At 44.8% G+C, this 137967-nt stretch overlaps 1 protein-coding gene across 1 annotated transcript; it reads right to left on the reverse strand.

The window, feature by feature from the left end:
• Window positions 1-3443: 3443 nt before the first annotated feature.
• Window positions 3444-115124, reverse strand: ST8SIA1 (ST8 alpha-N-acetyl-neuraminide alpha-2,8-sialyltransferase 1). Its single transcript, XM_054167649.1, has 5 exons — window positions 114616-115124; window positions 85098-85242; window positions 52833-52942; window positions 47741-47833; window positions 3444-4432 (listed from the first exon to the last, which is right to left on the reverse strand). The coding sequence occupies exons 1-5, from the start codon at window positions 114858-114860 to the stop codon at window positions 3946-3948; spliced, it is 1080 nt and encodes a 359-aa protein (XP_054023624.1). The 5' UTR covers window positions 114861-115124; the 3' UTR covers window positions 3444-3945.
• Window positions 115125-137967: the final 22843 nt, after the last annotated feature.

Raw genomic sequence — 137967 nt, forward strand, 5'->3', positions numbered from 1 at the left:
ACAAGTTATCAAAATGCCCAATAGGTCTATATTCTGCGATAGTTCAGCAGTAACAGAGGCTTGGACCTTTGACATTTGTAACTGTTTCACTGCAAATTTATTATCTTCCTTCATCAAACAGGGCAAGATTCATGAATAAAAGTCCTTAACATTATAGCAAGGTCTGTAACAAAACTGTAATGGTTTTGATTTTCATAAGCACATTTCCCCCTCTCCTTTTCTATGATCTTAGTTTTCTCGCTTCTGTTTGTTTTAGGACCTCCAAAGGCTTCATAATCAACAGGAAGGAGAAGTTTTACATAGTTCTGGTGCAAGTTGCCTGCCTGGGAAACCTGCTGCAGTGTTCTACCACCCTCATGGTGCAGAGCTTCTCTCATTTCAAACCATTGCCCCTTGTCCTTTCATGGCAGGCCTTTGCAAACAGTCCCTCTGCAGCCTTCTTGCAGCCCCCTTCAGGTATTGTCAGGCTGCTATTAGGTCTCCCTGGAGCCCTCTCTTTTCCAGGCTGAACAACTCCAGCTCCCTCAGCCTGTCCTCATAGCAGAGGTGTTCCAGCTTACTGAGCATTTCTGAAGCCCTCCTCTGGACCCAACTCCATCAGGACCATGCCTTTCCTGTGCCGAGGGCTTGTGTCTGTCTTTAAAGAGAATGATGGTCCTATCCCATGGTATGACCTCCTTCCTGAAGCAGGATACAACCTCAGTCCCTTTCCTGTAAAGCTATATTTCACACCAATGATGCCATATATGGACCATCCTTTCTCCTAGAGATCTAGACAAGGTACACTGAGCAGCAGCAGCATGGATGGAGCCTATTTACTTCAACATTTCTGTAAGGCAGCTGCCACTTTTCACCTTCCCAGATGCTTTTTCCTTCTGGTGACTGCTCTTGCCACAGAACAGTTGCATTGTTTGCAAGCACAAAAGTGCAGTGTTGCACTCCCCTGTGTCCCTTCTTACTCGTTCAGCAAAAAGCTGATTGCTGCCCAGTGTTTGCGTGGCCTGACAAGTCAGACAGCTCAACCAGATTTTGCTCTCTCAGAAGGGGCATTCAATTTTATTTCTCATCTTTCTTCAGCTGAGATTTCTGGAATGACAGCAAATTATTTGTCTTTGAATCTTTTACTTCCACATCAGACACGGTTGTCTTTGTGAGATGCAGTTACCTTCACTATCCACAGACGTGAACAGAGCCAGAAAGATCAGTTTCCCCAACATCAATCACAAATCCACAAATCACATACAGCCTGGGTCTCTCCTACTCCCATAATTTTTTGGAAGCTCTTTTCCTTGCAAACATCAGGATTGGAACAGTAGAAGAGACTCACAAAGACCACAGGCTATAAGTTCCTACAGTGAGGGGCTATCCAGCATGTCCAGAGACCCAGGGCACCACCAGCTGAACAAGAACAAGTTAGACATTACAGAACACTGCACAGCTTACCTACGAAACCCACGCTTTTTCCTCTTGTTCTTCTAATCTGGTTATTTTCTCAAGACACAGGAAAAAGGATGACCAAAGAGAGAACTGTCTGAGAGGTTCAGAACTAAATTCCTAAGTATTGGTAAAAACACAAAACAAGGACAGACTAAGAGGCAGTTTTCCCCTGCTCTCTTTGTTCCCTCTTCCATCTCCAAGGAAATTCTGGCTTCCCTCTGAAATGCCACCGTAGCACACCATATTGTGACTGTTGCTCTCACAAGTGAAACAACCTTCAAAACACTAAGAAGTGGAAAAGTTGATGTTTACAATTAAAACCATACAGGCACTGCTGCTTCTCCAAGAAAGGCAGCTCAGGAAAATGTTGCCATAACAAGCAGCAAAGAAAAATATTTAACTTTCAAATCCTTCCTCACTGAGTACCCACACCCCAGGCAAACAGAAGGAAAGGGAATGGATTATAAAGTGATGTTGGCTGTACCTTTAACAAAAATATGGACAGAGATAAACTGGGTTACAGAAGCACATTCAGGTTTTATCAGAACAGTCTCCACAAGGCTGTTTGACCCAAATCTCCATGTTACGGGTTAAGCACCACCCTGTGATCCCCTGGAACAATGCCCAATTGATGCCTGGATTATCCATATCTAGAAAGATTTTTCTTATGAAGCACATGTTTAAAAAGCAAAACATGGTGGTTGGTGTTTTGTTTTTTTTAACCAGTATCCTACCCAGATAGTTGAATTATTTCAAGAAGAGCCACGGATTTTGCCTTTTTCTTCCTTTTTTTAATTGTATCTATATAACTTGCAGCTGGTAGTCTACAAAGAGAGACGCTGTCAACATATGACAGGACACATCCCCCAACATACTAACACTTTGGAGCTAAAATGGGTAGCACAGGAAATTGTTGTGGAAACCTGATGACAGTTTTCTTGTTTCAACACTCTGACTAGAATTTCAGCTACTAGTGACGGAAGGTTAAGGAAGAGAAAGAACACTGATCTGGAGTTCTGAAAGTTAACCGTGATAACGTCTTGCAGCTGAAATTGCACTGTGGACTGAGCTGGTATTTTCTCTTCTTGTCTTACAGTGCTAAACCAAAGCAAACAAACAAAGAGATTTCTCATTTACATGGTGATAGGCCCATCTGCTCCCCAAGCAATAACCCAAAATAAAACAGCCCTTCAGGCACTGCGCCGGCCAGCGCCACACGCGTGCAACGCGCACACTGACAATTCACCCACTGCCAGGTTGCCTTATGTAAGCGGGCCCTGCTGTTTTCTCCTTTTCTTTTTTGCTTGCTGGCTAGGCAGCTTTTCAGTGCTCCCAAAGGCTGTTTTATTCTTCAGACTATCTTTAACCAGACAATCTTGCAAGAGAAGCACAAGTCTTTAAGGCTAACGTTACAATCCAAGCAGAAGAGCTCGTCACAGAAAGGACTTTCAAAGCTTCGACTCATTTCAAGCGCTGCTTACATTCATTTCTGCAGTTTTTCTGCTATAAGCATATGGAGAACTTCATTCTGCATTCCACTGAACACCTCAAACCCCCTTGACAGTCAATGAATATCTGGAGTCCAAACGAATACAGAAGTAATCCCTAAGGCTGGACTGCAAAACATGTCAGGAACCTTCTCTGCTACAAAAGTGACTCTGGAAATCTTGCAGCAGATCAACTGAATCCAGGCTGCTCTTCACTACTGCTTTTTCTAACACACATTTTATTTTCAAACCAATTTCCCTTAACCAGCTCTTGCCCACAGTATAGCATTAATGTAGCTGTAAGTGTCATTACCTAAACTATCTTGATAAAACCTACAACAGGTAGGTCCATCCATGCTCAGCAGCATGGCGCTCCTAGGACATTCTTCTAACGAGATTCTTAGCACCCTTCACTCTCCCAAGAGTCTTCAGAGGAGCTGATGGCACTCAGCTCTTGGGGCTTTTAAACCTTTCCTTCCATTAGAGGAAAACAAAACAAACCAAACAAAACAAAAAAGAAAATAAAAGGGAAAGAAACAAAAAGTCAACAACACATTAAAGATCTCCTACACACACACACCCCCACACCTCCAAACAGAGGGGAATAAAAGGAAAGGTATGAGGTGCCAGTCTGGAATGAAATGGAGTTTTGAACAGACAGTCATATTTGGCACTGTCAGCAAAAGCTTGTGGGTGGCCCTGTGTCTCTCCGAGCCTTAATGCCCTTTGTACATTGGTCATTGAGAAATGTCCCCTGGAAAGTTCAGCTGTGCTGCTTCCAACGATATGTTCACAATGCTGCTGAATGGACTCGACCGAGAGATTCACTTCCCCCACCCCGGTTCCACAAAGCACTATACATTAAGGACGTATTCCATTTGGCCTTCAGGTAGCATTTTTATGGTCCATGCAGATCCACAATTATTTTCCCTTTAAAAAGACTCAACAGAAAACAGAACTCTCTGTTGGAGAGTCTGGAAATTAAAAACTACTGGATCTCCCAAACCAAGTCCTATGATCCTCAGGCAGAAGACTGGATTAAAGGGTCCTCACATGGTTCTAGCTGCATTCTCAGTACACCACTTTTATGAAGAAACCAGAGCTGTAGAAATTCCTCTGGCATAGCGTGGAATCCAGAATCAGGCAAGACATTGTCATAGTAATGATGGCTAATAAACTTGCCATGCAGGTCCACCGAGAACGGCCAGAAGCCGTAAATTGTTACTTCCTCGCACAGCCCAAGGGCGGCACTGACCAGGAACAGTCCCGTGGAAAGCCTTTTGGCATGGATACCTTTGCTCTTCCAGAACTTGCCAATGTCACGGAGGAAGTTGGGGTTGGCAAAGAGGACGGCCTGCTTGGCACCGAAGTCCTCCAGGGTGTAATAGACACGCAGGGAGGGTCCCGTGCCTGTCTTCATGGAGAAGGCTGGCATGTAGATGTAGCTGTGGTTATACACCTTCACGCTGTCCACAAATGCTTTGCGAGACCACAGCAGATTCTGGAACCTGGAAAACAACAGAGAACAACAAACTGGTCACACATAGGTTCTCCCAGGCGTTTCAATAGCCAGCTAGAGGTTTCTCTTCATGCATGTCTTTGTGATCACCGGCACACCTTTCTTGAACACAGAGAAAGTCCACACGAGCTTCTGTGGCGCTCAGTGACAGCACAAGGGACAACAGGTACAAGCCAGAACACAGGAGGTTCCACATGAACAGAAGGAGAAACTTTTTCACGGTGAGGGTGCCAGAGCCTGACAGCAGGCTGCCCAGAGAGGTTGTGGAGCCCCCTTCTCTGGGACATTCCAAACCCACCTGGATGTGGTCCCGTGTGACCTGCCCTGCCTGCTCTGGGAAGGGTGTTGGACCTGATGATCTCTAGAGGTCCCTTCCAACCCCTAACATTCTGTGATTCTGACTGTCTGATACTGCCTCTTTTGTGAAAGCATAAATCTGAACAGACAGTTGAAAACTATCTGGTATCTTGCTAACTCCAAAGTCCAAAATGTTTCTGATGTCATCTTTTCAGAACTCCCTCTATGAATGCTGACAGCCCTTCCTGAAAATCCATTATTGTTAGTGACATATTTTTTTCTGCCCACCTTTTTTTCCCCTCTCCAGACTCTCCACTTGGCTTTGTTGGATTTCATTCAGATTCTCCCTGCCCAGCTCTCCAGCCTGTCCAGGTCTGGCTGAATGGCAGCACAGCCCCAGGGGGTGTCAGACACTCCTCCCAGTTCTGTGTCATCAGCAAGCAATCAATGAACTGTTTAGGATAAGTGGCACCACAAATGTTTAGCAACATGCACCAAAGCATTCAGAGCTGGTGTTTAAGATGGCATGGCTTGCACACTGAGTAGGTTTAAAAGCAGTGAGCATTTGTAGCATGCAAGTTAAAAGAGGTAAGTTGGCAGCTATGAGGTGGGCAATGTGTACATATAGATTATTTCTCTGCTATCACAGTCTTGATATAAAAAACCACATCAGGTTGTGATGCGTTAAACTGCCAGCAGTTACTTGCTGATGTCTCTTTTACCCCTGATGTGAGACACATATACTACTCCAAACCCAGTATCCTGTCAAGGATAAAACCTTTCCTTGCCATATGCTTCTGGAACATGCCAAGATGAACTAGGCATCCGGCAGGAAATCAAACACACAAAAACCTGCTCTGATGTTTGACCTGTCCTGATGTCTGACACTAAACAAATCACATATTCAATATCCCTAATACATACCAAGGGATGTAACTGATGTGGCACTTGGTGCCATGGTTTAGTAGTCATGAGGTGTTGGGTGACAGGTTGGACTTGATGATTTTTGAGGTCAACCTTATTGATTCTATGATAGGGAGGTCTGCCAGAATCAAACACAATACCTGAACCACAACGCTGCTGTGTAACAGAAACTCTTTGCTCCTGGGGGGTTGATGGCATTAGAAGGTACCTTTGTATGAGAAAGTCAACATGATTTAATCTCTATAATCTGCTTTTTCTCCAGGATCCACACAAATTTCAGACCACTACCAAATCCTCCCTGCCTTTACCACAAGACAGTACCCAAAGGCTTCTGCATTCAGGCAAATTTACTACATCACTTCTGACCAAGTCTCACATGCACACTTTCCACTGCAGCTGAGTTGCTCCCCTGCATGTGATCTCTGCTCCCAAACACCCGTCCTGCCTTTGTTACTGCCTACTCTCACTCGGTTTTCTGCAGCTAAGACAAATGTGTCATGACTGATTTCATAGTCATGCAGCAGAGGAGTCAGAACAAGAAAGTGGAGACAGCAGCACTGGCTTTTACCCTTTCTCTGGTGTAGGCAGAGAGATAGGTGTAAGAGGTTTTTTTTTTCTAATGGTTATTTAGAGATCAATTTTATGCATAGATCAATTTTATGCCACTTTACTCTGGTAAAGCCTCATCTGAAGTACTGCATCCAGCTCTGGAGCACTCAACAGAGCAAGGACATGGACCTGATGCAGCAGGTCCAGAGGAGGGTCACAAACATCCTCAGGAGGCTGGAGCACCTCTGCTATGAGGACAGGCTGAGGGAGCTGGGGTTGTTCAGCCTAGAGAAGAGAAGGCTCCAGGGAGACCTAAGAGCAGCCTTCCAGTAGGGCCAACAGGAAGGCTGCAGAGGGACTGTTTGCAAAGGCCTGCAGTGACAGGATGAGGGGCAGTGGTTTGAAATGAGAGGAGATTTAGACTAGATGTTAGGAAGAAGTACTGCACCATGAGGGTGGTGGAACACTGGAAGAGGTTGCCCAGGAAGGTGGTTGGGGCCCCACCCCTGGAAATATTCAAGGTGAGGCTCAACAGGGCTCTGGGCAACCTGATCTATTTGAGGATGTCCCTGCTGACTGCAGAGGGGGTTGGACTAGATGACCTTTGGAGGTCCCTTCCAACTCAGACCATTCTACGATTCTAAAGGCTCTGAGCAACCTGATCTAGTGGAGGATGTCCCTGCTCACTGCATAGGGGTTGGACTAGATGACCTTAGGAGGCCCCTTCCAACCCAAACCATTCCATGATTTCTTTGAAACAACAGCAGGAACCACACACACAGATTTTGGTAGGATGTCAGACGACCTCAAGAAGCACCAGATAAAATTTCAACTGAAACAACTGCCAATAAAAAAATGCAGCTTTGACAGCACTGAAATGTCCCATGAACATCTGCCAGGCTTTCTGAAGTCTTTGTTTTGGCAGAAAACCTGACATTTGTTTTCAATATGCAGTATTTGGCCTCCTCTTTTGCTGTGAGTTTCTTTCAAAATTCCCTTCAAGCACAGTTAGAATAAAGCTGTTTAGAAGAAACCTCCTGAAATCTGCCTTGGGTCTTCATTACTGTTTTCCTCTGCAGATCTGTTCCTACTGCACAGTGCTTTTTTGCTGATGTAAACAAAGCCACTGTCTTCCAAGCAAGGAATCAATTCAACCTGAACACATAAAACAAAGTAATAAAAATATTTTCTTAAGTTATTGCATTTGGCTTTCTTGTCTGTAGAAATAGCCAAGACACAGCTGAATACAGAGGGCAAATCAAGCCAAAGGTGCCCTGGGAGAAATCAATTTGCCTGGCTGTACCTTCTCACATGGGCCCTCTCATCCCATTACTATCAGACCTTTAACTAAGTGTTCCCCAAAATGGGCTTTACCATTCTCTGAGAGATATGGATCTGCTGGAGCAGTTCCAGAAGAAGCCACAAAGAAGACTGGAACACTTCTCCTACAAAGACAAGCTGAAAGAAATGGGTCTGTTCAGCCTGGAGAAGAGAAGGATCCAGGGAGACCACAGAGATGCATTTCAGTATCTGAAAGGGACCTACAGGAAGGCTAGGGGGGGACTGTTTAGAAGGGCTTGGAGTGATAGGACCTGGGACAATGGTTTGAAACTGGAGCAGGGCAAATTTAGGCTGGACATCAATTTTACAATGAGAGTAGTGAAATACTGTAACAGGCTGCCCAGGAATATGGTTGAGGTCCTGTCCCTGGAGACATTCAAGATCAAACTTGATCTTGGCCCTGGGGAGGTATCTATGCTGACTGCAGAGGGGTTGGAGAAGATGACCTTTGAGGGTACCTTCCAGCCCAGTACAGTCTGTGAATCTGTGAATCTTCTTTCCCTGAAAAGCAGCAAGACAACCTGTCAGATTATCAGGTGCAAGATTTGGGTCCTTCCTATCAAACTTGTTCCATTTCCACTGGGAGGCTGTGACTATGGGTTAAAAAAAACAACCCCAAACAAAAAACCAAAACACAACCCCCCAAGCAGTCCCTACCTTAATATTGTCAATATTTTAATATTTTCAGAGCCTCAGCTTTCCAACCACACATCCACAAGTCTGTAGCTTACCATAGGGTGGTTGTGACCCAGGTACAGGACCTGGCCCTTGGCCTTGTTGAACTTCATACAATGAGCCTTGGCCCTTTGCTCTCACCTGTCCAGATCCCACTGTAAAGCTTCCCTACCCTCTGGGAGGTCGACACATCCAGCCAGCTTGGTGTCATCTGAAAACTTACTGAGGGTGCCTCAATCTCCTTATCCTGATCAAGGAGAACTTGAGCACACAGCTTGATGCTGAGGGGAAGGAAGAGACAGTTCCCCTATCACTCCTGAAAGACAGTTTCACCATGTCCTTTCCCATTTAGAGCTAGTTCACCAGTTTCACTTCAGATGGCAAATAGATGCAGTTCTAAAACTGCATTTTCCATCAAATTTGCCATTCCCAGAAAAGCACTGCACAGCTCTAAGAGAAACACATTCAAATTGTTCAGATACAGTCACAGAGGGCCAGGGACTGTCTCTGAATATTCATTTGCTATCATTGCCATGCTGCATGTTCATTTCCTCTAGATGAATCTCTCCAGTTGCCTTAAAGTAATGAGAAGAGAACAGCACTGCCATGGGAAGGACTTCACACAGAAAGGACAGCATTCATCACACAAACTGTCCTTCAGGAGCACCATCACCCCCTGTACCTCATTCAGATGATCTGGATCTCTGTGTCAGTAGGCATCATGCCCAGCTCAGCAGATGGATATTATACAGGTGGCCAGAAGCGCATGCAGGAACACAAAACATGATGATTACAGCTGCTCTGATGGCCTAACACAGCCCAGAAGCTGCTGCCCGCCTTGTGCTCCTCATGAGAGGAGATATTACAAACAAATGAATTTATCTGTTCCCTGGTTGTGAAAAATCAGAGCCCTGTCCTGCTTTCTGACATTGCACAGGCTGGGGGCAAATGCCCTGTGTCAACAGGCTTCTAGAAATGGTACTGGAAGCTCAACTGTGGTTCTTTAACACAAAAACCAGACAGGGAGTATTGCAGGCAAACCCACTCCAGTGGTGGCCTTGAGGGTACTACAATGCCTTTGCTCCAGCAGGCACAGAAGAGACTGTTCCATGTCTGGCAGAGAGATCAGGAGGACTATTCCCCTGCAGCTGAGCAGCTCTGTAGTGCATGTGTGAGCATGACAAAATGGGTTTTTTTCTTGCTTATACTGGCATGGACAGCACCAGCCTGGTGCAAACCTCACATCCAATTGGGCACAAACACTTTTTACAGAATCACAGAAAGTTAGGGGTTGGCAGGGTCCTCAAAAGATCATCCAGTCCAATTCCAAGCAATGGTTGAAAAATCAACCATCCAATCCTGCCAGAGCAAGGTCACACAGGAACACATCCAGGCAGGTTTGGAATGTCTCAAGAGAAGGAGACTCCACAACCTCTCTGGGCAGCCTGTTCCAGTGTTCTGTCATCCATTCTTTCTTTCCCCATTCTCAATCTTGCCCAGCCTTTTTTAAACGAGGAGCTGCTGGTTCCTAGTTAGTGCTCACCTCTGACATGCTTTGAACATTTGGTACTTTCAAGGGCATAGCCAGAAGCTGTGAGGCACCTCCCGGCTCACCTGGCTTCAAAAGAAATGCAACTGAATGATCCATCCCCTTGGGCAAATGTGCATCTCAGGCAACATTATCTCCTCAGCTCAGCTCTGAGCTGAACTGTTTTCAGGGCTGTCTTCTGACCTTCTGCAGTCACGCTCATGGAAATGCATGGCAGGTTGTCAGCATTCAGATAAAACCGGATTTGGAATCTCCTGAAGAGTACATGAGCTACTCAGTAATTTGCAATAATGAGTCCCAGCAGTTTGACAGCAGCCCAGAAGAGGTGCTGATGGCTGTCAAGGCTGGTAAAAGCAGACCACTGCACCTTCAGCCTGGGCATTTCTGCTACTCTCATTAATGGATAGGGAGCAAATAACATCCTCGGTAGCACATTTTTGCTGTCAGGTTGATATGACAGATTGACCTAAAAAGGCACAACTTTGAATAGGCACAGTTAACAGAGAAATAACCTCCCTGGTACCAGCTGCAGACTTCCCTCAAATGCTCTGCTCTACTTTTCCAGAGAGGAAGATGCATTCAAGACAAAACTGCCATTGTCATGACAGTACAATCAAAGCCACAAGAGCATTAAATGGTTTGGGGTTTGTTTTTAATGTTCTTATTGATGTTATTTAGCAGATATTCAGAGACAGGACTGCTGGATGGTACTGAAGATGACTTTCAGTAACCACAAGGAATCTGCTGCAGTGACATTGAGCTAACCCACTTGCAGATAATGGTGGCAGTATTTTCTTGCATCTTAGCTTGCTTCTTATCTCCCCTGAGAGTCACTATCTCATGCTGGTGATGATATCTCAGTCACTTACTGTGCTGGCATCTGCAAAGTCACAAGCTGAGCACTTTGCATTAATTGCAAGTTGACTTACCAGTGAATTAAAAAAAACCCACAAAACCCTGAGTAGAGTAGAAGAGCTCAGATGCCAAAGGGATAGTGTGTCATTTGAAAATTTAGACAAATAGAACTCAAGGAAACAGAGCAGAAGGCATATAAAGACTTAGTAATTTGATGTCAGCATTAGCCAAGAATGATTTAGCAGCTTGCTGCAGCTGTTGGAATATGCCTGCAGCTGGGGTCACAAGAAGCCAGCTTGCAAGCACACATCTGAACCTCTACTGCTGTGACAGAGGAGTCTTACTTCATTCCTGTCTCAGAGTACTTTTATGCTTTCAAATTGGGATGCCTCCTGAATGCCCTGTGTTCTCATTCATGTCATGAACAACTTCATTATCTGCCCCTTCAGGACTTGTGCAGCCTGTCTGAGACATAGATTGCATCTCGGTTAACAGCACAGTAGTTTCCATGTGCTCATTCTACAAACAGGCATTGCCTTAGTTACAAGGCAGACTACTCGGCCACAGAAGGAGTCAGAAACCAGCACTTAAAGTACTATAAATTGAACCCTTTTCATGTTTTGCCCCAGCTTCCCTAACTGTAAAAGCCACTGTCTACTTAGCCCAAGGACAGCTACCTAAGATTCAGTTATGATCCCAGTAAAGTCAATGGCAAAACCAACTCCGATCTCACTGTAAGTATGCTCAGAATATGCTCAGGAGGAAAAATACATCAGGCCCACAATAATCTTCAGAGTGTTTAGAAAAGGCATGATTTAACATGATCAGTCACAAGGACTGATCATTAAATCACTAAAATTACAGATGCTGAACTTTCTTCTTCAGTGGAGGAGGGTTTTATTCATGGGATAGTTCCCCAGTGCTAATTTCAGACAGCTTCAGCATGAGGGATTCTCTCCTGTTCTCACTGCAGGTCCCTTCACATGCAGTGTGGTCACCCAGATGAGAGCTCATGGCATGGATGCAATGATGCTATTCCCATCTTTCCCTTTTCTCTCCTCCCTTACTGCTTGGCTGCCTTTATGGATCCAAACACTGTGAATCTCTGAGATATTTGCTCCTCTTGGAGCGGGACTGACTCCCAGACTCACTTTGTATCATCCCACTGGCACAGTCAGCAGCCTGCTACCTCATCTTGCATAGGGACCAGGGCTTCAAAGAGCCTCAGCTTTCCTCTCATCTCTGGTCACAGAGATTAAAGACAAATTAACCTAATTCTCCTTTTTAGACACCTTCTCAATGGATTTTTCCAGGTCAGGGATTCCAGCTACTCCTCTGGCTATTTCCATCATCAGCTTCAAAGATCCAAAAGCAAGGAAGCACACTCATTGCACAGTGACTGTAGAGTACATCTTCCTCAACCTTCTTAAGGACACATTACCCTTAGCACATGACCTTCAAACTAAATCTGAAGCACTCAGAAGGAGACTGCAGAGGTAGGCTCCAACCCCCATGAAAAGGTAAATTCCTTTTACAACTGAACTCAGTGTTAATTGTTTGGGTTTTTTAAAACATCCACCCATTACTGCTCTTACACTAGCACCCTGGGAATACTATATATAGTGCCAAGGGAAAGCTGACTCTCTGTTTTTCCAATGGAACACAGAGCTATCCTCTCCACCAAAGCCATGAAACGTTAAAATCAGTGCTCACTGGTATTTTGGGACCGTGTATGATCCTTATTCTGCCAACTCAAATTAGAACATGCTTTTAATAGCTCCTCTTTCCAAAATCAGCAGAGCTAACCATCAATCCTTTCTCTTATCTGACAGCTTGAATCTTTGCTCTTCATCTTATTTTGCCTCTTTGAAGATTGTGGCTGCCAAAGTCACACACTGTGGAAATATTATGAAAGGATGGGCAGTATAGCATGGCTGTAAACTACTTGCAATGTCAACATGAAATTGTTGCCTAGTATTTCTAAATCTTCTGAATGCTTCATAGCTCCTACAGCTGAAAGTCTGGGGTAGTGGAACACTGGAACAGGTTGCCCAGGGAGGGACTTGAGGCCCCACCCCTGGAGATATTCAAGGTCATGCTCGACAAGGCTCTGGGCAGCCTGATCAAGTAGAGGATGTCCCTGCTTATGGCAGAGGTGGTTGGGCTAGATGACTTTTGGAGGTCCTTTCCAACCCAAATCATCCTATGATTCTAGGATGAGAAAATAATGAACCAATGAAATAATTTAGAACAACAAAACCAACCAACCACACAAATAAAAAACAGAAACACCCCCACATCCCCCCCCAAAACAACTAACCAACCCAAAAGACCAGCACCACAACACCAACCAACCCCACACAAACCCAACACAGAACTAAGTCTGGTATCTTTAGCAATGAACTTCACTGGACTGCATGCCAGAGTGAGCCTGTGAGAAGCAACATGACCAGATCTCACATTTTTTTCAGATTTCAGGGGAAAAACAACTGCAACAGAGTTCAGATATTAGGCTTCAGGAGATTTACTTTTGACTAACATGGGTTCCCCGTGATAGCAGGGGAATGGTGATTTACCCTAACCTCTATCACATAATTAGGTCAGTCTTGGTGGTATGACATGCTCTGTGTTACAAGTTTCAGAATCCACCAGTACACTGAATTAGCCATGAAGCACACTGTGAACATACAACTAAAGATAACAGTATCACTTGGATGCACAAGGCTCTGGAGATGATTCATTGGGCATAACCATTTGCATTTCTGAACCTCGGATGTTTAATGTACCAGGAGAAATTGAGGATGGTAGCAACTGTGCTGGAGCATGAAGTGAGGGAAAAAAAACTACACAGGCACACTGCTCAGATGCTCTGGCAGAAAAGTTCTCTGTGTTCTGTTCCAGCAGCCATTCCCAGCTCCATTTCCAGCTTAATGGACCTAGGAGCATGGATTCAAAAGCATCAACAATTTGCAGGAGAGCATACCAGTGTGCCTAATGAAGCTCCTTTCAGAAAGCCAGTTGGCAGGAAGTGTTCAGCCAATACACACCAGCTACTTCTCTGGTTTATTTTTCCTCAGCATCATTCTCTGCAGTTCCCAGGGCTGGAGTACTAGGTTCACACAGGGCAGATACATGACCTAGTTCAGCTACAGTATAGCAACCACCAGGTCTCTTGGGATAGCCCAGCAGCAGTATCCTTTTCAGCACAATCTAACTCCAATTGCTTGTGAACAACTGATTTGCATGTAGCAACACGTAGGAATTTCCCCAGCACACAGGGAGCAAAGGCACCGGAACAAAGGACCGGAGGCATCACCGAGGCTTACGGTTTCTGCTGTGGCTGAGTCAGGGATATGCTGCAGATGTTCTGGAAAAGCTGAAATGTTAGAAAGGAAGCTAAAGAGGAACAAGGAAGACACAAAAAGACTGCTGGAAACTGAAGTGTCAGTACTGTACGAGATGCTGACTTCAGAAGGTTCTTTTGGAGCTTCCAGCAGCCCTGAAATGTGTTACAAACACAGAATCATAAAACATTTTGGGTTGGAAGGGATCTCTAAAGGTCATCTAGTCCAATCCCCCTGCAGTCACAGCAGGGACAGCCTCCGCTAGAGCAGTTTGCTCAGAGCCTTGTCCGGCCTGACCTTGACTATCTCCAGGGATGGGGCCTCAACTCTCTCCCCGGGGCAAGCTGTTGCAGTATTCCAGCACCCTCATGGTGCAGAATTTGTTCACAAAACCCCATCTAAATCTCCTCTCATTTCAAACCATTGCCCCTCGTCCTGTCACTGCAGGCCTTTGCAAACAGTCCCTCTGCAGCCTTCCCGTAGCCCCCTTCAGCTACTGGAAGGCTGCTATTTGGTATCCCCAGAGCCTTCTCTTCTCCAGGCTGAACAACCCCAGCTCCCTCAGCCTGTCAGGGAGCTCCAGCTCCCTGACCATTTTTGTGGTGCTCCTGTGGACCCTCTCCATCACGTCCATGCCCTTCCTGTGTTGAGGGCTGCACAGCTGGGCACAGCACTCTAGGGGAGGTCTTACCAGAGAGAAGCAGCAGCATCACCTCTCTCGACCTGCTGGCCATTCTTCTTTTGATGCAGCCCAGAAAATCCTGAAGTGTCAGCAGTGTAAGAGATGCTGACTTCAGAAGGCTCTTTAAGAGCTTCCAGCAGCCCTGAAATGTGTCACAATGTCCTCTAGCTAACATAAAACCTGTGACAAAGAATGAAATGCCAGAAATGCTGAAGAAAACCAAAGCAAATAAAACCAGAAGAAATCAGGGATGTCTCTGGTGTCCTCCTGCTTATTAAAAGAAGCTCACAGTTGATCTTAAATAAACACCTGTGGCTTCAAATTCAATGAGCAGACACACAACTGACATGGAGAAAAACCACCTTGCTCTTGCTCAGCCCAGATGCACAAATCAGTTTCTCCCAACTCTGTCTTTAAAGTATTTCTCCTTTCCAGCTCAGGACAGCCAAGCTACAGCTCTCCAATCCTACCCAACATGGGTCTCAGTGGTCTCAGTTTGTAAGACTGGATGGGTCAGACTTGCACAAAGACATACAAAATCAATTGTACAGGCAACTTAGTGCAGCCATACCATCATCAATGTCAAAGCCTTCCTCTAAAAGCTCTCCTGAGAGAACACCAAGAACTTGTGCAAGCCTCCTTTTTCAGAAGAATAGTTTTGTACAACCATATTTTCCCACTGCTGGGTATACAGTGCTGGAATAGTGGCTCATCCTTTGGCTCTGGTCCAGATGCTCCAGCTACTTCCTTCCAAGACACATACATTACAGGGACTCAATCAATGTCCCCATAAGCCAGCCTGTGCTGTGTGGGCTGGAGCCATGGGTTGGTTTCTAGCCCTCTCTATTTACCACTGTAGCTGCATTTCTGCTGCACATCACATAGGGCCTAGACTAAGAGTAGGCAAATGTAGGGCAAGAGAGAGGAGGAACAAACCACATGCTGCCATTCTGAGGGCAGCTGAGGGGTGACCTCATTCATGTTTATAAAAATGTGCAGGGCAGTGTCAGGAGAATGGAGCCAGGCTCTGCTCAGTGATGTCCAATGACAGGACAAGGGGCAATGGTGGAAGCTGGAGCAGAGGAGGTTCTGTGTGAACATAAAGAGAAACTTTTTGACTGTGAAGGTGCCAGAGCCCTGGAGCAGGCTGCCCAGAGAGGTTGTGGAGTCTCCTTCTCTGGAGACATTGCAAACCCACCTGGATGTGTTCCTGTGTGACCTACTCCAGGTGATCCTGCTCTGGTGGGGAGGTTGGACTGGATGGTCTTTGGAGGTTTCTTCCAACCCCTAACATTCTGTGATTGCCACAAGCTGTCTCTAGAACTACAATTGGGAGCTCAGGGCAGCACATGGAGGCAGCCAGCAGACCTCTCTTTAGGCTTTGTAGCTTTACTACAAAAACAATGAGAGGAAATGGCCTCAAGTTGTACCAGAGGAGGTTTAGGTTGGATATTAGAAAGAATTTCCTTACTGAAAGATTGGTCAAGCACTGGAACAGGCTCCCCAGGGAGATGATGAAGTCACCATCCCTGGAGGTTTTCAAAGAAGATGTAGACATAGTATTTTAGGACATGGTTCAGTTGGCATGGTGGTGTTGGGTTGACACTTGGACTCAATGATCTTAAAGGTCTTTTCCAACCAAATCAATTCTATGATTCTGTTACTAGTGAGGAACAGTCAGTGTGGGTCCATACAAGTCAGTCTGGGATCTTAGAAGGGAATTAGAAGCAAAGCCCTGAACAGTTTGCTGCTGTAGTCCCCACACTGGTCAAAGGCTTCTGATCACACAGGAGTACAGGACACACGAACCTACTGAGCTGAGCCTGCCAAGGGCACTGCTTTACTTTCCTGCCAGGTTCACATCTGAAACTGGGAGTGAACTTCATGCTCCAGATATTGCCTGCTGGGAAAAAAAAAAGCAGGGCAAGGTCATCAAAGCCTGGGAAGCAGCAGAGTCCTGGTGGTGTTTGCCTGTATCAAGTTGTTATCCAAGGGAGGAAGGACCCTAGAAAAGACAGTAACTGCCTCCCTTTGAAGGATCACAGCAATTTAATCACCAGTCTTGCAGGAGGGGACAAAGTATTGTATAATTACCCTTTACAGCACAATCTGTGCACTGTCAACAGTTTTTAACTTCATTTATTATGCTGAGTGTGGAGCTAGAAGCTTTCGCATGCTTTCAACTTCCATATGCTTAAAATCTCCCACTTAAAATACCCTGCCTGTCATCTTCCTTCATTTCCCTTGGGAAAGTTCCTGCAAGATTTGAGCAGCCACCTTCTGATCTGGTGTCCTGAATCAAGACATAAAGGCTCAACTTCCACAACAATATTCTGAAACTTCACAGCATGCCTATTTTCTGATACAAACAAGACAGATTAGCAACCCTTCACCTGAAAAACCTCCCTGAAAATAAACAAGGTCCATGTTTGGAAATCCATGATGATGAAAGTATAAAATGCTAGGATAACAATACTCAAATCCACAACCTCACCATTTTAGAAGTTATGTTACCAGTTTTAAACTATAAAATAGAATAGAATAGAATAGAATAGACCAGGTTGGAAAAGACCTTTGAGATCATTGAGTCCAACCCATCATCCAACACCATCTAATCAGCTAAACCATGGCACCAAGCACCCCATCCAGTCTCTTCCTAAACACCTCCAGTGATGGTGACCCCACCACCTCCCTGGGCAGCCCATTCCAATGGCCAATCACAGAATGGCTCACATTGGAAGGCACCTTAGAAATCATCTACTCCAACCTCCCTGCCATGTGCAAGGACACCTCTCAACTAGACATGGCTGCTCAAGGATGCATCCAGCCTGGCCTTGAACGCCTCCAGGGAGAAGCCATCCATAACCTCCCTGAGTAGCTTATTCCAGAGTCTCACCATCCCCATACTGAAGAGCTTCTTCCTAAGATTCAGTTTAAATCTACTCTCCCTCAGCATAAAACTGTTCCCCCTTGTCCTGTCTCTAGACACCCTCATGAAAAGTCCCTCTCCAGCCTTCCTGTAGGATCCCTTTAGATACTGGAAGGTAGCTCTAAGGCCCGCCTTGGAGTCTTCTCTCCTCTAGGCCAAACAACCCCAGCTCCCTCAGCCTCAGTAGAGGTAAATACACAACAGTCTTTCAAATACAGCAAATAAATAACTTTTTAAAAATCATTTGTCTCAGAAAGCTTCCTATTTGCATTTCTCTATCATTAGGCTGGAGCATTCACAGCTAAACTCTAACTCTCCACAAAATCAGGCACAGAAGAATAGCTTCTTAGAACCCTAATGAAAGAAGTTACTTTCTCACTTTCCTTCCACAAATTGTCATCTTTCAGTGGCCCAAAACTTTCAAGCCTCTGCACTGCTATTTGTGTGGTTGATGGAAGATTAGTGACTGATGATGGAAGATTAGTGACTGTGGTTAATGAAGCACACATTAGCTAAAAATCAATTACAGCTGAAGAAAGAATTTTGCTGAGGATTTTCCAGCTAGCACACATGGATGGAAAGTTCTCCCTGTGACCCACACGCCAACAACTGTCTACAGAGCTAAATAAGTGGTTCTGTTTTTCCACTTCCCTCTATTCTCAGAGTCACTTGAAATTGCTATTATTTTTTAATTACCACTGAAATCAAATGAGTGGATTAAAATTCTACTTTTAATTCATTCCAAGGCAATCTTCCCCTCCATGAAAACTGCATTTTTCTCTGCCCTGTTAAACTGTACTGCAGATACTGACAGCCTGATCTGCTCCATCCTGTTTTATCTTCCAGAAGTACCATTTGGGTCTCTCTCAGCACAATGACAGCCTTTGGCAGGTTTCCCATTCCTCATCCAACAAACCAGCTATGGTGGAAAAAGGGTGGAACTGAAATGAAAAATTCCAGTGGAGAGGCTTTGCAGAGGGACCTCGACAGGCTGGACAAATGGGCAGAATCCAAGGGCATGAGATTTAACACATCCAAGTGTCGGGTTCTGCACATTGGCCACAACAACCCCATGCAGTGCTACAGGCTGGAGTGGCTGGAGAGCAGCCAGGCAAAGAGGGAACTGGGGGTACTGGTCAATGGTAGGCTGAACATGAGCCTGCAGTGTGCCCAGGCAGCCAAGAGGGCCAATGGCATCCTGGCCTGCATCAGGAACAGTGTGGCCAGCAGGAACAGGGAGGTCATTCTGCCCCTGTACACTGCACTGGTAAGGCCACACCTCGAGTACTGTGTCCAGCTCTGGGCCCCTCAGTTTAGGAAGGAGGTTGACTTGCTGGAACGAGTCCAGAGAAGGGCAACAAAGTTGGTGAGGGGTTTGGAACACAAGCCCTGTGAGGAGAGGCTGAGGGAGCTGGGGTTGCTTAGCCTGGAGAGGAGGAGACTCAGGGGTGACCTTATTGCTCTCTACAACTACCTGAAGGGAGGTTGTAGACAGGCAGAGGTTGGTCTCTTCTCCCAGGCAACCAGTACCAGAACAAGAGGACACAGTCTCAGGCTGAATGTTAGGAAGAAGTTCTATACAGAGAGAGTGATTGCCCATTGGAATGGGCTGCCTGGGGAGGTGGCGGAGTCACCATTGTTGCAGGTGTTCAGGAGGAGACTTGATGGGGTGCTTGGTGCCATGGGTTAGTTGTTTAGGTGGTGTTGGATTGGTTGATGGGTTGGACGCGATGATCTTGAAGGTCTCTTCCAACCTGGTTTATTCTATTCTATCAGCTTTACCCTACCAAAGTGCTCCATGGATCTTGCAAATCACTCTGCCTCCACTATTCACTCTTTCAGATTAGAAATTAAAAAAGCAGTAGTGCTGGAGAGAAAAAAAAAGGGAAAAAAGGGAAAGAGGCAGGGAGTGGAAATTAAACATTAGGGTTGTACATCTCTAACTAATTCTGTTAGTTCTCTAGTTAGACCTCTAACTAATTCTGTCAAACTTCTTGCCTGTAACACATTCCACATCAGATGGCAGAAAACTGCAATGTAACAAAAAAAAAAAAAAGGTTAAAACTTCCTCAAAAAGAGAGTGATTGAACTTACTATGAAAGGGAGAAGTTTAGGAAGAAGTTTTTCACCATGAGGGTGGTGAGACACTGGCACAGGTTGCCCAGGGAGGTGGTAGAAGCCTCATCCCTGGAGGTTTTTAAGGCCAGGCTGGATGTGGCTCTGAGCAACCTGAGGTAGTGTGAGGTGTCCCTGACCACGGGAGGGGGGTTAGAACTAGATGAATCTTGAGGTCCCTTCCAACCCTAACAATTCTAAAGCAGCCTGTGCCATTTGTCATGGCATCCAATTAAAACATTCAGAGCTAGATGCAGTCATTCAGCTTTTCCCCCAAAGCTACACATGATATAGAAACTCAGTCTCGAAGCTGGAATGTGTCTAACTTAGCTGGGCAGATTCATATGGGAAGGAGAACTATTCCTTTCCTTTTATAGACAAGTGTGTTTGCTGGTTAAAAAATATCTAAAACCAAAAATCCAGAGAGGAATTACTGGCTTAAAAATAAAAGTTTTACCCAGAAAAGCATGAACAGAATTCACAGTTTATTATTTTTGCAAGTATAAGCCAACCCCTTTAGGAAAGGAAAGGGAAAAAAAAAAAGTAAGGCTTACTGCTTTTTTTTCCTGTTAGCTTTGAGAAGCCAAGAAAGACAGGGAGCAAGCTGAATTTTCTCATGTCTTATACATCATCAGCTCTTTTTTGTAGTAAGGATTGTGGCCACCTTCTCTTTGACTGTGTCTGGGCAATGGATCTGAGTTCAGCTGAAATCTTTGCTGCTTCTTGCAGAGTACCAGGAGGGGATAAAAACAAGGCTGCCAACATTTTTAAATCTCCATGTGCTAGAGATTTCAGGATGCTTTCTTCAAAGGGTTTCTCAATTTCCTACTGGGATGAAGCTGTGAAAGAATCTAATGACCAAAGACAGAAGACATGATCTGAAAGACAGGATTATGCATGAATAGGATAGAATAGAATTAACCAGGTTGGAAAAGACCTTTGAGATCAAGTCCAACCTATCACCCAACACCATCTAATCAACTAAACCATGGCACCAAGCACCCCATCCAGTCTCTTCCTAAACACCTCCAGTGATTGTGACTCCACCACCTCCCTGGGCAGCACATTCCAATGGCTGATCTCTCTTTCTTTGAAGAATTTCTTCCTAACATCCTGCCTGAACCTCCCCTGGTGCAGCTTGAGACTGTGTCCTCTTGTTCTGGTGTGGTGCTGGTTGCCTGGGAGAAGAGACCAACCCCCACCTGGCTACAACCTCCCTTCAGGTAGTTGTAGACAGCAATAAGCTAAACACCCCCAGCTCCCTCAGCCTCTCCTCATAGGGTTTGTGCTCCAAAGCCCTCCCCAGCTTTGTTGCCCTTCTCTGGACACCTTCCAGCAAGTCAACATCTTTCCTAAACTGAGGGGCCCAGAACTGGACACAGGACTCAAGGTGTGGCCTAACCAGTGCTGAGTCCAGGGACAGAATGACTTCCCTGCTCCTGCTGGCCACACTGTTATGAATGCCACTTGCACTGGGTACTAAATCTGAATTGCTTCAGCGAGGTAGAGACAACAGTGAGGATCCTGGAAGCTAACTTGAGTGACAGATAAAAAAGAAACAATTCATCATCAATTTTGTGTTTAGAGGAACAAAAAGGGGTTGCCATTCTTGGTGGAAAGCACTAATTTCCAGCATGTACTTCCCCTGACGTTCTTTCCCCTTGTGTTGGTCTTCCAGATGTTTCTGCCAGTACCTTTGGTTATCTTAGTCAGCATAAAATATTATTTCCTCTTTCTATTCCAGGCTATTGCTTTCAGCTGCTACCTCTTTTTCCAGTGCTGCTGGCACAATTGTATGAATCTTTCTACACTGCCTGTGCTCCTCTCTCCCTTAACACATCCCCATCTGGCTCTAACATCCTCCTGCAGCAAGTACTTCAACAACCAAATTTATAAAAGCTTTTTCTTTCTCTAAAGTTCACATGAAGAAAAAATACCATGGTGGTTTATTTATTTTCAAAATTGCTTTTTAATTCTTAAACATACCAGGGGAAACCCAGGAAATATAAGAGCATGTGGAAAGAAACTGCTTCTTTAAGGATATCTGGCCAAGGACATCTTCAATAAATAAACAATAATGGGGTTTTTTTAAAGGGATAGTAGGGAAAGGACCAAACCAGAAACAGCAGCATACAGGGACACAAACCTGATCAACAAGTGATAAAGAAAGCAGCAAGGAGAATGAAGTCTAATTGATGAGGGCATGAGGGAGTATGACAACCTGCAAAGGAAAAGCAGAATCCACATCCCCTCAGCCTGGGCTAAGACCCTGGGAACTCTTGGTACCTGATCACAGAATCACCAAGGTTGGAAGAGACCTCAAAGATCATCAACTCCAACCTGGCACCACAGACCTCATGACTAGACTATGGCACCAAGTGCCACATCCAATCCCCTCTTGAACACCTCCAGGAATGGTGTTCCCTCCACCACCTCCCTGGGCAGCACATTCCAACAGCTAACGACTCTCAGTGAAGAACTTTCTCCTCACTTTGAGCCTAAACTTCCCCTGGCACAGCTTGAGACTGTGTCCTCTTGTTCTGGTGCTGGTTGCCTGGGAGAAGAGACTAACCCCCATGTGGCTACAACCTCCTTTCATGTAGTTGTAGAGAGCAATAAGGTTTCCCCTAAGCCTCCTCTTTGCCAGGCTAAGCAACCCCAGCTCCCTCAGCCTCTCCGCATAGGGCTTGTGCTCGAGGCCTCTCCCCAGCCTCGTTGCCCTTCTCTGGACACATTCAAGTGATTCCCAGGGCAACAGGCTGGGCTCCTGCAGCCAAGGCAGGACAGCCCTGGCCAGGGCTGTGGGAAGAGGCAGCCATTCCTAATAACTCTTAACAGGAAAAATCTTTCTCTTGCCCTGGAAAGAAAAGGATAAAATATTTCATTTTATCCTTTCATTGCTACTCAAGCCAATAGAAAATGTTTTGCTTCCATTTGTTACCTTGCTTGTCCTGCTAATCTACAAATGCATCTTCAATATATCCCAGAGAGGGATCTTACCATATTTTGCAATACTGTCTGAGATCTCCTGACTGCCATCCCTTTCTGTGTTTATACTTGGACCTCTTTATGTTTGCTTCTGGAGTTTCTGTTATCCTCACTGCAGAAAATGTCAAAATGAACTACTACTGTTATGAAGAGAACTTACAAAGAGCTTTAGAAGGTGCAAAAATAGAGTAAATTGCATTTTTCCATGGATAAATTGCTCTTCTAGATATTGCAACTCAAAGCTGTCCAGAAGTTTCATCCCCACCATCAAGGCATAGGAGCTGTTTATAATCCAATCCGTTATGGATCCAAACCTAACTTCCTATATGGTGAAGGGACAAAATAATCCAGGTTCTGGAAAACCTTTCAAGACAGCCTTTATAACCACAAGGATCAGAAAGATGTAGATTCCCTGATGAACAATGAACACAGCTTCAGAGCTCTGATCAAAATCAAACCTTTTTGTCTTTGCCCACCCACCCTCTCCAAATCATTATATGAAAAGAAAACACCAAGGACAAAAGAGTGTGGTTTAAACTCCAAGGACACTGGGCAGGGACAGTCCCAGATGACCACTGGACTATGAAAATAAGAACAAGAGCAATTCAAGACTCTTCAGTGACTAGGATACAGCTGTCCTACTTCCCCCCAGACACACCAGGAGAAAAGCATGCCCCCAGCCAAAACTCTGCTGCCCTCAGCAACAGATGCTGTTATAGCCAGGGACAAGCCACTCAGCATACATATGGTTGCTGTTGACAAAGAAGGATGCTGAGGTAGAAGGCCAGCATGACATGCTCACATACTTGAGAGGTAACAGGCTTCCTGTTAAGAGTTCTCTGCAAACCAGAGGCAGAAACTGCAAGCTTAAAACACGTCTACAGATATACAGATTGCATTGGATTGAAAAAGACGCTCAAAGGTCATCTCCTCCAACCGCTCTGCAGTCCAACTAGATCAGGCTGCCCAGGGCCACATTGAGTTTGATCTTGAATGTCTCCAGGGACAGGAACTCAACCACATCCCTGGGCAGCCTGTTCCAGTATTTCACCACTCTCACTGTAAAAAGCTTCTTCTTGATGTCCAACCTGTATCTGCCCTGCTCCAGTTTCAAACCGCTGCCCCTCATCCTATCACTCCAAGCACTTCTAAAGAGTCCCTCCCCAGCCTTCCTGTAGGTCCCCTCCAGATACTAAAATGTAGCTCTAAGGTCTCCCTGGATCCTTCTCTTCTCCAGGCTGAACAGACCCAATTCTTTCAGCCTGTCTTCATAGGAGAGATTCTCCAAGCCCTCAGATCTGATCATCTTGGTTGCCCTCCCCTGTTTAAAAGTGTATTTTGCTGGCTTAAGTTTGGCAGTGGTGCAAATCATAGGCATGCTTCCTGAGGAATAGGGTATAAACAGGGAATGTTACCAAGAAAGCAGTCCTTATAACCCTTGAACTGCTGATCCCAGATGCAAACACCCATGCTGGCTGTATGGTGGGGAGCAGTCCTTCTAAGCATGTTGTATTTTTGATGTGACTGAGAAAAAAAAGCGCTGCAGAAAACCCATGCCCCATCAGCTCAATGGGAGACAAAGCAAGCTGTAATGAGATAAGAGGAAATGGCCAGAAGCAGACTTTAAAATGCATGTAGAAACAAACAATTCAGAGATGGTGGAAGACAGAAACCCCCATGTCACACTCAAGAAACAGATGCCATGGAAGAAATGAGACAATTTCTGCCAGACAAAATGGTCTGCTCCTACTCCCAGAGAGCCCCAAATGAAATTTCTCTTGCTTTCAGCGTACAGGAACACACTGCATAAATCAAATGTGCTCAGAATTGTCTGGAAAGTGAAGCTGTCATCGCTTGACAAAAGTGGACTTATTATCCAACTGCATCATTGTCACACCACGAGGTTCACTGAGATGAAGTTATCTAAACCCAACAAAGATTAATTCAATATCATCCTGCTATATATCCCAGGTGAACGTAATTTTGAGGTGATATACATCATCTTATCTTGAGAGACTGCATTTATCTTTGTAAATTTAGGGATTGATGGATCAGTATATTATGCACCTGTAGTGCACCCTGAACATGTTATGACAGCTAATGTGCCTGCCAGCGAAGAATAATGCCTTATCTAACACCACCATCTTACACCAAATGTGCTGTTTAGGCAACAGAATCATTGAGAATGATTCAAAGCCTGCCAGTGCAAACACTGACCACATCCAAATCCCCATGCTGTGCCCAAAGTGCTGAGGCTGCCCCTCCTATTGAAAGCTGCCAGGCGTTTGGCGTGGTCACAGTGCCCCGACTGGGCACCATGGGAGTGTGCTGTGGGCCAGGAACAATGGACAGGATGCTTGCTGCCTGAGCAATGCTGCTGAGCTCATGTCTGACTGCCGGGGAGTCACTCCAGGATGTTTCCTCATGTAGGGCACGTTTAGTCCAGCAGCAGCACTCTGAAACGGGCACACTTGTAAGATGAAGGAACAAAGGAAGGGAAGAGGAATCTCTGGGACTTTATCCAAGCCTTCTGGAGTCTACGACAGCCCCTGGGTCTCACTAGACCCTGTGCAAAAAATAAGCTGCAATCCTTGAAGGACGGCCGCTTAAAAACACCCTCCTTTAACTACTTCGATAGAAATAAACACTGAAGGGAGGTATGTGAGGATGCCTATCAAGCAGAAAGGGACAGGAATGATGAAAACAATTTCACCACCCCCCCAGTGAAAACACTGCAGCTGCAGTCATGAATAAAAACAAAGCCTCATCAGCGCAGCCTGAAAGCCTGCTTGTACAGCACAAGTGCAGGTGGTCAAAGGTCAGGTATAATAGCATCACTCCGGTTTTTGACTCCCCAAGGCAATGTCTTGCCCAGCAGATGGCCCATCTCCTTGCTTTCTCATCGTTAACACGTCCCCTAATCTGCTTTCACACGCTGTCCTCCCTCTGCAAAAAATTACAATCAAATAAAATTTGCACTCTGCAAAATTATCTCTACCTTGGAGCACTTTGAGTGTGCTATGAAATGAGGCAGCTCCACAGACCAACCAACAGCAGCTAGCAGATGCAGACAATTTAAAGGGCTAATCGTCCCTTTGTTCGCAAGCTGAATTTGTAATACAATGAGACAAGGAAAAGGCAGAGATGAAAAAGATGCAAGTTTGGAAAGGCCACCTAGGAACAGGCTGAGGGCAGAGCCAGAGAAGAGATACTTTGTGAAATGCAGCATGAAAGCAGAGCGAGTAAATTCCCACTAAAACATCCAAAAAAAAAAAGCAATGACATGGAAATAATTGTTTTAAAACATGCAATGTGCAAAGCACAAGGGAATCAGGGGCTGAGTTCGGTTTATGAGAGGGTGAGAAAGACAAAGATGACCTAAAATGGCTTATATCTAAATAGAAACACCTTTCAATAAACCTCTCTGTTGTCTTCTCCAGGCTAAGGCTCCAAACATGGCAGGGTTTCTCTGAACCTTTTCATGCTTTGCTAACATCTGTTAGCAAAATCTTTTCTCTCTCTCCTAGCGCCACTGAACATTGATTCAGACCCTGGGGGACACCACTGTCCCTACAAACTACATGCTAACCCAGCACTGAGCAGCCAGCTTCATCATCCAGCCACCTATTTCATTAAGTAGAACTGTAGTGCCAGCCAGCTGACAACTTCATTAAACAAGGGATGGTCTGGTGCCTATAATTCTAGAAACATAGTTCATGATGACCTACAACTTCCCCCCAGCCTTATTTTTCTTGTGTTTTCACTATGATCATGCTCAATAAGTGGTGTCTGAAATGGTTAGCAGAGTTGTGTCCCCAACACAGGCTCTGCAATATAAAGGTTACAGCTCAGGAAAGAAAACATAACAGACTTAAAAATACCACTGAGACACCAAATGACACAGAAGAAATGCCCTCTGAGATGTTCAAGGTCAGGCTCTACAACAGGGCTCTGAGCAACCTGGTCCACTGGATGATGTCCCTGCTGACTGCAGGGGGGTTGGACTAGATGACCTTTGGAGGTCCCTTCCAATCCAAAGCATTCTATGGTTCTAGGATTCTATACATCTCTTGAAGGAATTAAGAGAAAAAAAAAAGGGTGTATTGCCTTTGGAAAGAGGGGGAGGCAACTCGTGATACATTTAAGGATGTTGTTAGATCATACAGGAGACAAATTAGAGAGGCAAAAGCCCAGTTAGAACTTAAGCTGGCCACTGCTGTGAAAGACAATAAAAAGCATTTTTATAAATATATTAATGCTTAAATTAGTAGCAAGAAGAACCTCCACTCTTTATTGGACTTGGAGGGGAACACTGTAACTAAAGATGACAAAAAGGCTGAGGTACTAAATACTTTCTTTTCCTCCATTTACAACAGTAAGGCAGGAGGACTTCAGGATAACTGGCCTCCTGAACTGATAGATGGGGTCAGGGAGCAGTGCAATCCCCCTGAAATCCATGAGGAAGTAGTTTTGGACTTGCTGAGCCACTTAGATCCCCACAAGTCCATGGGACCAGATGGGATCCATCCTAGGGTAGTGAGAGAGCTGGCAGATGAGCTGGCCAAGCCTCTCTCCATCATTTACCACCAGTCCTGGCTCACTGGAGAGGTCCCAGGTGACTGGAAACTGGCCAATGTGATGCCCATCCACAAGAAGGGTCGGATGGAGGAACCTGGAAACTCCAGGCCTGTCAGCCGGACCTCAGTGCCAGGCAAGATTATGGAGCAGATCATCGTGGGGACAATCACAGTGCACCTGAAGGATAGCCAAGGGATCAGGCCCAGCCAACATGGATTTAGGAAGGGCAGGTCCTGCCTCACCAACCTGATGTCCTTCTATGACCAGGTGACCCATCTGGTGGATGTGGGGCAGGCTATGGATGTAGTCTGCCTGGACTTCTGCAAGGCTTTTGACACCGTCCCCCACAGCAAACTCCTGGCCGAGCTGTCAGCTCATGCTTTGGACAGCAACACTCTGTGCTGGGTTAGGAACTGGCTGGAGGGCTGAGCCCAGAGCGGTGGTGAATGGTGCCACATCCAGCTGGCAGCCAGGCACTAGTGGTGTGCCCCAGGGATCAGTGCTGGGCCCCATCCTGTTCAATATCTTTATTGATGATCTGGATGAGGGCATTGAGTCCATCATTAGTAAGTTTGCAGATGACACCAAGCTGGGGGCAAGTGTTGATCTGTTAGAGGATAGAAGGGTTCTCCAAAGGGACCTTGATAGGCTGGACAGATGGGCAGAGTCCAACATGATAGCATTCGACAAGTCGAAGTGCTGGATGCTGCACTTTGGTCACAACAACCCCATGCAGTGCTACAGGCTGGGGTTGGAGTGGCTGGAGAGCAGCCAGGCGGAAAGGGACCTAGCTAGTGGCATCCTGTCCTGCATCGAGAATAGTGTGGCCAGCAGGAGCAGGGAAGTCATTGTGCCCCTGTACTCTGCATTGGTTAGGCCACACCTTGAGTCCTGTGTCCAGTTCTGGGCCGCTCAATTTAAGAAGGACATTGAGACTCTTGAATGTGTTCAGAGAAGGGCAACGAGGCTGGGGAGAGGCCTCAAGCACAAGCCCTATGAGGAGAGGCTGAGGGAGTTGGGGTTGTATAGCCTGGAGAAGAGGAGGCTCAGGGGAGACCTTATTGCTCTCTACAACTACCTGAAGGGAGGTTGTAGACAGGTGGGAGGTGGTCTCTTCTCCCAGGTAACCAGCACCAGAACAAGAGGACACAGTCTCAAGCTGTGCCAGGGGAAGTTTAGGCTGGAGGTGAGGAGAAAGTTCTTCACTGAGAGAGTTGTGTTAGCCATTGGAATGTGCTGCCCAGGGAGGTGGTGGAGTCACTGTCCCTGGAGGTGTTCAAGAGGGGACTGGATGTGACACTTGAAGCCATGGTTTAGTTAGTTGTGAGGTGTTGGGTGACAGGTTGGACTTGATGATCTCTGAGGTTTTTCCAACCTTATTGATTCTTTAATTCTATGATCTCACACAGCTGCACCTAAAGCCTCACAGAATATAAGACACATCAGGTATTTTCATACCTCTCCTACTGACCCAGCAACAGAAAAGTGCCTATGCAAAAGCAATTAAAACCTCCAAAATACTGCAACTACACACATGAAAAAGATTGTTAGGAGAATGCCAGAGCATCTCCAACAGCTCAAATGCATAGCCTGACAGCTTTACCCCAGCTGTGGATCTGCCAATTGTGTGCACATAAGATGTGTGTGCATATGAATGGTTTAGGTTATAAGGGACCTTGAAGATCATTTCATTCCAACCCCCCCCCCGGCACTGCTACTAGACTACTTTACCAGAGTCTATCTTCTTAGTCATAGCATCAACCTATTAGAAGAATGTACATTGTTATTTATGTACACAGAGTTCATAGAATCATAGAATGCTTTCGGTTGGAAGGGACCTTAAAGATCACTTAGTTGCAGCCCTTCTGCCATGGGCAAAGACACCTTCCACTCGAAGTGGTCACTCAAGGCCTCATCCAACCTGGCCTTGAACACCTCCACAGAGGGACATCCATGTCCCTTATATGCTGGAGGTACCAGAACTACACACACACTGTGCTACACATTCCCTAGACATCTGTTTGGATGTTCTTTGGATTTTTTTAAGCAGTATATACCTATCACAAATCACATCTTATTTCTCCCTTTTAAATGCACTTTAGGGGTGACTTATTTTAAATTATGGGGGTTAAGTTCAAACTTAAGAGACATAGGTCCTGGCAGATGTAAAGAACAGCCACACAAAAGCAACACTCCTGGATTTGATGTCTTAGAGCAAGGAGAAGAAAAAAAGGATGCCTGTCTAAAAGAAGTTACAACACAGAGTGGAAAACTAAACTGAAACAGTTGGATGGATGAGCAGAATAGCTTCAGGCTTTGACTCACACTCACAGTCTTTGTGATGATTTAAAATGTAATGGCCTTTTCTCCCAGCTGTTTGTTCCTGCCTCCTGCTAGGGGTTACTACCTCCAAGGAAAGTCACTAAAACAAAACTTTTGAGGGCTGTTTCCACATAAATCTCTGCAACTTTGGTAACACCAGGCCCAAAGGCACATTGAGCCATGGAACATGCACCAAATTCCACAAATTCATAGCATCTTTAAAGCTGAATAAAGACCTCTAAGATCCAAGTCCAACTGTTGACCCAGCACCTCAAATCAGAAGCAAGCAGCTACTGATGAGGCATAGGTAACACTTCAATCCACCTGCAGTATTTGCTAAGCAAACACACACCTAAGGCATAAAGCTCTTGTGTCTGAGCCTGCAGGGTCTCAGCAACTGACATAAAGATGTTGTTATCTGAAGGAATGATTCATCATCCATCAATTTGTTGATTACCTTTTAATCAGCTTTTTTTTTGAAACATCAAAGATGTAACACTTTACACTCATTAGCTTATTTTTTGATTCATTGGAATGGTAAATAAACAAGGAAAAAGGAATTTTCTTATTTCACAGCAGAAGTCAATAACCAGCTGCTGGAGATTAAGATCTCCTGATCTCCTACAGGGAGGCTATAAATTCATGTTGCACTGCTGCTAAAACAGGGTGAAGCTACACGCACTGCTGGCACATGTCAGCTGTCTCCCTCAGTCACCAGCTCTACAGCTTCACAAGTGGTCAGTTGTAGGAAAGCAGAAAGTATCTATGGAAGGTTTCAGGACAAGAAAGAACAACAGGCCACTGATACTGGAAGGACAGCTTGATGATAAAGAAGAGCTGACCGTGGTAAACAACCTGAAGTGCTAGACAGGAGGACACTTGCCTCCATGCTGGAGAAGATCAGCCTGATATGGGATGAAGATAACAATGGACAGCTGCATATCAAAGGAGAAAACTCAGTAAGCAGCAGTGGTGCAAGAATGTCAGGGAATTGCTTACCCTGCTCAATTTTTTCCCATATAAACTGCTTGTTCTGTACCAATAAATGATTCCTGCTTCACCAACAAGGAGTCCGTGCATGCATTCCGACAGTCAGTCTGAGCCTGTGATTGCCAGGTGTCACTTTCAGTTCTTGGTGCAGTGTCTCACCACCCTCACTGGAAAGAATTTCTTCCTAATCTCCAGTCACAAGCTGCCCTCCTCAAGCTTCAATCCATTCTTTCTCATCCTATCATTACAAGCTTTCTTGTAGGCCCCTTTAGGTGTTGGAAGGCTGCTCTAAGGTCACCCTGGAGCCTTCTCTTCTCCAGGCTGAACAGCCCCAAATCTCTCAGCTTTTCCCCACAGGGGAGGTTCTCTTAACCCTCTGATCATCTTTGTGGCCCTTCTCCAGACCCACTCCAGCAGCAGCATGTCCCTGCTAAAAGCAAAACAAAAAACCAAGAAACCCCCCACAAACCACCCCAGCGCTGCCATCACCATGCTGATTCCTAGAATATTAATGCTAGTGTTCTGGTGGCCAAAAGCAGGCTGCTGTTTTATGGGTAGTCATCAAAATGTCATGTTGCTATACACAACTAAAAAACCCATCCAATTACACTTGCTAAAGAAATCCCGTGGTTTTAAAGGTACAGGCATCAGCAAATATATAGGAACTGAATGTGACAGCCTTTTGGAAACACTCAGACTTCTATTAATACTAATCATAGCTGGAGGGACTCTCAGCGTTTTTTTTAGTTCATCACTGAATTAAAAACTATGTGAAACTACAATTTCAGCTAATAATCAGTAGCTTCTAACTTTAGGATTCCTACAGAACCAACCCAAGTGGCTTTGGAGGAGAGCTAAGACATATTCAATCTAAGCAGGTCATTTTAAGCACCCTTACAAAGAGCTCAGAGCAACAAGTACCTTCAGAGGACACTTCACAAGGTATTCCTCTCTCTCTCCTCATTAACTGTGGAAGCCCAGTCAGGCAAGACAACTTGCAAATATGGCTGGATCCAAAGCTTTACAGCTGTCTCAAGTGAACAACTGCACTGACAACAGCAAGTCCTGTACTTTCTCATGTGGAAATGCAGGGTTCTTTCATTTCATTCAAACAACTGCTTCATTTGTCCACATAACTTCAATCCTGCTCTTTCTAATCCATTTAGCCAGAACCTACAAATAATGCTGAAGTTTTAGCTTCTGTTTCCAAGGGCTAGGGATAAAAATACCCTTTGCAAAAGCTTGAGAAATTGTTGGCCTAGGTCTCTGAGAACAACAGGGTTGTTTGTTACTGACCTCTGTAATCATTTGTGTTTGTTTGGGTTTGATTGTGTACATCTGCAGAGCAGATAAGTATATTACAAGAGGGATATGGAGGTGCTGGAACGTGTCCAGAGAAGGGCCACGAGGATGAGCAGAGGACTGGAGCACCTCTCCTATGAGGACAGACTGAAGGAATTGGGGCTGTTCAGTCTGGAGAAGAGAAGGATCCAAGGTGACCTAATTGTGGCCTTCCAGTATCTGAAGGGGGCCTACAAGAAGGCTGGGGAGGGACTTCTCAGGGTATCAGGTAGTGATAGGACTAGGGGGAATGGAATGAAGCTGGAGGTGGGGAGATTCAGGCTAGAGGTGAGGAGGAAGCTCTTCCCCATGAGAGTGGTGAAGCCCTGGAATGGATTGTCCAGGGAGGTGGTTGAGGCCCCATCCCTGGAGGTGTTTAAGCCCAGGCTGGATGAGGCTCTGGCCAGCCTGATCTAGTGTGGGGTGTCCCTGCCCATGGCAGGGGGGTTGGAACTAGCTGATCCTTGTGGTCCCTTCCAACCCTGACTGACACTATGATACTATGAGAAGTATAAATAATTAGAATAGAATAGACCAGACCAGGTTGGAAGAGACCTTCAAGATCATCGTGTCCAACCTATCATCCAACACCACCTAATTAACTAAACCACGCAACCAAGCACCCTATCAAGTCTCCTCCTGAACACCTCCAGTGATGGTGACTCCACCACCTCTTCAGGCAGCACATTCCAATAGGCAATCACTCTCTCTGTGTAAAACTTCCTCCTAACCTCCAGCCTAAACCTCCCCTGGCACAGCCTGAGTCTGGTAAAGCACGTTAGCTGTCTCTGGTTAATTAAGGGTTACAGCACAAAATGGTCTTATGAATTGCTAATTTAAATAGCAAGCTTTATTTAGTTCAGTGCCACTTTCACTACAAATTAAAAGCATACTAAAAATCACAAGTACCTCACACGGAATCTAGCTCTGGTACTCCAGAAGTGCTGCAGCACATCTCAGTTTCAAGGAAAAAGCAAAAGCACCTCTCAGCTTTAACACTTAGTCATTTGCAGGAAAACCTTTTGTTTATGGGGTCCTCTGCCCTATTCAAAGCCAAGGGGTATCATTAAGTGCTGACAGAGAAGCACAAAAGCCCAAACATAAGTTTTAGCAGCTGAGAGAAAGAGAGCAATTGTAATAACTGTAGCTGTTCAGATGGTGAGAATTAGTGTAGCTCTGTTGACTCACTAGAATTATATGGATATAATACCCCAGCTGAGAATGTTATCCATTATCTGTGACTCCAGCTGTGCCTGCACTGTTAATCCAGACAGATCTTCGAGCTGAGACTGATATGGCATGAAGCAGACTGCTTAATATAATTTAAATACAAAGAAGAGACTCAGATAATTTCTGCTTCAACTCACAGTGACTCAGAGGCAAGTGAATATGGCAAGGCAAATAAACCACAGAATCACAGAATGTTAGGGGTTGGAAGGGACCTCCAAGGATCACCTTGGATCCTGCCAGAGCAGCATCACCTAGAGGAGGTCACACAGGAACACATCCAGGTGGGTTTGGGATGTCTCCAGAGAAAGGGACTCCACAGACTCTTTGGGCAGCCTGCTCCAGGGCTCTGGCACCCTCACACTGAAGAAGTTTCTTCTGTTCACATGTTACTTCCTCTGCTCCAGCTTGCACCCTTGTCCTATCATTGGACATCACTGAGCCTCTGCTTCTCACAAACATGACTGAGGTCACCTCTCAGACTTCTCCAAACCAAAGAGCCCCAGCTTCCTCAGTCTTTCCTCAGCAGGAAGATGTTCCAATGCCTTCAACATCTTTGTGGCTCTGTGCTGGACTCTCTCAAGCAGTTCCATGAGATCCTTCTTAAAATGAAGGGCCCAGAACTGGACACAATATTCCCGATGAGGCCTCACCAGGGCAGAGTAGTGGGGGAGGAGAACCTCTCTCCACCTACTTACCACTGCCCTTCTAATACACCCCAGGACACCATTGGCCTTGACCACATGAGCACATTGCTGGCTCACAGGCATCCTTCTGTCCACCAGGATCCCCAGGTCCCTTTCACAAGAGCTATTCTCTAACAGGTCAGTCCCTAGCCTATCCTGATCCATGGGGTTGTTCTTCTCCAGATGCAAGACCCTACACTTGTCCTTGTTGGATTTCATGAGGAAGGCTACTAAGCAGCCCAGCAAGTGGAGTTTGCACAGAAAAAAAGTAATTGAAAATTTGCTTGTTGAAATGACAATTGTGAGCAGTTTGTTGTGAGCACGCAAGGTTCTATATTCAAGTTGTACTCACTCAGCACGAATTCCAACGCTGCTACAAAACAGGAGCCAGCCAAAGTCTTCCTACCCTTAACTTGTTCTTGAAATTCTTTATTTAACTTTCCTTATTTTCCCACCCACAATCATCCCACAGAATTCAAGGCAAATTTACAGATTCATCAACCATTTCAAGACAAAACAGTTATTTGTTGTGAGCACACAGAAAAAGGGGCAAAAAAAATATCTAGGTCTGAGCATATTTTCTCAGCAAGTGAAAGGATATGCACAGAAAAAAGAGTGACAACATATGCCTGGCTCTACTAGTGAGCCACCATCCTGAAAGCAGTCAGCTCAACACGTACTAGGATGTCCTCTTTCTTGAGGCTGCTGCTGTCAGAGCTGCCTGAACAGCTTGCGCTTCACGATTGGAGTCTATGCACGCAACCACTCAGTCACTTTGAACGACTCAAAACTTCCAGCAAACTGCATAAAGAACCTTCTGAGCAATTCACAGAGCAGTCCTTGCCAGGCAGCTGCTGAATCACAGAATCATTAAGGCTGGAAAAGACCTCTAAGATCATCAAGTCCAACCATAACCCAATTACTATGACCATCAGACCATATCCTGAAGCACCACATCTACAGCTTCTTGAACACCTCCAGGGACAGTGACTCCACCACCTCCCTGGGCAGTCTATTCCAACCCCTCACCACTCTGAGTAAAGAAGTTTTTCCTAATGTCCAACCTAAACCTCCCCTGGCACAACTCAAACCCATTTCCTCTCATCCTATTGCTGGAGACCAATACCAACCTCACTTCAACCTCCTTTCAGGGAGTTGTAGAGAGCAGTAAGATCTCCCCTCAGCCTTCTCTTCTCTGGACTAAACAACCCCAACTCCCTCAGCCCCTCCTTGTATGATGCCCTCCAAACCCCTCACCAGCCTGGTTGCTCTTCTCTGGATACCCTCCAGCCCCTCAATGTCCTTCCTATCCTGTGGCACCCAGAACAGAACCCAGCACACAAGCTGTGACCTCACCAGGGCCAAATACAAGACCACAATCAGTGCTCTACTCCTGCTGGACACATTGGTTTTGATCCAGCCCAGGCATGCCTTTAGCCTTCTTGGCCACCTGGGCACACTGCTGGCTCATGTTCAGCTGTCTAGCAGCACCCCCAGATCCTTGTCCTCCAGGCTGCTTTCCAGCCACTCTGCCCCAAGCCTGTAGTGTTGCTTGGGGTGGTTGTGACCAAAGTGCAGGACCCAGCACTTGGTTCTGTAAATCCTCATTCCACTGACCTCAGCCCATCAATTTAACCTGTGCAAATCTCTCTGCAGAGCCTTCCTGCCCTTGAGCCAATCAACACTGTTCATGGCTAGTCACTATGCAACACATGGGAAGATGAGCCTTGTTAGAGTCACATGCTGCTCCTACCCCAGTCAGGCACATTATCATTGCCTGCTCTATTATGACACTGATTCAGTTTTGCTTCCAACCACACAGAACTGGCATTTCATGTTGGGTGTGATACAGTCTAGTGAGGAAAGTGGAAAACACAGCATGAAAAAGATGAGGAGCAGATCTCCCAACCACCTGTACACCACACTCTCTTCCACCTTGTCTGTGCCATACAGTACCCTTATGAGTGGAACATGTGTCTTAAGAAGAAGGGATCAGAGAGCTTGGTCTCCTTCGCTTGGAGAAGAGGAATCTCATCCATGTTTATAAAGATGTGAATTGCAGCATTGGGAAGACAGAGAGAGGCTCTGCTCAGCGATAGGACAAGGGGCAATGGGAGCAAGCTGGAGCAGAGGAGGTTCCACAGAAACCTAAGGAGAAACTTTTTCAGTGTGAGGGTGCCAGAGCCCTGAAGCAAGCTGCCTAGAGAGGTTGTGGATTCTCCTTCCCTGGAGACATCCCAAACCCTCCTGGATGCATTCCTGTATGACCCACTCTAGGTGATCCTGCTCTGGAAGTAGAGTTGGACTTGATGACCTTTGGAGCTGCCTTCTGACTCCTAACACTCTGTGATTCTGTGTGATGTAGTAGCTGCCTGTGCCCCATATCTCTCTGGTTTCAGCAGCAGTAGCAAACTCAGAAAGGTAGCACAGAACAGAAATCTTCCTTCCACTACAATGTCCCTGCCACTACGAGCAAGTGTCCTTCAGGAATGAGAAACCTTTCCAAATCCTGCAAGATACACAAGATTCAGGGCTTCAGCTTCCACACCTCCATTGTCTTAGCCAGGAGATCCTTAGTAGAGCCACCTCCATATCTGAAGAAGCAGCATCAGATATGAGAACAAAACCCTGCAATATTCTGACAGTGTGTGAACAGCAATTAGCAACTCTGTAGACAGAAACAGTTTCTCTGGCAGGTCTAATTAATCTCTTTATGCAGATTTAACACTCATGAAAGAGACTGCATGAAGAGCAAGAAACCTAAGTCTGCTCTTCACACCAGGTACCTCCACAAACACCTAAGATTGAAGGCTGGGCAAAAGGCCAGGAACACACTGCTCTGGACTTCACTCTGACTCAGTGTTGGTCTGTCATTGTTCCCTCATGCTTCTGCTCTACTATCTGAAAAAGAGGGACAAAGATATTTTATCTGCCTTGCCAAATGCTTCAGCTCTGCAACAATCTGTAAACAGCAGCCTGACTTAAGCTTATTCCATTCACACAAAAATCCCCAAAACACCTTCTGAAGTGGGACTGAGATCAAATCTTTCATATCACACCACACAGCCAAGCCTTTTGGTTCCTGCTCTCCTTTACAGTTCATAAGCCACAGCCAGAAACACTTCCCAAAGGCCAACTGTAAACTTTGCAGCTGGCTGTCAAGCATGCTTTAGTACCACCCACACTGCAGCTTTTCCCAAGGCTCCTTCCTGCCTGGCAGAGAAGGGTGAGAACAGCTCAAGACGTCACTCACCCTTCACATATTTATACATATGTCTTACATGTGTATTTTATATATATTTTCATATACAAAAAGTGCACAAAGTGGATAGAATTTATTATTGTAAGACACTTGAGAATTCTCTTGTGCATTGTTTCAAAGCTCCAGTGAGATGAATGCTTCATTTCATTGTACAAGCTGACTGAGTCATAGAATGGTCCAGTCTGGAAGGGACCTTCAAAATCCGTCCAGTTCGATCTCCACCCCGTCAGAGTGACATCCTCCACTACATCAGGTTGTCCAGGACCTCCCTTGAATATCTCCAGGGAAGGGGCCTCAATCACCTCCCTGGGCAACCTGTTCCACCATTCCACTACCCTCACCATAAAGAACTTCTTCCTGATATCCAACCTAAATCTGCCCTTCTCTAGTTTGAAGCCATTGCCCCTCGTCCTGCCACTCCAGGCCTCTGTAAACAGTCTCTCTCCATCCTTCCTGTAGCTCCCCTTCAGGTACTGGAAGGCTGCTATTAGGTCTCTCTGGAGCCTTCTCTTCTCCAGGCTGAACAACCCCAGCTCCCTCAGCCTGTCCTCACAGCAGAGGTGCTCCAACCCCCTAATCATTTTTGTGGCCAAGTCACAACCGTAGGGATGTGATTTTAACAGCCTGCTGCTTCACTGAGAAGTACACAGGTTATTCAGATGCACAAGCACCATGCCAACATCTGCAGTGCCAAACTTTACAATTCTACAGTCACATACTGGAGGGAAAGTGTTGAAATTACTCTACTGGAGTTCTCTTATACTCGTGCTTTACAGCTCCAGCTTTTATTAACAGTTCAACACCACAAGCTGTCTGCACGCTCTGAGCCAGCTTTCTATTTTAGTTGATCAAATTTAAACTCCTGCAAGCTGGAGCTTATTTTGTGATTATTCCCTGGGTATTCAAGCCCTAATTTTTTTTACTATAACATCAGAGGCTTTTCTTTGAAGCTCCCAGCATAACAAGGTGTTTGCTATTTCAGTGCAATCTCAAACAAGGAAAAGTGAATGCTGTGTACAGACCAGCAAGATCGCAAGGAACCGCAGTATCTACAGGCTTTGGTGGAAGCTGCTCTGAAGCACTCAAGACAAGGCTTCTGTTAACCTAAATATCAGGGTTCTGATTTAGAAATGGCATCACATTCAAAGAGGCCACTCTTTTTTCTTGCCTTATGTTCAAACAGAAGCAGGTTTTCACAGAATCATTCAGACTGGAAAAGACCCTTGAGATCATCAGATCTGACCATTAACCCTACTCTGTGAAGTTCACCACTAATCCATATCACCAAGTGCCACATCTGAATGACCTTTAAACACCTCCAGGGGTAGTGACTCACCCATTTCCCTGGGCCTGTTCCAATGCTTGACTACCTTTGCAGGGCAAAATTTTTCCTAGTGTCTAGCCTAAACCTACCCCAGTGCAGCTTGAGGATCTTCGCTCTTGCTCTGTGAGAAGAGACCAACCCCTGCCTCTCTATTGTCTTTTCAGGTAGGTGTAGAAGGTGATAAGTTCTCCCCTCAGCCTCCTCTTCCTCAAACTATACAGTCCCAAACAAACTACACAGATTTGTTCATAACAACAGCATAGTGAGAGGTAAGGAACTGAATCCAGCCTGTGCATTGGCCAAAAGTACCTACAGAAAATGAAAGCACTCCAGCAAGAGAGCCAAGCTGGATAGCTTTGCTGAACTAGTCCATGGCTCAGTATTGCTATGCTTTCTCCTCCACTTCTGTGGTGGTTTGAAAGGAAAGGCTCTGCTTTCCCTCCCCCACTGAGAAAGAGACCACGGCTAAACCCAGTCGGAGAAATGAGATTATATTTTACAAGGAAACAGATTCTATGTAACACAACAAACACAGGTATTTTACAGTATATACAGGAATATACAGCAAATGAACTCAACCAGAAACCAGACCCCCCACAGAGGGGGCTTCCCCCTGTGCCCCCTTCACCCCCCTACCTCCCTTCTCCCCCAAAGAGGTAGAAGAAGAGACGAGGACAGTTAACAGGGCAGGAAAGGAAGAAAGGCCTTGCACAGGAGTTAGTATCTTATCTTAGTTGGCCAGAATCCCAGAAGCAGATCCAGCCGAGAGGGACAGCGAAGGAAGGAAGACTGAGAGAAAGTTCCCAACTCCCCTGGGTCCAATCTCTCCTCCCACAATCCTACCAATGAAATTCGTTTAGAAAACCAAAATATTTTACAAACATTTAGCCAGTGTGCCCCTTCCTTAAAGGCACAGCGTCAAACGGCCACAATCCACCCCTTCTAAACAATTTCATTGGTCGTTCGCACTGTCTATCCAATCGGAAACAATATTTACAGTTTGTGAGTAAAGTTCATAGTCCGTTCCGGCTATACTCAGATGTAGATGATTCAGAAGTCCAAAAAAGTCAGGAAATAAGAAAATGGAAACCAGCTTGTCTCTCTGCAGACGAAGTGAAGAAAAGGCAAACAGGAACACAGGGACTCTCAGTTGACTCAGGGCTCTCAGGGTTCGTGCACTGTAGATTCCTCAGGGATTCTTCCGTTGGGCGCGTTGTAGCTGTACAACAGTCTGAAATTAAACTCTTTCAGCTAAAGTTAAATTTCTTTGTGGAATACACTGAATACACTGTGGTCAAACGGCCACAACTTCCAACACAAGTTAGAATCTGTCAGTCTTCCCAGCTGGAGTCCCTCATCCCCAGCAACCCTCTTGACTGTTTAATGAGAAAGCAGACGCTAATTAACCTCCCTGCCACCTTTTGGCCTGTGGCTAAGCCATAAGCATAATTCTTGCATTCCTGTGACTACTGTCTGAATTTGGAAGCTCTCTCTGAAGTTTGTGGGCTGACATGGCTGCAGATGCTGCTAACAGCAAAAGTGGTTGTTTTTTAGAGATGGAAACAAAAGAAAAAGTGGGAATGCCATCAACTGACAGACTGCAGAGAAGTAGTCATCTTGTGTGTTCTTCTTATTTGCAGAATGCCTTGCATCTGTATTTAAAAATAAAGTGTTTGCTGTCTCAGCAGTACCTGAAAACATTCAAGAGATGGGACAGTGGTAGAAAAATCTGGGTTAAAGGCAAAGACTTCAGAGAAGGATTAATTACCTACACATGAATTAGGCACTTAAAAACCTTTGGAGATGTTACCCTGTGGCCGTTTGACGCTGTGCCTTTAAGAAAGGGGCACACTGGCTAAATGTTTGTAAAATATTTTGGTATTCTAAACGAATTTCATTGGCCAAGTAATTGTGGGAAGTGAGGATAGTCCCAGCGTAGCTGGAACTTTCTCTCAGTCTTCCTTCCTTCACTGTCCCTCTCGGCTGGATCTGCTTCTGGGCTTCTTGCCAAAAGATAAGAACTAAAAAACTCCCGGTGCCAGGCCTTTCTTCCTTTCCTGCCCTGTTAACGGTCCACATCTCTTTTCTACCTCTTTTGGGGGAGAAGGGAGGTAGGGGGGTGAAGGGGGCACAGGGGGAAGCCCCCTCTGTGGGGGGTCTGGTTTCTGGTTGAGTTCATTTGCTGTATATCCCTGTATATATTGTAAAATACCTGTATTTGTTGTGTTACATATAATCTGTTTCCTTGTAAAATATAATCTCATTTCTCCAACTGGGTTTAGCCGTGGTCTCTTTCTCAGTGGGGGAGGGAAAGCAGAGCCTTTCCTTTCAAACCACCACATACCCTCAATAAACCTGAGGTACTCATACAAGACACTTGGTAAAGCAAAACATATATGAAGTTATTCCATTGATTTTGAAGATATTACTCGCATATTTAAAAATTAAGTACTTGGGCCCTCTACTCCACATACTGGCAGAAGGATTCAGAAGCTCTCATAGCAAGTCCTGCTGCAGCAACAGAAGGATTTAAAAAAAAAATAAAATCATAAAATCATAGAATCAATAAGGTTGGAAAAGACCTCAAAGATCATCAAGTCCAACCTGTCACCACAGACCTCATGACTACTAAACCATGGCACCAAGTGTCACATCCAATCCCCTCTTGAACACCTCCAGGGATGGTGACTCCACCACCTCCCTGGGCAGCACATTCCAATGGCTAACAACTCCCTCTGTGAAGAACTTTCTCCTCACCTCGAGCCTAAACCTCCCCTGGCACAGCTTGAGACTGTGTCTTCTTGTTCTGGTGCTGGTTGCCTGGGAGAAGAGACCAACCCCCTCCTGGCTACAACCTCCCTTCAGGTAGCTGTAGACAGCAATAAGGTCTCCCCTGAGCCTCCTCTTCTCCAGGCTAAACAACCCCAGCTCCCTCAGCTTCTCCTCCTAGGGCTTGTGCTCAAGCCCTCTCCCCAGCCTCGTTGCCCTTCTCTGGACACGTTCAAGAGTCTCAATGTTCTCCTTAAATTGAGGGGCCCAGAACTGGACACAGGACTCAAGGTGTGGCCTAACCAGTGCAGAGTACAGGGGCACAATGACTTCCCTGCTCCTGCTGGCCACACTATTCTTGATGCACGCCAGGATGCCATTGGCCTTCTGGGCCACCTGGGCCAAGAAGAACATATAGACCTTTCCCATCTCACAAACCTAACAATGGAAAATCAGACAGTTGGGGTTTCTTTCTGTTTGGTACTTCTTTAGACTACTGTATTGAAGAGTCTGCCAGAAGACACCAGAGGGTGGGAGAGTGGGGGAACAAAAAAGAAAACCAAAAAACAACAACAAAGCAAAACCAAACCAAAGCCAACAACACCACACACAAAAAAATTGTATTAAAAAGGCAACAAAAGGAGAAAAACCCCACAAGCACAACAACTACAAAATGCAAAAAGCAACAGTCTTCTTGCAATGGCTTGCCAGGCAAATGAAAATGTGTGAGACAACCTGTTAATGAATATCAGCACATATGGGCAAGCACTGGTGATACTGGTGAGGCAAAGATTTGCAATTAAAATGCCGTTCACAACAGAGAGAGCTGCTGATCATCCAAACCCTGCTCTTAATGTAGGAGCCATACAAATGTGCGTGTAAGATAATCCATCCTCTTCCTCTCCAATGCCACAATAAACACACATCAGAAGTGAAATGTGAGGGTGTTTCCACCAGAAATCTAAATGGTTTGTTTTAATGATGGGGTCCTATCTCATTGCTTTATAATAATCAGTAATAAACCACTTGTTTTTAAAAGAAAGCATGAAACTATGGTTTCAGGGAACTATTTTCATGGCATCTGTTTATCATTTCCTATTTCATTCCCTTATTGATTAGCTCTTCAAATTACTGAAACATGGGGACTTCTATGGAAGCTCTCTGTAAAGTTCTTCCTAATACCTAGCAATTGTCCTCACCTCCACCCTGGGAGCCTGTTACAGCTCTCCTCAATCTGTCATTCTTCCTTCTTCTCTCCTGTAAGATTAAACTATTTTCCCTCCCAGTTCTTGTTTTCCTAGCCCAAAATTTCAGCCCACTGCTCCTGATCTTATCAACAGCAACTGACATAAGACCCTTAATGGGAAGGTCATGAGTTCAAGCCTGCTAGTGGGCAGTAGTGTCCTCCCTACTCTAGTCATGAGGTCTGTGGTGACAGGTTGGACTCGATCTTTGAGGTCTCTTCCAACCTTAGTGATACTGAATACTGAATATTTCTCTTTGAAGCCACTGGTACCTTTAAAGATACCTCTAGATTCAGCAGTACTTTCCCTGGAGCTTCATCAAACTCCTTCTTCCAGCCTTTTGCTACACTTTGCAGCTGACATTCCATGCCTGGGATTTGGGCCTTTTTTTAAACACATGGTGTCAAAATGAAGTGCAATACAGAGCTGAGACCATAGCTGAGCTAAAACTTATCCCTTCATGCATTACACTTATTTGGATAATGCAGCACAGCACTTGCTGTCAGCTAAATGCTAGGACATGGTCTGTTCATGTTCACTCAGAAACCTAACCCCACCTGCTTCTTCCCAGCAGAAATGCCACCTACTCAGTAACTCCCCCAATTTTTTTGCATATTCCTCCCCCCTGTGAAGGACTCTACACTTGCTCTTTCTGAGTAGTATTCTGTTTAATGTACATGTTTGGAATACTTCTAAATATTGTGATACTTCTAAAACAAATTCATTGATATTTGCTCTACATCTGCAGTAGAATCATAGAACGGTCTGGGTTGAAAGGGAACTCCCAAGACCATGCAGTCCAACCCCTCTGCAGTCAGCAGGGACATCCTCCACTAGATCAGCTTGCTCAGAGCCTTGTCAAGCTTGACCTTGAATACCTTCAGGGATGGGGCCTCCAACTACCTCCCTGGGCAACCTGTTGAAGTGTTCCAGCACCCTCATGGTGCAGAACTTGTTCCTAATAGCCAATCTAAATCTCTTCTTCTCTCATTTCAAACCCTCATCCTATCACTGCAGATCTTTGGAAACAGTTCCTGTGCAGCCTTCTTGTAGACTCTCTTCAGATACTGGAAGGTCTGCCCAGTGCCTTCTGTTCTCCAGGCTGAAGTCTTCTCTGTCATCACACTTTTGCTTCCTTTCTTGTTCCAGTGAGGATAAAACAGCTGCTCCCAGAAGAGAGAAACTCATCATCTGACTTCTAAATAAAGGATAACACGAGCAAGAGTGGTTTCTCTTCAGTAAGGTATTTTTTGCATGCAGGGCCTCTTTTGTTTCTTTTTCTGACCTTCTGCAGTTAGTAAATGAGAATGTACCTACCTGGGAACAGAGTGCACAGATTTACATAGAGACATAGTCAAAAGGAATTCTAATCTACCATTTTCATGAGTGTCAGCAACAGGCTGAATATTGTACATTTGTTTAATCAAAGATGAAGGAAGCTTTTATTAAATTGAATAATTGCCTCAGTCCTATTTTGTTATTCTTAGGGCTTAAGTCAATTGGATTCAAAGATATCTTCAGGACTGAATCCAGGAAAGATTATTAGCTGGCTGTAAGACACAGGAGAACTGGAAAACAAATTAAAGCCCACTCAAATTTTGTGGGATCCTAATAAACAACAGCAATATTTAACAGACATTTCAAAGCTCAGAGGCAGAATCATTGCATTTATTAGCATTCAGTCTCACTCCTTCACCTTGTTTCAGAGCAGGGCAATGGATGCCACAAAAACTTCTCAAGCACTGCAGAAGTCAAAACAGTGGATTAATTTACTGGGGGAAAATAAATGTTCCCATTCAGTCATTGGAGTTCATGCTGAGCTGCAAAGTGTAATGGCTGCTCCTAAGTACAGCCACCCAAGTTCCATTTGGACTATTTTTCATTGGCCATGTTATACACCTGTTGAGAGACTCCACTATAAAGCTTACATCAAATTTTCCACATTGCAAAGAATAAAGGTTGATACCACCCTCGGCTACACCCTTCACTTATTTCTGTATTCAAAGCAACAAGGCATGCTCTAGTAGAAATGCTGTAGTAGCAGAACCATGAATCACCTCCACCCTCACCCTGCACAGGTATTTCACAGAAGTGTTCATAATTCATCTAACTAGAGTAACCTCCAAAGCCCTAAATACATGCAGGAATGATCTGGTCCTTGTGCAAGAGGGAAGAATATCAGAGAGGTGGCTGAGTGCTGCCTCATAGCCCAGCTTTGCAGCCTCTGCACATGAAGCTCCAACTCTCAGGGACCTGAACAGCACCAAAGCAGCCCTAGAGGAGAACTGGAGGTGGGAAAGGGTACCCTTGCTCCTCCCTTCAGCAGAGGGCTCTCCTCCCCTGTTAGACCAGCAGCATCAGTCTGCACTCTGCCACAGACTGATGGAGGGCTCAGGTAGCAGAAGAGAGATAATCCTGACATATTTCAGACCAAAAAAAATGAACTGTGGCAGTCATCATGAGTTCTCTCAGTCAGCCAGGGAAATTTCTATCATAATATGTCTCTTGCCAGTACTCCTGAATTACGTGAAACAAAGTTACAGTAGGCAATTCCTCAGAGTTTTTCAAGCCAAAATGAGAACCGAGCACAGTATTTTACAAGTGAAAACTGTACTACCTGCACAGTCACATTTCCTGCTGACAACAGACTAAACCCTTGAGCTCTAAGTTTTGCAAAAGACAAGGTATCTCTGAAGTCAGATGAAAGTCTTGATTCTCCCATCCTAAGGCTGTAAGCCTAGAGGGAAACAGTGGTAGCTCAGATACCACTCTGCAACAATTACTGCCAGCAATTCAGTTTTCTAAAGGCAGTAATTCTGGTCTTAGAACAACACAGAAAACTACCTCCATATCCCTGGTATGAAAGCTTTGCCCTATCCAACACGCCTCATCATAAATTATCTGCTAAGGATAAATCTTTTAGAAGCCATGAATGGTGTTGCAGGACCAATTCGCTACGTTTGCCGTAACACACTCGCGAGAGAATTGAGATGTCAAGGCTCATCAGTATCAGCCTCCTTGAAGTAAGGACAAGAAGAAAGGGGAAGAATGATAATGAATAATACCACTATGTGAAGCTAGTTAACTGACAGCTTAGAAATAGACACATATCAGTCACCAGCCTGACTGTTCCTCAATTTCATGCATTGTGAGCAGTATTAATTCTGTAAAAAGCTTCTGCCCATAAAAATTGATTATTCATTGACAGAGCAGTAGCCTTCCCCCCCTCCCCGCCTTATTTAACTTCCAAGATTTACCCTCTTGTTCCAACTCTAACTTAACATATGAGAGGTAACATCATAAGTTTGTACTATTTTTAAAAAAAATAGAAATCTCTTCCCAACCATGCACAGAGGAAGCAAAGTGTCAGATCTCTCAAAAGCTCCAAGTCTCAGAGGAGGAAGCTGCCAATTTTCAGTGCAATGAATTTCTTCTCTGTGTAATTCTCAGTTCCTGGTTGTGTATCTCCTCATTAGTACATGTGCACATACATCCCACGTCACTTTCTCAGCAAAGGGCCTGCATTGCAGTCATGGTCCACTCACTCTGAGCACTGAAATTGAATGCAATCCCATTTCTTGTTCTCCATCTATTCCTTCCTCCCTTTTTCTTTCCCTATTTCCCTCCCCCTTCCACTTTTCCTTGTGATATCCTCCTCTCACAAAGTAGCATCTCATTCTCTCCAGCCATCTGCTTCTACAACCATCTGCTTGCTGCTTCCCTTCCTTCTTGCCAGATAACTCCACAGTCTCTCTAGTGTAGCTCCATCATGTCCCTGTAACATCACTCTAACTCTTTTTCCCCTTTCCTCTTATGCTCAAAAATATGAAGTACAGCAAGGTTTCCATTCCAGGCCTTGATGCAGGGGAGGGTGCAAAATAAATCCTCATGAGATTAATAATCCTCTGCCCTGACATCTATAAAATCCTTTTCTAAGCTTCACATTTCACGCTGCTCCTCTTCACTTCTTCCAAAATGCCACAGCCAAACTGATCCTTCCTCGACGCGATGTTCTGCCCATTTCATCCCACTCCTTATAGCAACTCATGAGCCATCTATGTCCCACAGCCTTTGCAGATTCCCCATCTTCAAGTCCACTGCCCTAAGCCACTCAATCTTCTTGCCTGGCATGTGGTGTCATCCTCTGTCAGTTCTGCTTGGTTTGCTTTGATCTCATCCCAAAAGCACTTCTGTGCTTGCCCTTATTCAGACACACTGTGCCCACAATCAGCTCTTGAAGCTGATTACTACTCCATTTCTCTTTCTTTTTTTTCCTGCTCTGTCAGACTGTCTTTTCCACACACAAAACTAGAACACCCTTCAATTCCTGATACAGAGGGAAAATACTACATGTAAATACCATCAAACATCCATTTCCAAGTCTGTGCCTTTGTCTTTTCTAACACACCCAGCTTTCTAGTATTCCTTTTATTTCCCTGCTTTACTTTCTTTCACAATCCTTCACCTTCCAGCACCCACATTATACATTTCTTCATGCCTAATCGTTCCCTGTTCATTCCCTTAGTTTATTCCTTTACTCCCTGTTTTTCAGTGAACATAGCAGGTTACTACCACATCTTCTTCTGCCTGAGAACAGCCTACTTCATTCCTGGTGATAAACAAATAACATAGCAATTAAAATTCAGGAAGGCAATATCAGAGGCATGCTGCTGACTTCCCCACCACCACCTTCCTCTCTCTCATCAGCTACTGACATTTGAAGAACTTCAACTACATCTAACAAAGAACAAAAATGTGTCCCAGTTTCCCAAGAAAGCAAGGCTTGTGTGATCATAACCTGCTGAATGTTTCCATCCTAAACTACTTTTGCACCCAAAAGTCAGTATCAAACAAATAATACAAAGACACTAAGGACCCAGAGCTTATCAGTGGTGAAGCAAAGCGATACTCAAATTAGCATCTTTGGTAATTGTGGGATGTAGCAGCCAGCTGGACTGACCAAGAGAATGGTTTGGACAACCTATCAGTACATGCTTGCCTTGAGAGTAGCCAAAGTACCACTGGCACAGGCTCAACACATAGCAAAAGGACAGAGCTGGAAACAGAGGGGAGTATAGTAGAAGAAATGACCGTATAAGCCAGCTTCCCATAGTTTGCCTGCTTACAGATCAAGAGCTTAGTCTTTACTTTACGTAACACCAAGCCATTGCCTGTTTCATCTTGTCCAGATCCTTTTTCAGGATCAGAGGACTGTTAAGGACGCTGCTGCACTAACATCTGTAACATGAATGAAGCATTTTTCTCTTTGTTTCCCCTGACCAGAGAAGGAAAAATATGGTCTCTACCTTTTCTGAATTATACTGGGATTTGCAGTCACCAGCTGGGTTTTCAATCCAACATCCTTGCTGTATTCACTGGATAGAGGAGGAAGGTTGCACCTGCGCACAGAGAAAGAGTCAAGGTTTTAAATGACATTCAGGATCGATGGGCTTCAACCTCAGTCTCTTTTCATCTGCAGCTTTGGGGGGTTTCTGAAAACAAACAGCAAGCTGTCAGAATATGCAAAAGTGCTGTACCAATACTAGACCAAAATACAGATGTTCCCTACTGCACTACACCTATGAGCACAGCAGGATATTTTTGTACCAAATCGTGAGGAAAAGTGGAAATAAAACGTTTTGCTGAGAGGATCTTACATAGCTAACTAAGCAAAAACAGACACAGACTTGGCATTTCTGACAGGCTGAAGGCTGTGGAAGAGGCTATTATCATATACAGCAAACACCTTTCCCCCGCCACCAAATTCTTTTTAAGTTCTATGTTTCATTCTGTCCTGTCTTGTTTACCAGTATTAGGCTCCAGACTGTTACCACTCTGTGGTATTACAAGCATTCAACACTTCGAGCATACAGAATTTACCAAGAAAACACAGAGGAAAATTTTAAGTGGCTGTTCAAATGGGGGCATCTCAGTTCTGCTCATAGCCTTGTTCTGGTAGGCAGGGTGATAATGTACTAAAGGGAAAGTGACTGAGCAAACTTCTCTCATTTCAAACCATCGCCCCTCATCCTATCACAGCAGCAAACAGTCCCTCTGCAGCCTTCTTGTAGGCCCTACTGGAAGGCTGCTATTAGGTCTGCCTGGAGCCTTCTCTTCTCCAGGCTGAACACCCCCAGCTCCCTCAGCCTGTCCTTGTAGCAGAGGTAATCCAGCCCCCCAGCCATCTTCATGGCCCTTCTCTGGACGTTTTCCATCAGGTCCATGTCCTTGCTGTGTTGAGGGTTCCAGAGCTGGATGCAGTACTCCAGGTGGGGTGCTGGCAATAGCAGAGTGCAGCAAACGAAGCTGCACAAATTCTGGGCTGCGCCTCCACGTGTGACAGTTTTGTGCAGTGTCAGTGCCTAGACAGTCACTGGTGTGCACACATTACAGTCTGCAGTTTTTGTTAATGCAAGTTCATACATTCCCCAAGAAAAAACAAAACATCACCTACCAGTAATACATCTGCACCTATTTGCACATAAATACCAGCTCTTGAAACCATATTCTTAAATTCTCATCATCAGGAAATGCCAAGGAGAAGGAGGGTAAAATCCTACCTACATGAACATAGATGAATTCAGCCTTGTTCTCCAAGAAAAATTAAATTTCCAGGAACATTTTCTCCGTTTCATAACTGCATTTGTTAAGTTGTGCACAATGTATTGAGAACTCAGTTAGGAAACACTTTCTATTTTGGCCCACCAGAATTTAAAAGAAGCTGAACAACTCAAAGAGAACCCAGAAGGGGAGAGTCAAAATGAGGGGTTTGGAAAATGCAATCATTGAGAAGGAAACAAGAAAGACTAGAAACACTGGGAAAGTTTAGTTCCCTGACATAAAGAATCATAAAGCATTAAAAATTAAGAAAGCGGGAGGAGAGAAAAGGAGGGAGAGAAAAGGAGGGAGAGAAAAGGAGGGAGAGAAAAGGAGGGAGAGAAAAGGAGGGAGAGAAAAGGAGGGAGAGAAAAGGAGGGAGAGAAAAGGAGGGAGAGAAAAGGAGGGAGAGAAAAGGAGGGAGAGAAAAGGAGGGAGAGAAAAGGAGGGAGAGAAAAGGAGGGAGAGAAAAGGAGGGAGAGAAAAGGAGGGAGAGAAAAGGAGGGAGAGAAAAGGAGGGAGAGAAAAGGAGGGAGAGAAAAGGAGGGAGAGAAAAGGAGGGAGAGAAAAGGAGGGAGAGAAAAGGAGGGAGAGAAAAGGAGGGAGAGAAAAGGAGGGAGAGAAAAGGAGGGAGAGAAAAGGAGGGAGAGAAAAGGAGGGAGAGAAAAGGAGGGAGAGAAAAGGAGGGAGAGAAAAGGAGGGAGAGAAAAGGAGGGAGAGAAAAGGAGGGAGAGAAAAGGAGGGAGAGAAAAGGAGGGAGAGAAAAGGAGGGAGAGAAAAGGAGGGAGAGAAAAGGAGGGAGAGAAAAGGAGGGAGAGAAAAGGAGGGAGAGAAAAGGAGGGAGAGAAAAGGAGGGAGAGAAAAGGAGGGAGAGAAAAGGAGGGAGAGAAAAGGAGGGAGAGAAAAGGAGGGAGAGAAAAGGAGGGAGAGAAAAGGAGGGAGAGAAAAGGAGGGAGAGAAAAGGAGGGAGAGAAAAGGAGGGAGAGAAAAGGAGGGAGAGAAAAGGAGGGAGAGAAAAGGAGGGAGAGAAAAGGAGGGAGAGAAAAGGAGGGAGAGAAAAGGAGGGAGAGAAAAGGAGGGAGAGAAAAGGAGGGAGAGAAAAGGAGGGAGAGAAAAGGAGGGAGAGAAAAGGAGGGAGAGAAAAGGAGGGAGAGAAAAGGAGGGAGAGAAAAGGAGGGAGAGAAAAGGAGGGAGAGAAAAGGAGGGAGAGAAAAGGAGGGAGAGAAAAGGAGGGAGAGAAAAGGAGGGAGAGAAAAGGAGGAGAGAAAAGGAGGAGAGAAAAGGAGGAGAGAAGAAAGTTGAAAAGTAGGCAGCTATCAGAAGAGCCTATCACCGCCATAACTAAACATGTAGTCCATAGGCCATGTACCTTTTTCATTGCAGGTCCACTGTGCTATGCCTTAGGGGCTGAAAACTGCAGCTGTTTTAATCTCTATGTTGGTACAACTGTGTTTGTAGAAGATGCTCAGCAATGAGACAAGGTTAAACTCATTAATTAACTTTAGTGATTACAGTATACCGTAGAAGACAGCTGCAGTCTTATGGCAGAGGAAAACACACGTAAGCGAAATCAAAGACCATGTGAATGGAGGAAGAGAACAAGGGCAAAACCTGGCATGACATCTCAACACTTCAGAAATGCTTCAAAGACATCACACAATAAATTTCTTTTGTTAAAAAACAAAAAAAAGAAACATGTTATGCAAGTCCGTATTGTGCTCTTTCTCTCTCCACTCTCAGATTATGGAAAGCAGGTTTAGAAAAGATCAACTAAATCCTGTCTTCCACCTGCTATAAAAAGAGGTTTTCAAAAATAGTTTTTCCCAGTGGTGTATTAGTTACTAACTCAAAACAACAGAAACATTTTTTTTGTCACTATGACTGCAAACCACTAGGAAAAAAAAAAATTACAGGCTGCAGGCAGCTACTGGGATTTTTGTGGGATTCTCCCTGTCACTTATTTCCAATTCAAAGTAAGTTCTGTACAGAACTTGCTTTACCCTCCCTGGAGAGAAAAGGGATTTTCTGATCAGGTCACAACAAATGCTTGGTTTAAAAAAAACCAACCAAACAATAACAAACAAACAACAACAACAAAACCCCCACCAACCACCCAATTCTGTTGTTTTTGTAACTGATTGCTCCTGCAGCATTTCAATTTCCCACTGTATCCAAATCATATTCCATTATATACCCTGCGGTGTCACGTATTTAGTCTGTAGAACACCTAAGGAGTTTTGCAAGCAATGGCAATCAGCACACTGCCTTTCTCCCCCTCTGCCTTTTATCTCCTCTTCTGTGAGCGCTCTAAATATACGTTTGCTTTTGTCTTTAGTTTGTTGTATTTCTTTGCTTTAACATCGAAGGCATTTTGGTCTTTGAGATGCAAACTAGAAATCACAGTAATACTGTTTAGTTTGCAGCAAATTTCTATGGCTTTATAAGAAGTCATCAGAACCTAATAAGAAAACTTGCTAAAGTGGGTGTTCATTATACATCCAGCTCAAAACCCAAAGAAACTCCATTTTTTGCATCTCATTGGGAGCATTCCTCCAGTTTCTCCCCCACGGTATTTTTTGTTCCTGTTTAACAGAGAGGAACTAATTTCTGTCTTTCTTTCTTAAAGAATGCAGTCCTAGAAAGTGCCAAATGTAATCACAAAAGCAGCAACTGCTTCAACATCCCTCCTGACAGGTTCTCACATGAAGGCTGGAGGGAAATGACATGTGAGGAATCCCAAAAACTCTTCACAAATGAAGGACCTTTGGCCTTTTCTCAGAAATCAGTCTTGAGGGAGTAAAAACACAGGAATATTTTAGCTTGGTCCAACTTAGATTCATAGAATGGTTTAGGTTGGAAGCAACCTTGAAGACCATCTAGTCCAACCCACTGCCATGGGCAGGGACACCTTCCACTAGACCACGTCACTTAAGGCCTCATCCACTCTGGCTTTGAACACTGCCAGGGAAAGGACATCCAGGACCTCCCTGGGCAACCTGCTCCAGTGTCTCACCACCCTCACCGTAAAGAATTTCTTCCTAATATGCAGTCTCAATCTCCCCTCCTAAAAATCCACCCCCTTTCATCCTAAATCCATTCCCTCTTGTCTTAAATAAATATGATCAAGATATCATTTGGAAATTGTTCATGCTATTTCCGTCTTTTGTAACTACTTACAGGTTCTAAAAGAAATTTTTTGGGTAATAGGTTGGACTTGATGATCTTGAAGGTCTTTTCCAACCGGGTTGATTCTGCGATTCTACTTCATCCTTTTCACAGTATTAAAATTTATTCTTAAAGATGACATAGATGCACCCACTGATGCAGCAAGGTGCTCAGTTCTGTCAGAGCTGAAGTGACCTGGAGCAAACCTGGGTTTTAAGTCTTGCTCCGTGAGTCAGTACCTGCTCATCTGGAATTCAGTGGGTCACATATGATGAGATTAAGAGTTGCAGAGGACAGAGCACATTTCAAGGATGCAACCTTACCTAGGATTCCATAATTAAAGACAAATGCAGCTTTTCAGTACCACTCTGTGACACTGCACAATCTGTCACAACCTTAATCCACTCATCTGCAGACTGCTCCCACATTACACCCCCATTTGCTTCTGCAGTCAAAACTCTCTTTTTTGCCTATCCTCATGCTTTTACCCAAATCACTTGTCTAAAGCATGCTGTAAAGGGGTGGGGGAAAACCAAGGCAAATTATAATTGATTAATCACAAGTGAACAGCTCTGAAAAGTCCAAGACTTAGCAGGGAGAAGGGGAGACAATGTGTCATTGAGGTTTCTGTCTTACCGCATGACAAAATCCGCTTGATCTATTTGTTTGCCGCAGCCGCTCTTTTTCAGGATCCCACCGTTTCCCACCACGGAGCATTTCTTCAGTGGCAGCTGGAAGGGAGTAGCCTAGCAACACAAAACAAGGACCAGTTTTACAGAGGAGGACACACACATCTTTGTAGCAGCTGCTCCTGGAGAACCCAGGGAGCTGGCAGGGCTCAAAGTGATGAAAAAAAAAAGGGAGAATGAGGAGTTGGGAGGGGGGGGCGGGGAAGAAAGGAGTAGCACAGAAATGAGCTGGTTAATAGCTGTAGGACAGGCCTTATCCTCGCTCCCCAAACCAGGACAAATGTGATAACAAACACAATCTGTTATTTCTGCAACATCAAAAAATGCCTCAAGTCCTGACTCAGATACTGACTAAGCCAGGCAGTCAGCGAACCTTCAAGCCAAGCTTCATGGACACAGGGAATAAGACAACCAGGGGGGAAAAATAAGAAAGAAGGAAGAAAAAGGAATCCAGGAAAGTGACCTTCCTAAACCTGTATACAAAAGACAGCTCTAGGGAAGAAAGGAAGGAAGGAAGAATGTGATGACAGAAGGGCACTGGAATCAGGAATCACACTGGCTGTGTCACTGGGGCGGGTTACTCTGAAGCCTTAGGCAAAGACATTTAGAGCTTGACAGCAGCTCCTTAAACGCTCAGCTGCCCAGACACAGCACAAATTAAAACTAGAAAGGGCCCACTTTCACTGAGGAGCGTTTGTAGCTGCTTAGCAGGGCATTCAAGTGCAAGGTCAAATTGTTGAGCTATCCTGTCCACCAAATGCAGTAATAAATTACAGCTAGGTAGTCTCCTTCAATCCAAAAGATCTTGGAACGGTGGGTGGGACATCTTCCTACCAGCCCCTTTAAGTGAGGTCAGCAGTCATTTAAGCAGCACACAGGGCATCAGTGCAGCCCAGAACATTGGAAGGTGGTGGAAAAGCCTTGTGAATTTAAAACAGCGTGATTCAGTTGAAGAATAGAATTTGTCTACAGTACAAAAGTTAATATTCTCCTCATGCAAAAAAAAAATGAGCAGGGATTTTTTTATTTATCAATTCTGTCAAAACCTGACTTTGCAGCTGAGACAGAAGCTGCTGCACACACCTCCAAATGCCACAGCAACAGGATGCAGAATCACAAAATAATTCTCCTCTACTGCCATGGAATGCTGGCAGCACTTGTTCCTCACTGACATGTACAGAACAGCATCTAACATTGCATCATGCATTCACCATCACAGAGCCTGCATGTGGGCCAGGAAACAGACTCAGCATTCCAGCACAACCTCTGTATTTTCCAGAACTTATCACAGAATCAACCAGGTTGGAAGAGACCTCCAAGATCATCAAGTCCAACCAATCACCCAACCCCAATTAATCAACTAAACCATGGCACTAAATGCCTCATCCAGCCTTTTCTTAAACACCTCCAGAGATGTCGACCCCACCACCTCCCCAGGCAGCCCATTCCAATGGGCAATCTCTCCTTCTGTGAATAACTTCTTCCTAAGATCAAGCCTAAACTTCCCTTTACACAGCTTGAGACTGTGTCCTCTTGTTCTGGGGATGGTTGCCTGGGAGAATAGACCAATCCACACCTGGCTGCAACCTCCCTTCAGGTAGCTGTGGACAGCAAGGTGGTCTCCCCTGAGCCTCCTCTTTTCCAGGCTAAACTACCCCAGCTCCCTCAGCCTCTCCTCATAGGGCTTGTGCTCCAAACCCCTCCCCACCTTTGTTGCCCTTCTCTGGACACATTCCAGCAACTCAACATCTTTCCTAAATTGAGGGCCCCAGAACTGGACACAGTACTTAAGGTGTGGCCTAACCAGAATGACTTCCCAGCTCCTGCTGACCACACTATTCCTGATCCAGGCCAGGACGCCATTGGCCTTCTTGGCCACCTGGGCACACTGCTGCATTGTTTCTAATGTAATTTCACTTCTTCCTTAGATTTATCTGCTTTATCCTCTTTTCCCAGCAAACTAGATTGCATTCAGATAGCATAAAGCCACAACCTGCTTTCTGGATGGGGAACTTGGTGCCATGGTTTAGTTGATTAGATGGTGTTGGGTGATAGGTTGGACTTGATGATCTTGAAGGTCTTTTCCAACCTGGTTAATTCTATTCTATTGAAAGACATTAAAGCATTTTGCTCACCTTAACTTTGGACTAAGATATACACAAGCAGAAAAATAAATTTTCCTTTCCTGAGGCCCAGGCACCATTAGGAAGTGAGTGATAGCATGGCAGAGCAACACTAAGTGTGCAACTGCACTCTTGTCCTGCATCTGCCTTCTCAAGAACATGTTTTAATTTCCACAGTTATTGAACTAGGAGCATATCTTGAAATTCAAAGGACACCTCATTTCTGAGGTGACCCTGACTAAATGAGAGCTCACATACTCAGTAGAGGGGGTGGGGGATAAGAATAAGAGGAAATCTAGAAGAGATACAGTTGATATATGCAGAAGAGATACAGGTGAGGCTGCCTCTGGAATACTGTGAATTTTCTCCAGACGCTGTGCAAAACATAGTTCCAGAATTGTAATGGGGTTGGGGAGGGAGAGGGTGAAATAGCCTAAGGATTAAGTGGCACTGCTGCATGGTGAGATTTCAGCTGCTCTGAGCTGAACGAAAAGCAATTGCTCAGGATAATCTGGGAGAAAACTGTATTTGTTATCTTGCACAGGACTTCTTCCAACATTTAAATCACTGATCTATGCTACTGCTGAGACTGCAGGGGCAGTTCAGGAACTCTGCCCTGAGCCTCTTTGTCCAAACAAACTGCACAGTTCATACACAAATCATACAAGTCTTAAATTCAGGTTTTGCCCATAAGCAACCATGAAACATAAGGCTCCTTTTTCTGTCCACAAAAGCCATTTTCTTTTCCCTCTTTCAAGGGCTTTGAAGTTGTTAGGAAAGCACTATCTTATAATCCTGCTGCAGAATGTAAGTGCAATGGCACACTTCCCTCTTTTCCACATCCAAAGGATGTTCAGTTGGAATCTGTCCACAGATAAAGGCACTCAGAGCCTCTTCAAACCTAAAATGCTGTGGGCTTCTTCCTGTGACTTCTCATGAGCATTCAGCTCAGACCTCCTTTTGGGCTGGCCAGATCAGGAGATGCAAACAGCTTAAGCAAGAGTGCAACACAATTAACCAGAAGGTAGCTCCAGCCCTAACAAGCAGAGGAATTACTCTGCTTGTTACTAGCTGGGCTTTCAAGCTGTTTCCCTGCACCCTCTACTTGTTTCTACTTTGTGTATACAATGGTTTGCCAGGCTCTGCACTGTGGATTTAAGGTTGAGTTTCACTTGTAATTAATTATCTGAACCTGGTTTTCCCCACTCCCCCAAGTATAAAAGCATCAAAGATGGACTTCCATAATGATCTGTTTCTTCATGCCACATCACCACCTCATGCTATCTTCTTGGTGTGGGCGATTTGCCTTCAGCTCTTTTGAATGTTATGTCGGGGTTGAAGGGTTAGAAGAATGCCATAACTTGCTCCAGAATTAAACCACTTTTTTTTACTTCTTCTGTAAAACAGAATTGGGTATTACTTGTAAGACAATTTTCAATCAAAAGTGTTACACTTTTAAGGTGGTGGTGCTATTTGGAGATAATACTATACAGTAAACTTAAGTTTGCTTCTAGCTTTATATTACCAGGAAAACATGTTTCACAAGGCTTAGAAAAACCTTCTGATGTTTTCCTTCTTTACCTCTCACAATGTAGCTCTTTGCTAGGCAAATTGCCAACATACCAGTTCTCACATTGTGGGCACCCAGCTGTCATTTATGCTAAATGCTCAGAAAAAGCTCAGTTTTCCTTCTTGGAATTGAAAGCTGGCTTCACAAATGCTGGCCTTAGACTGTAAAGTTGCAACAAAAGTATTTCTATTAATATTAGCTTCCTGAAACTCTGTTATCTTCACTATCCCTACTTTTGTTATTTTCTTCACTCCTAAAATGTTAATGAACAGAGCCTTATGGTTAGACTAAAAAACTGTTGCAGCATCCATTCATCCAGTGTAACAGAGAAAATGTGAAAATAAATGACCAGCTCATCCTCATTTTTAAGCAGTCATCATCAGGAAATCTGCAAACACTGTTAACTAAAACCACCTTGCATATAGGAAATAAGGGGGATGAATTCCCTTAACAAGTGAGTTTCAAATAATCTTTGAAAGGATTTTGTTAGGTGGTATTTAAAAGATGGATAGAAGAGGAGGATAGAAGAGGAGGATAGAAGAGGAGGATAGAAGAGGAGGATAGAAGAGGAGGATAGAAGAGGAGGATAGAAGAGGAGGATAGAAGAGGAGGATAGAAGAGGAGGATAGAAGAGGAGGATAGAAGAGGAGGATAGAAGAGGAGGATAGAAGAGGAGGATAGAAGAGGAGGATAGAAGAGGAGGATAGAAGAGGAGGATAGAAGAGGAGGATAGAAGAGGAGGATAGAAGAGGAGGATAGAAGAGGAGGATAGAAGAGGAGGATAGAAGAGGAGGATAGAAGAGGAGGATAGAAGAGGAGGATAGAAGAGGAGGATAGAAGAGGAGGATAGAAGAGGAGGATAGAAGAGGAGGATAGAAGAGGAGGATAGAAGAGGAGGATAGAAGAGGAGGATAGAAGAGACCAGACCAGACTAGGTTGGAAGAGACCTTCAAGATCATCACATGCAACCCATCATCCAACACCATCTAATCAACTAACCCATGGCACCAAGCACCCCATCCAGTCTCCTAAACACCCCCAGTGATGGCGACTCCACCACCTCCCCGGGCAGCCCATTCCAATGGGCAATCACTCTCTCTATGAAGAACTTCTTCCTAACACCCAGTCCAGAGAACCCCAAATATCTAAAGGCCCCTTTGTGCCATTTTCCCTGCTTTAAACCAATGAAACTCCAACTGATAACCAATGAAGATGTTCCAGCTCAGATTCACGTAAATTAAAGAAGCACCTTGCACAGCCTCTCTGCAAATTCAACGACAAATAAGCACACAAAGCAAGAGATTAAAGACTCTCAACTGAATGTGGGACTAATTTAACAAAGCATCCATCCAGCAATTCACTGATTAGTTTCATCATTCATCTAAGTAGAAATAAATCATTGTCATCAGTTAAAAGAACATTACATAGCACTAACAAAATACAATTTATTTGAGATAATACTACTCTAATTCACTCTGATTTCATTGTGAGATTGTTAATGCATTAAATTCTGCCTACTCCCTGCCAAAGGCTTTAATCAGCAACTAAGTTCTTACTGGGAAAAACAGGAAAAATTACAGTATTCAGCCTCTGATTTAATGCTGAAGATGTCAAAAAAAAAATTTGAAACCACTCAGATTATAAATGAGAAAAATGATTTTTAAAATAAGCTTTTTACATTTGCAAGAGCTGCTGTGATTTCACTGTCCCTTTTGAAAATGGTATTGTGCCACTGATGTTCTTCAGGAGCCAGGAGTTAATGAGAAGCCAAATGAAGCTCTTAATGGAGCATTTTCTTGCAGCATTGCGTAAGAGTGCAGTTGATACTTTAAAGGATAGTTGTCTGTGTGCCAGCCACAGGTAAAGTAGCCTTGGTTTTTTTTTAGTCAGATGTGGTAGGGTAGCAAATGTGCCTTTTTTTTATTGTTTACAAATCATCTTCAGCCTGATGGGCCTTTTGTTCCACCTACAGAGCTGTCAAGACACGACAGCTTGACAGCAACCAGCTCCAAAAAACAATGATGTCAGGAGCGGTATCTTCTTTAAATGGAAATGTAGAGGGTGGCTGTGGTTCCCTGCATTCCACTCACTCCTCTCTGTCAAACTGCTCCAGTTCTGCCCAGAGCAGACAGCAAGGTAAGGCACATCACAGAGATCACAGAATCACAGAACACATCCAGTTAGACCTCAATGGTCATCCAGTCCAACCCTTGACCCAGCACTCAAGGGTCAACACTGAACCATGGCCCTAAGCACCAGCTCCACAGGCTGCTTGAACACCTCCAGGGAGAGTGACTCCAGCACTGCCCTGGGCAGGCAATTCCAATGTTTGAGAATCTTCTCTGTGAAGAAGTATTTCTTAATATCTAGCCTGAACCTTCCCTGGCACAGCTTGTAACCATTTCCTCTGGTCCTGTCGCTTGCCACCAAGGAAAAGAGGCTGCCCCCTCCTTGCTCCAACCTCTCTTCAGGTAGTTGTAGAGAGCAATGAGGTCTTTCCTCAGCCTCCTCTTCTCCAGACTGAACACCCCCAGCTCCCTCAGATGCTCCTTGTAGCCCAGGTGATCTATGATCTTCACAAGCCTTGTTGCCCTTCTCTAGACATGCTCCAGCACCTCAATGTCCTTCCTGCAGTGAAGGGCCCAAAACTAAACACAGGACTCAAGTTGTGGCCCCTTGAAAGAAAGAGGCCTCGTCAAACCTCCACAGGGAGACAAGTGTTGTCTTTTAAAAGTTATTTTCTCAGGAAAGATGGGCTGCTTCTGGAAGATTTCCTTCAAAACTGGGTGTACCATTACCTAAGAGGCCTTGCATGTGGTAATTCATAACTCCATACATTTTATATCATAAACCTGCATTCTGCTTGGCTTTTTTGTTTGTAGTTACTGATTGAACTAACTGCATAAAATCTGAAATGCATCTAGAATTCTAGCAATAATTTAGAACTCACTGTTGCATAGAGAAACAGAAGAAACATGAATTAGAATCAAAGTTTCAGAGAGCTAGAGAAGAAGAAAATCTATGTAATAAATCTCAAGCAATTACTGTGGGCTGGAAGTGTGTGCATTTTAACATAACCAAGAAATCTCAGTGATGCTTTCCTGGCAGATTTACTCAATGCCATGTAATTCCTAAGCTGTTTGGTGTTCATACAAAGCTGTGTTACAAAAGGACCATCAGGCAAACTGTTGAAAGCTGGATTTCACAGGTACAAAATCTGTCAGAACCACAACGTATGTTCCACTGAGACCTGCTAAATCTATGTGCTAGCTGCAATTTATACAAACCCCTCTACGTTCCACTGCTATGCGAAATGAAGTGATAATGCTACACGAGAAGCCAATCAAACCTCTTGCCCCTCTGGTAATGCAGGGATAGGTGTAAACACAGAACCACAGAATGTTAGAAGTTGGGAGAGTTTAGCCAGATATGGCGACGACGGAGGTTCTTGGAATCAATACGGCTGACCAATATGATCGGGTATTGATCCTTTATTGTTCCAGTATTGCAGGCCTATGGCTCAGGCCTATGGTGAAAGCATGGCACAGTAAAGCATGGAAGGAGAGGAGACAGGACAGGCAGGTAAAGAAGAAGTGCGTAGCAAGGAAACTGCTACAGTTTATATAACCTTGGTATGCCTTGTTGGCATGGACTCATTGGTCCCCTATGAGTGACCACACATCACACTACTGTAGATTATCGGTCCAGCTATGGATGACACACGAGGTTTGTTGATGCAGGTGCGTGTCCTGTTGTCCTGAGATAACTCACTATGTTTCTAGCTACTAGCGTCTTGTTTTAGTTACAGTGCTGCAGGCACAGCACTGTTTTGGCATACTGGTAGCTGGCTCTGCCCTTGTGCTGGGCATGGCCTACCACCATGTCAGGCTCTAGGCCTGCACTGCCAGATTGCTCACACCACTCGTAACTGGTGTTCCCACAGGAGAGACCTCCAGAGATCATCCAGGCCAACCCCCCTGCCAAAAGCAAGACCACCTAAGGGTAAGCACACTACAGTCATTCTGTGCCATAGGTAAGAAACAGAACCCCTGCCAGGCTGGTCCCACATGTGGAGCACGCTGCCTCACTATGTATGCTAATTATTAACATCAATGTCCAAATGGAGACCAGCCACAAGGGGTATCTCTGGAAGTGTTCAAGGCCAGGTTGGATGAGGCTTTGAGCAACCTGGTATAGTGGAAGGTGCCCCTGCCCATGACAGTGGGGTTGGAACTAGATGATCTTCAAGGTCCCTTCCAATGTAAACCACTCTATGAATGAGCAAGCTGAGCATGGTTTTTCTAATTCTGGCCCTGGAGACTACCACAGCCCAATATTTGATTACAAAGCAATTCCTATAGGAAGAAACTGACAGTGACTACGAAAATCCCTTTATGAGATAACAAATTGATCCTAAAATAAGCCTCCTGTGTCCTTCTTCAGTTTCCTGGATTTAACAGTTTCCTTGCTCCACAGAGGCACTGCCAACTAACAGATTCTGAAACCTGAAGCTCACTTCTTGCACAGAAGAGAAGCAGTCCAAGTGGGGCAAGCTTCTCTCTAGTACCATGAAAGCATTACTCAGCAGCGTCTTTGTTCAGGATTGAAGAGGAATTAAACATTTAAGCTCATGTAAACTCAGTGCCTGAAGTACATATTTGTGAAGAGCACAATTGTTTCTTCAGGAGATTAATATCTCATGAAATACCTAAGAGTGGGATACAGGACTGCAAAAGACCACTTAGGAGACTCAGCACATCACTTTGCAGCTGCAGGAAACCCTCTATATCCAAAAGGATACAGGGGGTATTAACTGCAAAGGAACCACACACAAAAGAGAGAACCCCTTGCAACATCCCTGCATATTCATCAAAGATATGGAGTGACAGCAACTAGCTGGCAGATGCTTTTAGTCCAAGATGTACTTTCAGTAGGAACTTCAAAAGTTGTTCTCTCTAATAGCTTTTCACCCAGCATGAAGTCACTGCAAGGGAGCATTTGCCATGAATTAAAAGAACATTTCAAATTGCTACTGTGGCATTCAATTCAATGGAAACAACTTTTGCATAGCCAGGACAGCACAGTGTGGGGATGATGACAAAAATAAAATTAAATAAATAAATAAATCGCATTTGGAGCCTGCAATGCTTTAGTTTAGGAAAGAGACTACTGAAGGTATAGCATAAACAGTATTTTTAACAGTAAATGTTCTGGGAATGTGAAGCATAGGTGGGAAATTCCAAAGTTCTAGAAGATTTCTGGATCCAAGCTTTACAACCTGCAATGAACTAAGACCCCAAACTTTAGATTAAAAAAATCACAGAATCACCAAGGTTGGAAGAGACCTCAAAGATCATCAAGTCCAACCTGTCACCACAGACCTCATGACTAAACCATGGCACCAAGTGCCACATCCAATCCCCTCTTGAACACCTCCAGGGACGGTGACTCCACCACCTCCCTGGGCAGCACATTCCAATGGCTAACACAACTCTCTCAGTGAAGAACTTTCACCTCACCTCGAGCCTAAACTTCCCCTTACACAGCTTGAGACTGTGTCCTCTTGTTCTGGTGCTGGTTGCTAGAGAGAAGAGACCAACCCCCTCCTGGCTACAGCCACCCTTCAGGTAGTTGTGGAGAGCAATAAGGTCTCCCCTGAGCCTCCTCTTCTCCAGGCTAAACAATCCCAGCTCCCTCAGCCTCTCCGCATAGGACTTGTGCTCAAGGCCTCTCACCATGATAAAAAAGGAACTATTTCATGATTGAATAAAACATGAACTTCAGCCTACTAGGGGTAGAGAGGGTGTTATAACTTCCAACATTCACACAACTGAGGAGCCTCAAGCAGCAGCTGAGCTGCTTTCCAAACAGCTGCAATGAAATGTTCCAAGGAGCAACCCAATCCCATGTAAACAGTACAACATGGAAAAATAATGCACACATTTCTGGAGAGACAGCTTGACCAGAAATTGTAAGTAACTGCCCCTGATGGCTTCCCTAACCACCTTCTCAGATACCTGACTAGCTCACTTCAATTTTTCTTTTTCAGTCCTGTGTGGTAAGAAAGACAAACTTCAATTCACAGTTCAAATCACTACCCAGCCAGCAGCCACAGAAACATGCAGCAAACCCTTCCTTTCATTTGACCACCTCATACCACCAGATGCCATGACAAGCTCAGAGGAAAGAACTATCCACTGCTTGGGATTCTCAGGCCTGCTCTGCCAACACCTCCAGAGGAAGGTACACAACACCCTCCTGCTTAAATTTCAACTGACTCACACTTAAATGCACAGCATTTACACATCAGGCAGCAACTCTCCTCCCAGTTCACTGGGACTCAGTGGCAGACAGACACACCAGGTAATCCAATGGTTACTTAATACTGCACTGTGCTGAGCATATAACAGCAACCCTTTATCTTTTGGGCCTAGAGATCTAACTTCCAGACACTGCTTTTAAACAGTTTGTCCATCCTCCACTTCTTCCCTCCTCTTCTCCTTATCTGCTCCAAGTCCAAGCAGAAGAGAAAAAGCTGAGTGTATCAAACTGCACACATCAGGGTTGCACTAAGTTCCCAAAAAGTAATGGAAACGTTTCTGAATTTTGACTAGATGCTCAGGGAAACAAGGTAAGCACAAATCATCACAGGACTCAGAACTGTTGGAGCAAGCCCAGAAGAGCGCCACAAAGATGATGCAAGGGCTGGAACACTTCTGCTATGAGGATAGGTTGAGGGAGCTGGGGTTGATCACCGTAGAGAGGGCTCCAGGGGGACCTTAGAGCTGCCTTTTAGTACCTGAAGGAATCCTATAAGAAGGCTGAAGAGGAACATTTCATAGGGGTGTCAAGCAATAGGACAAGGGGAAATGGTTTTAAGCTGTGGGAGAGAGGTTTAGACTGGACTTTAGGAAGAATTTCTTCAGTACAAAGGTGGTGAGTCTCTGGAATAGGTTGTCCAGGAAGGCTGTGGGGTTGTTTGAGGCCAGGTTGGATGAGGCCTTGAGCAGCCAAGTCTAGATGAGAGTTGTCCCTGCCCATGGTGGGGAGGTTGGAGTAGATGATCTCTAAGGTCCCTTCCAACCTGAGCCATTCTAAGATTCTGTGACTACTTTAGTGGGGAAAAATACTTTTGTAATGTCATGTATGTCTATTAAGCAAGATTAGTTACTGTTTTATGAGAGTTTGATGAGTTATTTTGCAGGCCTAGGAAACTGCAGTATAAACCTCTCCATTAATCTCCTGCATTGCAGCAGACAATTTCCTGCCTGAGGAATTTCCTGTACGTAGGTGCACATTTTAACTTTCACACACACAGGTTTTTGTTGAAGTAAATAACTTCTACATTTCAGTTACAGAAACACAGCCAAAACACAAACATGATTGTCCAGTGAAGAGGTCCTCTAGCTCTGACTCTGCTTTCCTCCACAGCAATTTCAGGATACAAGAACAGTAACAAGCTGAAACCAAAACAGAGTAAGGAAAATTGCAGAGCAGCTGCTTACTTATGCCCGGTGTGGAATTATTCATGTAGAATTACTCTCTTGCAAGAGCGTGGGACAACACACAGAAAAGATAGGAAAATATTTGGAAGAACCAACTGCTGCTCAGTAAGAGGTACAACTCCTTTATTTTCCCCCAGCTTTACAAAGGATTTCTCAACACAGTTTCAGGTATGTGCAAGGTTATCGCCAGGACCAACCCACAGCCAAAGTAAGCATTTTGAGATCAATTCTAACCCTGCAGAACTGATGCAGGATGAACGTTTACCACGTGAGCAGAATACAAATAGTTGTGAAAAGCAGCAATAACCTGCATTGAACGTGGGTGGGGGTAGGAAAGACAGCATGCAGGAGGATTCTGAAGAAGGTGTCAGGAGACTCATCTCAATGTACACGGTTGATTTACTGAAAAGCTCATCTAGCCCTAGAAACACAATGTTCTCTACAATCTTATTGGTAGCACACAGTATATGCAATAAATAAGGTTAGTTTCAGCTCATAAAAAAATTAAAGGGCTTCCAATTCTACTTGTGTAAAAGACAATAGCACTTAAAACAGTGGAACAGCTCTCTCTGAATTCCTGAGGGCCCTCTGATCCCATTGATATGAATAAGAATCCTGCAGCAAAAGAAAACAATCAACTCATACAGGCATCAAAATACAGATTTAGTCATCATGTGTTAGATAACAAAGTTTAAAACTTGGATTTTACTTTGTAGGCTGTCTTTAAAGCAATAGAATTCTATTTAGCTAGTATATGAAATAATGAGCCTCAACAAGGAAAAGATCCACTAATCAAAAGCTGTTTCTTGCCTTTGCTTTAAGCCGAAACAGTTCAGAGGAATCAATGAAAACTACTGGTTAAAATGGCATCAAAGGCAAGTAGCAAGGATTGATCTCTCTAGGAAATTTGCAATTAGGGTTTGAGTGGAGTTTAAACACCAAGATTAGTTTCTGGCAGCATGGAAGCACTGTTGACTTGCAGATTTTTTCCCCTTCTCTATTAATGAGAAAAGCCTCCTAAGAAAGCTTCATTTATCTTACAAATAAGGAGGAAATACCCAACTGTTTTAAGACAATTTTTTGACTTTGAAAATTCCAAATTGCACAATATAGATGCAGCTTTATTTGCCAATCTTTCTTGTGGCAAAAGCAAAACAATTACCTCTGATTACAGTTAGTTAAATATAGAAAAACAGCAAAGGGAACAGCAATACAAAAAGGTTAGCTAGGAAGCATCTTAGGGTCTCTGGTATTTCTAGGTGTTTAGAGCAGTTGGCATGTGAGTTGGCTCATGTAACTAAAAACACCCAAAAAGAAAGTTGACCCAGAAGAGTTGGAAAGCAAGTAATAGCATGCAATGAAAACAACACAAAGAATTCTAAGGACTGCATGCAAAGCAAGGGTATAGATCTTCATTTACAGCACTTTCTTTCTCTAGGGAAGCCTTTCTGCAGAAATGTAGACCCAAGGTTAAAAGATCCTGATGAAAAGTATAAAGGTGGTTAACACCACAGTAGGATTTATATATAATGAGTGACTACCAACATGTTTTTTTAAAGGAATGTTTATCAAACAAGAAAGTAATTAGAGGAGTGTGTAGTGCCATGTAATGTCATGACTAAGGTTATGAAAACAGAAGCTTAGATGTCCAGGGAGCCAAAACAATGAAGCAATGAAGCTTCCATAAGCAATTTATTCTTTTCAGTAATGAAAACAAAACTACTTCAAGTGTGTTTGTACACAGAGGCATGAGAAAAATTCATTAACATGTTTGAAGAACCATAAAATGATTTGAATAAACAATGGTTGTTACTATAAGTAATAATCTTAGAAGAGTAAAATGGGGAAGAATGTCATTTCATTTTTGAGAGGGTATTTTCCCCCAAAAGTCAAGCAGCAAGTGTTGTAAGCCTACAGAAGTTTTGGGGGCTAGCTCTTCTACTGGGAGCACAGCAAAACAGGGAGGCCAGGCTTCAGGGACCAAGCCCAGCCAAAACCTGAAATCTCAGTACTGCAGATTACACATCAGAACCTGAAAAATGTGATGTATGCAGTTCAGTTGTGCAGACAGAGGTAAGTGCAGGCTTATCAAAAGGTACCACCGAGCAAAACCAGTTTCACAAACAGGCACACCACCTTTTTTCACTGACTTGGTACTTCTCTTGGGTTTAGTGTCATATAATTCAGGTAATCTAGTCCGACTTCCTGCTCCAGGCTGGGGCTTCCCTGAAAGCTGCTCAACAGATGCAGTGCTTCAGTCTCTCTGCATCAGTGTGGTAGTCGTAGAGTGGAACTCGCTGGGTTGTTCCCCTGGCCGGGTCCCGCGGGTTGGGACCCTGGTCAGCTCCCGACCGCCGTGCTTCAGGACCCTGGTCAGCTCCGGGCAGGCGCGGCTGCGGCTCCATGCCCCGCCGGCGGCTGCAGCCCCGCATTGGTGGCCCCAGAACCCTCCGAGGTGAATTCCACTTACACAATGCTAAGTACTAGCCTACGGGCCCAGCTCTCACTTGAAGAATTGCAGAGGCACACAGTTCGTTGTTACTGTAAGACAGCACTTCCTGCTTTGCCACACCTTGATTATACTGTTGCTGTGGGCAACTACGAACCCTGTATGTATTCTTGATGGCTTGGGTTTGGTACATCTTCTTCATGTCACTCCCGTTCCAGTTAGTCAGAAATAAAACACAAAAATCTCTTACAGCTAGAATTACATTCACTGAGTGAAGAGAGGACTGGACAGGCTGGGGAGAACAGCTCTGGAGAAAGGGACCCTGGTGGACAACAGGATGCCTGTGAGCCAGCAATGTACCTTGCTGGCCAAGAAGGCAAATGGAATCCTAGGGTGGATTAGAAGGGGTGTGATGAGTAGGTCAAGAGAGGTTCTTCTCCTCCTCTACTCTGCCCTGGTGAGGCCACAACTGGAATATTGTGTCCAGTTCTGGGTCACTCAGTTCAAGAATAGCCTTGGGGAAATGTTTGAAAGAGTCCAGCACAGAGCCACAAAAATGCTGAAGGCAATGGAACATCTCCCTGCTGAAGAAAGGTTGAGGGAGCTGGGGCTCTTTAGCTTGGAGCAGAGGAGCATGAGGGGTGACTTCATTCATGTCAACAAGATGTGAAGGGCAGTGCCAGGAGGATGGAGCCAGGCTCTGCTCAGGGATGTCCAGTGATAGGACAAGGAGCAATGGGTGCAAGCTGGAGCAGTGGAGGAGACAGGAACAGGAGGAACTTTTTCTCTGTGAGGATGCAGAGCCCTGGAGCAGGCTGCCCAGAGAGGTTGTGGAGTCTCCTTCTCTGGTGACATTCGAAGCCCACCTGGATACTGCAGGTGTTTTACCTCTACCAGGAGGCCTTTGCATGCCCACCCACAGAAGGAAGCTATTTGCCAAAACACAGTAAGACAATGCAGAGGAGCACCTGGGCACAGAGGCCACTGTGTATGTGGTGGCATCCTGTGACCATAAATGGAATGATAGTTGTAATGGTCATAACCCAGCCTGTAAAACAGAGATGGAAGTCACATTTCTGACCTGCCTCATGCTGTCACACAAATTGCATTTGTTTTAAGGGCAAGAGGCTAAGAGTAAGCAAAAGAGAAGGCGAAGAGAAAGGTTCTTGCACTGCATCCTGTCAAAAACACCGTTGATACCACCAAACTTTCTCTGTTATCAGCTGTGCTTGTCCACTGGATTAACACCACTTTTGCTGTGTGTGAAATATGGTCGGTTGGGCCATCATATTTGTTAAAGGCTAGCGTAGAGAGAGACCCTCTTCCTGTTAGAAGTTTACTACATCAGAGGCCTCTTGTGGGGAGGATGGCAAAAAACACCACCTAGGAAAAGTAATGGTCCTTCATGAGCTGGAGTCGAAGGCCTGGGGACCCTGGTGAAAAAAAGGGAACCTGGAAATAAAGACAAGGGTCCAGCACAAGACTGGTACTCCCTCAGGCTAGCACAGTAACAGCACTACATAAAACTGCCTGAAGAGTCTGGTAACAGGGATCAGTCTTACTGTATGGATGTCCACACATGTAATACATTCTTTTCTTTCCCTTCAAAAAAATCTCACTGATTCATTTCAGAGTTTAATCCCAAAGTGAAACCTTACTAGAAACTGCTGAGTTTCATGGAGTTTCTGCATGAAGATCTTGGAAGCCTGCAAAATTCATAATGTTTCATAAATTAAACTGATTCAATTGACCAGTTTATGAATGCTAATGAATTAGTGGCCTGCCTTTTTCATTTAGCACAAAGACCAGCTGTAAAGCCTCTATTTAAGTAGTGAAAACTTTCACCAAGGTTTCATTAAGCCTGAAGAAGATATTTGTAGACACAACTGACTGGCAGATACTGCACTCCAAATATTGCAATGAAGAGGAGGTTGTTTTACAACACCATGCTAAAGATAAATTAGCAATGAATTCTGCATCAGATTTCAAAATGGGCAAGTCTTTCACATCAAGATTGGCAAAGCAGTGGGTCACAGGCTACAGTATTTTGTTTAAATCACTTCTCCCACTCCTGCTTAAAATTCAGACATCCAAATTCACTACATCATAGCAATGCTACAACTCAAATGAGCTTGCAGTACTTGATACATAACAAGACTCTATACAGAGCTACAAGCTCCCTGCATACCCAGAGGTCTCACCCACAGCAAAGACAAAACCCACATGCTTCAGGGTAGGAGCAGTACTCTGTCATGTCATCAAGGGGTTGAGAAGAAATACTTCTGCAGACCTCTGAAGCCTCAGGTATTATGAGGAAGACTCATCTTTGGCATCACATTCCACCCCCACGATGCCATCAATAGACAAGTTAGTCATTGTCTCCTGCTTTAAGACCTTTTATCTCAACTGCACTTGCCTCATAAGCACACAGGTTGCTAAAGAAACAGAGGAGCTGTAGTGTGTAATCTCATCAAAGTCTCATGCCCTGAGAAATGCTATTGTACCCAGGGCTATAGCCTTGCTTCCCAGAAAGCTATCAGGAATGTTGCACAGCCACAGCCACCATCACACGGTAGAGTTAGCTTCTCCATAAGGAGCTCTATGCCTCTTCCATCCGAGTATCCCACGGAATAGCTCCACAGTTTCATATACTGGGTCAGTAAAAAGTGAAAATAATCTTTCCAAGAGCATCACATATCAGGATGCAAGATATCAGGCAACAGCACTAAGAATTTCTCCCTTTCTCTCTGCTGCCACGCACAAAAAAAGTACTACAAAATAAATCCCAGAATGTTAGGGGTTGGAAGAGCCCTCCAGAAATCATCAAGTCCAATCTCCCTACCAAAGCAGGATGACCTAGGGTGGGTCACACAGGAAAGCATACAGGCAGGCTTGAAAGTCTCCAGAGAAGGACACTCCACAACCTCTCTGGGCAGCCTATTCCAGGACTCCGTACTCTCACCATAAAGAAGAGTCTCCTTGTGTCGAGGTGGAACCTCCTGTGTTCTAGCTTGGACCCATGGTTCCCTGTCCTGTCACTGGGCACAGCCAGACGGACAGACAGAAAGGTCCTGGTTGATACAAAGGACAAAACTCTAAAGCAAAAGGTCACACTTTAGTCAGACAAAACCACAAGAATACTCTCTAATTCCCAACCAGAAGGATGTGTACTTATGGAGGAATCTCAAGCCATAACATGGAGAGTTTTCAACAGGGACTTCATTGGTAGCTCAAATATTGCCAGTTACATCTAAGTGTGATGAATGGTGTCGTTTCACATTTTATACATCATACACAAATACCTATAAAGCAAGAGTATGAAGACAAAAATGCTATTATTGGCTGTAATAGCTGGGAATAAGCATTAAATAGGTAAATTTGCACTGAATCAAGCTAAAACAACAGTCTCCATAAACTAATGGGGGGGGAGGGAAAAAAAAACATACTGCAATGATTTTGTAACAAACATAAGACAAGAGAAAGTTCTCACCATTGACCCAGCAGATGAGGTAATAACCTATACAGCTGATCAGACACCCAAGAGATCTCGGCTTTCATGGTCTCTAAATACTGATGTAATTGATATCCATTTGCACAGCCAAAGTGGTGCTTTAAAGAGCCTAATGCAGGAGTAAATCTCAGCCATTCAATTAACAGCCTGAGCAGCCATGGGGATAGAAATTAAAATGTTTTCTCCATTAAAAACAAGAAATCTGTACTTTCTACACAATGAATTTAAAATCTATGATAATGGCTGGCATTTATCAGTATTCTGACTGTAATAAGGATGTGTGCTGTATTTAACTGCTGGCTTGATTGTTCACACCTTTAAATGATTTGGTAAAGTAATCTATTTTATATCTTCTCTGCAATGTAGACCCAGGCAGCAAAGTTCCTGAAAATAAAAAAAATCAATGTTTGAAGCTACAGTGAAGTATTTTGGTACTGCACAGTTTGAGGGGCAAAGTCAGCACTTCAAATCCCATATTCCCACTTCTAGGGATGGTGGAAATAAGGTACATTGAGAATGCAACAATGAGTTATTGGAACTCATTACTAGAGTATGGTAAATGCTCCACCATATGGAGTCTTTTGTATCCAGAAGCAGTAACTGTGCTGTAGCATAGTAATTGCAGCCCTCTAGCACTAACATGCTGCAGCTGAAGCACTGCTACTGTACTAGACTGAGAAATTACCAGATGATACCCTACAGCTTGAGTTACTCATCAGGTCAAGTCCTAAGGTCTCCTGCTGTGTCTTTAAGCCTGTTGCACTGGAGACATGGAACACTCAGTACCTGAGGGGTCCAAAATGTCTGAAGAAAGATGGAACACAAGCGTGGCCAGCAGAGTAACAATCATCACCGTACACATGCCTGGGATCTGACCTGCAAGCAGCCTCTCCATGGCACTCCAAGCACAGGCAACAGAAGCGTGGCCAGCAGAGTAACAATCATCACCGTACACATGCCTGGGATCTGACCTGCAAGCAGCCTCTCCATGGCACTCCAAGCACAGGCAACAGAAGCGTGGCCAGCAGAGTAACAATCATCACCGTACACATGCCTGGGATCTGACCTGCAAGCAGCCTCTCCATGGCACTCCAAGCACAGGCAACAGAAGCGTGGCCAGCAGAGTAACAATCATCACCATACACATGCCTGGGATCTGACCTGCAAGCAGCCTCTCCATGGCACTCCAAGCACAGGCAACAGGGATTCCAAACCCCAGAGAATCTAAAGGCTGCAATAAACCCTCTGTCATATTTTCTGTTCTTTCCCTTAAAGTTCCTCTTTTCCATTTAAATGAAACCACTGCAAATGATTCCCAACAAGTCACAGAGGAGTGGGAAGAATATCAATGCACACTGTAAATTACTCTTAACACACCACCAAAGTTAAAAATCATTTTTACTCAGCTCATCATTTTTGCAGAGGCAGCTTTTTTCTCCCTCAACTAAGCAGCTAGACATCTGTTGAAGATAAAACATAAAAATATGGCAATCAAAAGACAAGTTTTCAAAGTATTTTTTCCCCTTCCATTGGTCTATCTTAATTTCTTCAACTTTTTGTTTCCTCCCTCCTTCTTTTTCAGTCTGTGGTTAGAATCATGGCAGTCATAATGTCAGCACAACTCAAAGAACAGCCTGTTACGTGGCTGATGCCCTGAGCTTTGCTGCAGTAGGACAGGGACATGGTTTAGTGTTGACCCTTCAGTGCTGGGTTAAATGTTGGACTGGCTGATCTTGGAGGTCTCCTCCAACTAGCTATATTCTGAGAGTCTGTGAAAATATTTTTGCAGTCTTCCTTTCCTGCTGACATTTAGCAACTAGCCAGTTACATTTCAGAAGTTAGTGCATACTCTACAAGCTTTAAGTCCACCCACCTAAAAGGAAAAAAAAAAAAAGAAGTATTTTTTCAGGACAGTGAAGCTTCTGAAGTCCTCTTTTGCCACTGAGTTCTATTGAACAAGACTGGAAGCTCATTGGCTTGGATGAGGCATATAAAGAATGCACCAGCATTAAAAACCTCTGAGAATTGTGCAGTGTTTCCTTGGGACAAGAAAAACCAAACATACAATCTCTGTCACATATATTCACTACACTGCAGTTCTGCTCCTCACCTCATCACTCCAGGGAGCAGCTTATTTCACCATCCATGAAGCAAAGAAAAGTTAATTCTGGACTGTGGGGTCTACAGAGGAAGAGTGCCCTACAAAGCTGAAGTTTAGCTTGCTTTAATCAAATGTATTTCCTTTCCTCACAAAGTTTGCTTTATCTGTGTTGTTTTACCTTCAAAGCCATCACAAGGCTATCAGAATAAGAGGAGAATGTTGCTGCATCATTCAACTAAAGGGAAGAAAGATACCTAGATATTAAAAGCATAGGCAACAGCAAAGTAATTACAAGTCCTATCTGACACCAATCATGAGAAAATAATTTTACAGTTGAAAAAACTGACCATGAAAATCCCTAACTCATTTCTAGAACACTCTGAATTTCACTCCAGGTGTGCAAATTACCCCAGCAGCAGACTAATGGACTTCCATGCACTTACATGGAAGGGGTTTGTCTCATCTTTATGTGGGATTCAAATTCCCCCATCAGGATAAAAGCAGAGGAGCCAGAAGAGTCACACTGCTGTGAAACAGGTGCAAAATGGGATTCATGCTCTTTGTCTTTATTGCTACAATAACTCCCTTCCTCTAAGGTTTAAGATTAACTGCTTAAACTCCATGCAACATGACAGCAGCCCAGAAAGCATTAGCAGGGGAGGCAGTTGACCCCCTAAGTGGGCCAACAAAAAAGAGACACTAATAAAGATTGAAGAATAGAAGCAGGTAGGGAGGGCTGGAGACTACCCAGGAGGGATAAAAGTGTGGTGAGGAAAGTAGGATAAAGAACTGATGCACCAGACTGGGGAGCTGGCAGCGATAGCTCAGAATGGAGTGCTTGTCTGGAACCCAGGAGAAAGACTGGCAGAGCTACTTGGACTTTTACGAAGTCAGGAACAAGGCTCTCTCTTAAGAGACTCAAATCTAAGGCTCAGCTTTGTGCGCCTGGGGTAACTTTCTTTACACTGTGTAGCAGGAAAGACAACAAAGGTCTCTTCTGTCAGAGAAGGGGACCCTGATCCAAAGGGATGCTGTAGGTAGCAAATGTCTTCAACAACCACCAATACAAAAGTACATTGGGAAAAAAAGAGGGGGGGTGGGAAAATATTTCATTATTCTCAACCTCTTCCACATAATAGGATTAACCACAAATATCCACACAGTATTCACCTTACTTCTAGATTAGCAAAACTTCTGCTGATATCAGACAAAAATTTTATTTACTGTGGTTTTACATTTCCCCTCCCCTCCCACCCCCAGTCAGACACCAGCTTGAATTTCAGTTTAGGCATGAAAGGATTGTGTGTCCATTGCCAAGCCAGAGTTTTGCTCTTACAAACTTAAAGTGCCTATAACGAGAATACGTCCTTTCTGAAATCAAGACCTCTGTTAGGGCTCTTCAAAAATCAGGTTCGCTTTTCATTTACCTCATATATTGTCAGCTCCATGGGGAAGGGTAACAGAGTCATGTAAAATTTTAGCACTTGACAGATGTCTCAAAACCACATCAAGCTGGCAACGCTAGTTAGGAGCAAGACAACATGCAGGTATACTTGCTTTCCTGGAGCTGAAGAAATGAAACTTGCTTTCGTCAGTGGGAAGATAAAAGAAGGGGCTCCACTGAGTGAAAAAAAAGGACATTTTTACAAGCTTGCATTTCTGTAAATGCATGAAAGTTAAAAAACTCAACAGAGCTACACTCACTGGGAGCTTGTTGCACTAAATCCCCTTCACCCCAACTCCCCTCAGCACTTTGCCGGAACCACCCAACAGCCATTACATTAAAGCCCCCACCAGGTCAAGTTGGCCTTTCAGGTTACCTTACCCTAGATAAATATTACCCTTAACTAAAGCTGGCAGAGAGAATAAAGAGCAAGATTATATAAAGTGCAGAGCCAGCAATACTCACAAGTAGGGGAAAGAAGAAAGGAAGGCTAACAGAGACATAGCTATTAACATGAATTTTACAAACCAAATCAGTGTGAAAAATCAAGTTTCTGTGGTTAACAAGCATACCATTGGCTGGAGGTAACTGGCACATCAAACTCCAGAGTGCTTGAAAAAAAATGGGAAGAAGGATTGAAAGCTTATATTTAAAAGAATAAAAGCAGCTATAATCTTTTGCATACCTAATTACTGTGAATGAGGAGCTCTACAGCTGTCCTTTTGGCGGGATCAAAATGTTAGCAATGAAGCTACCAGGAAGAACCTAATTTATGCTGGCATAGAACCACCTCAAATGCTTCTTAAGTTTGCCTCTACATTTTTCATCTCTGATGAAAGACTCTTTGAAATCACAAAAAGTAAGTTTCTGATCTCCACTGGAAAAATGTTAGGGATTTTTTGTTGGTGGTTTCCCCCCTCCAAGGCTTCATGCAATAGCAGGTTTCAGGAAAGTGCCCAGCAGGACCAGACATCAAACTTTAAAGTGAACCACTGTTAATTGTTGCCACACAGGTTTTCGCTGCACTTCTTCATCTCCCAGGCAGTCTGTTCTCGAGCAGTCACAGAATCCTTTGGGTGGGAAAAGATCTTTAAGATCATCCAGTCCAACCATTCTCAAACTCTGCCAAGGTTGGGACTAAACCATGTCCCTCAGCATCACATCTCTGCCTCTCTGAAACACCTCCGGGAATGGGGATTCAACCACCTCCCTGGGAAGCCTGTTCTAGTACTTGAGAACCCTTTCAGTGAACAAGTTTCGTCTGATATCCAATTTGAAAACCCCCAAAATGAGGAATTACCCAAGCATTCTGGGTAAATCCCTTTAGAATAAATTCATATCTGAAAGGGATAATAAATACCCGATCCTCTTTCAACAAAAGACAGTAACATTCCCGCTACTGCATCAGGAAACAAGGACACCAATGAATTCACTTCTTTCATTGGGTCACATGCCAAGGATTTCTGCACCACACAAAAACCAAATGACAAATAAAAGCTGACAAAGTTATGGATGACTACACTTTAATCCGGTGATGTTCACTCCTGTGAACGTGCATGCCCCATCCTCACACACAGACTCAGATAAGCACACAAAAAAGGCTGCCTTTGCCCTGCAAAATTACCAGTGTTAGAGCAAGACCAGCTCATTGAGAGATACAGAGGAGGAGACAAATGTCCAAAGATTCTGCAAGAGCCACATAAAGCCTGCTTGCAAGAACTCAGTGATGCATCAGCTCACAGATGATTCCCTGCTTATTGGCATGAGCAACAAAAGGATGTTGTCAGTTGAGATGGGAGCAAGGAAGTGCAGTGACAAAAAGTTGCATTTTATCTTGTCTGAGAGGCTGCTTCAAATTGCCTTTTCTCTGAGTCTGTCTTAAGGGGTACAAACAACTTCTTTTCAGTCAGACTAGATGAAGATGATAAACAACTCATTCAGTACATGAAAACAAGGCCTAATAAAGGCCAAGGAAAGGGGGGGGGGGGGGGGGAAGGGGAGGAAGGAAGCAATTCTCTGTTACCCATGAAGAATGGGGGTTGTGGGAATTGTTGCCACCAAATGAATTTTTAAGTCCTTAACAAAACTGTACTCAGCAAGAGGGTACTGTTGGCTAAGTCCTGGAAATGGTGAAGTCAGCTGAAACACTGCTATTGACTTTGGTGTAACCAGGCTTCACTCGACCTATTTTGCAACACCTCTTGCTACTCATTTTCCCACCCTGGCTCTTTTGGCACTTAACAGCCCAGCATACACATTTTTCTGCTTAGTGACCGTCTTGAAAAGACAAATGTAACTGCTGTGCTGACCACAGCTACAGCCATGATAGGATGAGAGGGTGCCAGCTCTGGCTACCACTTGTAGGATAGATCCAAAGCTGGGAATTGGCACTGTAAAAAGTCTGCTGAAAACAGAACCAGGGAAGCAGTGCCAGCGAGCTTAAATGAGGTCATTGCCCTTTTTGAAGGCCTTGCTTGATGTCCTAGGCTGAAGAGCTCCTGTTTGCTATGTTCATATACTGCCCAAAATATCACAGGGACTCTCAAGGCCTCTTCCATTTGTTTTGTCTGTGAAGCAAAAGGAAGAGTGGTTCAGCAGAGAGATCTGTTTATGTAAAGTGGAATGGGTGTTTGCAGCATTTCTCCCCAGCACATTCCCCATGCAGAAACCTTCGTTTTAATTGTCCCCAGAGATTTCTAGGCATAGATCTAGCTGTGCAGTAACACCATACATTGAATTTGAATGACTATAAAGGGCTTGAGGGACTTGTTATAAAAAGCATCATACTCATAGCAAGGATTATTTATCTTTGGATTTCTCATTTCTTCTTCTGGCACAACAGTGGATCGCAGAGTAGATCTGTGTAGCCTTTGCATTTATTGCCTCCTTTCACCTAAACTGTTTCCTATTGAGACTAGTCCCATCATTTAAATTTGCAGCATTGCTCCTGAACAACAAGCTACATTGTGAATGTGCCAAGCCCTGCTGCAAGAGAAGGGAACTGAGACAAGCCAGTGGGTTTTAGATTGAGGGAAAAGCTGGAGATGGAGTGGATGAAGGAATGTCTGTTAATGAATTAGCCTACAATACATTAGCTAGCCTAAAGCCCAGAATACACTACACATTCCTATTCTGGGCATGTTCACAACCTCATTAAAAATCATCAACAGAGAGAAAGAGTTATTTGCTTTGTGTTATTTCACGACCTGCAGGCAGGTCTAACTCAGTTTTTCTCTGCAAGCCAAGAAATAAAGGCATACGAGAGCAGCTCCCTGCAGCCTTCACCGTGCCCCCTGGAGAGGGAGCACTGCCAACTCTCCATCTGCCTGTTTCCCACTATATAAAATACTTTCAGTTTCCTGAAGCAGAGACTGGTTGAAGCAGACTGCCAGAGCTGGGACTGCAGCACATAGAGATCATACCCCAGATAGGAGGAGAGACCTGAGCTCCTCTCTCTGTTTAGTCCTTGGTGTGCATGATCGGGGGAAAAGACGAGCATGTATGCCGGGACACTAGGTTTACCTCATTTTAGTAGCAACAAGTAGTGCAACAAGCAGCAAGTAGTGATCCCTTGGGGACAGGAATAATCAGCAAGACAAAATGCAAGCTTGTTCAAGCAGAATGGTGCCATTGAGCTCTGCATTTTGGAGGGCATGGCACTAGTGACTTTACCATCTCCAATGGAAACTGAGGATACATTCCTGAGGGCACCTGTCATGCTTCTTGCCAGAGTACAGCAGGTAGAGGAGAGAGCTAGCAAGCATACTCCAAATCACTCTCTGTGGCTGCTAGGCATTCCCCAGCATATATTTGCAGCTAGGTGGGACAGGTACTCAACTACAGAATACAGAATTAAGCAGGTTGGAAAAGACCTTGGAGATCATGAAGTCCAACCCACTAGATACAGCAAAGGGCATCTCTGAGGGAGCTACCTCTGAATACCACCAAAGGTTGAAGTAATGTTAGCATCTACTACCACCTTCACTGCACTGACTTCTTTCCATTGGTAGCTGTAAGGAAAGCTTCATTACCATGGGACTTAATAGGTTGCAAACACTTTGGTCACACCTCATAAAACTGTAAGTAAGGAGATGTTACACACATGAGAAATTGGTCTATCAGCATTATACAGTACATTTATCCCTATCTGACTGAATGGCTCACTAGATAAGCCCCACCAGGAAGAGACAGCAACACATTCACATTTCAGTGTAATCCACCTGAGTTTCTACTAGGAATGCAGACCCTGTGCTCACACTTCTGAAGCACAGGACATCAGGAATTGTCCTCTTCATTCATCCACACTTAGCCATACAGCTCCTGTGCTAGGAAGGCTAGCTAGGGCAGCAGTAGGTGGACAAACATGCTACACTATTGTTAAGACAGTTGACTTCCAAAAGCTGTTTCAAAACAGGCTACTCAGATGGCAGCCTTTATTCCTCCACACTAAGATGGATTATTTACTCAAAAAGAAAACCTCTCTGCCCCCTTTCTAACAAAGGCACATCCTCTGGACAAAAGGCAAAGCCAGCCTCCCCCATCATTCCTAAGTTTTGTTCTTCACCTATCATGCAATTCCCAAGTCAGAGAATGATGGTGCCCAAATACTTACCTGAATCATAGAATCAATAAGGTTGGAAGAGACCTCAACGATCATCAAGTCCAACCTGTCACCCAGCACCTCATGACTACTAAACCATGGCACCAAGTGCCACATCCAATCCCCTCTTGAACACCTCCAGGGATGGTGACTCCACCACCTCCCTGGGCAGCACATTCCAACAGCTAACAACTCTCTCTGTGAAGAACTTTCTCCTCACCTCGAGCCTAAACCTCCCCTGGTGCAGCTTGAGACTGTGTCCTCTTGTTCTGGTGCTGGTTGCCTGAATGACTTACAAGTTCCTAATAAGCATTTTAAGTCTGAGGGAGCTCATATTTGGGATTAATTAAGAGCAAATTAATTATAATAATCACCTGGAACCCAGTGTCCTTCTGAAGCCTATCTGAACCTTCTTAAGTTTGTGACCAGTATATTTTACACTCAGAAAAATACAACCATTGGAGATTGAGGATGGAGCCAGGCTCTTCTCTGATGTCCAAAGATAGGACAAGGGGAAATGGGTGCAAGCTGGAGCAGAGGAGGTTCCAGGGGAACATAAGGAGGAACTTTTTCACTGTGAGGGTGCAGGCTGCCAAGAGAGGTTGTGGAGTCTCCTTCTCTGGAGACATTCTAAACCTGCCTGGGTGTGTTCCTGTGTGACCTACTCTAGGTGACCCTGCTCTGGCAGGGGGGGTTGGACTGGATGATCTTGGAGGTCCCTTCCAGCCCCTAACATTCTGTGATTCTATCTCTATTTAGGAATCCTGGGAAGAAGAGTGGAGGGACATCTTTGTGTTCAAATTATTTCACCAGCAGCAATCTGACATCCTGCTAACACTCCAGTGACATTTACATGAGCCATACCACAAAAAAACAAGCAACTGGATGAAAAAATAAAACTATGTAACATTTCACAAATTCCTGCTCATTCTTCTGCCAGGTGGTAAGTGCCAGGCATCAAATGGAACCAAACTTCGGCCTCAAAGATAAGGCAGCAGTGGAATTAATTCAGAAGTAGCTCATAAAAAAGGAAACTACTGAGTACAGTGAACTAACCTAATGCAATCCAATCACTGAATAATTCAAACACACACACAGTAAAAATGCTATAAACTGAACAACATGGCTTTTAACAATAAAATTCATTAAGAATACGAAAGGCTAACAGGTGGGCAGGGTATAAAGGACAAAATTTAGACACTGACTTTCCTAGAAGCAAAGGTCTCATTGCACCTGTAGGTGGAAGTCTTGGTATATGAACGAGTTCCCTGCCAGGAAAAAAACCCTCATGGAGAAAGAACCTCTTTTCCACATCCTTTTTGTTCTAAAAAGCCACAATAAAACAAATCTACCTGTGTGGCCTTTGGGCAGACTAGAATCCACTCTTATTTTTATACCCTCAGTCAGATAGCTGATACGGCCTGTAGTTACTTGTAGCCATCAGAAGTTTGTTCCTGTAGATTCTCATCTGTGACCACATCCTTTAATTATTCTTCTGCTTGCAATATTTGTCCCTACAAAGCAGATGGCTTCGGACTTCGACTAGAAATCCCACAGAGTCCTCAGGGCAGTTAGTCAGCCTTGCTGGCCATCTCCACCCATGCTTTCCACTTCCTCTTTTAGTTCAACTTTTTTGCTGTACAATCCCACAGCATCACATCTTGCGGCATGAGATTGAACACATCCAAGTGCCAGGTTCTGCACATTGGCCACAACCCCATGCAGAGCTACAAGCTGGGGTCAGGGTGGCTGGAGAGCAGTCAGGCAGAGAGGGACCTGGGGGTGCTGGTTGATGGCAGACTGAACATGAGCCTGCAGTGTGCCCAGGCAGCTAAGAGGGCCAATGGCATCCTGGCCTGCATCAGGAACAGTGTGGCCAGCAGGAGCAGGGAGGTCATTCTGCCCCTGTACACTGCACTGGTTAGGCCACACCTCGAGTACTGTGTCCAGTTCTGGGCCCCTCAGTTTAGGAAGGAGGTTGACTTGCTGGAACGAGTCCAGAGAAGGGCAACGAAGTTGGTGAGGGGTTTGGAACATAAGCCCTACAAGGAGAGGCTGAAGGAGCTGGGGTTGCTTAGCCTGGAGAAGAGGAGACCGAGGGGTGACCTTACTGCTCTCTACAACTACCTGAAGGGAGGTTGTAGACAGACGGAGGTTGGTCTCTTCTCCCAGGCAGCCAGTACCAGGACAAGAGGACACAATCTCAGGCTGTGCCAGGGGAGGTTCAGGCTAGATGTTAGGAAAAAGTTCTATACAGAAAGAGTGATTGCACATTGGAATGGGCTGCCTGGGGAGGTGGTGGAGTCGCCATCATTGGAGGTTTTCAGGAGAAGACTTGATGGGGTGCTTGGTGCCATGGGTTAGTTGTTTGGGTGGTGTTGGATTGGTTGATGGGTTGGACGTGATGATCTTGAAGGTCTCTTCCAACCTGGTTTATTCTATGTATGTATCTTTAATCGTGATTTCTAGGTACCCTCAAAAGTGTTTCCCTGAGGTAGAAAATTTCGGTTCTGCAGCTAATGAGCAGAAACACAACACAAGCATGGACTGCTGTGAGATCCTCCCTGCCACTGTGTTCCCTCCCTTCCTGGGACAGCACACCACCACCACCACATCACTCAGCTTTGCCCATGGCTCCCTCACATTCAGTGGCTTGCATTTCACCAGTGGGTAATTGTACAGCCCTGGGTACCAACAGAAATAAGAATTATGCTCTTTGAAGCATTTTCCAAATACCTAATCCCTGCAAGATGAAACACTCATGGCTGAATTATCCTCATGAACACACCCCATGCTGCTTCTGTCTTAGGTAGCTCCACAATCCCAAAGGGTCTTATACTTCTTCCAGTATGGCTCAGTACCCATAACAATGCAGAAGCTGGATCATGTTTACTTTCAACATTCTCCTGTTCCCAAAATCCCAGAGGTGGAATTGATGTGTAGGGTTTTTTGAATGCCCAAGGGCTTGAAGGTCTGTCTGTCAAAGGCACTGGTGTGTGCTTGGATTTGCTGTGTTATTACCTAGGCAAAAAGAGTGATTGACACTCAGCCACTTTAGATTTGAAGTGGAAAGGTTGAGTCGGGGCAGCCATTCTCCTTATCCTGCCTGTGGGCCAAACTGACAGTTTGCAGCCAGTTCTAATTCTTTCCTTCCTCTCTGCTACATTTGGAAAGGTCAGCATCTATTTATGTGTTTGCACTGACTGAGATAAAGCCAATTTGGCATGTGCATTATTGCAGATAAACCCCAGAAAAATCAGGCTCACCGAAAACAACCTGGCTAAGCAACTTGGCTGAAGACATTAGCAAGCCCAGAGAGACTACAGCACAGATCCAATGACCAACAGGGACAGAAAGCCAAATTTTCAAACACAAATTGAAAAAACAATAAACTGACAATGAGCCAACCATCTGCACTTGCAGCCCAGAAGTGTGGCCAGCAGATCAAGGCTGCTCTGCTGAGACCTCACCTGGAGTACTGCAACCAGCTCTGGAACCCTCAACACAGAAAGGACATGGACCTGATAGAGTGGGTCCAGAGGAGGGCCATAAAGATGATCAGGGGGCTGGAAAACCTCTCCTATAAGGACAGGCTGAGGGAGCTGGGGTTGTTCAGCCTGGAGAAGAGAAGGTTCCAGGCAGACCTAATAAGCAGCCTTCCAGTACCTGAAGGGGGCTACAAGGCGGCTTCAGAGGGACAGTTTGCAAAGGCCTGCAGTGATAGGATGAGGGACAATGGTTCAAAATGAGAGAAGAGTAGACTTAGATTGGATGTTAGGAACAAGTTCCTTGCCATGACGGTGGGGGAATACTGGAACAGGTTACCCAGGGAGCTAATTGAGGCCTCATCCCTGGAGATATTCAAGGTCAGGCTGGACAAGGCTCTGAGCAAGCTGATCTAGTGGAAGCTGTCCCTGCTGACTACAGGGAGGTTGGACTGAATGACCTTTGGAGGACCCTTCCAACCAAAACCATTCTATGACTCTAAGATAAAATATAGCAAGATTCCTGTTTAGCTTTGAGGTTAAAGTTAGTAACTGGTTCAGAACTGAGAAATATTCTGCAAGCACAAAATGTCTTAAGCCCAGCAAGCTGGTGTGCATGGAGCCTTTTTTTGTTTATTCCAGATGAAATATTTTGTTTATTATATCAAAGTAGCTGCAGCCCTTTACATTCCTGTTGCATTCTCTGAGCATTTCAGAGTATTATTGATATTTTAAGAGTGGTTTTAAGCTTCTGGATACTTTTGAAAGGAATATACATCTTCACAAAACCCACTTGCCAGTCGCTAGCAAGCTAATAGACATCATTCTTCAAAGCAGAAGACTGGAAAACCTAGGTGAGTATTTTTCTTGAAACAGAGAGAGAGAGAGGTAGAAAAAATACTCTAAGAATTTATTACAAATAAATTTTCCTAAGCTTTTAAGCCTAGCAGGTTTCATCTGATAAATGTCTACAAAGTTCCTCTGGGAAGAATACATAGGAATAACACATCAAGTTAGAGACAGTGGTACTTCCAAGAACAGAGTGAGTAGTAGTGAGTAGTCCTTGTCACAAATGAACTGCTGCTCAGTTCATTAAAGGGATAGCATCTCTAGCACTGGTCCTAGAGCTGCTTTCTAGCAGCACTCCTACAAAGCATCTACCCATCCTATTCACAGCATGCTTGGCAAGCCTAAGGGACACTGAAGTCCCAGCAACTTACCTCATGCTGTCCCTCAGCAGTTTGCCTCTCCAGGGCTTTCCAAATATTTGTTCTTGATTCTGAATAACTGATAAGCTTTGAAGACAGGGCTTAGGACCTTGGGAACCCCTGGAGTTGCCAAGATCCTGATTCCTCTCTAACCAACACTTACTTCTCTGAAGGACCCTACCTGCTCTTTTCTGTGAGAGGAGGTGGGACACCACTGTAGCCGGGCAGAGTGCTATGTTTTAATCCAAAGACAACCAAATCCTCAATCCATCACAAAATAGTGACCTCTCTGTGTCAGCTCAGATGGGGCTTATCTGAAACAACACTGCAAAGGAAGTACACATTTTGAGCAGCTGCTGCCAATATCTTTGTGTGGTACAAAGTCCACAGCTCTGCCAAGGATTTCAGTTTTCTCCAATAAAAGGTGCACTGTCGTAGTAACAAATCATACTATCCATCATAGAAAAGATTTACAGCTGCTACTCTGCAACACACAATAAACATTCTACCAGTCTCAAAGGCAGGGATTGAAATTCATTCCTGCCAGGCAGCTTCTTTCCAGCTGCACTGCAGAAAAATAACACTCACCATGCCTATTCCAGCATCTACTTGTTTGTTGAGCTTGCAGGGACACAGCAGCTGGGGAGCACCCTGAGGGAGGCAGAGGTCCATTAACCACTTCATGGCAACAGGCACAGCTGATTGACAAGAGAGTGAGCTGGCAGCCTGAACAAGAGAGCTCCTCCACTCCTCCAGATGACATCTTAACACAGTGACTGGCTGCTCTCATCTCCTCTTCCCTACACTGAAGTTTCATAGAATTACAGAATGATTCAGGTTGGAAAAGACCCCTGAGATCATCAGGTCCAACCATTAACCCTACTCTGCCAAGTTCACCACTAAACCATATCACTGAGCGCCACATCTAAATGACCTTTAAACACCTCCAGGGATGGTGACTCAACTCCCTCCCTGGGCAGTCTGTTCCAATGCCTGACCACTCTTTATGGGAAAACATTTTCCCTAATGGCTAAACCTTCCCTGGTGCAGCTTGAGGCTGTTCCCTCTAGTTCTATCCCTAATTAGCTGTGAGAAGAGACCAGAATCTACCTCTCTCTATTGCCCCTTTCAAGTAGTTGTAGAGGGTGATAAGGTTTCTTTCAGCCTCCTCTTCCTCCAACTAGAGAGTCCCAGTTCCCAGCCACTCTTCATAAGACTCATTCTCTAGGCCCTTCACCAGCTTAGTTGCTCTTCTTTCCCCTTACCCTTCCTCCACTAAAAGAAACTCATTCAAAGTCCTAACTCTCTTGCTGAGATCTAGAAACTACTTTTCTCTTTAAACTGAAAAAGAACCTTTTTCATGTTTTATTTTCAAGATGAGTTTAACAAGCAAGAACTCTGCTACATGATTAACTGAAACAGAAATTAATTAAAAGCCCAGTGTGAATGACTCAGCACTAACTGGGAGGCTTAATAAATACCTATGCCTTTGATATGGGGAAAAGAAGTGAAAATTTCACTGTGTCCAGATGTGTGGCTTTCTTTAAATTGGCAGCTGCACAAAACATCTCTCCATCCACATACAAAATTCAGCACCATAAACTTACTTAATTAGTACAGGAACTGATCTTGAATAAAATACAAGAATCCTAGAGCAGTATTACAAATTCCCAGTGCTTGAAACACCTGCACTTAACCTGAAACCATCTTTGCTGAGCAACAACAAGCCACTTGTAACATTCAAAACGTAGCAACAACTGACAAAGTCAAGTTGTCCACTTCTACCTGTTGGGACTTGCCATCAGTAGATTCCATTAACTTAGAATTAAGCTAGACAGATTCACACAAAGCACTGTCACATCTCAGCTAAACAGATTTGAACTGAAGCACTCCTGGCTGAGGGATGGTGCTCCCAATGAGCATGGTCACTGACTGAAACACAGGAATCGCCTTAAAGCAGCTGTAACTTAGCAGTTTAAAAATCAAGGCAGGTCTCTTGTGTACTTCAGCACACCTGAAAAGCAGCCAGGGGAGCACTGCAGTGTGCACAAACATTTCATGAGTTTCAGAATCCAGAAGCAAAGAAGCAGAGGAGATTGTTTTACATTGAGAAATGAAGAGAGTTTCCAACAAGTGTTAGCCTATTTACGCTCATTTGTACCACATCACCATTTAGCATGTCAGCAGTTACAGGAAAAAGATCAAAAGTTACTAACCTGTGGGAAGAGTGAGTAAGTTGCATTGTCAATAGTGACAGAATACAAAAATTCCCCATCAAACCAGAGGTTCTTTCCCATCGGGGAGTTCTGCTTTGTCATGGCAAAGAGCTGCCCAGGGTCACAGCATTCTTCCAGCAGTTTCCTAGTGAGAGCAACCAAAAGAGAAAGAGCTGTATTAATTGAAGCCTTGGCTCACCTTCTTTGATGACTATCCCTCACACCTGAGATCCTGCCCCTCTCAGCTGCTCCAAAGTCATTTATCTTTCCAGCCAGTGGATGAACTCCTTCTACTCAGAGAAGGGCCAGAAAACCTGATTTTATTTTAGAAAACCTTAGAAACAGTAAAAAAAGAAATCACTTCTGGGTGGCACAGAAACAGAATCAAGATTCAGCCAAAGAAACTCCATCCTTTACAACCTATTCTAACAGATAAAATACCAGTCTCCAACACACAGAGAAATCAGAGGAGCTTCTTCAAAACCAGACTCTGGAGAAGACAAGATTCAGGGGGGTCTTCATAGGGGTCTTCATCACAGCTTTCCAGTACTTGGATGGCAGTGACAAAGAGGATGCTCTCTTCACAAAGAGCCACATGAAGAAATGAAGGGCCAAGGAGTACAGGTTGCACTGCACGAGGTTCATTTTTTACAGTAAGAACAATCATTCCCTGGAACAGCTTCTCCAGGGATGTGGTGGAGTCCTATCAAGATACAGTTGGACAAGATGCTAGATAATTTCATCTAAACTCCATTTATCACAAAAGGATGGATTAGGTGATCATTTGAGGCCAGTTATCACCTCAGAGGTTCTGTGATTCTGGACCTGTTTTCCCTTAGAGTGCCATTATAATGTGTCAGCCAGAGCAGCAATTTCCATTGCTAGAAACACCTGCTGATGCCCACATAAAGACTTCATCACAGAACTGTGAAAATCAAACTAGAGGACATTTTGAATCTCTTCCCAAACAACCTTAACTAGACACTTTAAGATAAGCAACTGGATACTGTTCCAAACAAAAGATTTGAGAGTGGAGATTTTTCTGGCTGTCTACAAACTCCAGTTTGCAACCTGTGAAAATTTGTTTCTCTCTGTCAAGTGGGAAGAAAAGAAATTTTGCCTATCTTTCCCCTCCTGTTCTTTGTATTTTCTATCCCCACAGCAATTTTCTCACGAAAGCATAAGGTAATCCAAGATGAGATGAAGCCTCAAGTGTACATATACTCATTTGTTATACAGTTGTGTAACATAACTTAAATTTACAAGTTAAATTCTGCAGCTTATATCTTCTCTGGAAGTCTGGGCTGAGGAAAAAACAGAAAAACAACAGACAGCTCAGTGGAAAAGTATCTGGGGAATGTTTTATATTAATGAATCTTTCCTTAGCAAGGGTAAACTGATGAACTAAGAAACAGCTCTTCGAACAATTCCCCCCTCCCCCTCCCATCTATTAGACTATAGAGAATAGAATAGAATAGAATAGAATAGAATAGAATAGAATAGAATAGACCAGACCAGACCAGGTTGGAAAAGATCTTTGAGATCGTCGAGTCCAACCTATCATCCACCACCATCTAATCAACTCAACCATGGCACCAAGTGCCTCATCCAGTCTCTTCCTCAACACCTCCAGTGACGGTGACTCCACCACCTCCCTGGGCAGCACATTCCAATGGCCAATCTCTCTTTCTGTGAACAACTTCTTCCTAACATCCAGCCTAAACCTCCCCTGGTGCAGCTTGAGACTCTATCCTCTTGTTCTGGTGATGGTTGCCTGGGAGAAGAGACCAACATCCGCCTGTCTACAACCTCCCTTCAGGTAGTAGTAGAGAGCAATGAGGTCTCCTCTGAGCCTCCTCTTCTCCAGGCCAAGCAACCCCAGCTCCCTCAGCCTCTCCTCGTAGGGCTTGTGCTCCAAACCCCTGCCCAGCTTTGTTGCCCTTCTCTGGACACATTCCAGCAACTCAACATCTTTCCTAAACTCAGGGGCCCAGAACTGGACACAATACTCAAGGTGTGGCCTAACCAGTGCTGAGTACAGGGGCAGGATGACCTCCCTGCTCCTGCTGGCCACACTGTTCCTGAATCAGGCCAGGATGCCATTTGCCTTCTTGCCACCTGGGCACACTGCTGGCAAACCTACTCATTCCCCTCCCTAAAACCACATTTTTTTCATTTCCCATTCAACCCTTTCCTAAAAAGAAAACCAAAACCAAAACCAAAACCAAACCTATTATGAAAAGCAGTAGGTACTGCCTAGAAGGTCCACAGACAGGCAAATCATTAGTTCAAGCGTGCCCCTGTACATATTAGCACTCTCATGAGCTTTCTGTCAGAACATAATGGCAATTAAAAGTTTCACATTATTCAGCAAACCAAACCATCCTGAATCAAATGCCAAAACTGCAAAATGAGAACAACTCTCTCAGAAAAATGTGCATTAAAAAGCAGAACACATCCAAAGGTGAACCTGAAGCGGCAGACTTTGCAGGCTCAGGGAATCTGAACTGAGCTTGATTAAAAGGTACAGCTCAAATGTTATGATAGAATTTGCAAACCTGAAGCAGCTTTTAGCCAAAGATATCAATTCACTGCGAGCATTCTTTCACTCACAGGAATATTAAACCTTTGAATCAAATTTATCTCCAATTCAGAGGAGACCTGTGTCCTCCGAGGATGAGGAAATTAGAGGAATTGCACAATTGGATGATTGGTATTGAAAAGGCACTGAGTCCCTCAGATCTCAGAGCACTTAAAGGACAAATTCCTGCTTGTGAGAGAAGCTGCAGTAAAGTTACTTTGAGACTCTTACTTCAGGCCTCTAACATTTCAGCCAGAACTGGGCACCAAGGAGGTGATTAACTACAAGGCAGCATTAGCACTGGACTGGCTCTGCGGATCAGCTCGAGCAGCTGCTGCCCTGCTTCTTTTCTTACCTTAAAAATGTACCAACAACATCTTAATGTTATCTTGCAGCTCACTGATTGAAAGAAATGCAGAGAGTCAAGAATGAAACTGAGCAAGTTCACACCTGGACACATCCTCAGCTCATCTATTGACCATCATCGATCCAAGAACATTAAAAAAACAATATATCAAAAATCTAGTCCCACATCCCAGCTCCAACAGTAGGCAGTAGCTAAGGCTTACAGCTATAAGAGAGTTCTCACAAATAGCCACAAAGTGGTTATGCTTGTGGCCATTTCTTGCTCCAAACTGGCAGCCTGAGAATTTTATGGCTCTACAGAAGGCTAAAGAAGCCATTCAGTAACAATAAAATCAGCGATTCAATTACAATCAGTGTGGCTGCATGAGCTTGTAGCTGCAGTTGGCACTTGGCTTATGAATATTCTGTGAAAACATCATTAGCTGGGTTTGATCACACACACATTAGATCTCTCTTTCCCAAAGAGCTCCATAGAATACTTGTAACTGGGATTTGGCTTTAAGAGCTTTTCATGGTGTTTAAAGTACCTATTCACAGAGTTCATGGCATGTTAGCCTGCACCTTAGGCAGGGTAGAAGACAGCAAGCATAAGGAAACTGAAAATGGAATGTAGTGTTTTCTTACTGGAGCTGATGTCACACACACACCTAACTTGCCTTGTATCAAAGGTATGAGTTGAACATGAGCAAGCACCATGAATTTACTAGGAAGATGGAGGGAAGAGGCTATTGCCTGTCTGTTACCACCATATGCTAAGGGATGCACTGAATGAACTCCAAGTCACAGAACACAGAGACATGTGGTCCTTCTCCTTCACATCAACGCCAAAACTGGTCCCAGTCTTGTCAAGTATTTTGGCATCATCCTCTTTGGAGTATACTGTTGAGTATTTTGTTATCATGGAAAATACTGGCAGTTTCTTTCTTTTCCCTTCTTCCAAACAAAGACTCCGTGATTAAAATGTGAAGGATCTCAAGTCTTTCACCTATTCTCAGAAGACAGCACACCTTGTAATTCCCCAGACTTGCCTAAATTTCTGTACTCTAGAAACTGAATGTGGTTCAGCTCCATCTCTAAACCTTCAGGTTATTTTTGATTATTTAATCTCTATCAGATTCTCCTTTAAATTTAAACTCAAATTCCAGATAGTATGATAACGACACACAGTTACTTCAGGTGATGATGCATTCTCTCTTTTGATCAAAACCCTGCATTTTAAGAGAAATAAATGAAAAAATGTATTTTTTTCCAACATTGCAAACAGGCATGATTCTTTTAATAGCATCACATCACCTCCATTCCTTCATTAATACTGTGTGTCCCTGTGGCCAAGAAGACCAATGGCATCCTAGGGTGGATTAGAAAGGCTGTGGTTAGCAAGTTGAGAGAGGTTCTCCTTCCCCTGTGCTCTGCCCTGATGAGGTTGCATCTGGAATATTGTGTCCAGTTCTGGCCCCTCACTTTAAAAAGAATCTCAGGGAACTGCTTAAAAGAGTCCAGCACCGAGTCACAAAGGTCATGAAAGGAGTGGAACATCCCCCTGCTGAGAAAAGGCTATGGAGCAGAGGAGCCTGAGGGGTGACCTCATTCATGTTTATAAAGATATGCAGGGCAGTGTCAGGAGGATGGAGCCAGGCTCTGCTCAGGGATGTTCAGTGATAAGTCAAGGGGCAGAGGGTGCAAGTTGGAGCAGAGGAGGTTCCAGGGGAACATAAGGAGGAACTTTTTCACTGTGAGGGTGCCAGAGCCCTGTAGCAGGCTGCCCAGAGAGGTTGTGGAGTCTCCTTCTCTGGAGACATTCCAAACCCATCTGGATGAGTTCCTGTGTGACCTACTTTAAGTCATCCTGGCACAGGGGTTGGGCTGGATGATCTCTGGAGGTCCCCTACAGCCCCTAACATTCTGTGATTCTATGAAGTGCAAAGGAGGACTGAACTACTTAACGTTTACATTGTAGAAGTACAGATGAGGCCCAAATTTGCCAGGGACTACCTTTATTAATGAACAATGCTCATGAACTAGAATAAATAAGGGTATTTCTCAGTGTATAGAAGTCTACCTGAACATCTGACAGCTCCGAAGTTTATCTTTCCTCATGCCAATTCCTTTACTTACAACCAGAGCAGACTTCATCTGGAGGGCTATTGAAACACAGAATTGCTTCTCTTTTCAGAGAAAATACATTTTTTGGTTCATGCAAGTTTGCTTCACACTTCTATGCACAAAGACTACTTCTAACGCTGACACAAATTACTATGTATGAATTATAGAGTAGGAATTGTAGCATTCAGTCAGACAAAGTTTTTCAAAGACTCTCATATCAGATGCATAAAGAGCTATATATAAGTAAACCACCACTAATTGTGGCTTGCAATAGCAGAAACAGCACTTCAGTGCTGCTTTATTGCTCACACAGTAAAATCCAGTGGAACTCAGGATGCTTCCAAGTTGTATTGCTCCCAATGAAACCCCAGCCTCATCCAGGAGAGACAGCAGCAGCAACTCATCTTATCACCTAGAAGCAGCCACATTCCCTTGAGCAGTGATGAATTTGAGAGTGAGCTCAACCATCAGCTGACAGTTTCTGGCCAACAGCCAGTAGCGCAAGAGAAATGACCTCACATGATGCTGAAATTCACTGTCACTGCACCAGACTGATCCTTTGCTTTGCTAATGCCACCACCACCAGCCTCTAAATACAACTGCATTTCAGGGTCCATCCCAGGGAAGACACAGGGCTCATCTTGCTTCTTTTGCAGTATTTGAAATGTAAACACCTCTATGTCCAGGTTACTCCAAGGCTTCTTAGTAGCACAGATAGCTTCTTTTAGGGTGTGATTCATCTCAAACTAAGCAGACTCCCAACTTCCTCTCCAATGACCATAAAGAGATGAACTACCTTAGATGGAGACATCCACATTTGTCAGTTTAAGTCTAATCCACAAAGCCAAACCTGCTGCTCCAAACCCTAGGAAGCCCATCAAGGCTCTGAAGTCAATACAAGCTGCAAAGGAGGGACTTTAGGTCTGCTGTCTCTCTACAGCACCTCACAGAAGGATGCTATTTGACAGCAGATTCATCTGGTGCTCTTCTAGTTCTGTTCATACAGTCCTCACAGTGGGCTGTCAGAAAGATGAGTTGGCACAACTGCATGAACTGGTAGTTTTGTCAGAGAGAATTCAGAGGCAAAGGGGAGTGGAGCAGGGGGAACAGATTAATTGCTTCATGTGGTATTCTTCTTATTTTTTATCTTGTAAACCTGGCAGGAGGAGAGCAGCTTTCACAGAGATGAGGTAAAATTAATGAATCACTCTCCTGCAAAATAGCAGAACCATCAGCTGAGACAGAAAGTTACAATACATATCAGTGCAGCTGCAGCAGGGGAAAAAGGAGTCGTTCTTAACACTTCCTTCCTTTATCATTCACCTCCTTACCACTTCCTTTCAGCAAAACTGCTGCTTGCTTTCCACCACCACAAGCAGAAAGGAATATTTGGCTTCAGCCAGGGCACAGGATGGCTGAATTCATCCAGGGGAAAGGAGATTTACTAAAAATAAATCAGGCAGCTCTAGTCTTACATTTGAGCTTGCAATATCTGGAGTGATCACACATACCACCTAGATCTAAGCAGTCAATTATCACTCCAAAGTGACTTCTCCACCTGCTTCATGCCCCTCCACAGAAGGTGAGCTCGACAGAGAGGGAGAGAAAGAGAAAACAAGCAAGAAAAGGAAGGAAGGAAAGGAAGGAAAGGAAGCAAAGGAAGCAAAGGAAGCAAAGGAAGCAAAGGAAGGAAAGGCAAAGAGAGAGAGAAAGAAAGGAATAATAAAAGAGAAGGGGGAAAAAACAGTAAACATTTTAATTCTTTTTTTTTTTAAGGAAAAAGCCCCAAACCAAACCCAACCACCACCCAAGACATTTCCTCTATTTACATAAATTTTAGGTATTTCAAAGATGTTTAAAACAGACCACAGAAATTAAGAGGAGAAGAATAATCTTCCACTGGTCAGCCCGAGTGCTTTTTGAGAATAGAATAGAATAGAATAGAATAGAATAGAATAGAATAGAATAGAATAGAATAGAATAGAATAAGCCAGGTTGGAAAAGACCTTTGAGATCATCGAGTCCAACCTATCATCCATCACCATCTAATCAACTCAACCATGGCACCAAGTGCCTCATCCAGTCTCTTCCTAAACACCTCCAGTGATGGTGACTCCACCACCTCCCTGGGCAGCACATTCCAATGGCCAATCTCTCTTTCTGTGAAGAATTTCTTCCTAACATCCAGCCTGAACCTCCCCTGGCACAGCTTGAGACTGTGTCCTCTTGTTCTGTTGGTGTGATAGAGACGAGTATGTAAAATTACCACACGCTGAGCAATGTATTTTCAAAGGTGTAGCTGCACATTTGAGGGAAGCTTTAGTCCATCAAAGACCTATGAATAGACGTACAAGGGAAAGAAGCCCTGATTTGAAGAGGAACTTGCATTTCAGATACTGCTTCCCACATCTGCTAACTTTCAGTTGTATAGAATACTGAGTTTTGCCTGGTTGGAAAGCATCCATCTGATGCCCTGCCAGCTAGCAAGATGAGCTGACCAGCCAAACAGGAGGCCAAACAAAGTAGGAATGCTCGGGCTTGATCTCTCTTTTCTATCCAGCCACTGTTTTTCATGAAACCTGTACAAACTGACTACCTTGAAGACTTCTGTTATTCTGCCTAATTTGGATTAAATTAGCCAGTGAGATACATTTCATAAAGAAGGTAGATTATGATTGAGATTCCAGCTACATATATCACATTTCCTACCAGCTAAAAGGAAAAATAAATCCAATAAAGCCTTGCTTTAGCTTTCTTGAAAAGGACATCAACAAAACTGTGGACCTGATGAAGTGGGTCCAGAGGAGGGCCATGAAGATGATGAGGGAGATGGAGCACCTCTGCTATGAGGACAGGCTGAGGAAGCTGGGGTTGTTCAGCCTGGAGAACAGAAGGCTCCAGGGAGACCTAATAGCAGCCTTCCAGTACCTCACCCAGGGAGGTGGTGGAGTCACCATCCCTGGAGGTGTTCAAGAGGGGATTGGACGTGGCACTTGGTGCCATGGTCTAGTCATGGGGGCTGTGGTGACAGGCTGGACTTGATGATCTTTGAGGTCTCTTCCAGCCTTGGTGATACTGTGATTCTGTGATGGAGACCTACAAGAAGGCTGCAGAGGGACTGTTTACAAAGGCCTGCAGTGATAGGATGAGGGGCAACGGCTTGAAATTAGAGGAGATTGAGATTGGATGTTAGGAACAAGTTCTGTACCATGGAGAGTAGCATAACACTGGAACAAATTGCCCAGGGAAGTGATTCAGGCCCCACCGCAGGAGATATTCAAGGCCAGGCTGGACAAGGCTGTGAGCAACCTGATCTAGTGGAGAATGTCCCTGGTGACTGCAGTGGGGGTTGGACTAGACGACCTTTGGAGGTCCCTTCCAACGCAAACCATTCTGTGATTCTTTGTTGCCCCTGTATACTCAGAACTATGCACCAGTTAGGCTGCAACAATCCAATCCTGGATGAAAGCCACAATTTAATGCACTGTGCACCGACACTGGAATTCACTTACAGCCCAACATCACTTTTGAAAACAGCTGATGATCAGCTGGCCAAGTATCCAGAGGTATTTCTGAACTGAGTTCAGTGATCCTTCTGTATGCTGACAGATGGCTTCTAACAGATGAAGATGAATGGTAAAACTATTACAAATTAAGAGAGCCATTTACCTGGAACATCCCACATTCCACTCTTTGTGGTTAAAAGCTTCATTTCTGAAGCAGTTTGGCTAATGTGCTTTAAATCCTGCCTGAGTATTAGGTGCTATTATAAACTCAGTTTCATTGATGCAAATACTTTGCTAAATGGAGTGAATGGTTTAAAATAAACCACTTCATTAGAAGCTCCAATTCCAAGTCTCTTTAAGTCTCTTTTCCTTTGGTGAAGCCACAGAAAATAGTTAAATGGCAGTCATTTTGCACTCCTCTTTAAGTCCATCATAGCTGAATTCTGGCTTTTGCCTGTTTTACAGACTTACTAAAATCAGAACAGATCTCACCAGCTCCGAGTTGAAATGAGTCTGTTCTAACAGGGAGGTCAGCCGAGATGCTTGCAACAGACATCTCCAAACACCTGTCCCAGGAACAAAAGGCCATGTAGCCTCCCTGACTTTATGACTTGCTCTCCTGGAGGCTTAGCCCCCTCCAAAAAAACCCAAAAGAAATATCAAGTTTATTTGTGATCATCAGGGTATGCTGCAGAACTGGGACTGCTGTTCAATAAAGCAAAAGCTAATGCAAAGCCTTTTGCTGGACCACAGGATTTCTCTTTGCAACTCTCCTGCTTCCATCCTCTGTGGCTGAGTGACATGTCTGTGTTGTAATAATTGATTCATAACGCAGAAGCACTTCAGTGGTTGAAGGCCCATTTTGGACTCTTGTAATAGTCACCTGGCATGCTTCAATCTGTGTTCACACCGCCACAGCCCAGTCACTGCATAGTTCAGCATCTACGATATGTTTGTTATCTAGACTTTCCATAGTCAATAAAGGACACTTACTCTTCCCTAACATAGGTATCTAAGGCAGAAGAGAGCTGTCAGTATCTGCAAGTACCTCTGCCTGTTCATTACTTCTAGCAGTAGGAAACCACAGTAGGAGCACTAACAGAGAAATTTCACTTTTAGATAGTTCAAGTAGCTGTGATGAATCTCAATATTCTCTACCCATAGGTGACTACACATCCTTACAATCTGCTCCTCTTTGCCTAGCACAGACAACAGGAACAGCAGACAATTACAGGAAAGTGATGCATTTTTCTTTCTGAACATGTCTCTGTAACAAATCTGCTGTATAGCAAACTCCTTCTAACACCTCATTAGAAAGGATAAAATGCTGATGAAAAAGTAAACTTTGGCCATTTGCTCTGAACAGCGCTGCCAACTTACTGACAACTCCACATAAAACATCTCTTGCAGTGACTTTATATGTGCTCAGACCTCCACTCTCACAGGTGCTCACTACTGCAAAGTAAATAACAGGAGGTACGAAAGAGTCCAATAGACATTTTCCTACTTTCCACCCACACCATCTCACTTCTGAATCATGCCACTGCTTCACTGGCAACCTAACGTGAGCCAGGGCCTTTTGGCTAGAGTCACAGCACCAATTCACTGTTCAGCAGCACAACTACACACTTTCATTCTAGGGTGTATCAAACATCAGGAATTTCCTGGGAAGAACTTTAAGTAGGTGAGATCTAAGCACCTGTACATGTAGTCTGCATTTCTAGAAGTCAACTGCTGCTGTCAAAGGACAAGCAGAGGCTTATCATCTGAGCTATTCCAGATCATAGTATCACAGTATCAGTCAGGGTTGGAAGGGACCACAAGGATCATCCAGTTCCAACCCCCCTGCCATGGGCAGGGACACCCCACACTAGATCAGGCTGGCCAGAGCCTCATCCAGCCTGGGCTTAAACACCTCCAGGGCCGGCGCCCCAACCACCTCCCTGGACAACCCATTCCAGGGCTTCACCACTCATGGGGAAGAACTTCCTCCTCACATCCAGTCTGAATCTCCCCACCTCCAGCTTCATTCCATTCCCCCTAGTCCTATCACTACCTGACATCCTGAGAAGTCCCTCCCCAGCCTTCTTGTAGGCCCCCTTCAGATACTGGAAGGCCACAATTAGGTCACCTGGGAGCCTTCTCTTCTCCAGACTGAACAGCCCCAACTCCTTCAGTCTGTCCTCACAGGAGAGGTGCTCCAGCCCTCTGATCATCCCCATGGTCCTTCTCTGGACACATTCCAGCAAGTCCATATCCCTCTTTGTAATAGGGGCTCCAGAACTAGATGCAGTACTCCAGGTGGGGTCTCACCAGAGCTGAGTAGAGGGGGAGAATCACCTCCCTTGACCTGCTGGCCACACTTCTCTTGATGCAGCCCAGGATCTGATTGGCTTTCCGGGCTGCAAGTGCACACTGAGAGCTCATGGCTGGCACATCACAACATCTTGTCAGAGATCTGAAACAATCCTTAACACAATCCAAACAGCTATGGCCATCAAGGTGGTCACCTATTTTCAACTTCAAACTTGTTCACTATTTTGCCATTAGCATTAAACAACGGGTACTTGGCAGCACTTACTACAAACACAGAGTTTCACAATACACCATGATGTTTAGTGGTTTGGGTTTGATTTTGAGACTTGTGTGTGTGGGGAGGTTGCCTGAACAGGAGGAGAAGCAGCAGAAGTAGAAGCCAGGCAGTTGCTTGGCACTGAAAAAGAAGAATCACAGAATCACAGAACATACGGGGCTGGAAGGGACCTTGAAAGATCATCCAGTCCAACCCCCTGCCAGAGCAGGATCACCTATACCAGATCACACAGGAATGCATGCAGGTGGGTTTTGAATATCTCCAGAGAAGGAGACTCCACAACCCCCCTGGGCAGCCTGTTCTAGTGTTGGGTCACCCTCACAGAGAAAAATTTTTCCCCTCATGTTTCTATGGAAATTCCTATGCCTCAACTTCCACCCATTGCCACCTGGGCATCATTGAGCAGAGCCTGGCTCCATGGTCTTGGCACTCACCCTTCACATATTTATGAACATGAATGAGGTCACCCCTCAGTCTCCTCCTCTCCAAGCTAAAGAGCCCCAGCTCCCTCAGCCTCTCCTCATAAGAGGTGAAGAGGAGACAGGAACCATGTTCAACTCTATCCTAATCTAAATAGTTTGCTGTGCTATGGTCTGGTGCTGCTGGGAATAAGTCAGGAATGCACAAACCCCACTACCCAGAGCAATCTAACAGCTTCCCTGGATAAACATTACTTATGTACTAAGCTTTTTTTATTTAAAGCAATGTATCCAGCTTCACCCTCCTGTCTAATCTGGTGGCCTTTAACAAGTTGAGACTAAATGTGAGAGAATTCCTAACAGCCTGTCAAACACAAAACTGCAGAGATTACTACATGCTATGACTTGTGCCTGTTTTTGTCAAGATGTTTATTTTCCATCTACCTCTCCTGTCTCTGCCATCTGCTGGACCTGGCCCCAGCTATACAATCACACCTCCCCTGCACAGGCATGCACGCTGAGTGGATGGCTTTGGGGAACTCCAGGGTTCCAGTGCTGCAAAATCGCTTCCCTACAGCTATGGGATATGTTCCTGTCAGAATTCAACTCTGGAGTTTTACCTTCCCTCCTTTTACTCCACCACTGGTTGAGAGTTTTCCATCCTTCTTGGACTTCTTTATTGCTAAAAACCCAGTTACAGGATTCAGTAGAGCTAACGTAGGAAATCATAGAATCACAGAATGTTAGGGATTGGAAGGGACCTCTAGAGATTACCCAGTCCCACCCCCCCTGCCAGAGCAGGATCAGCCAGGGCAGGTCACAGAGGAACGCATCCAGGCAGGTTTTGAAAGTCTCCACACAAGGAAATGCCACAACCTCCCCAGGCAGCCTGCTCCAGGGCTCTGGCACCCTCACAATAAAGATGTTTCTCCTCATGTTGAAGTGGAACCTCCAGCTGCAGGTGGTCTTGAGCAGCTCCTCATCTCTCCTACAAACAGATCAATACCTCACATAACCCAGGCATCCACACTTTCAATTCCAGAAGAGCGAGGCATAGCGCTGCTAACAGAAACCTCCTTTAAAGAACTTGACTAAGTCTCTGGGTCACAAACTCTTGGATCACTAGGAGACTGGTATCTCCCTGACATCTATAGGAAGGGCAACATAGAGTGATACAAACAACCTGGGAGATTTCTGGTGTGTGTCAGGGATAATTTTTGATACAGGTATTGATGGGTCAACTTACAGCCAGAGCTACTATTCACTAGCAAGGAAGCACTGGGTGGGGATATGATTAATCACTAGAAACCTTGGCCTATGAAACAGCACTGTTCAAGATCCTGACAGGAATGAGGAAGGAAACTAGCTGATCCTGTAATTTATTGATGGATCTTAAAATCATCAGTTTGGATTGGAAATAGCTCACAATCATTTAAGAGCTTTGCAGAATTTATATATTCAAAATATAAAAGCAAAAAACCAAAACACTGTCCCATAGCAAAGACACCACAGAGCAGAGGCTGGCCCTGGCCCAAAGAGATGGTCACCCAGGACACACTTTCTCATTCTGACCCCTTCCTCCTCAGCTTGCTAGAGCAGGAGTGAACTGATTTCATGATGAACCAACAACAGACTCCGATATGGTGTATTTTCTTCCTGCTACTGAGTGAACATGAGCAATGTGTCCTGTCAGGCAGATAAATGTTAGTGTCCGTGACCAGCATGAGAAGACTTTCAAGTTCACACTAATGGGATGTGTACTGCTCAAATGTTAACCCAACATTTGCTTTCTAGGAACACTTTTGTCTGAGCTTTCCATTCTTTCAGAGCTCCCAGCCCTGAAACTAGCTGGTAAAAGTCCACACAGTGTTTGAGAGCACCCAGCAATCCAACTGCCAGCTTTTTAGGTCTCAAACTCATCTTGAAAATTCACCTTGCGGCTCAAGATTGCGTGGCAAGTTATAGAGCTATGTTTAACTAAGGGAGTGTCCTTCAGTTGGTCTGTGCTACTCATCTCAGGAAATTCAAGCACTTAGTTATTTAGAAAAAAAAAAAAATCATCATATTTCAGAAGCAATAATTGAACCATTTTAAAGAGCAATTATTCAGCTTCCACAGTAATTAAACTGTTTACTGGAGGGTGGATGATCAGTAATTTAGTTATCAATAGCGTGATGGCATTTCTTGTGCTGGAACAATGCTGCAATCTAAAAATAAGCCAGATAAATAAGCACATTAGTAGAAGAGAGTATACTAGCTGAGGAGGAAATCCATTTTTTAAAGGGGTGAAGCAGCAATCTACAAGTGAGACGTGTATACTTAAGAACAAAGCATTCAGAGAACACCTGCAGTTTGCAAACTAAACAAGGGATTTATTGTTTATGTATGGACCAGGAATATGAAAGGTTGCTGTAAATAACACCAGTAATTTTGAATGAATTATTGAACTAAGTTACTGAAGGCTAAGCCTCAAGCTATTGAGCCAGCAGTGTGCCCAGGTGGCCTAGAGGGTCAATGGCATCCTGGCCTGTATCAGGAACAGTGTGGCCAGCAGGAGCAGGGAAGTCACCCTGCCCCTGTACTCAGCACTGGTTAGGCCACACCTTGAGTCCTGTGTCCAGTTCTGGGCCCCTCAGTTTAGGAAAGATGTTGAGTTGCTGGAATGTGTCCAGAGAAGGGCAACAAAGCTGGGGAGGGGTTTGGGCACAAGCCCTGTGAGGAGAGGCTGAGGGAGCTGGGGTTGCTTAGCCGGGAGGAGGCTCAGAGAAGACCTTTTTGCTGTCTACAACTACCTGAAGGGAGGTTGTAGCCAGGTGGGAGTCGGTCTCTTCTCCCAGGCAACCAGCACCAGAACAAGAGGACACAGTCTCAAGCTGCACCAGGGGAGGTTTAGGCTGGATGTTAGGAAGATGTTCTTCACAGAAAGAGAAATTTGCCATTGGAATGTGCTGCCCAGGGTGGTGGTGGAGTCACCATCACTGGAGGTGTTTAGGAACAGACTGGATGAGGCACCTGGTGCCATGATTGAGTTGATTAGATGGTGTTGGGTGACAGGTTGGACTTTATGATCTCAAAGGTCTTTTCCAACCTGGTTAATTCTATTCTATTAAGAATATGAGACACTGACTTGTTTGGGAGATTGCTCTATGTATCCCTATCTATTGCATGACTTTCCCTGCAACATTTGGTGCCAGCCCTTGACAGAGATCAGAAACTAAACCACATGGACCTGTTCTGGGAATCTGTCCTGCTAAAGACATTTCTGTATTTGTATCCACTGTAATAAAAGTCTGTTAGCAATTTATTTCTGCTGCACACATCTCACAAACCTGCCCTGCAGCCACTGGAAAGGAAGCATATTTGGGGCAGAGAGAGATCAGCCTGGAGAAAGTGCTGGCATTTGCAGTCTGCCCTCACGAATCCTTCACCTGCTCAGAGCTTGGAAACAAAACCAGCCAAGTGCAGGTGGCTAAGGAGTTCTGGAGTAGCTGATTTTTCCCTGGCACAGCGCAGTTTTGAGTCCCTATTTCTAAATACACATTATCTATGCATCAGTTTAAAGCAATTATGTACAAGCCTACTAGAACACTAAGTAATAAGTCATCTCAGCAGAAATGCTATGGGTGGTATCTGGAGAAAACAGAGTGCCTTTGTTTTAAAGTCTCATCCCAAACCCAAAAATAACTACCTCCAGTTCCAGTTTAGATATGAGAACTCTAAGAATTGTCCATTGTAATTCATGAGCCCCTAAGCATGAGCTGCTGCTGTCCCACAGGACAGTCTAAACCTCAGCAAACAAAGTTTACTAGATGGCAGGTCTGTGGATTGTCTACTTGGCAATATGCAATCACAGAATGAAACAAACAAAAAAGCCAATGAAACCAAAATAACAAAAATATAGGGGAGGGTAAGGGGGTGGTGGTGTGGGTGTGAGGGGAAACAAAGCAACAACAAAAAAACAGAGCAACAAATGCTGTTTTCCTATCTCATTGCTAACCATATGGACATTTTCCCTACCACAGCTCTTAAGTAGGACAGGTACCAGAGATAGCTGCAGTGAGTGGGCTGTACTCCACATATTTCATCACTCTACTTCCAAATCTCACCACTCTCACAGTCATCTCTGGAGCAAAAATTATTCCCATTCCTTCCATATTGTGGCATAAAAATGCCCTCTCCTACTACAGTTTCACAGCCTCTCATACCTCACACAGGCCATTGAAACTGGACTCTCAATCTCCTCCAGTGATCTGCTCCCATCTGATACTTGATCTTCGTCAGTGACATTATAATTTAACATATGCTGTTTTAATTAATTGTTACCTCCTTGGGTTATCTTGCCTAATTAACTGAACTGTTGTCCACTGAATGTTTCATTCTTAATAGATTGCCCTTCTGATTTATCCACATATTTGTTCCTCACTACAGTCTGCCTTTCTCTGCTAGACTGTTCTACGTAAGTGTTTACTTTCTTTGATGTTTCTTCTTCAGCACCCCTGCTATTACAAACTACTTGCCTCTACTGTGTTAAACCCTACCAATCTTCCACCTAAGTTCCAACCTCCCAAGGCCCCTCCATCTCACCACATTACCCCCTCCCACCCAGTCCTCCAAGGACATGTATTTTCTTTCTTTCTGGAGTACCCCACTCCACAATGCCTCACTCGCATTCAACGAGAAGGTTCTGACACATTCCCCAGTAGAAAACTCCATTTTTAAGTAAGAATAAGAATACATAAAGGAAGACATGCTGTCCCTAAGAACAGCCAGCAACTAGGACATGACTGGGAAGAAGAGGGGGAGAAGAATATTGTAGGTGGTTTGTTGCAGGCAGGACAGAGCACAGTCTTGTCCTTGAGGATACATGAGTTTGTCCGCTCCCAGCATGACAGCTTGCTATGGGTTATGGTTGGGTCTGAGCTGGGCTCCCAGCAGAGGAGGCCTGCTGCAGGGAGGACAGAGGTCTGACAGCTGCAGGAAGCTGCCTGCCCTAAGTCACAAAGAGGAAGTGGTTCCCCACTGAGCAAGGGCATGGCTGAGATGGGTTGGCCCAGAAAGGCTGAAAAAGTCAGAGCGGCAGGGGTCCGGCAGCCAGCGAGCAATTCTGAGGGCACCTGGGAACAAAGGATCTGTTTTAAATAGGCATGGCCTAACTGAGGGCACTGCCTGACCTACCCATCCTGCCCACCTCACAGACTTCTCAATTTGTAAGTTAACCTCAGCAACAGTGAAGAGGGCAAGTATCAAATATGATTAGGATCCTAATAGTTTTGTGAAAAGTCAAGGAGAAAGGGAGACTTCAATGTCCAGTTAACTTCAGCAACAGTTAATTTGAACAGGGAAGAGGGCAAGTATTAAATATTATTAAGATCCTACAAGTTTTGTGAAAACTTGAGTAGAAAAGAGACTCAAATTTCTGAGCCCCATGCTGGCAGAGCTGTGCACCCTGCCCAAGCACAGCTGGCTGCTTGGTCAGTACCTGCTGCCTCTCGCTCCATGGTGTGCCACGAGGAACAAAAGGATTTGAGGGAACTGGGACACAAACAGCCTAATTAGCACTGCTATTTATAGAACAACTTACTCTTTAAAGTGGGAAGAGATGCTGGTGACAGCTGAGGTAGTTTTGGAGCTGATCCAAAGCATTAAGGTAATCCATTCCAGAAACATGGGGCCACAAGTTATTCTTGAGTCGGCGCGTCCGCTATGTCACCTCTGAGTAACCTCTCCAGGGACAGCATCCACCGCCTGCCCTCCACGCAGGGACGGATGCAAAGGCCTGAAGCAGGAAAGGAACTAAGAAACCCTCAGAGTACCTCCCCACCAGCACACTTTTACCATTTCTATCCCTTTCTAACACTGGGAGGGTCCAAATATCATGGCATGAGACAGTAAGGGATCCCTCCAGCAAAGAGTTGCTAAAACAGCAACACACACTGGCATTCAGGGGAGAGATTCTGCTAAGCAGAGAGGACATCACAGCAATGATGGCTGTAGAGAATAACTTTGAGTAGAGTCTTCAATGTAAAATCAATTGCTGAGTGGACCAGTGGCAGGTCTGCACTGACACTGTCACACAGACTTTGAGAAAGAAAGAAACGTTAGTACCCTTCTGAGATGCGGCAAACCACCTTCCTTGAGGGAAGAAAAAGCCTGGAATACCTAAAGTGCTCTTCACTGTGAATCAACTTTCTTTTATGGTCTTTTACAGTGTCAATATTTAAAAGATGCTGCTAAAAAGACCAAGTAAAAATCCAAACCAAACTTTTAAGCAATTAATGCAAGAAATCTGCTAAGTAGGAGGATGAAAGTTGAAAGTCATTAAACAAATCATTCAACCTACTTAGCCCTTCAACAAGGCATCTTAAGATAGAAGTACTGAAAGTTGGTTTTAAAATACTTTTAAATCACATTCATGTGCTCCATGCCTAATGCAGGCCCAGTAGATACATTCAACCAATTGACTTGAGACCCAAAAAGGTGATAATGAAGTAACAAAGCCTAGCCATTTATTCATTAAACTTGCTGAAAGCTGATCTGTTCTTAGCAGTTACCAAACTGTTCAAGAAGTATCTCTGTAGAGGATCTCATGAGCAGAAACAATTTCCTTCTCAGAACTTTTAGAATGTCTGTTTAATTTCTCTTATCAAACTTAAATGGAAAGAAGTAAGAGTCTTACAGGACAGACATCCCAGCCACACAAGACAGCATCTGAAACCAAATGACTCAGACAAGCTTGGGAAATAACTTACTAAGCTCTACAGTCCTGAGCAAGCTCATATTCATCTAGACTGCTCCATGATTTCAAGTGAAAGCCTGCTACACACACAGAAAAGGAAGTCCACACCCCACTGGAAACTCCACCAGCTCATTTGCCCCCACACCAGCAGAGGTAACTTTGCTTTCCTCCATTATTTAGATCTGATACATTCTACAGCAGAAGAAAAAAATGAAATTTGCACTGAACTTAACCAACTGCTCAGGCCAGCCAATATATTTTTCACATGGATTAGGTGAGGAAAACCAACCAAATCAGCCATTTTGTATGAGGCTTGTTTGACAATGAAGCACAAAGCAGATTTTTTAAAACAAACTGAGAAGCAGCACTATGTTCACCCATCAGAGACCCAAGGCAAAGAACAAACACATTATCACGTGCTGGACCCATTAGCATCTGCTGAACCACACCAGATAAGTGTTTTCACTTGTTCTGTTGTCTAAACAGAGCCATCAAAACACATAATTTCTCTAATGATAGGTTTACTTTTTTGTTGCTGCTGATACCATTTTTGGATCAGCTAGCTCAAGTTCCCCACTCTGCCATTCCCTTCCAGAGATGGTTAAACATTTAAAGGCAGTGACTGGAGCTAGAGAGAAAGGTCGAGCACCTCATGTGCGTTTTCACTGCTTCATCCAGCTGGGGCACTATATCCTGGAGATGTTCAGCATTTGTCCATAAGGCTCAGCAAGTGTGTTTGTGATACATGCTTGCTGGGTGCCAAGACAAAATGTTCACTTAACAATATGACCTATAAAGAAATGCTCAGATTGGTTTTGTTTCTCCTTTTTTCCTTCACTGTTGCAGTTTCCTTAGTTAATAAAAAAAAAACCCTGCATCTAATTACAAGCTGCCACATAATTCTCACTATAGCAATCCCTAGCATTTAAAAATCATGAGTCAGGCCTCCAAAATTATGATTAAGGCACAGAAATTAGGCATCTGAAAAACAACAACCCACAGCAGATTTTTATCTGCCTTGTGAGGCACAAGATGCCATTCATGTTTTCAGGACCTTTACTTTAGCTGTGAGGACTGAAGAAAGTCCTTCTTCATTGCTGCATGAAATCAAGACTGCCACAGTCACTTGATTGCAGGAGCTGGCACAACTATTACAGGGCTGAGCAACAGCAGACTTAGTAGCATTCCCCAAGTTACATCAACTGCCTCTAGCCACAAGCATACACAGCTCAGCGTCTGTTCCCGCTTTGCTCTGGAAGAGGAGTAACCATCACCGAGCTAAGTGAAATTTTGCAGGTGGAAATCCCTTGGAGTGCTGAGCCTCAGATCCTCTGGATCTTGAAAACAGTTGGGGTCATGGCCCTTGGCAAAAACTCTCCTAAAAGTCCCAAATTAAGACCCTCACAGAGATACATTTTAAACTCCACTCCACAAACCAAGGAATAGCTGTGGCTGAAGTATAAACCTCCTGAGTACTATCAGGTAGGTTACCTGGTTTACAGAGAACTGTTGGGAAGTGCAAAACAGGCATCTGTAGACCAACCTCAGTTTCTCAACCCATCAGTATTTTCTAATTAATGTCATAAAAATGACAAAGATTTAGTAAAGGGCAAACAACATCCAGCAAGTATTCCTCTTAATGGCATTTTTCACTCAGCCTGGGTTGCAATCAACTGCTCCAGAGTGGCTTATGATGTTTCTGTCTACCTCACAGATCTCTTCATGAAGGTTTTATTGGAAGATTCTTTTTCCTATCTTTCTCCTGCCCAAGCCACAACTTAAATTCATTGAAGATTCTCTTTATTTGTTCTCCTCCTTTTTTAAAACTTTCTTTGTTCTATCTTTCCTGGAAATCTTGCTCTACAAGCGTCTGGATCCCATAGAAACATCCATTTACCCCTGGGACGAGTTCTTTAGCTCCTTATTTCCTCATGCAGTGTTATCCAAGTATTAGTGGGAACTCCAGGCATCTTGCTAGTTCATTAACATGCTCCAGAAACAGCTATCCTCAGCCAAACACATATACCCTTACTGACCTCGCATCTGCATTTGCAGCAAACACTTGGAAAATAATTTGGTAAGTATCAACCCATGTCAGGGAGTAGCATGCACCACAGAATCCTGCATAACATACTGTAGAAGCATCCTTTGTTCTTTGAAACTGCCCCACTTTGCTGATCTCACTGCACTGCTCCTACCTATTCTTGTGCTTAAAGGCTGGGGAAAGAAAAGGCCAACACTTTCCCCACTTCACAGACCTTTGAATCTGCTCCCAGTTTGCTTGTTTTCAGGGCTAACAAATGCACAAGTTGCTCCATCACTATTTGGCCTCCTAGAGCAGCAATCTGAGGGAGTCCAGGAAAGACAAGGAGCCCTGCACAAGGCTGCACAAGCACTGCTGCAATCTATCTTCAAGCGAGCTGCAAGCCAGCTGCAATAAGAGACTTATCATCATCCCCATTCTCCTCTGATCCAATAGCTCTCCTCTGATCCAATAGCTCTCCTCTGATCCAACAGTGCTCCTCTGCTAGTGCCTCATGAATATTGCATTTCCTTTCTATCCCATAGCATGGCCATACCCTCTATGGATTTACTCTTGTGTCTTCTTACATTGCCATTAAATAGCAAATGGTGCAATGCAGGAGACTGCAAAGAGTCTGAACATCACTGAGTGGATGGCCAGTGAAATCACCCATAAACTAGCAAGGGTAACCTAAAGAGTACAACCTAAACATTACACTTCCAACTGTTTAGGGATGTCTACTCTACTGCAGCACTCACTGCTTCTGTTTAGTGACAGAGCTCACAGATCACCTTTCCTGAGCCTCCCAGCTTTTGGTTCCCACCAGGTTTTTACATGACCTAGAGACTGAATACAGTATGTTGATGATTCCCATCATCAGGTTCACTATGAGAGAATATGAAGACCAACTGAAAAGATGCTTCTGGAAGAAAGGGTAACCAGGGAGACCTTCTGGTGACTTTCCAGTACCTGAAAGGGCTACAAAAAAAGCTGGGAAGGGATTTTTTACAAGGACTTGTAGTGGTAGGATGAGGCAGAATGGATTGAAGCTTGAGGAGGGCAGATTGACACTAGAGATTAGGAAGAAATTCTTGACGGTGAGAGTGGTGAGACACTGGAACAGGTTGCCCAGGGAGGGTGTCATTCCCTCTTCCCTGGAGATTTTTGAGGCCAGGTTGGATGAGGTCTTGAGTAATCTGGTCTAGTGGGAAGTGTCCCTGCCCATAGCAGGCAGTTGGAACTGGATGATCTTTAAGGTCACTTCCAACTCAAACCATTCTATGAATCCATTCAAATACTCATGCTCAACTCCTCCACTAGCCTGATACCTCCTTTCTCTGCCCCCGTGCCTTTCTTCAGGACCTCATTTCCTCCCATTAAGCACAAGCAGCTGTCACTGTGCTCCTAGTGGCCACTCACCAAATACAATTTCACCCTCCAACTTCTGCAACTCCAGCAGAAGTCTTGAGGAGCACCTGAGGATGATGTTGAGGTGCTGCCATGGGGCCAGTGTGCAGAGGACTGAAAGATCCCTGTGCTGTGGGGCAAGAGGGTCTGAGACACAGGGCAAAGCCATAATGCCTAAAGCACAATGCCACATGGGGCACCACAAAAGGTACTGGGGAACAGGACTGCCTGGGGACTGCCAGCCAGTGCAACGTGACAGCATGAAGCTGAGTACGTGAGAGTCTGAACACTCATGACAGACCTAGTGTGGAGGAAAATGCACATAGTAGGCAGCTGAGCAGGGCAATGACAGCAAACATCACACAAGCTCTACAATGCCTATGTTTTGTCTCCCCAGATGGGACTTTGCTAGAAAATAAGCCCTTTGTCCTACCACAGGGCACAAGTGAGAAGAGGCTGTCTCTTCATTCTTGACACCCAGACCTCATATATTTATATACATTTATTAAATCCCCTCTCCATCTTCTCTTCTGCAGACTAAGACCCAAGCCTCTCAGCCTTTCTTCATAAGGCAGTGCTCCAGTCCTTTAATCATCCTTGAAGCCCTCCATTGGACTCTCTCAAGCAGATCCCTGTCCCTCCTGAATTGGGGTGCCCAGAACTGGATGCAATATTGCAATTGTGGCCTCACCAGGGCAGAGTAGAGGGAATGGAGAACCTCCCTCGATCTGCTGGACACATTCTTCTTAATGCACCCCAGGATACCACTGGCCTTCTTGGCCACAAGGGCACATTGCTGTCCCATGGATAATTTCTTGTCCACCAGTACACAGAAAAAGATTAATATGTACACAAAGATTTTAAATTAAGTATTCTCTGTTGATTAGAAAAATGGAATGACAGAAGACTCCAGCCCAAAGAGCCTCCTCAGTTCAATAAGGTTCATCCTCGTTGTGGGAAGCCAAATTCTAAAGGGAGGAAGGTAGTACATTTTCCATGCATTTACCTAGTAGGAACTAGGTCAAAAATAGGTCATTTTATTTAAGTCACCAAACATACATCAAATGGAAGCTATGCTCTTGGCTACTCAAAGGTGAAAATTACAAGCAGAGGAATAAATTGCTGGTTACTATACTGCATGGATGATTCTTAGAACTTCTTCAGTATGAGGGTGGTTGGACTCTGGGATAGGCTGCCCAAGGAGTCTGTGGATGCTTCCTCCCTGGGGGTGTTTATTGCCAGGTTGGATGAGACTCTGAGCACCCCAGTCTAGTTGAGAGGCATCCCTGCCCATGGTGGAGAGGTTGGAGTAAATGATCTCTGAGATCCCTTCCAGCCTGAGCCATTCTATGATTCTGTGTCCATTCCATTCACTATATGGCAGGAAAAGGGAAAGCACAGATGTGAAAACAGATCCATCCAGCAGTGTCTGTGTATGTACATATCAGATTTTCAGAGCCCTACTTGGGTAGCCTAAATTCCAGTAAAATCTCCATTCCTCCTGTGCCCCAGTGCTCAGCTCTGGGCCTTCAGATGCTCCCAGATAACACAAAAAGAGATGTAGGGAGTTGGCTACACCCTCCCCTAAATGCTGGCAGCACTGGAATTTTTACAAAAATCAAACTCAAGCAGCAATCTGAAACTCTGCAAGAGCAGAAATAGAGATCTTGACTAACTCAGGAGGGTAAAATGAAAGTCTGTAAGAAAATGCTGCTTAGAGGCAAGGAAAGAGGATACCATGAGCAGGAACTTGGGAATCTAAATCAATTCCTATCTTGATATCATAGTCCTGATATGCAAAGATGCCATGAGATAACTCAGATAACTAATTCTTCATTGTTTTCATGTAATTTACGTATCTAAATACATCTAAAGACCTTGAAGCTATGAACTGGATCTCTCTGTAGCTTGCGTTCTTCACCACAGCTCCAAAGAATACAATAGGATAGAACAATTCTTTTCCTATTTAACCTGCTCTTCAAATTGCACCTCTCCACCAAAACAACTGCCCAGCTCAGCTGAAGACACCAGGCAACTACAAATTACAAATCACAGAAATCACCAAGGTTGGAAGATACCTCAAAGATCAAGTCCAACCTGTCACCACAGACCTCATGACTAAACCATGGCACCAAGTGCCACATCCAATCCCCTCTTGAACACCTCCAGGGACGGTGACTCCACCACCTCCCTGGGCAGCACATTCCAATGGCTAACAACTCTCTCTGTGAAGAACTTTCTCCTCACCTCCAGCCTAAACTTCCCCTGGCACAGCTTGAGACTGTGTCTTCTTGCTCTGGTGCTGGTTGCCTGGGAGAAGAGACCAGCCTCCTCCTGGCTACAACCACCCTTCAGGTAGTTGTAGAGAGCAATGAGGTCTCCCCTGAGCCTCCTCTTCTCCAGGTTAAACAACCCCAGCTCCCTCAGCCTCTCCTCGTAGGGCCTGTGCTCGAGGCCTCTCCCCAGCCTCATTGCCCTTCTCTGGACTTGTTCAAGAGTCTCAATGTCCTTCTTAAACTGAGGAGCCCAGAACTGGACACAGCACTCAAGGTGTGGCCTAACCAGCGCTGAGTACAGGGGCAGAATGACTTATCAACAATACATCAAACACAACCAAAGAAAAGTTACCCAGAATGTTAACAACCAAGTCAGAAACACAACCAAGCAGCAGTGATGCCTACACAGGAAAGCAAAATGAGATGGATTTGGCCACTGCCAACACACAATACTTGAACATATCCGATGGTTTCAGACCAAGGCTTCACAAGCCACAGAGGTAGACTAATCTAATCCACCATCTCCACAATCTAACCCCTACTCTATTCTTCACTTGTTTCAGTGCAAGAAGCAGAAATAATTCAGTATGATAAAACTGTTTAAGCAGGGCAAAACTCTAGTCATCCTGAACAATAGGAAGTTTCATCTCAGATTTGCCTCGAAATACCTCGATAAGGATCACAACACTCATACAATTCGCCATGCTCACATGAGAAAAGAAGAAACAGAAAAGACATCTGAGCTAAAGAAAGTCTCACTGACTTGGCAACAGCATTCTTCTCACTCAGACAGGGAGATGACCTGGAGTTCCAGCTCTGTGTTAAAGCAATCTAAAAAGAAAATGTATTTGCACGAGGGGATCTTCCCCTTCAGCATCTGTTGTGATTGCACGCTAGGTACAGATGTGAACAGCTAGCAGACAGCAGCTGGCAGAGAGGGTTGCAGTGGGAAGATGCCCTCCAGCACAGTTCACTGTGGCAACAGAGCATTATTTTTGCAAGACACATGAAAGCTAACACTAGAAGCATTGCAAGCACCAGAGCCCAGCATGTCTGGATATTCTGTCCAGTTCAGTCACTGACTCTGTTTGTGTGATTTCAGTCTAGTAGCTTCTCCTCTCTGTCACTGGACGATGGACAAGAGACCAAATCTGATGAAGAAAAGAATGGAGAAGCCACCTACCAACATAAGCATGGACATTGGTGGCTCTAGGGACACGAGGGACAGCACTGGGGAGCTAAGCCAAGTTGTAGCAGATGCTCTGGAACAGAAGCAGGTCACGAACACTGTGTTCACAGAAGACATCTGCCACCAGCTCAACCAAGCCACCCCCAAAAATAAACCCAGGGTGACCTTCCAGCATCACACAGAACTGCTGCAGCAGAAGAAAGGACACGATGCAAATCTCAAGGGTGGCCTTTCTGTTGCCTTACAGGCAAGATTGTCCCACCTCCTCCTGAAGAACCTCAAAATCATTCATCCCCATCCAGTTCTTTTGGTGGGATTCATGACAGTCAAAAGCTTACTGCCCCCCCACAAACAGACTCACTCCCCTGGGCAAGAAATGAAGCAAAAGTGTAAGGTAAACAAAGAGCACTTGGGATGTGTGGTTGTATGGAGCTCATAAAGTAGATGAAAAATCCAGCTCTGCTTTTAATTAGCCTGCAATCTTTTAAAATAAACTAATCCCAAAGACATTATTGTTCATCATTTACTTCAGTAATAACAAGCAGCAGCTAACAACATTTTTGCCTAAATAATTCAAGCAGCACTAGGCCCTTACAAAAATCCTAAGCAGTCTGCAAAAACATTTAGATCACAATGACATTAAGCACCTCTGAGGATGACAAGCCATTACACTGCAGGTAAATTGACACACTAGCCATTAGTGACTCTAATGATGGGCTCATTCATATTCTCACCACTTTGTAGTTCAGGATTAGGCAGTTTGCCACGTGACTGACAGACTGGACAGTACATGTCAAGAGACAAGATGTTGACAGCAGAGAGGCTGACTACCCCCAGCCACTGGTGTCTTGACATTTAAAGGATGATAATACCAATAACTTGCTAGTAGGCGCTGCTCAGCTCCAAATGCCCTGAGTCTGAAGATTTTAAGGGAAGCTCTATTTAACTAAGGGAAGGATTTGGACTAAGAGCTCTCTTAATAACCTCAACTGTATTTTCAGGCTTTCCAGGATCAGTCACTCCCTCTAAGAGCCCATGCAAACAGCTCTTGCTGACACCCACTGCACTGGTGTCAGTAGGACTCAAGGTACTCATCAAGCCAGGATCACTTATTGGAGTCATGTGTGCAGAGTCAAGGCTGTAAGCATGCTATAAACACAGACTCGTGCTAGAATCAAAGGCTTCATCCTGTTCATTTTCTAACTCCACAAACTGTCACAGTATCACAGCTGCAGTAAAGCAACACGCTTCAAAAACAGTAGTCTGTGGTACTTGAAAACCTATTCTGCCAATCTATATTCAACACAAAAACTTCATGCAAATCATCCCACAAGCATCAGGACAGTCGGGGGTCTTGCATAAGGAAGATTCCACAAGGGTCAGACCTTTACATGAGGTTTCTGGCTGCAAAGAGCAGAGGAGGAAGGAGCAGTGGAAATTGAGGAGTTACTGGCACTCAGATGCCAGGGTTCAATGTAGATTACCCCAGATGTTTTCACTGGCCCTGCTGTTACCTTGTACAGTTGTCTTGGATCCACACGCAGAAGGCAAAGGGGAAATAGCATATGCAAGGTTTGAAAAACATCTTTTGATCAAGTTAATTACTCAGGGATGATAATCTGCTTCACAGGAGAAGTCCAGTGAGTTTACAGGATGAGACAGATACAAAATTATGAGATGCTTTCTCTGTGCATCAAGAACCTGGCTACTCAAACATCTGCATGGTATTATCACACAAAGCACTAAGGTGAAAGTTTGGACTTTCTCATGCAGATTTTTAGCACAGGCACATTCAAATTTATTCTTCAAAGCTGAGTGAATCCACAGTTGTGTGGCAATTAATGTCATTCTAAAATAACAACAATATTAATCATTTATTAGAACAAACTTAATATTAGGCAACTATGGAAAAGTGTACTACTCCAAAGTCCACATGCAGGATTTCTTTGAAGCTCTACACCTCCTTCCCAGTTGAAGCAGAGACTCGAATTCATGGTCAGTTTCCAGCAGAAACTGACACAGGGAGCTTTCACAGCACTCTTGCAGGACAGACAGCAGGACCACTGCAAAGAGCAGAACTCTATTTCTGATGATCACCTCCCAATATCTGGCAGCTTACCCGAGGCAGACTTCGATTTCATAACCTTCTGTCAGTATTAAGAGAAACATATTTACACAGCAAAAATAGAATTCTACATCCCAATTATTTAAATTTTATGGTACACTCGCTGCATATCCCCAGTGCACATTTCCTCTTAAAATCATTATTTGGTGAAGGAGATTGATTTAAAGCTCATTACATTTAACGCGGCTCCAACTCATCAAGAGACACAGACAAGAAACAATAGCTCCTTTTATTGCAAGAGACTCTCTTCAATAGCATCTCTGAGATAATCACTATGCTTAGGGAGTGGAAAAACATATGGGCAAGTGGAATAGCTGACGAGCCATGCAGAGTTTTTGTTTCAGAACCATATGGTGGAAATGGCCTAAACCAATTTTTTTTTAACAGAAGCTGCTGCAGCATTATCCATTTTCAAACAACACTCAGTTTACAAACATGAAAAAGAACACATCAAACCGCTTCACAGAAACACAGAGGTTGGAAAAGACGCCTTGGATCATCAAGTCCAACTATTAACCCTACTCTACAAGTTCACCCTAAACCATACCCCCAGGCACCACATCTAAATGACCTTTAAACACCTTCAGGAGTGGTGACTCAAGCCCCTCCCTGGGCAGCCTGTTCCAATGCTTGACCACTTTCTGTGAAAAAAAAAACCTGCCCTGTTGTAGTTTGAGGCCATTTCCTCTTTTGTATCACTAATTACTTGTGAGAAGAGACCAGCACCAACCTCTCTACAACATCCTTTCCTAAATCACCTATACGGATAATAATCAAGATGCCTCTACCCCCAAAAAATGGGTATCTGTAGCACAATAATTGGTTTAAGACGAATTGGCATATGAGAAGATCAACCCAGTTTGTAGTGCTAACACTTTGGGGAAAGGATCCTGCATATGTACTTTACTGTTCGCTCTGTATTGAAGGGAAGGGCTTCTTCCAGGCCTAACCAATGAGAGGATGCTAACATGCTTAGCACCTCTCATTGCTTTTATTTCCTGCAAGCTTGATTTTGAAGAACTGTAAAGTTTCTGTTATCCCAGCAGACAAGATACTAAGCAATTGTGCTGGCTCTGGTTCATGACAGATGCAAGTTGAGCTGTATTCAAAAACCTATTGAAGAACATCAAATAAAGCTGTGTGTGCATCACTTTAAAACAAAACACCAAACAAACAAACAAACAAACCAAAAACCCGGTCCCTTGGACTCTGTATTTGATTCATTCTAGCATTTACTAAAGAAAGAGGGCCTTTGCACAGGCAGTTTGATTTCTGCTTATTCTGATCTTTCATTTGCTATTTGGAGGATGGGAGAAAACCAAACCCAGCTTTTCTCCAGAAGAGGAAGACAAATCGGCCTCTCTTCCAATTGTCTGCATTTTACCGAGAAGTGAGAAATTTTCGCATTTTCAGACAGGGTCATTCAAACAAAGTCCTCCCTGCCGCAGGGACCTCGCTCTCTACCGCTATCAGACGTGGCACCCTGAGACTGCAACATTCTTCCTTTCCTGAGCAGCGGGAGAAGGTGAAAAGGGCTCCAAGGATTATCGCCATTTCCCAGCCGCGTCAAAAGAAAAGAGGAAAAGGTGCCTCTTCACGTGGTTTCTATAATAAACTGCACAGACTCAACGGCCAGCGCCGAGCTTCCAAAGTGTTCCTCGGAGCGAGGATGCTGACAGGAATGAACACCCAGGCAAACATGCCCTTAAGCATCCCAGCAAGACACACACGCTCGGCTGTCTGGCAGCAGGCTGGCAGCTACTATCACAAAGCCAAGTCAGTCTCCGAGCCCCTCGCTTTGTCAGCAGCCAGAGGGGCTGCCAGGTTATCCAGGAAGCGAGAAGCATCCTTTTGTGCAGGCAACACTGCAAGCCTCAGATACCTCAGACCTCCTGGGAAAAGCACCCAAGATGGGTTTCTTTCCCCGAGAGAAATGAGCCTACATCCGCCCGCGCCGAGCTCATTCTCCTCCCCGCAGCAAACAGAGCCACACAAAGTTTTTGCTGGGCGTGAGGGGCCCTGCCTGTACCTCGCCCGCTGGAGAGAAACGAAGGGTGGGATAGCAAAATATAAAGTTTGGGGCTTGGCGGGGTGCGGAGAGCGCCCAGCTAGGCTCCCGCTGCCCGCTGCTTCGTCCGGCCGCCCGTCCCCGGCCGCCCGTCCCCGGCTGCCCTTGGGCCGCACACGGCACTACCTGAACAGGGCGACCGCAGTCTGGTTCCTCCTCCACGCCTTGCCCTGCTGCAGCAGCACCCCCTGCACGATCTCCTTCTCGTCGGGCAGCCGGTAGACGGGGAAGATGTAGAGCCAGCAAAGGACGAAGACGCCCAAGGCGCTCGCCCCCACGGGCAAGCGGGTGCGCGGCCACTTCCACGCCAGCCCCGCCATCCTCCTCCTCCACCCGCAGCGCCGCCGCGGCACCGGGCCGCGCTCCGGCATCAGGCCCGCGCCATGCGGCGCCCGCGGGGCGGGGGGCCCGCCTCAGCCCCGCCGCCGCCCGCGCCCTAAGCCCGGCGGCCCGCCTGCCGCTTGCCGCCCGCCGCCATGGCCTTCTAGCTGGCCGCGGGAGAGCCGGGCCCCGCGGGCGTCGGGTCTCCTGCCGGGGCTGCTGCCGCTGCGCCGCGGCTGGCTTCTGTGTCGGCGGTGGCGGCTGCCGCCCTTCCTCACAGTCATTTGGTCCCTCGCTTTCCCCGCCAGACGATGCTCCGCTGCTCCCCGCCCTCCCTCCTTCCCTCCGCCTCCCTCTCTGTCGCTCGCAGCCGCGCTGCGGACGGCCCCGGTAAATTTCCACCCCGCCCCGGCCGCGGGGTGCCCCGGGCCCCGCCGCCCGCCCGCCCACCCCCCCAGCTGCTGGCGGAGGGAGAGAAGGAGCGGAAAAGCGGCCGGCGAGCCGGCTGCTGCGACGCTCGGCTCGGCCGGTGCGATTCCGCGCCCCGCTGTCTCCCTTCCTTGCCCGCAGGCACTGGTCGAGCCGGAGCGGCGGGAGGGAGGGTCCCGCTCCGGCTCACCACCAGCGCCCGGCCACGCTGCCGGCGCCCCTCTTTCTCCCCCAGCACCGCGGGCCCCGGCGGCAGCCGCGCTGCTCTCCAGCGCGCCCTGGCGGACATCGCCACCCTGCCCGTTGGCGGCCGCGACCCCGACGCCCCCCTTCCTTCCCCGCACTCACTCCACGCCGCAACTCTGCGTCACTCTACGAGGTTTGCGGGTGGGCTTCTCGCCTGACGTGTCCTCGGCGTTCAGCTCTGGAACCAAGTCAGGAGCCGGGGATCCCCGGGAGCCGGAATTATCGTGCCCGTCCGATCAGGGTATATACCATAGGACTTTTGGTTTGTGTTTTGGTTTTTTTGGGTTTTTTTATAATAATCTAGCGATCCAGGGGTACAGCAAAGCCAAAAGAAAAGCTTGCTGCAGCCAGCAGCACCATTACCAAAGCAGTGGCTCAGTGTCAGCATGTACCCACTGGTGCACTTGGGTCGTTAAAGAAAACAAAGCAGGGATTATACCCTCGAGTGGGACATGGGTAGTGCCCAGTGGTGGTGTCCAGTGATAGGACAAGGGGCAGTAGGTACAAACTAGGAGACAGGAGGTTTCACCTGAACTTAAGGAGAAACTTCTTTACTTTGAGGGTGCTGGAGTACTGTAATAGGCTGCCCAGAGAGGTTGTGAAGTCTTCTTTGGTGAATTTCAAAACCCACTTGGATATGTTCCTGTGCAACCTGATGTAGGCATACCTGTGTTAGCAGGGGGGTTGGACTAGATGATCTCCAGAGGTCCCTTCCAGTTCCTACCATTCTGTGATTCTGTGTGGATGTGGCAGACCAGTCCAGCTGGGCTTGTCACCACAGTGCCCAGTGCGTGGGAAAGTGGGCAGACAGACTATCCCCAAGCCAAGAAGCAGCAGCATGAGCTTTGCACACCTGCAGCAATGCCCAGCTGAAGCTTTCCACCAGAAACCCACCACCTGTCCTACAGTATAAGGGTGCCACATGCATGGCCTTCAGTCCTACTAAACCAGCAGAAAGGGTGTGATCGTTTGATGTCAACACAGTGACTCCAGCAGTAGAAAGTAATCAGGCAATGAAACATGGAAGATGTCTTCAGCTTCTTTCAGTGAATATGTAAGAGGCAGTACTTTCAAAGCAGCAGGGGCTGGTGCTGTCTGTTTTCAAGCGTTTCTAGACACACCTGCCAGACCCACTGAAGATTTCCACAGAGCCCTAGGAAGAGTTTTGTATGATTTAGTAGCCAGCTGCTTTCCAGACTTTCAGGAGCACACGGAGACTTGGCTACACTGAGTGCTTTCAAGGCTGAGTAGTAATTATGAGATGGCTTTGAGCATTTTGAACTTGGGAGACTCAAGATAACAAAGAGACATTGATAGCCCTTACAAAGCACTGTTAGCCTCTGCCTGACTCAAGGCATGTCAGCACAGCACATCCTGCAGAGGTGTTGGCCACTGTGGGTGATGGGGAGGGAAGTACTGTTGAGATCCTCTGCTAAAATTCTCTGAAGCACAGTGATGAACGGTCAGCAAAAGAGAATTTCATAGGTTAAGATGTTCAGCATAGCAATTAGAGGTTCAGTCAAACAACCACTGAGTTTGAAAACAGACAACCGCAAATTCCACCACTCCTTCTGCAGATGTCCAGAATTTCCCCTGGACTTATGACTGGGGGTGAAGGTGGTGAAGGAAGGAAAGCAAGAAGAAGGTTTGACACAGTTAGTTTGTTATGTCCTGACCATAAGGTAGCAATAAAATAATCATAAATACTAGCTGGTTGTTTATGCAGTGCGTTCAGCTAGAGATCCCAAACAGATCCTGCTTAGTTCTCAGTGAAAAATAAACTTGGAAATCTGAATGTGCTTTTGCAAGGAGAGAAAACATTTTCTCTTTCCTAGTGTGTTGCTGCATAGAAACATACACTGACAAAAAAGAATATTAACACCGTAATGTCTAGTGAACAGAAAAAAATGGCAGAAACTTGTGATTGCATTTAAAATACCGTTTTCATTCATATCTCATGTGCTAGATGTGTCTAGAGCAATTGAGCTCTTTCCTCTGGACAAAGTGGGAAAGAGCACTGAGCAAGGCATGTTGCCCAACTAACAAACAAAACCAAATTTGAGCAGGATATGTATTTTCATGTTGGTGAGGAAACTATTTGCCAACAGTAAAATAACCCAAAAACCTCTTCAGTTACGTCTATTAAAACCAAACAGAACCATTCTGTCCCTGGAGACTAATTGAAAACACAGTTAGCTAGACTCATAAAAAAAATAAATAACAGAGTGAAAAACATAAAATTGACAGCTGAAAAACTGTATCTCAAATTAAATTCTGCCTCTTTGCTCACCTTTAGCTGACAAGAGACAAATCAGAGGCTCAGTGTTGCTTGGGAAACCAAAAAGTGGAGAAGAACAAGAGAAAGCAGGAATGACTGTGTCTCTCACTCCCCAAAATGCTCACAATGAAGCAAGTGGAAATAGAACCAACAGTTACTTGTTAATTTCTCAGGTAGTGTGATCCCTCCCTGAGTACCACAGGGGAAGGATTCTTCCTTTCATAAAGGGCTTTTACTCTTGCACAGTGAGACACAAGATTTTGGGATACTTTTTATTTGTGAACCAGTGAGATATTCCTAAGCCTTTCCTCTTCTGTTTCTGAATGTACTTCAGCATGAAGCCCCCAGGGCTGTTCACTGAATTTAGAACGAACAGCCTGTGCACTATCTAATACCATGGCAGTGACTCTGTCACCATGTCCTGCACACCAGCTGTGAAGAGACAGGTGGATCAAGACAGAGATGAGGCAGAGCTTGGTATGCTGCTCCTACTTGACAGAGAAGTGAAAATGCCTGGCCTTGTTTTGCTCTTGTACAGGTGGGAGTTAGAGATACACAAGGTCAAACCCAGGCCTTTTGCCATTTCTAGGCAGTGTTATCAGTCGGTGTTGTTTCATTCCATCAGTGAGCCCTGAAGAGAAGCGCACCAATGCTTTCCGCTGAGATGAACAACTTCAGGTGGAGAATAAATGGAAGGTAAGGATGAACTACCAAACATGAATCTTGCTTGCAAGCAAGTAGTCCTAACTACTTCAGTGACAGTCACTGAGAAGATGCAGAGATCAACAACTCGTGTCTTTAAATCAAAGCAGAACACCAAAACTCAGGCATGACTCTTCTCTGCTGTGCTCCATTAGACTGAGAACTGCGTGGTGAAATTTAACCTCACCTCCACTACATTGGTCCCAAGTAAGATACCCAGCCAGAAAGGCTGGGGCTGTTCTGAGCATGGTCCATGTGCGAGCCATGCTACGTTAAAAATATATATATACAAATTAAAAGTTGTTATTGAAGATGGGTGCCCTTGAAAAGCAGCAAAGAGCTGTGCATCACTTTCCATCCATCAGAAAGACAACAGCGTGGAGGTTATCCCGGTTGCGCTCTGAAATGCATCGGCAGAATTCTTCTCCCGATTTCTATTGCTTGTTTATTCGCCACAGCCAAGATAAGACTTTTCCTTCACAGAGGGCGAGAGCATCCACGATGTCCCAGGGGAACCCCCCACCGGTCCCCCTGCCCCTTCCGCTTTGCGCTTCCCGCCGCGCCCCTGCGGGTGGAGCTGCCGCTCTGCTCCGCCGCTTCCCGCTGGGGCTGAGCAAGCCCTCCTCGCAAGAGCACGGCAAAGACCTTGCCAAAGCGTCTAAAAGCAGCACCTGTTTTTCCTGTCACTTTCATCCCAAACGACACACCAGGACCTGAGCTCCGTACTTGCAAAAATCCAGTTTTGCCCGCTTTCGTTTGCAGAATCCTGTACTGCTACACCGCATCCTTTGCTGCCTTGTCTTTGCTCCCTTTCAAGCCCTCTCGCCTCCAGACCCGCAGGGCTTTCCCCTCCACTTCTGCGCCCCACTCACTTTCCACTCTGCAGAATGTAGCAGAGCTGCACTGGAATCAGCTTTCATTCTGTGGGATCCTTTGAGCTGATGAAACTGTTGTCATGCCAGATACCCACAAGGTGAATCTGTTTGTTCTCAGTTACCACCAGACCAAAATACCTTGCTTTACACTGTGCCCTCAGTTCTGCAAGCATTTCATGCTCCATTAGTACAGCCTATGTGAAGGGTGGATTTGTTTTCTAAGGGAGAAGGGAGCTGGAAAATTAAATAAATAACTGGGGTACTTAGTGTTGACTAGCAGCCCTTAGTCCCCACTGCTGGAAGTACTCCTGTGGGATGTGTTTTGACGACATGTACAGCAGCAAAAAACGTTCAGACGTTTGTCACCTGTCAAGCTTTGTTTGGTGTTGCCTTTGAACAGGCTGATTTCTCTGCATTCCTCCTACTGATGCAGTTTGAAACATTGGTGTCTGAATCTTGCTCCATAAGAATAATACCAACACGGTAAATGCCTCTATGAATGGACACACAGTAGCCCATGCAAAGACCTGTTGCCATCATTCCCATAATACTTCCTTCTATCAGCATTTACTCTGCAGCATTGTAAAACCCCCCCATCCCCCCCCCCCCAAAGGTGCATTCTCACTGATAAAGCATTTTAAGCCTCTGATATGACACACAGTTTTATATAATCCTACTGGAGGGGGGGAAATTGTAACTACAATATCAAACTAATATGAAATAATATCAAAAGATGTGGTGTCCAAAAGTTAATCTGTTTTTACTTGGCTAAGTTAGCCTTGGGAGGAAAAAAATCACACATTTTGACACATTTTTTCCCCCTTCTCATTTGTGTTGCTATAATAATATTATTCCTGTGGCATCCACAGTCATCCTTTCAGCTGCACAGAAGAGTCAGAATGCACACAGAAGTATAAAATGGGGGGGAGGGGGGGGTATGGAGGGGGAAAGGCTCTTACTGATGAAAGACAGAGTTCATTCTCTGAAACACAGAACCTTTTTCATGAGCAGTGCTGAAAGGACCTTCAAAATATCTTTTCATCTGACCAGTGATATTAGTTGGTAACAATGTGGAATGTGAGTGAAAAGATGCAGGAGTTGGTAGCCTGGAATGTATCAAGCCATTAGCCACAGGCACTTTGCTTTTTGGTTTTGTACAGGAAGTTTTTCTCGTCAAAGAGAGTAGCATGGGCACTCTTTTGACAACTTTGCCATCACTACTGTAGATCATTACAATATGCCTAGGAAAGCTGTAAAGTCCAGAATTCTGTCCCATAGCTGGCTTCAGGATACATCTTTAGTGTGTTTCAATACATGGAAAAGTGCCTATGAAAGACATGGGTGGGTAGGAGCACCAGTGAGGGGACAATAAGGAAGCACAGTGAGATTTTGGCTGAAATTCCTGCTATGTGCACTACAAAAAGCTCCTTTTCACAATCAACACGTTATCTGCTGAGAGTGCAGATCCACACCTTCCTGCCATATCCATCTATGGCTGCTCAGGCAACTGGCAGAGCTTTGTCCACTAGAAGTAGATAAATCCATAAATCCATGCATCCATAAATCACAGCAAGTTTATTGCTGTCCTTTAAGGGTTTGACCTTCAGCACGATTGGGTCCCATAGGTCTTGCCTGTTGTAATAAAGGAAATCTCTTTCCAGTGTAGACCTCTGCAGCAGTTATTACTGAAAAGCATCAGAGCCTAGAAGAAGCTCTTATCATGAAGCTCTGATCACAAACCTTAATTCCTCCAAACTGAGAAATTAATTATGAAGAACAGCTGTAAAGTTGTAGAGGCAAAAAAAAAAATTACATTGCATGTATGAGCAGACATTACTGGAGATAAATGAGTTCAGCAGCCTCTCTGAATTCTCTCACAGGGAAAATTACCTGTGAACAGGCTGCACTGAACCCTGAGCAGCTCTAGGAGTTGTCCTTACTAATGGGAGCAAGCTGTGCTGAAGTTAAGGGGTTTACTCACAAAGAGAAGGGCTACTCAAAAGAGCAAGGGAAGGGACTTGCTGGATTATGTATGAGGATTGCCACACCAAAAGCATTGTGGCTGGAGGAGTCCTATCTCATCATGCCCCATTTCAAATGGAAATAAAATGTGTATAAAAGTGGCAATGGAACATGCACATGCACAGACTTCAAGCAAAGCTCTTAAGAAAGCAAGGACTTCTCTAGTTAGCAGAGTTCTTTGGGGTTGGACTCGATGATCTTTCAAGGTCCCTTCCAGCCCCTGAAATTCTGTGATTCTTTCTCCTTGGTGGCTCTGGCTAATTTTGACCTCATGAGTGACATTTGCTGAAGTTTTGAAGGGAGTTGTTGCTGTGAGGAAGCCATCAATCATAATTTAGCATGGGTTTGGGATGTCTGTTCATGGGAAGGTCATAGCTGACACAGAGACAGACTTGGTCTCACAAGTAATCCCTCTAGACTAGAATGAAGTGTATGGAAGTAAGGCAGAGAAGAAGGCATTTCTTGATGTTGCTGTATCTTTCCTTCCCATAACAAATGACCCATAACTATCTTTAGGGAAAAACATGAGCCTGTGTGAAGCACTAGAAGACCTCCTCTGCTTCTGAAAATAGCTGGGAAGTAACAGTAGGTCTAGTTTATGTGGTCTGTTCAGTCGTCCATCTCTAAAGAGAAAACTGGTGATGAAGAAAATTTTCAAGAGGATTTTCAGCAAGGATGGCTGCAACTCTCAAAGCCTAAACAAGTGAGCATCTAAAACAAAGCTCACAGACACTCTGGCTGTTCATGGCCTCCTCTGGCTATCACTTGGACCCTGAGCATGACCCATTGCTCTGAAGGGTGCAGAATCTTGGGTAAAACCAAATCCCACCTGCACAGTAGACATGAAAACTGGCTTACAATGGAGCAAAAGGCAGCCAGGTGAGATGAGCCTTCAGGTGCAGAAACTGTGCAGAATTTGCTGTGTTCTGTGCAGAATTAGGGTTGTGTGTCAGATTTCTGTTAGGCAAGTCTTCCATTAGTCCATTTATTTATATGTGCTGGCCTTAGAACAGATTTTTCAAGTGTATTAACGGAAACCCATTTGTGTATAGTAATGATATGCACAGGAGCCAGAAGCAGTACCTCTCTTATACAAGTCTCTCAAGTGCTTTGTACTTTTTTCCCCAAGGAAAGTTGTAATTACCCTTTGCTGCATTTAGTGGTGGACAAATTTGGTAAAAGATTAATAAATTCAGTAAGAGATGAATCCCTTTTCATTCCAGCCAGTCCTCAGCCATTAGAGGGGCCAGGGGCAGCTGGACTTATCTCTTAATGGACCTGCCAGTTATTGCCATGACTACAGGCTCAACAGCAGCTGCATGAACAGACTGCCTGCTGCATCTAAAAGAAGAAGTTGGGTGCATGAACAGTGCATCTTATTTGCATGCAACACACAGAGATGCTTTAAGATTGTGGGTGATAGACACACTAAACTGCAGAGTAGCTCTCTGACTCCAAAATATGATCCCAGTCACTAACTTGATCTCCCAGGGAAATACCTGGCAGAGCCAAGGTCACAAAATCTTACCAAAAGGTGTCCCTTTTTGGAGTAAGGGGGTGAGGACAGACCCCTCAATCTGTCCCTGTGGTTTGTCATCAAATTCTTGTTCTGTTCCAAATGAGATACAAAATTGGAGTAATGTTTATGCCTCGTTACCTACTGTTGTGTAGAGTGCCTGGGTGGGACTGCAGCCAGGGCATTATTTCTGGAGGTTGAACTGTTGTTCCTTTATCAGTTGCACAAAATGCTTCCTAGTTTGGATCTAACTCCTCTGGTCAACAGTCTTGTGGGTGATAAGATGAAGAATGGAGCAATGGGTCTCTGTCTTGCTTTCCATTGTCCCCAGTGCCATGTCAACACAATGCACCAGATCTCCACCCAGCCTCTGTGTCTACCATGGCCACCATGTGTTTATCAACACATGGTTTTGAGCTCTGTAGTCTTTCACTGTTTTCTGCTGTCAACACCCTTATCCCCATTTAACAGGAGAGAGAAACCTGAGAGATTTGACTGATGACTGAATTCAGTTTGGAACAGAGGCTTCTTCGAGACTCGTGCAGTGCTGTAAGACACAAATTACAGAGAAATTCAGCTGACTGAAACCCTTGAGTGCACCAATATCTAATACTAGCTAAGTGCTTGAAGATTATCATGGATTTTTCTTTTTTAAGGCCTCTAAAGATATGCAGCATCACTTCATTAGGTCCCAGACAGACAATCTGAAGTACAGTTAATAAGCAAACAATAATGAAAAACTGTCTCTTCTCAACTCTAATGAAGGTAAGGGCACAGCTTGGCACACAGATTGTCCACCTGTAGGTAGAAATGAAACAAGAAATAAATATTAAAGAATGTAATTATGAATTTTAAATCATTTTTTCTGTGCTAGGTGGTGGTAAAAGGCATCAGTGAAGGAAGACAAAGTAACCTGTCACTTCAGGTTTCCAAGAGAAGGCAGCCTCACACAAATACCTGCAATGTTGCCCAGTGAGGATGTTACACATCCTTTAGAAGCTCAAGTGGTCAAAAATGTTGGGAACCATTGCTGGGAATCTTCATATTCCTCTGCAGAGCTTCATCTGCACTTTACATCCCAGCAATTCTTTCACAGTTGTCAGTGAATAATGTGATCCACCCAGGTTACACGGGCTCTGGACACACAGACATCTTCAGTTCCAGAGCTTTGTCATGCTTATTTTTCTCAAGTGACACTTTCTGTCTTCAAGGTCAGTCCTGCAAAATATTTGAAAGGCAAAGGAATAATAGTTTTCTCTCTTGTGAAGAAACACAAGAGATGGATTACTTTGTCTTACAAAATGTCACACTGCAATATCTGTCATCTGGAATGCTAGTTTCACAAGTCATTTATTCAACCAGATGGTGGTGTAGAGTCTAATAGATAGCAAAAGCTGGCTGGGAACAGAAATATGAACAAAGCCCTTTTTTCCCCCTCTTTTCCAGACCAATGTAATTTTCAGCCCAGCTATTCACTTTGTGGGAAATACAACTTCAGCAGTTTAACCTGGAGAGGTGGGGTCAAGCCATCCTCATGAAGTTCAATAAGGCCAAGTTCAAGGTTCTACACCTGGGTCAGGGTGTCCTGAGCACAAATATAGGCTGAGGAGTGGCTCAAGAGCAGTCTGGAGGAGAAGGATTTGGGGGTGACAGCTGGTGACAAACTCACCAGCAGATGAGTCCAGAAGGCAGCTTTGTGCTGGGCTGCATCCAAAGCAGGAAGAGCAGCAGGACAGGGAGGGGATTCTGTCCCTCTGTTCTGATGTGATCCCACCTGGAGACCTTTGTCCAGTTCTGGTGCTTCCAGCATAAAAGGGACATAGAGGTGTTAGATGGGGTCCAGAGGAGGGCCATGAAGATGATAAGAGGGCTGGAAAACCTCCCCTCCAGGGGACAGGCTGAGAGAGTTGGGGCTGTTCAGCATGGTGAAAAGAAGTCTCCAGCGAGACCTTAGAGCAGCCTTCCAGTACCTGAAGAGGACCTACAAGAAAGCTGGGAAGGGACTTTTGACAGAGGCTTGTAGTGATAGGATGAGAGGGAAAGGATTGAAGCCTGAGGAGGGCATATTTAAATCAGAGATTAGGAAGAAATTCTTTGGAGTGAGGGTGGTGAGACACTGGAACAGGTTGCCCAGGGAGGTCATGGGTGCCCCCTCCCTGGAGATGTTCAAGGGCAGGTGTCCCTGCCTATGGCAGCAAGGTCAGAACTATATGATTTTCATTGTCCCTTCCAAATTAAACCATTCCTTGACTCTACGAACTTGTTGCACAAAGAATCACATTTGAGGCTGAGAGAGGATAAGAGAGAATTCTTCATGAACCAGGAATGAAGCAAGGCACAAAATCTGTGATGTGCAATTAAGTAGTCACCTGGCCCTTCCATCAGGATGACAAGCGCAGTTGTACCATCATGATCTCTGCTGAACTGGAAGGGCCAAAAGATAGGTAGGCACTGAAAGAAAACTGGTGGGGAGGGGGGGGGAAGAAGTCTGAGTTTCAAACAATTCAGGTAACACAGCCAATGGCACACTGATAGTTCAAAACCCAATCATTAAAATAAACCAAGTCCTTGCCTGCATGGTAAGATGGTAAGACATGTTTTAAAGATTCAAACAGACCTGGTATCACCCTTGAAAAAGTCTTTAGGGGAAAAAAAACCAACATTGTGACATACCACATACAATTTGTTCCACAAATGAATACAGGGTGGATCTTACCCCTGGCTGATACACTCAGTGTGAAGTATAAAGGGAGGGGAAGTGAGTAGCCAAAAGACCTAGCACAAGTAGCTTAGAAAAACAGAACCTAAAGACAGACTGACAAAGGTTAAGTAAGTGAACTTCTATTTTCCCTCTTCTCCAGCTTCCTCAGTTGCAGCTGGGCAGACACAGTTGCTCAGGCAGAGTGGGGAAGCACATATTCATGAGATTCCCAGCCCAGCAGTATTTGGAGAAGTTTTGGAATGTAGGCCACTTAAGAAAACTGCATGAAACCACTAAGCTTTGTGATACTGAGACACCAGCTAGCTCAGGATTGCAGCAAAAGCTATCAATTATAGTTACTGTAACCACAACCTGAAAAAAAAAAGAGAATGCTGGAGAGCTCTTTCTAGAGTTGTGCCTACACAGAGAAGGAAAGAGACATTAAAACATTAGCTATGGGACCTGCCTGTACTCTGAAGAGTAGACAAGTGAAGGAGCCTGGGACTCCAACTAAACACAGAATCCAAACAAAGAAACTTCTGTGGTGAATTTCTTTAAGCTGATGATAAATTTTCCAGATACTTGCCTCAGACCTCCAGGGTTGAACTGGGTTTACATTTAACTTCTGTTTCTAGGTTATGAGCATAAAGAGAAGCTCTCACAGCTCCGATAGTGGTTACTTGGTAGTGAGTTTGATGAATGTCAATGCAATCATCACCTACTTTCTATTCCCAAGCAACAGAAAACAGGCATTCCAAAGAGATTTTATTACAACACTGTCAGTGCTTTCTCTGTTCCAGGGCTGATGATTTATAGCAGCAAACACCAGAAATTGATGAAACTTGTCCTTGGAAAGGCCCAAGACAAGCTCAGTGCCTAAGCTGCTAGCTTCCAAAGGGGCCTGAGCAATTGAAGCGGTGTGCTGGCTGTGCACTGGCTGTGCACTGGCTTGAGGCTTAGAGGGGAATTTTATCTTACAGTCCCAGCTGTCACAGCTTTGTGCCAGTAAGCTGCGTTTGACATTGCAGTGTCCCCACTAATAGCACAGGAAGCATTTCCAGAGGGTGACACTACTAAGTACAAACTTGGATACCAACCACCTCCTTCCTTCTTGAAGGGGAGCAGAAGGAAGGATTTTCAGCAGGAAGATGTGCTCATGCACCTGAGAGTTGTGGCAAACCTGAAAGCCTCTCATCAGCGTCACAAAGAGAAAAACAGCTCTGCCCACATATGGTTACATGCTGTGGATCCAACTGTCAAAACACTTCCCTGGAAAAGAGGCACACACTTCATTGCTGCTGAGACTTGTTATTGGGACAAACCTTGTGCTGGGGTTTGTGGTTGGAGCAATTATAAATGTCAAACGTGTTGTGAAGCCTGCGTTGTTTGTTTTGTAAACGCTGATGAGGCAGGTAATTCCTCAGGTGGAAAGCTGGGAGGTTTGCTTCTCCATGGTTGTAGTTTTATGAAGATGAGGTAACTGTTGGAGGCTGAAGAGAAAAATCAACGTGTAGGAACAGCTAAATACACCTGCAAGAAACACTGCTCATCAGCGCAGAACTGTTGTAACAAAGGATCCTCTCTACATTGGGGTTGAACCCTTGTGATTGCTCGGTTTTGAGCATGGATAAGGGCTACAGTCTGGAAAAATTTCACTCATGGGATTTAACTGTACTCTTTGCTGCTCTGCTTTGGGTGTCATCTAGATGAATTCAAATATTGTTTCTTTTCCTGCGTGACTCAGATCACAGGATCAGATACACTTTGGTTTTCATCCGTTATCTGCTCAGTGACTCCAAATTTGTGGGGTGATCAACTCTAAACATTCCCAACTTCTTTCAGTGACTCATGTTATAATTATTCAATGTGAGACATCCTTAGAAGTCAGATTTCCAGAGGAGTTAATTACTCACAACTCAAATGATTCATAATAGCTCTAAAATATCATTATGAAACCATAGGAAGAGTACATTAAACCCAGAAAAACTCAGCAAGACATTTCTGAACTGACTACCCATCAATGCCTCTAATAAAACAAGGATCTAGTAGACCAAACTCTACCAAGTGTATCACCTAGTTTCATAAAGAGCTGAAACTTATCTTACAATGTGAAGAAAGCAAGCAAAAAATTAAGGAGCTTATAGAGTTTAAATTGATTTCCAGCATGTCTGTTAAGATTTTCTTCTTGCTGACTGCTAACTTAAGAGCATTCAAACACTGCAGAGTTGTATACTAACCTATTCACAGATTTCATTGGGTTGGAAGGGACCCTTAAAGGTCATCTTGTCCAGCCCTCTTCAGAGACACCTTCAACTAGATCAGGCTGCCCAGGGCCACATCCAGTCTTATCTTGAATGTCTCCAGGGATGGGAACTCAACCACATCCCTGGGCAGCCTGTTCCAGTATTTTACCACTCTTCCTGATGTTCAACCTAAATCTACCCTGCTCGGCTTTCAAACCATTGCCCCTCATCCTATCACTAGAAGCTCTTCTAAACAATCCTTCCCCAGCCTTCCTGTAGGTCCCCTTCAGATATTGAAATGTAGCTCTAAGGTCTCTCTGGAGCCTTCTTTTCTCCAGGCTGAACAGCCCAAATTCTCTCAGCCTGCCTTCATAGGAAAGGGGCTGCAGCCCTCTGATCATCTTGGTCACCCTCCTGTGGACCCACTTCTTCAGGTCCATGTCTCTCTTGAGCTTGGGGCTCTGGAGCTGGACACATTGATCTTAAGACTGTTCTGAGCCTAGAGATGTCTTCAGCCCCCAGTTACCTGCAACAGTAAGGTTTTTTCAGCAACATTTTTTAGATGTTATGACAGAAAAGGTCAAAAAATATTTGAATTCCTTGTCATGAAAGGGAAGCAGGGCTGGTGTAGTATGATATCTTTTTGGGGGGGTGGGGGGGTGGTGGAGGGTAATGAGCACAACTGGTCAAATGCAACAGAAACTGCATTTGCTGACACCTTCATAGATTATATTTTCCTTTTCTCTTGCTGCTTCACTCCCACTCATTCTCATAATCTGTAAATTACTTCAGTCTGAGCTATTTTCTGTGTGTTAACTGTATTTCATTGGCTGCCAATTCAGTCTTCCGTTCCTGGCACTTGCATTTGTATTTAGGCAACATGATGAAAAATTAATATCATAATTATACCATTCAAGCAAATCACACAAATTAAATCTGTGTCTAGCCAGCCAAAAATATCTTTGGTTGTCATTGGAATGCACTTTTCACCCCCCCCCTTCTCAATTAGCATCACATGACAGTAGAAAAATTGCTCCTGTGTTCCATGGACAATTGCTCCGCAAAGAAAGAGCAACACTCAAATTGTTCTCCATCTAAGTACATCCTTTAGCATTCCTGTTGTTGTTTCTCAAGGAATATTTACTCTAATTTCTTTGAGGCCTCCTAAAGATAAATGTGACACTCTCTGAACAAATCGAGGAGCTAAACCCATGTACTCCACACTAACTGCTGAGACACCTGCACCAAAGGGCCACCTTCTAGCACAGGGCTAAGAAAATGCTACAGTGAAACATGCAGCCTTGTACTGGAATTCAGGAAAGTAGGAGCCTGGTACCTCCTTTGGCATGGCTACACTAGAAATGACATCTACAGCGGGCTCTGGGTTTGCCCAGTTACAATATCTAGGATAGGATAGGATAGGGTAGGGTAGGGTAGGGTAGGGTAGAGTAGAGTAGAGTAGAGTAGAATAAACCAGGTTGGAAAAGACCTTCAAGATCAAGTCCAACCCATCACCCAACACCATCTAATCAACTAAACCTTGGCACCAAGTGCCTCATTTTGTCCAAACCTTAATGTTCTTGTGCTCCAACACCATCTGAAAATCTCACATTTCCTTGGGAGGTTTGCTTTTATACTGATTTTATTGACTGGGCTCAAACTTTGCTGTTAATTGAAGTCAAAAAGCCCCAAGCCTTCACCTGAAGGCTTCTGTGGCAGTTTTAGGCTGTGCCTAGGAAAATTTTTGACAGATTGAGCAGGAAAGTGGCAGAATGTCAATAAATCACCATTGGATGTAAAAGAAAAATAATGATAAGGTCTAAATAATCCCTTTGGTCTCATTACTAACATAAAGTTAATTGTGTAAACTAACTTTCTCTTTTCTGTTTCTTCACTCTAGCAGATACTAGCTGGTGCTTCTGCTGGCTTGCTGACCTTGGCTGCATTTCTTTGTTGTGGCTAAGTACTAACAAGCTACTCTCTGCTTTTCTCCTCTTTCTTTTACCCTTGTCAGGGGGAGGGGAGAGGGGTGGAAGTTGCTAGCAACCCCCTGCTTTTGTCCAGGGTGGTTCTTGTGTTGTTTATAAATTGTAGATATAAATATGTTAAGCCACACCTTGAGTGCTGTGCCCAGCTCTGGGATCCTCAGTTTAAGAAAGATGTTGAGTTGCTGGAACGTGTCCAGAGAAGGGCAACAAAGCTGGGGAGGGGTTTGGAGCACAGCCCTATGAGGAGTGGCTGAGGGAGCTGGGGTTGTTTAGCCTGGAAAAGAGGAGGCTCAGGGGAGACCTTATTGCTGTCTACAACTACCTGAAGGGTGGTCGTAGCCAGGTGGGGGTTGGTCTCTTCTTCCAGGCAACCAGCACCAGAACAAGAGGACACACTCTCAAGTTGCACCAGGGGAGGTTCAGGCTGGATGTTAGGAAGAAATTCTTCATAGAGAGAGTGATTGCCCATTGGAATGTGCTGCCCAGAGAGGTGGTGGAGTTACCATTACTGGAGGTGTTTAGGAAGAGACTTGAGGGGGTGCTTGGAGCCATGGTTTAGTTGATTGGATGGTGTTGGATCATGGGTTGGACTTCATGATCTTGAAGGTCCCTTCCCTTCCCTTCCCTTCAGAAAGAGAGATTGGCCATTGGAATGGGCTGCCCAAGGAGGTGTCCAGTGCCCATCACTGGAACTGTTTTAAAAGAGACTGGATGAGGCCCTTAGTGCCATGGTTTAGTTGATTAGATGGTGTTGGGTGATAGATTGGACTTGATCTTGGAGGTCTTTTCCAACCTGGTTAATTCTGCAAGTAAGTATTGTCTATTTTGTACATATTCATTGCATTTCTTATTTCTAGATGTTGGTGTGCTTGTAAATACAGCTTCATTTGCTCTCAACTGAGCTGCTCTGGCAATTTTATGTTGGGGGCAATTTTGACTCACCACAGCTTCAAATGAAGAAAGCTGACCACAATAGCGACGGATAGTTATCACTTCAAAAGAAACACACATTCTGTGCTGGCCTCACTTCACAGCAGGTATGTGAGAACAGTTGGCCATGCAAGTTTCAAGCAGGATGGGCTGCAGAGAAATTACTGACACAGTATTTCCCCCAGACTGGCTCTTTGATTTCACATACAACTACAACTAACCCACCAAAGTCATTAATCACTCCAAGCCTCTAATGTCAGACTTCCTAACGGCCTGGGCACTGCTTTGGAAAGTCTCACATGGTTTCCTGTCAAAGAAATGTGTCTCTTAGGTATGGCCAAGATGCTGGAGAGATCAGCTGCTCGTTCCATGCACCTTTATAATTACAAGAAATGATGAGTCTGTGGGTTGGTTAAACTAAATGAGAAAATGTCATTGTGTTACTGCAGAGTACTGGGTTAAATTTATGCACGTGTATTTGAAGTAACATTATTGCCAGGATCTGAACAAACTTCTCACCAGGCTATTTCTGCATTTCACTTTAACAGTACAGGCTAGAAGGCAATCTGATAGAGAGCATCCCTGTGGAGAAGGACCTGGGAGACCTGGTGAAAAATAAGTGATCCATGAGACAGCAATGTGCTCTTGTGGCCAAGAAGCCCAATGGTGTCCTGAGGTGCATTAAGAAAAGTGTCCAGTAGATTGAGAGAGGTTCTCCTCCTGCTCTACTCTGCCCTGGTGAGGCCACAACTGGAATATTGCATCCAGTTCTGGGCACCCCAGTTCAGGAGGGACAGGGATCTGCTTGAGAGAATCCAACAGAGGGCTATGAGGATGATGAATGGACTGGAGCATTGCCTTGTGAAAAAAGGCAGAGAGACCTGGGGCTGTTTAGTCTGCAGAGGAGAAGACTGAGAGGGGATCTAATGAATCTATATAAATATCTGAGAGCTGGGTGTTAGGAAGGAAGAGATAGCCTCTTCTCACTTGTGCTCTGTGATAGGACAAGGGGCAATGGATGCAAACTACAGCACAGGACGTTCCACCTCTACATGAGGGAAAACTTTATTGTAAGGGTCACAGAGGACTGGAACAGGGTCACCAGAGAGGTTGTGGATTCTCCTACTCTGGAGACTTTCAAGCTCCATCTGGATGCATTCCTGTGTGACCTGCACAAGATTGTATGGTCCCTGCTCTGCAGGGGGGTTGGACTCAAAAGATCTCCAGTGGTCCCTTCCAATCCCTAATATCCTGTGATCCTGTGATTTGGATGTTGATTTAATTACTGTAGTACAAAACCCTTTTATTTTAGAGGGGCCTAGTTGAGTTCTTTTAAGTCTAAACTCTATAACTATAGAGTTCAGACAAATCCTTTCTTTCCTGTGAAAGGAATGATAACTACATTGGGTCTTTTACCACTCTAGTTACAGTATTAAAATGATGTCAGTTTATTGGTAGGCAAAGCCAGTGTAAAAAGTGATCTGTTTCCTCTCGTATAGAATCAAGTTGGATTCTACTACTACTGTCTTCCAGAAGTTACCAGAACACAGGTTAAGAGGAACAGCTCCAGCCAGGTCTGAGCACTGGGGAAGAAGGATCTTCTACTCAGTTTAAATCTGCATCTGTGTAAATCTACAGAGTGTGAAGTCCTGGGAGTAAGAAGGATCTCAGGAGGTCAAGCAGTTCATGCTCTATTCAGAAGCACACATGCAAGTCCTGAAAGATGCTCATTTAACCAGCTCTCTGATGCATTGGGTGGAGGCTAACACTAACCTCCCCAGGCAGTGTGTCAGTGCTTACTGTTCATCACAACTGCAAACCTGTGAGTGTAGCCTGAACCTTTCCTTGTTCTGCTTTAATCTCATTACTTCCTCTGCTATCTGCTACAGACCTAGGAAACAGCCCTTGACAACAGCCAGCTCAGTATGTCACTCTCACCACAGCTGAGTCAGCCTTCCCACACAGATCATGTTTTCTGAACTTCTGAGCTCTCTTTCTGTTAGGCTCAAATCTATCTTGAAGAGCAGCCATCAAAAATCAGCACAGCACTCCTGCTAAGTTCTGAGCAAGCAGCAGCAGTATTTCACATGAGCTCTACCTTCCCCTGTGCCATCTTCACTCTCAACGCCAGCATACCATTGTTGACTCTGTGTTCAGCCTGTAATCTCTGGATTATTTTCCACAGATGTGCATGCCACCTAGAGCTACCTACTTGTATCATGCCTCTATGAGATTTAGAATCATAGAATGGTTTGGGTCAAAAAGTATCTCCAAAGGTCATCTAGTCCAACTCCTCTGCAATCAGCAGGGACATCCTCCACTAGATAAGCTTGCTCAGAGTCTTGTCAAACCTGACCTTGCATATCTCCAGAGATGTGGCCTCAGCTAGCTCCCTGGGCAACCTGTTGCAGTGTTCTACCACCCTTATGGCAAAGAACTTGTTCCTAACATCCAATCTAAATCAGTTCTTCTCTCATTTCAAACCATTGCCTCTCATCCTATCACTGTAGGCCTTTGCAAACAGTCCCTCTGCAGCCTTCTTGTAGACCCCTTCAGGTACTGGAAGACTGCTATTAGATCTGCCTGGAGCCTTCTCTTCTTCAGGCTGAACAACCCCAGCTCCCTCAGCATGTCCTCAGAGCAGTGGTGCTCCAGCTCCTCAGTCATCTTTGTGGCCCTCCTCTGGACCTGCTCCCTTAGGTCCATGTCCTCCCTATGTTGAGGACTCCAGAGCTGGACACAGCAGTGCAGCTGAGGTCTCCCCAGAGCAAAGTAAAGTGGCAGAATCCCCTCTCTCCATCTGCTGGCCACGCTTCTTTTGATGTATCCCCGGCTGCTTTTTGCCTTCCGGGCTGCAAGGACACATCTTTGGATCATGACCAGCTTCTCATCCACCGGAAGTCCCCAGCCCTTTTGGACAGTGCTGCTTTCTATCAGCTCAAGGGCTTCTTTTCTATTACCTCATTTCTTGCTAGTCATACCCTGTCAGAATACTTCCAGCACCCTGCATCTGTAAAAGGAAAATGTGAACATTCCTCTCTGGACTTGACATGTACACATCCATGGAGAGCGATTGTCTAAATCACACTGCACCTTTTGCAGGCAGAGGCTGGAAGTGTCATGGCATATGGAGCCAAAAAGCAGTATGTATGGGGGTGGCAAAAGCTGCCCTTCAAACAGAACTGTGCATATGTACACACAGACAATATATGCATGGCAAACACACACTGAAAGAATTTTTCCTTGACTTCCAGAACCAAAGCCTACAAACAATGCTTAGGTTTATATAAGATAAGAGCCTTTATCTGGGACCTAGCTGTCCAGCTAGGTACTATAAGACACTTTCAAGTAAAAAGAGTAGAAGTGCAACTACATTTAACAGTGACATCATCCAAGACAAAAAGGCAAGGAACTGGACATTGCTCTGTAACATATGACTCAGCAAGTCCATAAGTCATCCCCCTGATCTCTTGCCTTTCCCTTCTTTATCTCAGTCCCTCTTCTTCTGCAGTGGCAGCAGGGAAATAATCTGGAGACACCAACCTCTTCCTGGGCTCTTTGTTGGCCTGCAGATGTGCTTTGCTGCTGGTTGTAGAGACAGTAAAAACCAGCAATGGTATGAGAAATAGGAGAGCATTTCACCTTCAACAGTGCTCTGATGCTGTCAACAGATAGGAGAGGTGTGAAAACCCACTTGCTAAATTTCATTCTCCTTACGTGGCCTTCATGTGGCCTCTGGGTAAGTTTAACAGTTGGTATATGTAAAATTAAAGTGACAATTTAAAAGCCTCTTTGCAGGTTTCTGGCATGAACGAGAGATCCCTCCAGACCAGAGTACTCTGATCACACTGCACACAGAACACCAGCCAACAGAAACTTGCTAACAAAGCCTGCAACGTGCAGGGCAAAGGCAGGATCTGAGCGCTGGAAAAGCAGAGGCGGGCGATGATGACAACTTAGTATCAAGCTACTCTTCCACTTCCCCTTGTCTCAACCATTTGCTCTCATGCAAACAGCACTGAAACCAAGATCATCAATCTCAGTAGAAGGCTGAATACTGATTGACAGCTCTGCAACGTAGATAGCTCTCCTGTCCTGCAAGAAGTGTGAACAGTCTACAGTTTCTGAACTGAAAACACAACAGCCTCCTCTCTGCCAAGCAGAGGAGTGCCTCTGCTGTTGCTGGTCTATGGTTAACAAAACCCTCCAGAAATGTGGCAGGGAGAGAAGAAATCAGAGCCCAGAGCAGGATCACAGGAAGGGAAAGCACCACATGGCTATGGAGAGGGCAAAGATAGCCTGGGCAGAGAAAGGAAGCAGGTAGAGGAAGGGTTGCTGTCTGTAAATGCTTTCACTTACTCCTCTGTTTTTAGAGTGCATGACACCATCTCCTCAGAGCTTACCAGGCTCAGCTGCAATCTCTCAACATTTAAGAGCACTCTGAGGGCAAGTATTCTGCTCACAAAGCTGCAATGGTGTTTCCAAAATCTCACAGGGTTTCCAGCCAAAAGCTCTCTTTCCTTGAAGTGTTAAAGATACCTGGTTTTAAAGCCAAAAGTGGAATTTCCCCTAGCTCCCCTTGTCCCTACATGTAAGAAAATATTTCTGTACTCAGTAATGGGAAAGGCTTTTGAAACAGAAATAAATGTGCATCATTTCGTGTCCATGTGCATGTTTATGTTCAAAATCTGCAAGTCAGTCAAAATGTGACTCCTGTTTCCAAAACTGAAATCAACAATTTCAGACTCCAGCTTCTACTCAGCAATTTGCCCACTGAGTGCTATACACAGCAAACCATTATCTAAGACTGTTAACTCTAGCTGTATTTGCATTTTCAGGCAAATCATTCATCAGATAGGTACAGTGACAGCAGACCAAGCACCATGTAAATCCATCTTCAGCTGATTGTCATTTTTCACACCATACTCACAAGCATCACGTGTTGGCACCTGGAGCAAGACCTGCTTCTCCCACTGGCCTCCAGCATGACCTCAGCACACTGCTTCGTACCTTTCCATCTCAGTTACTTAACTGTAAAGTGGAGAGTAATCATAGAATGGTTTGGGTTGGAAGGCATTTCCAAAGGTCATCTAGCCAAACCACCCTGCAGTCAGCAGAGACATTCTCCACTACATCAGCTTGCTCAGGACCTTGTCAAACCTGACCTTGAGTATCTCCAGGGATGGGGTATCAACTACCTCTGTGGGCAACCTGCTGCAGTGTTCTACCATCCTCATGGCAAAGAACATGTTCCTAACATCCAATCTAAATCTGCTCTCCTCTCATTTCAAACCATTGCCCCTTGTCCTATCACTGCAGGCCTTTGGAAACAGTCCCTCTGCAGCCTTCTTGTAGCCCCCTTCAGGTACTGGAAGGCTGCTATTAAGTCTCCCCAGAGCCTCCTCTTCTCCAAGCTGAACAACCCCAGCTCCCTCAGCCTGTCCTAGTAGCAGAGGTGCTCGAGCCATCCAACCATCTTCACAGGTCTCTTCTGGACCTTTTCCATCAGGTTCACGTCCTTGCTGTGCTGAGGGCTTCTTGCTGGGGAGCCTTCTCTTCTCTAAGCTGAACAGCCTCAGCCTGTCCCTGTAGAAGTGTTCCAGCCCTCCACCGTCATCTTCATGGCTGATTCTGGACCCACTAGACACAGTACTCCAGGTGAGGCCTCACCAGACCCAAGAGGCAGAATCACCTCTCATGACCTCTCAACCAGCCCCACAACTGTAGATGCAGCCCAGGCTGCCATTGGCCTTCTGGGCTGCAAGTGCTCATTGCTGGCTCATGCCCAGCCTCTCATCCACCAGCACCCCAAGTTCTTTTCTGCAGGGCTGCCCTCAATTTCATCATCCCCAGCCTGGATTGATATGTAGAACAGCCCCAACCTAGGTGCAGGACCTTGCACTTTGCCTCCTAAGAGTCTCCTCAGGACACCTCTCCAGCCTGTCCAGCTCCCTCTGGATGGCACCCATCCCATCCTTCAGACTCATGAACTGTATTACTCAGCTTGGTATCATCTGCAAATATTCAACATGTACATCTTCCATCTGTCTCAAGCATACCCATTTAACTATTACACATAGAAGAGAATTTTATAAAGAAAATTTATTGTGCAAGAATGATTTTCATGCTCATTTACAATGAGATAATTAGTTTGAACAAATAATCATGCCATTGCTTAATTTCAACACTAAGCAGCATATTTACATTCAAGTTTACACCTTTGTTCAAGTTCCACGTCTGGTATTGTCAGAATTCAGTAAGAATGCATCTTCAAATCACAGTCTGCATTTGTTACATTAAAACATCACCACCTTTCAGGCATTTACTGGAAATGACAAATTTCCTCTCTTTTCAGTATCCTCATTTCCCAGCTATTGTACTGGAAAACAACCAACCCAAGGACAACCACTAAAATAACAAAAATCAAGCCAAAACAAAAAGATTAAAAAAAAACACCCCAAAACCAGACATAAAACACCAAAAACATCCCCAAACAAAGCATTAAAAAAAATAAAAGCCCCAAACACACAGACAACAAACAAAACCAACCAACCAAAACCAACCAACCAAAACCCAAACCCAACTGGCAGAAATCAGCAGCACAAGCACACGTCAACCTCCAACTAGCCAGCCAGGTTGTTGTCAGGCCCTGGCAGCAGGTTATGGCAATGGTGGTGAAAGAATTCTCCAGGTGGCAGAGGGAAGATGAAGGGCTCAGCCAGCTCCTGTTCTGCACCACCAGTGTCCCCCCACCCCACAAGAGGGGTGGGGACATACTACTGGAAAGCAGCCAGACTTTACAGGACTTTACAGGTCTTTAAGTATCTGCATTGAAACTTGAAATGAAGAAAAAATGACACAATGTGAAATGCGTTCACCAAAGCCTCCTTGCCATTTAGTGAGGATTTACACACTGCGAGTAAGAGCACAACAGAACTTGAGACAAGATTTCTAGCAGTCTGACTGGGGTTTGAACAGTAATTGGAGGATTTTGTTGCAGCTAGAAGGCTCTGATGATACTGATCATGTTGTGTGTGTGGTTTGGTGGTTTTATTTTTGCTATGACATTGGTGTCTGGCTTTCTTCCTTATAACTACTAGCTTACAATTCAAGCTTTGTAAACTTTGGGTCAGTTCTTGATGTGCCAAATAAAAGAATTGCCCTGTGCAGAAAGAAAGAACAGCACTGGGGGACTATTAAAATGTAAAAAGCAGCTGGTCTGTTATT

This window comes from Dryobates pubescens, chromosome 15 (genome assembly GCF_014839835.1).
Source record: "Dryobates pubescens isolate bDryPub1 chromosome 15, bDryPub1.pri, whole genome shotgun sequence".
Classification (NCBI taxonomy): Eukaryota; Metazoa; Chordata; class Aves; order Piciformes; family Picidae; genus Dryobates; species Dryobates pubescens.

Bases quoted from the DNA above. Each gene is read 5' to 3' on its own strand.
- ST8SIA1 (XM_054167649.1), bottom strand. From the start codon at position 114,860: ATGCCGGAGCGCGGCCCGGTGCCGCGGCGGCGCTGCGGGTGGAGGAGG. The intron at 85,243-114,615 runs GTAGTGCCGTGT...TGCTCTCACTAG, and splicing joins ACTGCGGTCGCCCTGTTCAG to GAAACTGCTGGAAGAATGCT. The intron at 4,433-47,740 runs GTAGAGACCATA...GTTGTTTTCCAG, and splicing joins CCCAGTATAATTCAGAAAAG to GTTCCAGAATCTGCTGTGGT.